Genomic DNA, 144,179 nt, shown 5'->3' with positions numbered 1-144,179 from the left:
CTGGGGTGCGGGGGAGGGGAGGGGAGGGGAGGGGAGGGCTCCACACACACACCTGGACGTGTGGAGCTGGCAGTGCCCGCGAGACGGGATATTCTTGGACACGGACCCTGAGAAGCAATCTAATGAAAGTCTAGAGGCACCAACACACAGCCAGATTTTTGATCCATGATTTAAAAGAGACTGCTGTGTGAAGGGGAGAGAAAGGGAAAGAGGGAAGGGTGTGTGTGTGTGAGTGTGGGTGTCTGTGTGTGTGTGTGTGTTTGGGGCGGGGGGGGGGGGGGGGGGGGGGGGGTTTCCATTTTCTGTGGTGTATAAAGTGTACTGCATGGTTGTGCCATGGCTGAGCTAGGAGCTCATGTGTGCCCTATGAGCGTGCACTGCATGGAGAGTAGGAACAGACAATAATGGATCATGGCAATGGAAAAAGCAGAGCATTGCTGGATGCCGAGAGATGGCGGGGCAGCGCAAGTGTGAGTGTAAGTGTGTGGGTGTGTGTCTGCGTGAGTGTTTGAGTGGGTGTGCGCGTGCTTGCGTGTGCATCCCTGCTTGTGCGTGTGTGATTGGGAGCACACGTCACTGATATCTCTGGGAACGCTCTCCCTCCGCCTCTCTCTCCAGCCGGATCTCCGCTCACAGATGCGAGGGCCTCGCGGGACCAGGGGATGGAGGGGATTCGCCGTAATTGTGCCGATTACTGTAAACAGGCGCGCTGGTATTGAGTTCTTCCTGTTTCTCCTTGCACTTCCTGCCCTGTCAGGGTGCTTTGCACGTCAAATGTGTGTGTGTGTGTGTGTGTGTGTGTGTGTGTGTGTGTGTGCTGCAGAGGGGGTGTGAACAAGAGTCTGTCTGCTCCTCTGTCTCTTTGTCTGTGTCATCGTCTGAGTGCTGACCGACAACAGATCTGAGCTGCGGAAAGGACACCCTCACACACACACACACACACACACACACACACACACACACACACACACACACACACACACACACACATACACACACAAATACACCAAAAATAACTCCATCCCCATAACTTGTTAAACAGAGCAGTATTAAGAGGAGGACTGGCCGCTGAAAGAGTGAAACACAATAAGAGAACAGGAATAAGTGCTAGTGATAAATGGTGCGCTAAAACAGCTCTGACAGGACATGTGATGAAGGCGTCCCATGAAATATCACCGGCCTCTCACTTATGATGGCAATTAAGTCAGGCCTCAGCATCCCAGCTAAATTGCCCAGAGTTCGACTCGCCGGGCACATGCAGGTGTCCTCCATCTTTCATGGAGAGAGGGGTCAAAGGGCATAGAGCAGTCGGGTTCTCCCACCGCCAGAGAGAGAGAGAGAGTGTGTGTGTGTGTGTGTGTGTGTGTGTGGGGGGGGGGGGTTGACTGGAGCTGAACCAAGAGTCTAACTGCTCTGTCGGGTGCTGAGGCTCCAAGCACTATAAAAATGCGCTGATCACAGAGTGTTTCATTAATTTAACAAGCTCTCTCTGCAGAGTGGGACAGACGGCTTCCAAACCCTCTAGCAGCGGAGGTCGGCGCACAGTATCGCATGACACGGGCCTCGGGGACACCCATCCAGGGGCAGGCAGCCGTCAACTGTCAAGGCTGGGGCTTTTGGGGTAATGGCTTTCCCATCCTGCCCTGCCATGAGAGGCCAGTGGCCCCACCAAAACAAGTGGTCAGGGGAAGCATACAGGGGAACACAATACCAGGGTAACCTTGGTCATATCTGGGGGGGAGAGAGGGGGCAGACTGTGTGTGTGTGAGAGAGAGAGAAAGAGAGAGGGAGAGAAAGAGTGGGAAAAAGAGAGAGGGTGAAAGAGTGGGAAAAAGAGAGAGAGAGAGTGAGTGAGAGTGTGTGTGTGTGTGTGTGTGGGGGGGGGGGTTGTTGAGGTGTTACAGGGGGGTGGAGGGGTGGTGGGTTATGATTGGGGGCCCGAGATCATCTTTCCTAATAGGAAGCGAGTATTTAATATTTGACATAGCGAGGAGAGGAAACTGTGGTTAGGGTGACGGTGCTAGAATGCACAGCATGCGCACGCACATGGAGCCACCCGGCCTGACAGGCACGGGCAGGTGGAGCCTCCGATGGGGCAACTAACACCTGCCCTGTTGCCTCATCAACCCCCACCACCACCCCCACCACCATCCACTCCTCTCCCTGCCCCCTCCTCCAGAGCCACTGAGCTGGGCTGATGCTCCACCCTGCTACCCCCCACCCCCCTCGTCCGACCCCATTTGGCAGATGCATACGCACTCTGGATGTGACTATGGCTTTGTGCTGAAGCCAAGACTCCTGAGAGCGAATGCGATCCTGGAGAGGAGATTCGCTACAAACGCAGACGCTAAGCTAGACTCGTCGCATAAACACGAGCAAATCCTGGCTGGCCCTGTTCGCGCTGGGCTGGCTCTCCGGCACTTGGGCCTGTTGTCGAGGCTGAAGACAAAAGTGTCAGATGAAGTATTGACACGTCTTTGGCTCTAGCAGCTGATTGATAAATGGTGGGAGACGGCCTGATCCAGCATCTCATTTCTGCTACGTGTCTCCTGTCAGACCACAATGTTCTGACCGAGAAACTGTCAGGCATCCGGACGCTGGATGTCACTGAAGCTTTGTGTTTCCCCTCCGAGGCTGGCTCCACTCCAGAAACATGGGGAAGGAATGAGAGAGAGGGAAAGTCAGCGAACGAGGGAGAGAGAAGTTGAACAGAAAAGAGAGCGAGGGAGTGGAAGTCAGGGAGATGAAGACAAACTAGGCAAAAGAGAATATACACAGTATGCGTGTGTCTGTAGGTATCTGTGTAGGTGTCTCTCCCTCTCTCTTTGTGTGTGTGTGTGTGTGTGTGTGTGTATCAGAGATGGGAGTAAGTCACACATATGCAAGTCTCAAGTAAGTCTCAAGTCTTAACCTTCAAGTCTCAAGCAAGTCCCAAGTCGTTTTTGTGAGGGTCGAGTCAAGTCAAGTCAAGTCATAGCTTAGGTCGAGTCAAGTCAAGTCAAGTCATAGCTTAGGTCAAGCAAGTCACAAGTCAAGTCATATGATAAGCTGGAAGACAACCGTCTTAAAACTTGAAGAGACGGCAGCCTAAGTTTTATGTAGCCCTCCTTTGCACAAAAGGGCTAACAAATAGAAGAAGGGGATATAAGGCTAAAGAATAATTATAAATGCTCACTAGGACCAGCAGGATCAGAATTACTAGGAACGACTACAGGGCCTGATGTACCAAATTACCAGACAGAGTACTCAACACGGTAGTTTATCATGGAAACAGCAGCTCATGTTTTCATTGCATAATATTCCATTAATAAATACCATACGGAAATGAAATGCAGACACTTCTATGTTATATACTACGATTTACTCTTGAAAGTGGCCCATTTCTCATTTATGTCATACATCTCTCATATACGTACATACATTTACAGTAATAGGGTTTGTGCATGTTGTTTGGCTGTTATACTTTATGATTTAACAAAAATAAAAGCAGCTAGCGCTAACAAACTAACAGCTACATTGATGTGGTAGACCAGGGATGGGCAACTTTCATGACTAAGAGGGCCACAATTTTTTATCATCACCATCAGAGGGCCAAATGTGGCTGCACACTTTCGCACATCAGACATGAGAGAAGCTACAAAATAATTCTGAATAAGAATTAAATGTATAATACTGTATATACATTTCATTTGTGACATGCTCACATGCATTTTTAATAGGCCTATACATTCCCTAACGACAAATACAAGTATTTCACAGCCACATGAGTGAAAATTATTAATTTTAGTGCAAAGGGCTCACATAAATCATCATTCAATGATAGCACAAAACTGAAAACCAGTTAGTGCAGCATAGCCTCATATTCAATGCATTTACTGTATGCTCCCACTCCATTTTTAAGAATGTATAGACATTTCCTAACGTCCATGATGAGAGTACAGATGTGATGTAACATCCATCACATCTGTAGCCTACTCTCATCCAACGCAAAGAAATAGCCTAGGCCTACTTGCAGTCATGCATGATTTGTCTCAGCTTCCCCTCGACATTATCGAGAATGTCAACAATTATGTGCGTCGGGACAAAGACCGTTTCGAAGTTTTTATCTCCACCAATGAGGTTATGTTTTTATCGGGGTTTGTTGGTTTGTCTGTATATGTTTGTTTGTTCGCAAGATAACTCAAAAAGTTATGGATGGATGCAAGAGGAGGTGATGTGTTCGCTTGGAGGAGGTTTGCGCACTCTGAGTGATTTTCAGATACCGTATTTCAGTCAAATTGTCTGTTAGCCTATTTGATAGGCGGGATCAATGTGAAACTAAGTCAACATGATAAAACTTAATGTGATGCAAATAGTAGGCTCTTGTCACGTTTGACTGATGGAGATGGGATGTTAGCTGCCAGCTAACGTTAGATTAAAAAATAATGTGAAATTAGCTAGAGACATTTCTTACTTTTCTTGTGTAGCCTAGTCGGAAATGGCGGATAAAATTTGACGTGGTGCTGGATGTGTCGGATATTTTTGCGCTGCACACCTTGCACTCGGCGAATCGTTTCTTCTGTTGAGTTGAATAGTCTTTAAATCCAAATGTTATTATTTTGGGAACTGGTAACAGCTTCCATCTTCTAAACCCCGACCGCTCTACTGTAGATGGCGGGCGCGTCACCTAGCACCTAGTAGAGAGGTTGCCAGGTTCGCCCACATGCAACAGGAAATATCCGATCGAAAATAGTTTTTATTATTATTATTATTCACCAATTAACCAAGACAGCAATGACTTGTCGAGTCATTGCATGCAAGTCTAAGTCAAGTCTCAAGTCATGAGTAGCAAGTCCAAGTCAAGTCAAGTCTTTTCTCACTGTTGATCAAGCAAGTCACAAGTCCTCAATCTGGCGACTTAAGTCTGACTCGAGTCAAGTCACTAGACTCGAGTCCCCCATCTCTGGTGTGTATGTGTTTGTATGTACTTTTCTTTGGCGGAGGCGATAATTGCTGTGGTGCTCTGGTCCATGGGGGCACAGAGGCCCACCTGCTCCCTGACCTTGACCCCTCCAATCTCAATCCCAGCTGGCCAGGGAAAGGCAAGGTGACACCCTAACCCCCCTTGTCCTCCATCCCGCCCCCCTGCAGCCATAGGGGTTTGCGGAGATGGATGGTGACCCTGTGACCTTTTCCATTCCTGTCAACTTGGTGACGTGAGCCCAGCTGCCGGCAGCAGGTGGCCGGACTTGTGTGTGTGTGTGTGTGTGTGTGTGTGTGTGTGTTTTTCCGCACAGAGGTGCGTCGCTAATGACCCACCCCAGGGATGGATGTCCCCACGCCGGGCAGAACAAGCCCCCTGCTTCCTGTGCTCGCTCATTCGCTCGCCCGGCCCCGGCCGCAAGCCCCATCTCAGGTATGGAGACCTTTGTCCTCTGATCCTTAATCAACCCCTTTCCTGCCCATACAAACACAAACACACACACACACACACACACACACACACACACACACACACACACACACACACACACACACACACACACACACACACACACACACACACACACACACACACACACACACACACACACACACACACACACACTCATCCACCTCTCCAAGTGCTAAAGAGAGGTCCGAGGGCCGTAGAGCAGTATTGGCTTCCCTCAGTGGAACACATCCTCAACCCCCTCTGGGCAAAGCTGTGCACAGATGCCGGTAGAGAGGGACTGGTTTTTCTCAGTGCAATTAAAGAGGTAATGGAGTCTCCTGAGCCATGCTCTCGCTCTCACTCTCTGCAAGCGAGCGAGCGAGCGTGTTTGCACACACACACACACACACACAGCAGCGATCCCAAGTTGAGTCCTAATGTGACTGGATAGAAATTAGCGCTGGAGCCTACGTAAATGGCATGGCAATCTCGCCGTGTTTGAAATGTTCCACAAGCTGACACCCTTGACACTGCTGCGCCCCTTATAGACTGGACAGTGCCTGTTTGTTCAACTGTATATACATAGGTTTAATCACGTTGGAAAATAAACAAAAATTGTTATAGATTTTTCGTCTTCCAGGAATTTAAATTGGGAACAGATTTTCCTCTGCAGAGCGAGAGTGACCCAATACCTGGAACATGCTCCAGGAAATAAACTAGATACAATCGCAACACCCATAATTAAAAGTATTACTCATATTGATGCATGCACTGAAGCATCCACACTCCAGAACTCTGCTGGCCCTCTAGCTTGCAGACCCTTCCACATGGGTACTGCCAGAAGTCTTCCACTGGCCTAGAGCGAAAACATTCATTTGTATTTCCTTGGAATTGTGTAAGTGTTTGTGTGTGTGTGTGTGTGCCTACCCTAATAACTGCTACTTTGTAACTGCTAGTGTAATTAATATACTGTATGTGTCTGTGTGTGTGAGAGAGAGAGAGAGAGAGAGAGAGAGAGAGAGAGAGAGATGTGTGTGTGTCTGTTTGTGAATGCTTTGTTGTGTTCAGATTGTGTAGATGTGCGAGATCAAAAATGTATTTGTGTGACAACATGCTTTTGCATGAAGTTCTGCTCGTTTGTGAGTGTGTGTCTGTGCATGCTTCTGGTTGTGTGTGTGTACAGACAGGAGTGGATAGTGTGTCTGAGGGCCTGGCAGACAGGCACTCAGTCTAGCAGACATCAGACTGTTAGGTGGCGGAGTGACTGTCTGGACGAACCCAGACAACAGGGTAGGTTTCCTCACTTACTTTATCAACATGACAGGAGCCACCCAACACAGTGCAAACATTAGGCATTACCACAGGCTAAGAAGCCACTTCTGACTGTACACCCTGAGTCTGTCTCTCAGACTCACATACACACACACACACACACACACACACACACCAAACCATCATAAAACTCATCATAAATTTAGCCTTTCCCAGTGGAGACAGGATTACGTCATGCTATGTCTGAACTTTATCAAAACATCACTCTCCATGGCAAGTTTGCCTTTAAAAAGCCCCGCCGACCTCCTGAGACACCCTGCCTCATATTTGATTTGTTTTAAATGCACGCTTACGTAGTTCCCCTCTCACATGCCAGCCTGATGGATTTACATGAAAAAATAAACCTGAGTCACATTTAACAGCGGCGGATGAAGAGCACTGATGTCGAGCTCCTGTGGCTGTTTTCATGTTTAGGTAAGCTTATGACATAACAACATACTTTCTTCTTAAAAGACTTCATAAAATGGGTCATAGCATTTCAACTTGCTGCTGCTGCTTCAGCCATACATCAGGAGAGTGGGCCTGCAGCCTATAGAACTTTAGCCGCAGCGTTCAGACTTAAATGGCACTTGGTCCATGAATCATTTTCCAGCAGCTTTGCTATCTCTGGAGACTAAGTACACCCTATTTATTTAATATATTCCTACATGTTGGAATATGTTGGATCCAAAAAAGGCCACAATCTGTAAGTGAAAAATTTTCAAAGTGTGTTCCAGAGCTTTTAATGCTCCCAATTTTCTCATCAGGTGTATGTAAAAAGCAATTATGAATGATATGCAATAAATGGCGAATAAATGTGTTTTCCAGTGGTATCCAAACAGTCAAACATTTGCTTTCAATTAAAGTGAAAAATTAATCCCTTTCTAGCCAGATTTTTTTCCAGCGCGTAGGTTGTCTCCAAAGAGTCAAATGAAAGAGTTAAAGAAATCATTTCATTAAGCACAGATCCAAACACAAATGGACCGGCCACATTAGATCCATGGAACATATGAATAGTGGCCCTCTGGGCGCCATGGCTCTATTAATAGCACATCTGTCTGCGGGAGATGGATCGGCCACTCAGGGCCTCAGCTGAGCGGCTGCAGGCTCCAGGCTCCACTCCCCAGCCTCGAGGTGTGTTTCCCCAACAACCACACCACACCGCGCACCACACGACCAGCACAGTCCAGTGGATCATCAAATGAACGTCCTGCTAATGGCTAACACAACTTGGCCGCATCATGGCGAAACCTCAGTGGTTAGATAGGGGAGTTACAGTGACTAATGATGTAATGTAGCACGTGGGTGGCAAATTTGGAAGTCCCAACTAAGGAAACTGAGGATTTTAATGATGACTCTGTTTCCAATACAAATTAATTGCCAAGCCAAATAAGTTGCTTATGAAAGCTTCACATTCTGTGAACTGCCAATTCTGTGGCTTAGCATGATGACATGCATTAATCAGCCTACCGGAGGTTACAGTACTAATTAAAGAAGAAAAAAAGAAAAAGATCACAAATCAACATCCTCCGGTAAGCATGTTTACATGAAACTCTACGGGTTATAATGGTGGCTCTATTGTGCATATAAAGACTGCGTTTCGATAGAGGGAGAAAAGGAGAGATGGGGGGCCTAAACATATTTGAGCTCTGGGTGTAAGGGTCACAGTTGTCCAGCTGAGCTCCTGCTCGTCTCTCCCCAGCGTCCCTCCATTCAGGAAGAGTGAGGCTGAACACACGCTTTTCAGCTCGGCGCGTCACCCAGATGGATGGGCCGAGTGCTGAATGCAGCTCCTCTGCGGGGAGGATTGGCCGCGGCGGTGGTGGTGACGGCTGGTGTTGCTGATGGTAGGGGAGGCATGGGCAGAGGTTTAGGGAGTTGGGCTGACCGCCGCAGGCGGCTGCAGCAGGGCGCTGGCATTGTGGCCTAGAGCCCTGTGGAGAGCAGAGACAAACACACTACCACATGGCCGACTTGGAGGAGCCTCCCCTGGACTGGGATCTGGAGAGAGAGGGGGAGAGGGGGAGGGAGAGAGAGAGAGAGAGAGGGAGAGAGTGAGTGAGAGAGAGAGAGAGATACAGTAGATAGAGTGAGCGAGAGGGAGGGAAAGTAAGAGACAGAGGGAAAGAGAGAGAGAGAGAGAGAGAGAGAGAGAGAGAGAGAGAGAGAGGGAGGAAAAGTAAGAGACAGAGGGAAAGAAAGAGAGAGAGAGAGAGAGAGAGAGAGAGAGAGAGGAACTGTGCCACATTCCCCCTGCATGAGTCAAAGTTTAGAGTCAAGTTTGTGTTCGTCTGTGAGCAGCAGCAATGCAGCTCAGGGCACCTTCAGGACCCAGTCACCTGAAACACAACCCCTCAGTGAGGAAATTAAGGGCTTTTTTTGAACTTTCCAAACAGAACCCAAAACCATGTGTGACTTCTATTGCCCTTTAGTTCATCAAAGGGCTCTGTGCTTACCAGCACTTGACCAAGCGAGGCAGAATTGATAGTGTCACATTTATCCAGCTTGTGCTTGAATTGTTGCACATTTTCCATCTTCATGATATCTGTTGGCAGCTTATATAACATGTGACTGCGCAGCAAAACCTAATTTCTAGGCGATGCTGATCCATGCTAAATCATTTCAATGCATGCAATGGGCGTGCTGTGGTTTGACTGTTGCACATTAATGTATTTTTAGCTCGGCGGCATGTGGTTTACAAAGTCAGGCAGCCTTAGCCATCTTCCCGATAAAAAGGCATGAAAAATGATGTGTCTTAAACATGAAGCTCGGGCCATGTTGTCCATGTGTTCTATTCCTGGAGAGTAAAAACATTTGGGGTGTCGAGCACAAGCCTCTGCTGATGCATGGAGCTTGTATTGCCAATGAACTGTGTGAAATAAAGAGAGAGTTCAGCCGACGGGCCACAGAGCATTTATTAATCCACATCTGGGAATGTCATCACCGCCTCAAACTGGGGAATAGGAAAAGGATGTTGCTGGTAGGTACCAAGAGATGAGTTTATGGGTTGCTCTCTCTCTCTCTCTCTCTCTCTCTCTGTGTGTGTGTGTGTGTAGGTGTGTGTGTGTGTAGGTATGTGTGTGTGTGTGTGTGTGTGTGTGTGTGTATGGATGTCAGTTGTGATATGCAATTATTTTGGATTTATAGGCCTACTTAAAAACCTTTTCCTGATGGACATCTAAAGCATTGTAGAAGTTGAAGTGCAGGTTGATTTGATGTGATCAGGTGATGTGACTAATAGCAGTTCAGCACACATTCCCTCCCATGATTCTCCTTTAAACAGACTTCATCTGTCCAGCAATCAGCACAGTAGCTTGCTGGGGCCCCTTCAGTAATAACGTGACTGCTCTTTTTATATTGTCCTCCGCTTGGTCTAAAACTGTCTGGAGTGACATGAAAGCAAGACAGGACAAAGCGACTCCACAACTTGGAATAAACTCAAGGACATTAAGTGTTTTCGGAAGGAAACAAGGAGGGGAAATGACTTGAGAGAATAAAAGAGTCGGCCGTCTCTGGGTATATGCGGTTAATATGTCACTCTCAGGCCACAACAATAACCTTGCATTCATTCACGAGACATCAGTGGAGGGGTATTGATTAGAAAATCCCAGGATAAGTGCACTGGCTCAGTTTAGTCGATGGGGCCACAGGTCATTGTTACGACGTTAAGCTCAATCATGCTTTTTCTCTCCTTTTTTGGAGTAAATCCCTAACATGATGTACCAAAATCATTCATGGGTATGGGCACACTCAAAGCAGCATGCGTGTAAGCTGGATCAGCACCCATGCACATACACAATGCAAACCAATGTGAACCAATGTAAGAGAATGGAATTCTTTCAGTATTGTCCTGACACTTGCAGACAGAGCCACAGCAGGGGAGGCTAGGGTGTCATCAGGAGGGCACATCTATAGAGCAGATCTCCCACCAGCCCCAGCGCTCCTGCCACATCCTGTGGCCTCCACTCTCACAATGATGGGACTTTCCCTAACAGCACGCTCCTCCAAAAAACATCACGTCTCCCTGTGTCTCTCGCTCTCTCTCTCTCTCACACACTCTATATCTGTCTCTCTCACTCTCTATCTCTCCTCTCGAGACCTGTCATGCTATGATCCAGACAGCCACCCCTGACGCCAAGTTTCTTTCTGCGCGCCTGGCGTTACTGGAGACGGGCTTGGCTGCGGGAGCGGCCTCTGCCTCCTCCCGCTCCGTCTCGGCGGACTCTCCCTGGTGCGGCGTGAGCGAGCGCGGCGCGGCGCGGCTGAGAGAGGGACCTCCGTGCGCAGCGAGGACGGCAGGCGATAAGCGCAGCTCCTGTGGAATATGTGCGCAAACACAGCTCAGCAGGCAGGAATGTGCACTTTGGCATTTTCTTTCGTCCCCTCTTTCTCTCTCGCTCTCTCCATCCCTCCCTCCCTCCCCGCCACTGCTGCCGCTGCTGCCGCCGCCCTTGAGGCCGATGAGACGTCTGCCGCACGTGTGGAGAGGGAGGGAAAGGCGTCGGGGCTCCTCGTCCACCTCGACCCTTCAGTCCCCGGGGACTTGTTGGAGCCTAAAGGTGAGGCTGATGACAGACCTGCCCCCAGGTGGGGGTGGACGGGAGGGTGGAGTAATCACAGGGCTTTGAACCTCCATCTGGTTAACTTCTGACAAGTAACTCCTATCCAAGCAGCGTTGGGGAGTAGAGTGGATTCCATTCCACATAGGCCTGTGCCGGCTCACACCATCAACATGGACAGTGAATGGGACACAATGATAGGTATGGGGTGGTCATCTGTAATTATTGCAGCGTTAAATGCTAAATAATTAGGTAGATGAGGAGCATAAAATCCTTTTTGACTGTCCCATGTGTGCGCCTTGGTACTGGTGAGGAACATTTTGTCCAACCACCATTTCAGTCACATGCTTATCACAGCAAGCCCCTGACAGATTGAGCTGATAAGGCAGCTGTGATCGTATTCCTATGGCCATACGGACACATTTAGGGGCCTAGAGGTGTGTACACCACCCCGTGGCTTTTTTTTTGTCCAGCATGAAGATACAGCTGATTTAAAGAGCAAACTTTCAGGGCAGTTGAGTAAAGAAAAAGCCAGGCGCCAGCATTGAGTAAGGCCCACAGTCTACAATGAAAGCCTGCACCAATAGAAGCTGCTATGTCCTTTTTTTAACAAGAGGATTACTGTTCATGGTGGCTGCGCTGGGTCCAGCACAGATAGGCTTGCAGGGACTTGCTTCAACCATGTAAAAGAAGAAGTTAATACTCTTTGTATTACATATGAGTGATCTTTCAGACAAAAGAGCATCTTTGAGCGGGATGAAAAGGCACTGTTCTCATGTGTCAGTCTTGGCCTGGCTCTGTGCAGCCAGCAGAAGGTACAGTAGATACTTCATCTGAACTTTCTAAGAAGATCCTAAAAGAGAGCACACATGTGCAAACGTGCGTGCTTACTCGTCCATGCTTACTTGCGCATTCACACACACACGCGCACATGCGCACACACACACTCGCTCACACACACACACACACACACACACACACACACACACACACACACACACACACACACACACACACACACACACACACACACACACACACACACACACACACACACACACACACACACACACACACACACACACACACACACACACACACACACTATGTGAGCATACTTTTGCCGTATTGGAATGCCTAGAGTGGAATATCATGATCACATGTCGAGAGATATATTACTATGAAATAGTGGCTGTAAGCTTCGGCATGCTTCAAGCTTGTGTAACACAATACCAAGAAGTCTGAAAAGGCCTCGAAAGATCAAAATGAAATGTATATATGAATATACAGCACGGAAACAGATGAAGCATTTAGCATTAAACATATAAAACATTAAGGAGTTGACAGTGTGTTTTGAAGGCTTAAATTGCAGAGAGGAATTTTTCATGGCTGATGTAAGACTAACTTGTTTGCTTGTGTTAGTGCTTCCCAGGGTCATGGGAAACAGTTATCTGTGTGTGCACATAGGGAGGGGAATTATTAGTTAGTTTTACGTTGTGTTGACTTACCTGCATTTGTAATGTTTAATTGTTTACTGTGCAACTGCAGCAATGTGATTTTGAGGAAATAAATAATAACCCAGCATGCAGTGTGCTTGGTGGGTGTGCATGTGCATGAACATGTGCTAGCGTGACAGTGTCTGTATGTCTATATACAGTATATGCCTTAAGCTAATCTTCAGTTTTGACATTTTCAACAGGCGTGTCCTAAAGTTACCTGGTCCTAGTTACTAGGATTAACCTAATATTCAAACACCAGAGGCATGATCTACAGTAGGCTACATACTTTACCCTACAGTAATGTTGTTGGCCTTCGTGGTACTCCAGAGTTCAAACTCCAGTTCAGAGATAGAGAGAGAGAACACAAGAGAGAGGGAGACGGAGAGAAGAGAGAGGGGTGTAGAGTGAGAGAGAGAGAGAGAGAGAGAGAGAGAGAGAGAGAGAGAGAGAGAGAGAGAGAGAGAGAGAGAGAGAGAGAGAGAGAGAGAGAGAGAAAGGGAGAGAAGGCATACCTTCCTCCTTCTATGGCATCTATCTAATGATACACTGCATTTTGCTGTATTAGCAGATGACACAGGAGCTTGTTTGTTTACTCTGGCTCTGCGGCCATGTTAGCAAGACCAATGGGTGACCACACTGCAATAGAATACCCTCCAAGCAGAACCACCACAAGCAAAAACATAATTATGTCGGTTTTCCTTTCAACTGAATCTGATCCCATGACCTTTCTCAAGTTTCGAGTGGAATCTCTCCCTGTGCAAGACAACTGCCAGGCTTCTCCTGCCAATTATCGACTTGTCAACTCAGGCAATGAAGTCAGAAAGCATGTCTTTATGGATGCTCATAAAATAGACCACTCTTCTACCCTCTCTCAACAAAATAAACAAAAACACAATTTCTCAAATATTGTTGTCTTATTCCAAAGGCTTCAGCTGAAGCTATCATCAGAATGAATTGAAGGCAATCCTCCCTCTGCTCCAGAGACGAATTTATAGACTACAGTGTTGTAAAGCTGTTGAGATGTAGCTTGCATGGATAAAGCTCTTGAAGAACAAGCTTGTTAACTGAGAACATTCTAAAAGTTTCCCTACTGAGTTACTCTGTCATCATGTGTAATGGAACAAGTAAATATTTTCCTGTAAAAATTCCATTAACATGTGAATGGAAATGTTATTGAGTAAAATTCTGCAAAAATGTATACCATTGTATATAAATAGCACACCCCACTGGGGGCTGAATATAAATATGGGCTCAGTGGTTGGCATCTGATTATTTAATAAGATCTCAGTGTGCATTCCAAGTCACTAAAGGGTATGTCTTTCCATTCTCTCATTGTGGGCCTGTGGTTTATTTTCCTCCAAACACGGCTTACCTGTGAAGCGTATGCGTGATGGCCCTGTGCTAAAAGTGATAGGCCTGCACCCCTGTGAACAACAAAGCCATTGTGTGGGATGCCAGTGGCAGAGTCACTGCTCAGATCTCTTGTGAAAGGCCAGGTTCTGTGGGGTGGAAAAGAAGACAAGAACATGTTATCATGAGGAAATACCAAGAATCAAGTCATGAGCTTGAGCTCTCTGTGGGTGACATTTGGTGCATTTGGGTGTGCTGGATCAAGGGAACTCAATACTAATAATAATGACTCCTCGCATGCTCAAGTGGACCACTTCACAAAGATGTGCCATATCAATATGGTGGGCCGAATAGGTCACTGCTGAAGGCTGGATATTGAAAGAGCTGCTCAAATACACAACTCATCTGGACAAAGGCTTTGAGTATGATCATACAGAAGGCATGAGGACAATAGGAGAATGAATGTAAGTTATTCAGAGTTCTTTCATTATAAGTAACACTCAAATGTCTCTGTCCCAGTCAGTGATTACAATTCATTCTACAAATAAGGAACATCTGAATGGGAATTACTGATAAACTAACATAACTAAACATAGTGGGAAAAGTGTATACAAGGACACTTACAAAACAAGAAGTGAATTTCTGTGAAAATGAGTTGTAATCCAAAGTGATCCACTTTATACCAGACACGTTGAAGGGGAAATTATTATGCAGAATCATTTCTGATTCACATATAATTTAGTTGGATGGAAAACGCATCTTGAGTCGTTATTCCAGACTGATCCTCCCTAATCCCAGTGCATGGTTATATCATTTAGGGTGAAGCTTGTTTGTTGTCATGATCCGTACAGAAGATCATGCTAACATGTACATATTCTGTTGCACTGACTCCGCATTTTTGGTCTCAGTTGACTGACACCACAGTGGCCAATGTTTTAAATGCTCAAACACACAACCATTACCATGTCTGCAGCAATTTCATTCCCTATAGCTATTTGAAGCCTTGGAGACGCAGGCTATGTTGGCTTGGCATGTGGTGAGCCGGTCATGGGCCCTACTCCATGTACTGCATCAATCATCCCTGCCAAAGCTGTTTGGGATTGTTTTTCAATGTGTGTCATGGGCCTCGTTTTCCCTCTCAAAGAACTGATACATTGTATTTATGCACGTCCACTAGGAGTTTGATCATTTATTTGACATTTCCGAACTGCTTCATTTATTACTGTTTAATAATGGCCTTCAGAGTAAGAGGAAGAAGGTTTATGGAAAGCTTTAAAACTATACGATAGATTGTGTTTCACCAACCTTATAAATCAGGGTGTCTGCACTTTTTTGCATGGCTTACGCTATCAGATCTAGCGTCCATGGCACTCTGTGCCACAGCATCACTATGACGTCAGCATTACGCGTCGTAACACAAGCCATAAAAGTAACGTGTGCCCTCACGATGAGTCATGCCAACAGACAATTGGCGCTCAAACCACAGTCAAGCATTTGGCATTTAATCATGTCATTTATGTGCATGCGCTACAGTAACTGTGGTTTTTCTATAACAAGTTTACTATTTGATGAAAGTGGACATTAAAAGACATGGCACCTCTTGACAAGTGTTAAGTTGTGTTAATGGCACTGTTAATGACACTGTCATTAAAATGTCACAGCAGGCGTATTAAATTAAGCATTACCCCAACAGTGGGAAAATTATATAAAAATCACATCTTTACCGAGTACTGCGTTTGAAAAAGTAGCAGAAGTCAGTCTGTTGACTGATGTATAGAGGTGAAAGCCCGATAGAGTTACAGTTTGAATAGATAAGAGATGTTTGACAGCTATTACATAATTACATGGGATGCTTAAGTGTCTTTCAAGAAGAATCCTGTGTGTTCCCTCTCTTTTCCATTCAAAAGGGCACAGTGCATTTTTACTGTTGTATGAAAGTCTTGCAGCTGGTCTGTCAGATCCCGCTCTCATCTCACGTTGGCCTTGTCCAGAATGCCCTTCATGTGGATTGAGCCTGGGGGAACATGGGAGTTGTTGTGTCGTGTTTGTTTTCATTGCCGGCGTCTTAAAATAAAAGTCCACAATTGCCCTCGGCCACGGTGCACTCAGGCTGCCTTTTTGCCTCCTTCCTGAGAACTCGCGGGCAGGTTGCCTGGATCGGCCCAATTCACGCAACGGCCTCCTGCCTGACTGAGTGCCAGCCCTGCCAGAGCCATGGGCCATGGCAGCTGATACAGTTTAGTGTCCCGTCCCATTAGCATTCTCCTCACAGGCCCGCAGAGCTGAGGCATGCCACTGGACCAAGCCTGCTTTCCTGTGTCTGCCTCACAATCTGACAGACAGTCCCGCTCAGGAAGTCATTGATGCTCTGTGGAACACGCCCAACTTACAATTTACAGCGTTCACTTTCCTCATTCTGTACTGCGTGCCCTCTCTCTCTCTCTCTCTCTCTCTCTCTCTCTCTCAGTGGGATGCAGTCCATCTGAACTTATTACCATTTGGTTTTGGTTTCCTCCCGTTGCCACCGTGCCACACCTATTGCATGTTTCCCTCAATGAAAGAGGTATGGCTCCTCGCTATATAAAGAGGCCCTGTTTGCTCTCGCCTACCCCAGTAAACTTGGCCCTGTCCCGCGCTCTTTTTTCTGCCATTTCTCCGTGTCTTTCATCGTCCACTTCTCCCTCTGTGCACGCCATCCTGTGTAGTGTTTCAGCTGCAGTGCTGTGCACTTTGGCCTCTAGCGCAGGGCTTGGATCGGTATGAATAGAGCGAGCGCGTGTCTGCCTCCCCTGTTAGCAGATTGCACCGGGAGTGCGGTGCTCCGCATCCACACAACCTGCTCCAGGCAAGAAGGGATCCGGTTTTGGATTCCACACATTTACCTCTCACTGAACCCCACCTGCCCTCAAACCCCCCCCACCATATTCAAACAACAGCTTCAGCAACAATAATTCTCTCCAAATGTGAGGAGGAACTCAAAGGAGACACTGATTAAGGTGAAACATGTGGCAGAGCTCCCCAGTCCCTGTCTGTTTGGGTAGCAACATCCTCCAGCCTGTAATTACCCTGCTGGAGATAGGACAGCCCCATTATCTCTCACCTAGGGCGTGGTACTCTAGAAGAATTCATCTACGGCAAGAGAAATTATCTGTAGATTTGGAATCCCTTCATGTCAGGGGCTTCCCTGAGGCAAAGGTAATTTAGCGGTAAATCCACCCCCACCCCTATACAGTAGATTTAGTATGCAAGCATTTTGCCCCGATACACATTCCACTTATGAATCGAAATGGAATTTGCCCCATAAAATATTCATGGTCTCTGAATAACCTTTCCCCCCCACAGACACAAGCAGAGTGTGTGTTGGTGTGAAGTTCAGGGCAAGTTTAATCAGGGAGGCAGCGCCCCCAAAAAGAGAGATTTAATGAAAGCAGCGCCGCAGCAAAGTCTGGTTTTCATTTCTTTGTATATGAACTCACAAGCATGTTTGGTGTAATCATGTCAGAGTAAGCACTTCTGCTGATGCATTTCCTTTTGCGCAGCAAGTCATTTGCAAAGGCATGAAATCCACTGATAAAGGTAGGCTGAGCCCAAATTAACTATGACTAAAGTAATTAGGGTGGAGGGGCTGAGGCTGCTTTATATCTTCCACTTGGCCAGATGGAGGAACCTGTCATCGCAGCAGACATCACCCAGAGCATTCTCCTCTGGTCTAGCTGGAGAGGCACACGATGGGAATGCCATCAAGAGCATAATCCCATTTAAACCATTTGGAGTGGTTTCGTGCGTTCAAGAGAGCCTTGTGTACAGTATGTGTGTGCATGTCTATAAGGGGAAAAAACAGATGGGGCGTAGCCTAACACCAGTCTAACCTAGGAGTCAATGATATCCTGATTGTACCTGTCATGATACCACACGCCATCACCCTTTTTTTCTGTCTCTCGGCGCAGGCAAGAGAGCTGAATTTCCTCTTAAACTGCGAGTTGCCAGTTTTGTCTCTTAAATTTCTCGCTTGACTTGTCAGAGGATTGAGAAGCTCAGAAGGTGCTTATTTGCACTAATTAGTCTTCATCAGGAGCGCCCTCTCATCTGCCCGCCAGCGAGGACTCGGGTGCAGCCTGTCCGGGCGGATTTGCCTGACAGATGGTAAAATCTTCTCCAGCTTCCAAGATATTAACTCATTTTGGCTGAGTATCCCCCTATAAAGGTGGAACGGCTAATCGCCTGCTCCCTGGTCTCCATCTGAAGAGCTGGCGTGATTGAGTTAATCCTCACTGGAAGCCAGCAGCACTATGTCAATGTCTACAGTAACGGCAGCTCCCTCCAGACCTGTTGTAAAACTATGAGCAACATGCATATGCCCACCACCTGAGAGCTTTAGGCAACATAATCCTACTTTTGCTTTGTCTAATGTTGAACTATAGGAGCGATTACCCAAGACTCGCATTACTGACGTGTTATGTGCCAGTTGGCTAGATGACAGGTAAAAAAAGCATTTGTGTCGATAAACATTATAACTGTCTATCTATTCATCTCCGCAACGGTATCTTGTACCAATTCTGGTTTGACTTTAAACTGCAGCAGTTTATAACTGTCAAAGACTCAGCAATTAAGCAATCCTTTTTTCATCCCTGTGCGTGCTAGTGTGCACGCATGTTCTTCAGTGAATCTATGAGAATGTTTGCATACTTTTCTTTGAACATTGTGTGCGAAACTACAGTACATATAACTATGTGGATGCGTGTGTTTATGTGTGTGTGTGTGTGTGTACAGTATGTGTGTGCGTGTGTGTGTGTGTGTGTGTGTGTGTGTGCGTGTGTGTGTGTGTGTGTGTGTGTGTGTGCGTGTGTGTGTGTGTGTGTGTGTCTGTGCATGGGACCGTGGGGATCAGACAGATAAACTGCACTGCCTGACTGCAACAAGCCATTGCAGGGGTGGGCAAAACCTGTCTGTTAGGGAGCAGAAGGTAGACACTGTATGAGCATGACTTACTCCAGGACGATTCCCAGTTAATCTCTCAACTGACAGTTCCTGTCATCCTTGAGCTGACATTGCCCCAGCGCCTTACAGACCGCTTTACCTAGTGCCCAAAGATAGGCTTAGACTTCAATTAGACACTGCTTTCACTGACAACAGCCCATTTCAAAACGAGTAAGTGCTAAAAATAGATAATATGGTAGTTTTAGTATTAACAGTGCACAACATGATGCTACATCAGTAATCCAACTAGGATTTATAATTGAGACCAACACAGCTACATAGTGTGACTATCTTTTTTGCAATTAAAAAATATTTACAAAAACATGTCTTTCATGAATGAACCATGTTCAGTAGTACAGTACGGTTCACACATTATTCACTTTAGCTGTCCATTCGCTTGTCCAATTTTTTCACTCATAAGTATTTTAACATGCCAGTTTGCTGACTATTAGTGAAATGAGAGGACTAGTAGCCCACCCCCTCCAGATGAGCAAAAAAGAAGTATGCACTCTTGTACTAAGGGGAAAGGACAACACAGGAGGTAAATTGCGCTGCATGTTCTGCCAATGGCACTGAAAAAAAATGTGTTTCTAAAAATATTGCGGCCAACACACTTCACTTCCCAAGACACGAGTGCTCAAAACTTGACCGCAATTACACAAAATTACTCTATTTTCTCTTTTTCTTCATAATTTCCAGTGAAGTTGTAATTCATCAGCAAGTTTGTGTCAGCATCAAGCAGGCAGGGAGGAAAAGGGTAACGCCTCGGGCTATTTAAAGACCATGGTATTCCAGGTAGACATCCAAAATTTGCTTACTCTACCATGCCAAACATTTACCAAAAGTCCCAATGCTGGACACCTGAGACCATGTCATGCCAGCTTTTGAACTCGGGTCAAACAGAAACAAGAGCAAGCAGAAACACAACCTGCATGATCAAGTTGCACATGCACAGAAGAAAGGCTGAAGAATGGGAATGCAAATACCATGAATCACTCGTCTTTCCTGGCAATTGTATTTCTTACAATTAAAAATGCCATTGGTTACAATTATGAGTAACAAACACACTGTTCTCTCTCTTGCTTGCTGTTCCCAGAACATCAGTACTTCTCAGATGGTTGAGCACTGGACACACACGAGAAGGGAAAGCTCCCTGACACCAGGTGGCAAAACTGCTGTTGGTGTTGAAATCTCCAGACAAGATGATGGATGACTGTGACGATAGCCTCCTAATTAGAGAAACTGAACCGGCCGACTGTGTGTACCTTTTTTCTTTCCTTGTGCAACTTCATAACACTAATAATACATTTTGAATGCATCATACAGTGATGGTAACATGTTTTTCATATTCATACTGACCCAGAGTTTGCTCTTTACACATTTGAACTATGAAGCAGATGTGTTTTTGTGGTTCACTGAGAAAATAACTGTTAATGCAGTCTGACCAAAATTGTCTGCAAACCAATGCCGGCTGTTAGCAGAGTGCTAACAACATTTCTGTTTGAAACCAAATGAAAGAACTTTTTCTTTTGCCTTTTTGTACTTTCCTCTCTCCAATACATTGTCCAATGCCACAACCTCGTACAGTTTTCTTCCTACTCCTCTCCAGGCTTGAAACAGCTCAGGGCACTCAGTGCCAGCATTCCACATGAACAACTGCCAGACCTGCTGCCACCTCTCTGATGTTTGGGGATGGCTCATAGTGGTCTGGCACAGGTGGTTCAGATTTAGAGGTGAGTCTATATATAGTCTGAGAAAACAAAATCCAGGTGTTTTTTCTGTATTTCTTTTTCTCTTTTTTTCCTCCTCACAAACCGAACAAAGAAGCCAGTGCACTGCCAAGCTGCCTTCACTGTGGGTTTGTTTTATGAACAGATTCCCTTGAGTGCACAGGCCAGTTTGAGCCTTGCCAAGTGGGCATAGACAAGTGTAGATTGTAGTGTGTATCAGTGGGAGTTGTACAGTGCGGTCAAAAACACCCAGAGCTTCTAGCTGCTCAAGGGAGGTTTCTACAGAAACTGGACGAAACACAGGCGTGTTGGCCGAGAATTTGTGTTAATCTTCACACTTCCAGTTAGAATATTTTACATCATGTTAGCACAGGAATTTTTGTGAAATTCGCATCCTGATTTGATATCCAGTCTCAGCTGAAATTAAAAAGCCACCAGGTCTACTGCAAAATAAATGTCTGACTTACATGGTATACTGTAGCTCAACAGAAATGTCCAAAACGTCTTTTAAATGAGCAAATGTAGATAAAAGTGTATATTTGATCTAAAGTAATGGGTTTATTTGTCTCAGTGCTTCTAGTCACGAGACACTTCAGGCAATGCAGTACAGGCCACAGAATCCGTTCCCCTGCGTGTCTCCTAAGGAAGCCAGTCACTGCTCCAACCAAGCCGCTGGCCCACACAGCTCTGCCCACTTCCACTCTCTATTTCTCTTTAAAGCTGATCCTACAGTCTGGGGTTTGGACACCATCAGGACCATCCTGCTCCAGATCCACCACAAATCCAAACTCGCTTCTCCGCCACCTATGCTTCACTCTTCAGGGCTTGACTGCATTAGAGGGAGTGGAGGAGAACACATGCTCGGCAGAGCAGCTTTTCAGGATCTTTTCTCTTTTTTTTTCCCACCCTGCCGCCAGCAGCCCTCCACCCCCCAATTCCTCGAGAATTGATCTCAAGTTTTCACTTTATGGCGGCGTGCAGCAATGGCCTATGTTGGTGTCTGGATCTCCTGTCAACCATATGTCTGATCCATGTCCAGATGGCTGCAAAGGCATCTCACATTCTGAGGTGCTGTTATTTCTTCTTAACTTTCACGGCACTCTGCTTTCAAAGCCTGTGGACGTTAGAATCAGATATGAAATTCTCCCATAATCTTGGCCCTTCGCTGTAAGTGGCTAGGAAATCTCACCAGTGCCTCAGTAAACTTAACCACTGCAGCTCCTTTGTGTTTTGACTACCTCAGTGTTCATTTTGTCCAGGTGCGCTCAATTCTAGGGCCCAGAAAACATTAGAATGGAAATTCAGCCTTTAGAACAATTCCGACCCAGAACTGATGATAGACAGGTTTTCCACTTTGTCTCAAGGACTGTGTCGCAAAAAAGGCCCATGACTTTATTAAGTGGTGCTTGTGACAAATCTGATGATTGGTGTCTGACATTCTTCTCTAACTGAACTGCTGGCATGATTTACCCGCAGACAATCTGCTCCACCCTGTCTAATACACCGGATTAGGTTCTAATATTTGTGCTTAAGCTTTGAAAAGGTTGCTGCACTGAAGTAGTGCATTACAGCTTTAGATTTATATTCAACATTGTGCAGTGATCCCTGTTTGGGTTTTGTTTTCTTTTTGAAAGAGCTACTTAATTTATAGCCACAGTGACTCTTTAAGTGCTATTACATTTTATGGATTTTATTGGAATATACAAATCCACCAAAAAAATGTTGCTGGAGAGAAGGAAAACAAATCTGACAGAATTTTTCTAAAATTGTAGGTATGTGGAAAAAATCCACCGCTAAAAGACCACTGCAGATGAAGTATGAAGGACATTGCATACTTTTCATGTCTGTAACAGTGTGCACCTACAATTTGATACTTTTGCAAAGAGATAGCCCACTGTTACTTAAAATAACATGTTACATGAAGAGTGCAAAAGAGTTAGTGAGAAGACTTTTAGTGAACCCTGAGAAGAACAAACACCATTTGCATGTGCACCTGTGTGTGTTCATGTGCAAAGGCCATGTATGGTTGTGCATATTCATGTGTTGGCGTATAAATCCCGCTCTACTTTTTGTGATGTTCTGACCTCCCTCTTTGTCTCACTCTCCTTTCTCATTTTGTTTTTTCTCTTTTTTTGCAAGAGCCCTTCAGGAGCCAGATGTCTAAGGTCGAGAGGAAACACTAGCCAGACAAGGTTGGGATGAAAAAAGTAGTAAATGAAAAGCAGGTGCATGCCTTTAGTGTTGTTAGTCATGCACATCAAGCTTGTTAACCACTTACTCCTTCAAACCCCTCACAGGCTTAGGCACACTGGGCCTAATCCTCCCAGTGACCAGGGTCTTAGCCTGTGCTTTTAAGTTGTTGCCCAGACTGTCACTTCTCTCTTGTTAATTTCATGTACAGTAGAAGCATGGTGGATGCAATCATACACACATCAGAGTAAGGCATCAGTGTGACTCAAAAAAAGCTTAACATTCCAGCAAAATGACCATTGTGGCTCTGGTTACAGACCCCCTTCATGTGCACGCTCAAGAACTGCAGTTCATTAGTGTTAAAACCCAAATCCCATTCCTTCAAGCTCTTTGTTTTAATTTTCTTGGTGGTAACATTAGGAGCACACCCATTTTTATGCAGTTTATGGAGCAAGACAATGGACACACATATACATGGTGAAAAAAAAACCTTTCATTAAACCGTACTCTGTCATAAAGTTGTATTACATAATAAAGTTGTCTGTTAAATTTCAAACAGATGGCAACTTTGAGGGGGAAAAAGCACACAAAAAAAGCAGCTTGCCTTGCAGGGACACTCAGATGTAAATGTGTAATCCTGAATGAGAATGGACAATAATGTTGCATTGCACTAGATAAGCAGGGCCGCTGCTGCTCATTCAGGTACCCTAGTGTGAAGTGCTTTGTGGTGTCCCCAGCCTAAATAAACATTTCACGTAAACCAATAATACAAAAAAGTTACAAACAAAGACAAAGATAAATACATACTGTATATGACACCACTACCTTGGCTAAGAGATTCTCAAATAACATATTTTGCTCAGCATATCTATTTTTACATATTCAATTAAAACGTATAAAAACATATTAAAAGTGTATTAATCAATGGTGTATTGCTAGTTTGTTCTGATATTTTATCCTTTATTTGATGGGTGGCATTTTTTCTAATACTAAGAAAGAGTGTCCAAAATATGCTATACTGTCTGTTGAGTTTACGAGGTCTACAAGTCATTCTATATTATGGAGAAATGGCAAATGAGATGAGATGCTGACGCTGCATCTGAAGCAGGAGACTGATGCATACAGTAGGCTGGAAAATGGATGGAGGGCTAATGTGTCTTCACTTAAAATAAAGTACAGTGCAACTTAAATGCTGACTTAGTATTAGCTTTTAGACTTAATATATTACACTTATTTATTATATTACATTACATTTAATATATTTAGCTTTCTAACTAAACTTGGATATTTCTTTCAAGGAAGTGCACCATATTATTAACCACATCCCCCGTTATTATTCAGTAAAATATGTAGTAGGCCTACTGCTGTAGATTACTTGAATGGTGTAATGGTCTAAAGAGCAGAGAGAATATTGCTATCCAATCAATTTCATTAAGGATTTTTAATCAATAGTGCACAGCATGACCCCTGCTTAGTGGCAGGCCTGATGTTAAGATGGCTTTTACTCATTAAACTGTCTTTGTTTCAGTGACTCTGTCACAGATCACTGTGTCTCTTTGCCATCGCTGGGGGACGCCTTCTTGGAATTGCCTCACTTCAGAACTACAGGCTACAGCCAAACTTTCTCAATCCTCCACTTCGTAAAGACAATTGTAGTGACTGCCCATTAACTGTCCATAAACAATTTGGAAATACATAAAGTGGGTGTTCCTGAATAGTTTATGATTTAATTGGAACTCGTCATCTCTAGTTGAGCACTTTCAAACAATGAAGCCATCCACCACTGTGCATTACTGGTCAGGCTGAGAGGGAAAATCAAAGACAGGCAAAGACGAAAGGTGTTGGTTAATCTGGCACAAAGCAGACATAGCATTAACACTCAAACTATGAGACACCTCCTCAATTCTCCTCCCTTTTTCTTCAGTTCTGCATGACCTAGATTTATAATGAGAGCACTGGGTAATGAACTGTGTCAAAAGTTGTAAAAATCACGATACTTTTAAAATTACATTTTCACACTGCAAGCAGAAACAATTGCTTTTTAAAATGCAGCACCCCCCCCCCCCCCCTTAGGTCTGGCAATATCTTCTCTCTCCCTCTCTCTCTCTCTCTCTCTCTCTCTCTCTCTCTTTCTCTGGAATAATGCTCTTTTATGATGATGTCACATTTGGGAATTTGTCTTAATGGTAAGTTTATGCTGCCAGGTCATATAAAGCCAGAAATCAACCCTGACAGTCCAATCAAGTGATTATAGTAAGGCATAAAACTCACAACTCTCTTATCTGAGCCTGCAAGAATGTCATTTAATAAGACCTACATCAAACCAGCATCTCTTACTCTCTGGCATACGGACACAACAGTCCCTCGGTGGGTTTGGAGAACGCTGAATAGGCACGTGGAACACTGCCTACCTGTGCCAGGTGGAACACTGGCTACCTGTGCCAGGTGTCAGAGCCCCTGATGCCAGGCTCCCTGGTTTAATATGCTGGTGCCCTGCTGCTGTGGGGTGCCTGCCTGACAGCTGGAATGGCTCTCGTTTATCATGTCCCTAAAGCCCAGGTGGTTCACAGCGAGAGCACAGCACAGCATGGCGCAAGAGAGAGGCCCGCAGGTCTCGCCAGTGCCTCTGCCAGACACTCGGAGAGCAGGGAGGTGACCGCCGCTCTCCAGTCTGAAGCCTCTGGCCACGGAGCACTCAAATGACCTGTCCTCAGGTCACCTCTCTCTCTCTCTAAACAGCCATTCTCTCACCATCTGCTTAAAGACTGTTTACACCATGTTTTCAGGCCACCTCCCACGCCTGGAAGCACTAATTGACCTCTGCTAACACTGCAAGCCAAGCCATGGACAACCCTCACTGTCACAGGGTCACACTAGGGGGTTCCACGTTGTTGGGGAAGCAAACTCACTGGATGCAGCGTGTCCTGATGACAGGTTGGCACTAATTCCACTATTCTTCTGTGAAAACCATTGGAAACGGACAGCACTTACTAGTACTGCAAATGAAAACATAAGCTGAATCTACTTAATCACTCCTCAGGTGGAAATGCTTGAACGAGGACATGCCATCTGAACTGTGTTTTCAGTGACATCTAAAGGTGTTTGACATTGGTGGGTGCCAAAACAGGTGTGGGTAGGATTGTTGCGAAGATAATGTGACGTCCAGAACATGTCTGTCAGATATAGTGTGACACAATCAGATAGATAGATAGATAGATACTTTATTGATTCCCAAGGGGAAATTCAATCGTCAGTCTAATTGCAAGCAAACGACAGCTGTCAAACTTTACATCTTGGGAACCGCAGACATGAAGTTTCACAGTTTTGCCGGACATCACAAAAAATCTGGTCAGCTTCATGTTCAGCTTCAGTCCACCATTTAGTTGATGGTAAACATGAAAAACTAGTCCCAGTTAGGGAGGAGTTGTACAAGAGAGCAGTCAAGTTTCTCATTCTCACGGTCGTTTGCAACTGACATAGGCTAACTAATAGAAGATTTCATTGATTTCTGTAACTTAATGCCTTTACTGTGGATACAGTTCAATTACTGTAGATCATTACTGCTGGTTACAAATTCAGTGCCGAGTGAGTGCTTTCTGCCGAATTTGATCTTCAGCCTACATCACAGTATAGAGTCATAAATTGTTATCAGTGCCACTGTTGCAAAATTCCCATATCAAAACTATTTCATATATAAAAACAAAACGATTTAAAACTATTTTATCATGTGTCTGATGTCTACCCCTCACCACCCCACACACTTCCTAAATCACTGGTGTTGGTACTAAAGAGAGCATTATGCTTGTGGCTGGAAATAATATACATTTACTGTCTGGTAAACTGCCCAGGTTTGATATACAGTAAGTATAGTAAGTACAGTAAGAGGGGAGATTTTGGAGCAGTATAGGTGTTTGCTGGAGGCATGGGAGTATGTCTGGCCCACAAGTTGCTCCAGACACAGGTACATGACTGCTGCCAATGTCTCTTAGGATAAAGACTGAGGGAAAACAGTGACTTTGAAACCGAAGCCAATGCACTAGACATGCCTTTCCTCTCATCCTTGAAATTCGTGCTGTGCAATTCATAGTCATACTCAGCAAATTACTTGTCATCTGGTTTTCAGAAACAGACTAAAGTAAACATAATTCTTTTTGACATTTTCAACCAGATATCTGATTCCATGATTAATGGCTATCCATCGTTTTGAATGTTCTAGGTGACACTGAATACATCCACTTAAGTATAAACATGTAGTGATCACTCAGAATCATTTAAATAGCATCCAAAACCACAGTAAACTATGAGACCACAATGTTTGCAAAATACTTCGTCCAAATCCAACTCCCTATAGTACCTCATTCAGTTAATTGACACAGGCTTTGTTGCCCTGCGCAAACCGTTATACAGCAACATTCATTTTTTTTTATATTATATGCCATACTGTATAACCAGACAACATTATGCAGTGGTGCAGACAGGACATTTTAAATCAGGTTTATTGTAGACTGTTTTAGGCTTAAAGGAAGGGGTGGGATGACAATGACTCAAGCCTTATCAGACTCATTTGTTGCAAAACACTGGGTTTACTGTCCTACCACCTCCCCCAGACTGGCAGTGGACAGGATGTTTATAGGGTACAGTACTCTGTTTGGATCTGGGCTATGTTTACAAACTGAGGATGTCACAGCAACACTGGCCTTGACCTTTTGTTTGCTCCATTCATCGGCTCCCCGTTCCCACGGTGAGCGGGAGAGGGCCGTCGTGGCGCTCCGGAGAGGGAGAGGGTTCCGGTGGGGTGCCGAGGACTCGCTCGTGAAATGAGCTCTGGTTTTATTGCAGCTGACAGTAATGATGTTGACACTGTCGGTGGCTGGTGGCGTCGCACCAAAGGGCCAGACGCGTTCGGGGTGGTTTGGCCAGTCACCTTGCGAGCAGGTCCAAAGCCCTCTCCTGTGTTTACAGCCGTCTCAGTGTGCAGCATGTGTGGCCTTGCCAGAGCCTCCCGACGCTTCCACAATAAGCCACAGTCCTCCTGGAAATGAAGGCATCACTCTGAAGAGTGCCGCACCCTGCCAGCCGGCCGGCTCAGCGAGGCTGCTGCACGGCTCCCTCACGGCTCCCTCCTGTCCTGCCGCTGCCCCGCTCTGGCCCAGTCGCACGCTCAGGTCACGGGCCGGCCCAGGCCTGCACTCATGGAGTACTCTCCTCACTAGACTCCAGCATGAAGCTGAGCTCTACCAAAGGGAGGATTCTTAATTTATTTCATTAGGCGATTACATTTACATGCATTGATTTAGCAGACGCTTCTATCCAAAGTGACTTACTTACAGTATGTCAATATATTACAAGAGCCACTGTCCCTGGAGCAACTTAGGGTGAAGTGCATTAGTGTCTCAAAGGCACAATGGTGGAAGCCGGGAATGGAACCCGGGCTACTACTGTACATGCTAGCCTAGCTCCTTAACCACTACACTAACACAGTCCCTGCGGATTAGGTGTGCTTATAATTAATTATGGCCCAGTGATGTGCTTCAAAGTAATTTTCTGTTCAGTTTACTTTCAAACTGTTGAATCTGAGTTTGAGTCTGAAATGCTGTGCAACACAATTTAGAGTTCATTAAAGGTTACCAAAAAATATTTATTGTTAATAACTGTTAACCACTAACAGTTATAATTGTTTATTTGCCTATAACACTTATAATTAGCCTTGGCTTGGATGAAAATTAAATTAGATGTACTGAGAGGTATTTTCCTCATACCTCATGTGTCTCTGTAATACGTTAATTAACTAGTGGTGTAGATGGATAGGTCTATATTTATTCTGTAAGGCATGAACCAAATTTGCATGATACATTTATGCAACAAATGAGTTCATTTGTGGATTTGATGATGCATGTTGGTGCTTCGTTCCCTAAGACCTCTTTAGCCTGCAGGCTGTGTTTGGATCCCACAGAAATACTGTAAAACCAGGCTTTGGAGCACTCACTTGCTCAGACTTGGGGATAGTCAGTCCTAAGCCACAGAGAGAGAAAAAAAAAAACGTGTGAATCAGGTGTTACTTTCAATTCAAAGACCATTCATTTTACATGAATGGGCAGGGACGCTTCCATAATATATGAGATAGGTTACACTCCTATGACGCAGTTGGCTGAGGCCGTTTCCTGCCAATAGAAGAATGGTGCCCTTATCAGTGTGGCCTGACTGTCCACCACAGTATTCCTTTAGTTCAGAGCACACGTTTTAGGGGCCTGCATTTTCCACCATTATCACCCATTACATCCGGAACAATCCTGTTTGTTTTATCAGTAATTGAGGAGAATATGATGACCAGTGCCTGATGTCATACAAATCCAGACATGACTTCTAGTAAACAGCCCGTGACACATTGTGTTATGTAGGGGCCAAAGCCTTGGAGATTGACAGTGGGGCCTTCCCTTCACAGCTCCCTCATTAACCAAGTTTTCCTATTTGCACAAGTCCCTTTGTTCTCGCTGCATTGATCTGACTCACTGGGCATTGGGCTGGCCATGGACCGCTGCCGCAATTCAGTGATGTTTCAAATGGAGTCCGTTCAACTTTCCCCCCATGCCTTTTCAAAGTGTTGCCGTGACTGTTTTTCCTACGATAACAACTGTCTGTGCAGACTAATTAAGAAGGAGAAAAAACTAGGGAGTGGTTTTGTGGGGGCCTCACCTCACTGTGCAGACATGCTAATGTGAACCAGTCTCTTGCCCACAGAGCGGGAGCAGGATGGGGGTGGGGGTGCAGGAGAGGGCTGAGCAGCCAGCTGCTTCATTCCATAGTGCTCACTCTCCATCCAGCCTGCTAGCCCCAGCATCCTGCCCTGCCCAGCTCTGGCACTTCCCTCATTCCCCTGCGGAGGTGCGTCTGCGCTCAGCCCACTCACAGCATTCTCTCCGCTTCCTCTCCCTTCCTCTCACCCGGCCACGGCGCTCTTAGCTAACAACCTCATGCCGCCTCAGAGTTTCTCCCTCCCGCCGCTCGTTTGATGTGGTCGCATACACTCAGAGATAGCAGGAAACACTGTTTTTGTTCTGCGCTTTTTCTCAGGGTATTCTTCCTTTAGTCTCACTGTAATGAATGAAGGCCTGTGAGCCAAGAGAGGGTCTGGGAAAAGAGGATGTGAAAGGGGCTTTCAGAAGCAATGGGATGTGACTTAGGTCTCTGATGCAGGTAGTAATCTGTCTGCTGCTTGCTTGCCTGGTCATTAGTGCTAATCTAGAGCTTCCGACGGTACTATAAAGCCAAACGTGGCAAGACTACTTTCATGCTCCTAAGCAGTTTTGCCTCGTCGTCTTGATTTGTTTGTTTGAGTTTTTGTGCCGTGGTTAGAAAACAATTAAGTAAAAACACACGACAGGTCTTTTATTTTAAGACACAATGAAACCTAATGCTAATAGATTTAGTCTAAATGAAACACTACATCACTCTGATTAAAACTCAATTTAATCTGGATGCTGTGGATAGCACCACCTGAGTAAAATAACTTCAGCGTCCAGTACTGAAACAGCTGCCATAAAATCATGCATCACAAATAGGGATAGTATTAGCAAGATAGTCAACGAGACAGGTTGTTTACAGGGGCGCCACCCTTATAATCGTCTGTCAAATACATTACGTAAAAATAGAGGAAATATGCCAGGAATTACGGACATAGAGCAGGATGCGGTGTTCAGATCACAGACATGCTACTCATCTGCGTCTAATGACTGGGTTTTAGTGTGGTATTCATGGGAATATTAAGCAACCATTGGAAGGAATGTTAAGTGATGGAAGGGTGGAGACAGATTAATCTCTAGTGGTTGATTGTGTTGCTTTTCAAAACATCTACTTAAGGCACACATGCAATCACCTCTTTTCTTCCCAAAGAGGTCTTTTTCTAACTGAGCTTTACCTTAAATTGAGACAGGTGGTAAAGAGAGAACACTTTCTTCATTCTCATGCAAAGACACTAGAATGAATGACATTGTAGTCTAAGTAATTGAATGAAGAAAACACCTGAAGAAGACAATATATAAAACTCATGAACTCAATTAGTTTACTTTAGCGACATAATATCATTATATTACAGACATAAATTGCTTATGTGAGATATGAAACTAAAATATCAATCTAATATCTCCAGGAAAATAATTAGCATACCAAACAAGCAACTCGCATGCCTAAATCACATAAACCTTGTGCACATACTGAGCACAATCCAAGGTGTATCCTATCTTTGTCTATGAATGGTGACTTTCAAAGAACTGTGAATGTGTGTTTCCTTAGTTACCCAGTCTCCAAGGTAACAGGTGCTTGAAATGGAAAATAGCCACCTCTCCCTGGCTGGAATGCCGCCGTGACTGAGGAAGTGAGAAGGCAGGCATGGATTTGGCCTCAGGCACTATGTGGGTGCCACAGCAGTTTCCTACTTTTTTTTTCATTCAAACCAGCAAGTGTTGGGTACAGCACCAAAAGTGTTTTTTTAAGAAAAAACGTGTAATTTGTTAACATCTGAATGTCTCAAAATATTTTTTGCAGCCAGGATCACAAACAAGACTGGTTGCCTCTAATGCACGAATGCAAATGTGTGACATAATGGAGGTCTGTTGGTATTTCTATGTGGAAAAAACTTCGGTTGGAAGTGGGAGGGATGCTTTGCATCTCAGAATCCAACCTATAGAAAGCATAACATATTTTATCACCAGCAGTTATTTTATAATGTGTATGTTGGTATTCATTATGAAGGGTACTAAACTACCTTATTGATAGATGGTATTTTTCAAGCAACATGCTAAATGTAGTATCGGTGTGTCTAGTAAACATGTAGGGAACAAAATAGGCTATGTTTCCAAGCATAACAAGGCCTGGGCTGGGCCACACTGAGAGGTGATCCTTTTATATGGTTATGATCTATCATTTTTATAGTATCATTAATTGAGTCACTAGAGGTGGAATCTAGACATTAGAAACATGCCAGGATCAGTTCAGGGAGGAGTCTCTCTTTCTTTCTCTCGGGCTTCTTCCCTTTCTCCCTCTCTCACACACAGTCTGTGTGGGCGTTATGAGCAAATGTGTTCTACACAGTGGGGAAAAGGTAACAGCACTTCACTTTGTCTTGAGCGGGGATTGAAAGATCAGCTAAGATTAGAGAAACATTTACAAGCAATCACATAACCACAGAAAATTCAGAAACCAGTGATGGGCAGCAAAATAAACTGTAACACAGTTGGTGTTTGTACTACAGCTGTTTGCACATTCTCCGAGGTGTTTACTAAGTTACATAATATCTTCATTTCACACATTGAACATTTGCTACCCAGACAGACAATGTGCATACACAGTTTGTCTCAGCCATTTCTGATCATTTACAATGAATCAACTCATTCTGTATTCCAAAGCATTTTTTGCTTGTTTTGAACTGAGAAAATGTAGCACTATATAAATGATAAAAGGCCTACGCTTGAAACAAATAATATGGTATTTGAAGTTCTTCATGGGATACAGAGGACAGGGAGTGTGAGGTGGAAAGTTCTTAGACAGTAAAAGAGACCAAATGTTCTCTCGCTCTGACACATCTGGAGAATTTGCGGGCCAGCTTCACTCTGACCTCTGCTGAGCCGCTGGACAAGGCCTAGATGTCATGGCGTAGGCCTTCAAAACACTCTGCTGTCCGTCCCTTCTGCTGAAGTCATGCTCCACAGTAAATTATCATCAGATTTCATTGGCTGTGAATCCCCTCCAACGACGCACATAATGGTTGGTCAGATCTTAGCTATACTTAGATCACCCACAGAAACTATATCCTTTTCAAAGTGGACCTCCACAGAGTTGTCAGGAAAAAGCTCTGTCATTCGAGAGACCTCCTGTAAAAAGGGAGGCCTTGAAAGCTTGCCCTTTCAATGAGTCAACATGGCAAATGACTAATGACAGTTGGACAGTTAGCTTTAACTCAATGCTTGATATATTTCTCAGGGTCACAGAACACTGCATTAAAGAAAATTAGGAAGCAATCAGGCCTAAACATATAATCTAACTCCTTTGTCTTTCTGACAAGGGAAGCCATCTTCTTTGGCAAGGGCTTAATTTTCTTCCCAGATACCACTCTAGCTCAAGGAAAGCCATCTTGATCTTATGGACTGTTTTTTTTCCCTCTGGGATAGTAGTAAGCAAGGCTGCTTCAAAATGGAGATTTGATGTTACGATGCTAACGCAGTGGAGAAAGACCTGCAGGTACAGATCTTGGCCTGCATATATGCGACTATAAATAAGAAACAGATGGAGTTTTCCATTGAAAAATAATAATAATAAAGTGAGCATACTGTACAGAGAAACTTTCACAAATATTTTCAAACATTCAAACACCTGCAGACATCCTGATCCTGCCATAATGAAAACTCAGGAGATGAAAAGGATTGCAATATAGAGAATGCTTTGTGCTGGAATACATTTTTACATTTCTAGAATTTATGGAATAAAATAAACAAAAAAAATATTAAAGGAATGAGAATTTATGCCATGTAGTCAAACAACTATTAATACTTTCTTTTGATCAGGAAAATCAGGACAGGGGCTATTTTTCTAATGTTGTTTATCACCAAATCTATATATTTCCTTCAATGAAATATACCAGAAACCAGGTTTGTGCTGGAGGTATAGCATAGTACATGCCAAGCAGCGGGCCTGAATCCAAAATTCAAGCACTCACTCCCTTGTTTAAGTGGCTCAGCTTTTCTGCCAGGGCATCTCCCACGCACTGTATATTTTACATTCCACATAACCTGCTTTACTCTCTGTTTCACTCCTTCCTTTTTGTATAATCACAGACTTATGTACTGTCTGGCCAAATCCCCAGCACTTATCCTGAAATTGTGAACAGTCAATCATAAAGCTCTGTGTCTTGCTTAGGGAAACTCACGATTATGTTACATTCACTGACTAGCAAGCCTATTGATCCACTCAGAGCCTGTTGCCCCGGCCAAATCAGTGCTGGCCTGGTTGAACACTTCCAATGCCCTCGGCTTGAGTCACACCCTTTTCATATGTCTATTTAGGTTTGTAATTGTAAAATATATTGCAGGGTTGAGATGAAAGGCTTGAGTTAAGCTTAAGGCTGTCCTGGCGAAGTCCCTTTGCATGAAAGATCTGTGAATTTGGCAAGGGTGCCTCTTTGGGGGGGGGGGGGGGGGGGGGGGGGGGGGAGTAGGTTTAGCCATTTCCTCTGCAGAGTATGTCTCCAAAGATGAAGGTGTGACTGCTTCTCTCCCTGCGTCCCTTAAAGGGAGACAAAACTCCTACAGCACAATACCTCAGACAAACCATCTGAACAGTCCCCATCTAAAGGAGAAAATGCTCAGATTCTGCACAGATCCTACTACGTGACACTGTCTGTGAAGACGACTGGGGAATGAAACAAGAGACCCAGGCTAATCAAACAAATATTGAACGTAAATCTCAAGAATTCACCTTGTGGTCAATAAGCAACAATTATGGGTGTTTAACTCAATGCAATGGATATAGGATCACTAAGTGTGAGGTCTGGCACACAGCAGCAACATGGAGGGGTGGGAAAGTATGAGACAGTATGTTTGCCATCCTGTATGGCTTTTAAACAAACACTCTGTAATTGTTTATGTAGGCAGAGCATAAACAGAGACATACATACATAATAAGTCACTAACACAGTTTGCATTTAAGCTTTGTCTAATCATATTTTCCCCCTACTCTCACCTCTGGAAAGATCCACACTGAGACACGCAGTTGAGCTTTTCATGAACACACACTGTGGATGGCTGTGTCATTTATTGATGGAAAAATGCTATGGTAAATACAGAATGTTTTGGTCACTTTTTTCATCGCTTTTCAAAGTTCTAGGGAGTGCTAAATGTTTTCAAAGTCTTAGGGTTGAAAGGCTGAACAACCCTTCAGACAGAAATGGAGTGGATGTGCTGGCAATTAGTGAGAGTTTCTAAAGGATCTGTGCTAGTTAACATACCTTTCCTTACTGCCCTTAGCCATGGAAGTAACTACGTGAAAGACCTTTAATGTGTCAGATAACTACTGTGGGTTAAATGTGTGCCCACATGTGCATACATCCCTTCAAGTCCAATTTGGAGTATGGAGAGAACAATTCAGCTACGAGGAGTGACCAGACAGACTCTTTGCAACAAATAGCAAGATATATTCATGTGTTCATTAGTTCATCTAATCTAACCTCTACACAAATTAACAAGATAACACTGGCCACATTTCACTATCAGATCCCTTTTCTCCCTGCCCTGCTAACTGGTCAACTGTTCTGCACGAAACTCAGAAACGAAAAGGGTAGGTGAGATAAAATGGTAGTTTCCAATGTTTGCTGTCATTCAATCCTAGCCATTCACTTTCATTCTGGATATGAACTAGTTTGTTTACGTAGCTTTGCTCATTAGCAGGAAAATGCTTTGATGGCAATGTTGATGTTTAGGATTTACTGGCCGATGATGAGCTAATATACAGCGTGTTGTCTTCTCCATTAGGTCACAAGCAACAAACATCATTGACCTAGGAAATTACTGGACTGTTCAACCAGCCTGTTCGTGTCAGTATCAGTTTGTTTTTATGAGTGAAGTGATTGCAGGGGTGCAGTCTAATTGTCTTATTTGGTCTTATTTGTCTCGAGTGAGCACAGAGTGGAATTGCTATGAACCCAAAATGAGATTATAGATTTCCAGAATATTTAGCAGATGTTTGGTTTGGATTACCTGTTTACAGCTATACGAGCTGGTGTTAGATATTGGGCCAGCAACAGAGAGGCTACATTTTTCTAAACTGAGTCGACAGAGAGGGGATCAAAAAATACTTTTGTTCCTACTTTTGTTCTATTATACATTGTGTGAAAGGCATTTTTTTTCCAATCAAAGAGTGACCCATTATACTACCACAAGATTTCGCTGAATAGCATGCTATCTTGATGGGAGTGCTAATCTGAACTGCTTGCTTAACGATAACTGCACCTCTTCAAACCAGTGCCTTTAGTGGCCAAAATGAACAGATAAATGAAATGTCCTTAGGGCCTAACTCTACCTTATGAAAGAGAGTTATAGCATGCCTCAGCAGCCCTACTCTTTATGGCTTTTTATGCCTGATCATTCAATACTCCCATTGCTATGAACACACCATTTTCATTTTTCCAAAATATAATATTATTCTTTTCACATTACGTTTACGTTGCTTTAATCTTGCTTTAGTCTTTAACAGTATGTCATATATGTAGGTTTATGGTGCAGTTAGGCTGTAAAACAGTCACCACACATCATTACCTCTGACACACTGGTGAGCTGCATGTTGAGAACAGAAAGAGTTCAGAGGAAACGAGATACAGTATGGGGATTCAGCTTCTATTTCCTCACCGAACCGGGTTCCAGGGATCTGTTCCGAATGCCTGTAAGGCTTTGTGATCACAATCCATAGACAATGGTACTCCCCTAGTTTGTCCGAAAACCCTCTATTTCTCTTGGAACATTAACGAAACCTGAGCGTTCTCAAAAGAGGACAACATAAGCCAGACACAGTTCAGATCTGATCTGATTTGGAGATTGGAATATTCACTCAATATTCTCTCGAAATAATCAATGAATATGAAAAAATACAAAGGCTCTTTGCTCACCATTAGAGTGGACCGTTTTACACATCACACAACACAGCAACTGTAACACTTTACAATGTGCACAACGCACCAAATACACCTTTTATCATTAAGTGCATCTCTCCTCATAGTCCTGTAGCAGTCCAAGAATAAACAGCATGGAGATAAAGTGTGCTTAAAGCATACATTTATCTTACTGTAGTCACCATAATCTAATGTAAAAATGTCATTAAAATGCATTAATTTAGAAATTGAGGAATCTAGAATGAATGGGTATTGGATCATGACAACATCCAGCTTTTACACATACTGTAAATGCATTCTATTCATAGTTACACTATTTTATTTATGCAACATATTAACAGAAAATATGCACCACCCACATGTGTGGGAATAGGCAATATAAGCAGCCTATATTTGTGAATGACATAGATGACTTGAGCAAAAACAGAACAGTAACCTATCATCAATTTTGCATCCCACCAGAAAATGTTTAGAAGTAGTGTTTATGTCCCCACAGCCATAGTATAGTGTAAAAATAGTTTAGAAGTAGTGTTTATGTCCCCACAGCCATAGTATAGTGTAAAACTAGTTGAGCTTATTTGGCATGGTATCTGTCATTGCAAGTTAACTCTTGGCTTGCAACATAGTTCTGCCTTGCATGTCCTCTAGTCCATTGCATAGCGGCGTATAATTCACCAACTGAATTATAAACCTCATTGATATTTCAGCCTGGATGTAAGATCAATATCTTCAGATAAATCTCTCCAAAACTGAACTTTTGGTATTCCCAGCAAATCCAACTACTCCAACAGATCAACATTTTCATTGATCACAGCTAAAACTGCTCAAGCTAAAAATTACTTAGATTCTCACTATTAGTAGTATATATGCCATATACTTCAAACAGTTAATGTTTAATGATTATGTTTGTTGTTATTATTGTACACCACTTTGGATAAAAGCAGCTGCCAAGAATCATAACCATAACAAATTTGCATACGACAATAGCAGTTCATAGCCAGAATAGTAAGGATGACAGTGGACTTATGGACTGAGAAGGCAGAGCTAAGTCAATAAATCTTGTGAGAAGATACTGTAGACAAGCTCATAAATGTTGCTAATGCTGCTGCACTGCCTGAGTGTGCACCAAGCACAGTGCTAAATGTTCCACCAGTCTTGTTAACCCTGGCCAAATGTAAACAGGGGTGTGAAGAACCTTCATCCATTGTGTGCGCAATGGCACGGCTGGAGCAGAGGATTTCCCAATGCGAGTACCGTGTGACACAAAACTCCAGATTCCCCTCTCATCTGGTAGGAGTCTGTCTCTGAGGTCCTGCCAAGAAAACCCAATGAGCTTCTTGGAAGTCTGAGCCATGGCTTTCCTCGCTGGAGCCTCTAGAGCACTTCAAACAGCAGGCCCATGGAGGGCCATGTGACAGATGCGGACCATGGCGCTCTCTCTCTCTCTCTTTCTCTCTCTCTCTCTCACTATGTCATTCCATCTCCTCCTTGAGTCTACACGGCTGAGAGGGAGTCTGGCTGCACTTGCTGCCTCTACACTAACCAAAGAAAAGATGTTTCATCTGCCTATTTATCAGCATGTCATTGTCAAATCTCAAGTGATTCACTTTCGGCTAAATGAATCAACAGATATCCATGAATGGTGTGATTTTCTCAGCAAAGGCTGCGCTGTGTATTTTCGTGGAGAAATTGCTCATACAGTCCTCAGGAGGCACTAAGGGAAAACCCATACGGATGTATGCAGCTTTTCCATGAAGACTTTTTTCTCCCAATGAGGATAACTTGCTACTTTCATTAATTCCCATTGAGTCATGGAGAAACAAATACCACAAACTTGCTCCATCGATTGTTTGCATGGTTGCTTGGGATCCTACTACACACATCTGTGTCAATCTGGAGATGATATTCAGCTTATGGTCAACATCTTAATTTAAACTAAAAATAGCAATCATTTTAACAGCTACAGGAGATTGTGAACTATAGTAGTATAGTAAGTATACAAGAAATGGTAAGCAAATTAGTGAATTGGTATACTGGGTATATATTTTTCTATATGCAGGTGGCATCACTGTGAGGGAGTTGAAATAAGAGTAGACTTTGGTCAAGTGCAAGTTTAAAACGTAGAACACAAATGTGAAGCTTATAGGTGTGGGCTGGTCCTTTGTGAAACAATAGGCTGTGGGAATGGTTCTTTTGCAGTGACAAATTGGCTAGGGACAAATATGATCAATTTACGTCTGAATGGATTTGGACTCTAAGGTTTCCTTTTATGGAGTGCTCAGATATCTTGGCTGTGGTTTGATCTGGGGGTAACTTTTTTCTCAAGGATTTGGGTGTACACTTCCTGACATGTTGTCACCATATGTGTCCATCACATGGCTTCCTTCCCTTGCATAGCTGTTCCGCAGACCTCTCTCTAAATATGCTTTGACATGCGGGGGAAGAGGAACTGTCAAGTTTTCCCCCTTAGCTTCTGGACACAGCATTCTCATCAGACCACAGCTGCAAATGTAGCTGTCCAGCCACCTGTGCTTTATAGGGGAGTGCAGCAATGAGAACTAAACTTGAGATATACTGACTGGTCTTTACTACAGCCTATGACCACTCCTCATTATGTCTCTATAACATCATATCAGAGGTTCCTATGCAATACAATACATAGCAACCTATGCAGTTATTACTACCCCGGCTGCAACAAAGTGCAGACGGACAACAGAGGATTTTGCCATTACAACAAGTAATAATCATAATAATCAGGAAAAAGTGTGGGAATGGGGACCCACAAAAAAGCAGTGGCAACTCACAAAACAAAGGCATAGCATGGTCAGTGCTCCAGAGAGAAGGAAAGTAGCCACTACTATGAGGTGCTTTCATATTTCTCACTGGTGTAGACAATCTACGTATTATGCATGTACTGTTCCACCACCCAAGGGCAAAGCCAGTATGGGTGCAGAAGGGACAACAGCAGTATACACACACACACAGAGACAGACAGACAGAGAGAGAGAGAGAGATATCTGTTCTTCCTTTCTATACAGTATATGAAATCTGCAGCCGACATCACATCTTTTTTTGCAGTGAAAATGCTCTGCGGTGTAAAAGCAGGTGTAAACCAGACCGCAGTTAAATGAGTGATCTAGATGTACCGCAAAGCGGTACGAAATACGACAGCCGCTCAGTCTTGCACATTCTCTCCGCAAAAATAAATCACGCTTGTCCATTTTTTTCTCATCTCCTATACCATCCATCTCCTGCTGCAAAATGTATACATGTAAATGAGTGTGTGCATGTGTGCGCTTGCTTTTGTGTATGTGTGCTTCTCTGTCTGTGAGTTTTCGCATGTGAGTGTGTGTGGTGGGATAATAGGATGTGTGTGTTAATTGTTGACACTACCCTTGAAAAAACATTACTATACTTTTATGTTTTATGTACAGTACATCAGTCTTGTACTCCTGAGTGCATAGAAATGTATTTAGGGGTTAGTTTGCAACGTAAACATGGCCGTCATCTACAATCATGTGGTATGTTGTGAATACATCATGCCAATTATGTGTTGTGATATTGCAGCAGGAGCAAATTTGGTGTTGTGAAGCATTGTGCATGCACAATTCTGAAACTAGAAACTCCAAGGTGCCCAATAAGTGCCCAAAATGTGCTGTGTGCAATGTGGCCACCAACTTAAGGGACTTACTGTAACAGGACTTTGCTCAAACTGAAGGTGAGCAACAGGTGTAGGACAGGTTCTGTTCAAGGAGTTGCAGCTTTATTCAATGAACAATGGTTCAATCTATGCATCTGCTTCAAATCTGCTTCACTAACTCTGTTTTGATTGAAGTTTCCCCCTTCAAGCTTCTAACATTTTTATCTCCATTTTCTCTCTCGCTCTTCCACTCACAATACACATCAAATTGTTCTTAAAGGAGCCACACCACTTTTATAATAAAAAACACTATATTCATGTTATTTTGTTGACTTTTAGTTTTGTTACTGTACTGTACCATGGAGGATAGGCCTATGACTTCTGTTAAACTTGATCAACTCAACTCTATACAAAGACACACATACACACACACATCACCACCAAGGTCTTCAGGCTAGTTTAATGATCACAAGCATATTTTGTTCTAGTTTTGTATACTGACTGACTTAATATTAGAGTTCTCAACGGGTCGGGTCGGCCCGACAAACCTGATGGGGCCCGCGGGTTCGGGTCAAAAATATAAGCCGATGACTCAGGTCGGGTCGGTCCTTGGGCTTAAAGGAATACGCCACCCAAAAATGAAATTAAGCTAGTCTCGGTCACCCCCAGAGTTAGAACAGTGAAAAAAACCCGGTTAAAATCCGTCCGGGCATTCTCCTGCTTTGGGAGCAGCGATGTTAGCTTTAGCTTAGAACAGTTGCAGTAGTTGAAGGGTGTCAGTGAGCACGTCCTCCAAAAAGTGACCGAGACGTCTACATTTTTTTCTAAATATATCTTGGGAGCCGTGTGTTCAAAACGAGTACAAATCATAATGCAAAATCGAACGAGACTATTACCTGGGCAGATCTTTACTTGGAACTATTTTCAGCCTCATCGCCGACGAAGCACCGCTAGCTAGGCGCAAAGTTCTCACGTAGCACCACTTGTGAAGTTCCAGTCGAAGCTAGTTGGGAGTTTACAAGACTGCTACGTGAGAACTTTGCGCCTAGCTAGCGGTGCTTCGTCGGCGATGAGGCTGAAAATAGTTCCAAGTAAAGATCTGCCCAGGTAATAGTCTCGTTCGATTTTGCATTATGATTTGTACTCGTTTTGAACACACGGCTCCCAAAATATATTTAGAATAAAATGTAGACGTCTCGGTCACTTTTTTGGAGGACGTGCTCACTGACACCCTTCATCTACAGCAACTGTTCTAAGCTAAAGCTAACATCGCTGCTCCCAAAGCAGGAGAATGCCCGGACGGATTTTAACCGGGTTTTTTTCACTGTTCTAACTCTGGGGGTGACCGAGACTAGCTTAATTTCATTTTTGGGTGGCGTATTCCTTTAATCTTTTCCACTCAGTGAAAAAAAAAAAAAAAAAAAAAACACTTATTAATCATCGCAGCTGCTCACCGTGAATCATCGTGAATTTCCATTTGGGGATCAATAAAGTATCTATCTATCTATCTACCGTAAAGAAAGTCTGGCTGCTGCATGCAACGTGCATGCAATCATGGAGCGGGGGCAGACGTGACGCCGCTGTGTGCAACGCCTTTAGCCTGGAGAAGAAGATGGAGTTGGTGAAAAGTAAACTTGCCGCAGATAGATTGTTGCTGGGCTGTACGTCTTTGTGAATAGCTAACAACTCATTGCCATCATAGTGAAGCGTGTCTGAAGCGGTTGAAATATCATGCTCTGTGGATGATTCTGCCTTTTTTTTATAGCAAGAACAGTAGGCCTACGTTTTCCCATTCATATCATGTTTCTATTGTGGAAAATATCGGTTCATAGGTTTTTACGTGGGTTAGGCCACTGCACATAAGTGCCCTTAACGACCCAAAGCCTGTCAGTCTCCATAGGATAACATGGGAAAACTCGACCCCCGGCGTCACAGGCCGGGTTCGAGTAGATAATTCATATTGATGTGTCGGGTTACATCGGGCTCGGGCTTTGAAAGCCACGGGCCGGGTCGGGTTGTAATTTTCAGCCCTGTTGAGAACTCAAGTAGGACCTCATTTCCAAGTTAGTCAGCATGATATTTGGTTGGATATTTATCAGTGGAGACGTTTCCAGCACATTTCATCCAATGCTTGTTGCAGAGTTCACTGGTGCTAAAGGTAAGCGCAAGTCAACAGTATCTGCTAGCCTGCCACTAAAAACAGTTTTACCCACTCCACAGTACACCCGAGGCAAATAAATGATTCCGTCAGACTATCGATGTATGTGTCTGTGTTGATAGAATAATGTTAGACATAAAACTGGCCTTGCAATTTAAAATGTAATTTAACTTGGCCTATAATGAGGCCATAAAATAGCAGAATTATGATGATCGGTGTCACAGGAGGGATTTGCGCGCCTACAGGTGTACGACCCTACGCACTGTGCGCAACATCAGGCTACTCAACAATGAGAGAAAACATTTCTTGAGTGTATTTTCACACCAAGTTGCCCAACCATAGCTTTCCAACTCTGTACAGCATTCCATTAACTGAATGTAGGCTATTTACAATTTTCTGTAAACATGTTATCAAAATCAACTTAATGCAGAACTACACCCATGCACACCTTTTGATTAAAGAATGTATTTGCAGCAAAGCACTTTTAGACGTATACTTCTTTGAAATCACTGAACACATCTTGCCTTGAGCTTTTGTGCTCCACAAGATGCTCACTGATAATGTCCTGTGTCAGGTGGCAGGTGTCATGTTATTCAATCTAAAATAACCTGTCCTGACCTGATTTGTGATTCCTGAATCTCACATACATCTGCTGGGATGCAGTATTCTTGCAGCTGAGACAGGGTTAACAGAGGGAGTGCATTTGTTTAGACACCAGTGTTCTGGTTGAGACAACAGTATAGGGGTGAGATGAAAGCCTGAGGTGAAGACATGGTGTCATTAGCAAGCATCAGTTTTTCTTTACTTTCTTGTATCGATCTAATCTGTACATAAACACAGCTGTTGTCAAGGAATTCCAATCCAACAAAACATAAGCTGTCTGTGTGAAATGACCTTTGACCTAGCCAAGGCCTTTCCCCTGTGAGAAACCTACAGCAGGGCTGTTGCGAAAGAAATGGATTATCATCGCTGGGTATTACATTTCACAGAAGGGAAAAAAAGACATCAGGGTGTCAATGCCAACCGACAGGCCTGCAAGGCTACACTGAAATATTCATATTCTGTCAGTCCTCAGCATGCCACCCTCACCAAAGCAACAGGCCATCTGGAGACAGAGGATGGGACTGAATAGACAGATCTAGTAAGAACAGAGAGAGAGAGAGAGAGAGAGAGAGAGAGAGAGAGGGAGGGAAAGAGAGAGAGAGAGCGAGAAGAGAGAGAGAAAGAGAAAGAGACTCACAAGCAAAAAAAGGTCTCTGAAAAGAAGTGCTGAAATCCTTTTTGTGTGATTGCTACAAATCAGGTGTTTCTCATGGACAACCATGAAAGTGTCAGTGTAACCTCTGACAGATTGGCACGTATGAGCCTGTCCAAGTGTCACGTGCTAACACTCTCTCACAGCTCTGTGGAAAATGAAATGCATTCAGATTAGGGAGACCAGTGCCAGTTGGTCTGAAATTTTCCCACAGCACTCAGTTGTGAGAGGAGGGAGTGAGAGTCTTGCTAACTAGAGCTGATCCTGAATGTGTGTGATTACTTCGCCGGAGTCAGTGAGCAGGAGAGGAGCAGCGCTTCCAGTCAGGGGGAACACACAGCATGAGCTTGCATATCCAAACAAAGCACAAACCCAAGGAAATCCAAAACAAATCTGCCCCGAAGCTCTTCTAATGCCCAGTCTCAGATAGGAGGGATGGGAAAGTATGACAGTGAGAGGAGACTGTGCCTCATCCCACGAAAGATGTGGTCCAGTTGTAATTTATTTTTATTGTTATTTTGTCTTTAGATGTTGGACCCACCTATTTTCTCTGTTGTTTCCTATTGTTTGTGGAGGAAGAAGCTTGGCCTACATTGGGTAACATCTGAGAAAACTCTGTTTTTCCAGGAAATTGAATAATGTGATGAGGTGCCTACCTTCCCGGAATTTCAGTTTATTTTTTGATGACTTCAGATGAAAGCATCCAAGCTGACAGAAAGGCTATACTTTGCATGAATAAATAAAGTGTTTAATCAGGGAGCTAAAGAAGTCTCTAGAAATCCCCTTTATGCCAGCCCAAGAACACTAAAATTCTGCCCTCTCTCAAGTAAAAATAACAGTGAGAAAAGGGTAGTTTCACATCATATAATCACTATGGTTACTTGAAAACATAGGAAAAGCACAGCCATTGCAATAATGGAGAATTGGGAAAATGACTTTTAAGGAGATTGTCAGGCTTGTTTGAGCTGCACATTCCAGCACTCACATCAATGTGAAAGTGCTGGCCGAGGACTCCATCGATATCTGTCATCTGGGTGTTTTCACTGCTGGAATATGTGCTGCACCCCTACCCTGCATTCTGTTCCGAGGCTACAGGAGAAGCCATCCAAATGTCAGCCCCCAGGCTGGGATTCCTTGCTGTCCGTGTGTTTCCATTCCAGGCAAGTCGAGCACTTGGCTTCCTTAGGACAAGGGAGAGAGAGACCACGGCCAGATGCTCCAGCAAGGGGACTCAAACACTGTCGGTCTCATCACCCCATTTAATTTACCGAAATGGGCTGCCAATTGGGTATAAGAATGGCATCCATACTGTATGTTTATGGAAATCTCCCTCATTTGAACCCCAAACTGGTGCCTGAGCTTAGACTGCTCATCAACACAGCCTCAACAGACAACCTGGATCACAGCCAATGTAGCATGTGCGCTGGCTCCTATACCTTTCTATTCTCACTCACACATCATGGCCATATATTTGCATGACAGCGATGGAAAGCACTTCTTCTTTACTTCTTCAGCCATCACTCACTGACCTCTTTTAAAGGCACCATAGAGAACCATATTCTGCAGTGTGGCAGCTATCTGAGGCCGAAGTGCAGCATGACCATTAACGATGAATTTGTTGGAAGTCCCGGGGTTTGAGAACACAGAATTGTTTGGGTTAAATGCTTGTCTGATTTATGCATATGCTCTGAAAGCATCCAGGAACTCATATCCATTGGATGCTCAGATTACCGTGCAGAGTAGATGGGACTCCTTTTGGCCTGTTTTTGTTCACTAAAACTTAAGGCTTGCTCAGATGTTTATGCCTGCTCTGGTCTGGTCATTTGTCTGTGAAGCTCAGATATAGCTACAAAAATGATTGGTGCAAAACAAAAAGGTAAAATGTGAAAAGTGTGATGCACACTGACTCCTGTGGAACATGGGGGTCTGACTGACTGACCCAAAACTGAACCTGCCTGGCGTAAGCCCTGAAAATAAGTGCTAATTTTGGTGTTGGATTACCAAGGTCTGTCGAGATGCACATGCTTTCACACAATAGACTCAATGGTGAAACACTACATATATTATTTGATTTTAGCAGCTGACAATAATACGGGCAATGAGGGCCTGGATGCCTGTTTGATTCTGGGGAGAGATTAGATTTAGCTCTAGATGTTTATCTGAGGTTGGCTGTAAATTACTCTGGCTCCACATAATGTTGTGTAAGTGCTTATCTTGTTTGGTGGTGAAAAGGGTGAGAGAGTCTGGTTTATTGCTGGGCAGTTTAGGACTTTGTTTTAAATTAACAACATTGTAACGAGACAATTATAGGCAGGGTTGATAATCTCTTGGTTTTGTCTGTGTTTGTCACTGATTACAGCAGAGAGGGAGCACTGAGAGACATTAAGTCATCCGTTAAAAGCAGTTACGTGTGACAAAGACACATTTCCACTGCATATTTTGCTGTTCATACGCTGGTCATGTTTACTTTTGGGGAGTTTTAGTTAAAGGTAAGTAAGACTTTTGAATGGTAGAATGTAGACTGTAATTGCATCAGACAGTGCTGCAAACCAGGCCATGAAGGGTGGGTACAGTCCAGGACAGACTGGGTGGGTATCCCAGATTAAATATATAGTCAGGTATGCTGGGTCAAAGGCTGCAATGTGTTTCATGGAGCCAGTGTCCAAACCTATTATTCCTTGGAAAATGCTGTCGGCCAGAGGGATTGGTTTACACAAAATGGAACACAGAAAATTCTTTGGATCTTTAATCCCTTTGATTTGCAGCACCTTGCTACATCCTGTCATGTAGTGAAAATATATAGCTACAGAATATGTAGAGTTATATTATTCCAGTAATAGACAAATGATGATTTGTTTATTCATTTTTAATTTGTCTAAAGATGGACACTTTTTTATAGACCTAGAGGGAATGTTACTACTAGTAATGAGTAGTAAATTCCATGACTAAATGTTGTCCCTCTCTTGGTAAATTCACCAAGGCTTGACTAATTCCAAGTGAAGATGAGCATTTAGACACAGAACAAAATGTTCTGGACAACGGTGATTTGCATATGAATTAAATGATGAAAACAATTACCAGCACAGCCACATGACAATCTGGGTCAATTAAGTGAATCATTTAGCATGTCAAGTTAGTAATTATATCAGAATTTCGAAACATGTCATTGTTGAGGCTATTCAATAGTGACCTAAAATGAGCTATGATTTCTAAACTGTTTATGATGTGTTTGTAATCACATTGTGTTATAATGTGGTAATAAGCTAGTGACACTTATTGAAAAGATATTGATTTTTTCTTGTATAAATATCTGCTGTGTACAACCATTGATTTTATTTTTTAATCATTTTGGTGACTTGTTTCTTGTTCATATACATATTCCAGTATGGATTAAGTTAACAAGCATGGAAATCAAACCACCATCAAGAAGAACCAGCATTGACCTTAACAGCTAAGTTTAGATAAGAAAGATTCAAGATGTAATGGGTCCTTTTGTTTTGTTTCCCTGGCCATCTTCCTTCAACAACTAAAGCAGTATCTGTGATCCTAGGGTCCACCACTGCAACCACAGAAAGACATATTCTGGAAAGCCATCAAACCCAACACTAAAGTAAACACCGGTTTCAAAGCTTCCCGAGGAGCCATATATTCTCTGAAAACAAACTCTTGAGAAAATAACTCTTTTTTCTCACTGCCCTTTTCTCACGCAGGGCCTTTATTTTTTATTTGCCAGCTGATGCTGACTAGTGGGCCCCTCCTGGCCAATGCTGTGATGACGTGGTTCTGGGAACCCAGAAATGAGCAGTGTGTTCAACAGAGCAATTCAGGAGGTTTCCAGGACACAGCAGGACAGGCAGGGCGTGATGTCATTGTGTTGTGTTTCTGAGGCACTTCGGAGCGCTAGCTTTTCTTTGGGAGAGGAACTGAGGTGAGGGTAGGGTTTGCTTTCTTAACCCCATCGGCTGCTCACCCGCTGACCCGGGCTCCGGCCGCCACCCTGTCCCAGGCCCATTTCATCATCATTCGGCTGCCGCACAACCTCATGCTCGCAGGTTTAGTGGTGATGAATGAAAATGCTTTATATCTGTATGCGGTAAACCTGTTTTTATCCCTAATTATTTGTCATTTCCACAATAAAACAAATAACAGCTCCCAGGGTTATGTGTCAGCAGGCTCTTGTGCTGGGCTTAGTCTATACGTGCTAAATGCGCTTTCTTTTTCTTTACTGTTTATGCATGCAAAGTGAAGAGAAAGAATAGTTTCAAGCTTGGGGCACGTCAACAGGCACGACAACAGGCCAAACTGGAAGAGATACAAGACATTTTAAAGTAAAGAAACACATATTCTTCCTGTTCAGTAATAGATGGATAATTGTTGATACTCTACACTCCTTGAGATTGTATCAGTGCATTGTCTGTTAAACTGCCCCTGTAATGTACATTTCTTTCTATTTTTTTCTATTAATATTAATATCTATATCCTTTAAATATAATTAATCTCAAGAGAGAAAACGCAGGACTGCCGATTTAGCCAAACGGCAACAAATAAAACCTGTCATTCTGTTTGCTAGTTCCTTTGCTCTCCACTTCTAAAGACTTGTACTTCATGGTCATTTTCTTCCTCTTCCTCATTAAGAGGCTTTATCACAGCGTGAGATAAACAAACAATATTATCTGCTTCTTATGTCGCCATTCCAACCTCAACGTAGCTCACAGAAGAAATGGACTAGTAATGCCAGGATAGTAGTCACAGTCCAAGGCCTGGGAGCTTAACTAATTACAGTTGAATAGCTTGGAGCCAAAAACAATAAAAGCACTTTGTATTCATCCCTGAGTACAAAGACCTTGAGAACCTCTGCACAAGCATGTGACGTTTGCTGTTATGGATAATATATTTTCAGTCTGCCTCTCTACATTTTGAGACGGCAGGATTCTGTCCCCACTGAATCTCTGATGGAACACGGTCTTGGCTGAGCTGTACTACCCCTCCCCAGACTCACGGAGGAAATCACCACTCAAGAGCGCCTTTGTTTGCACAAATGCTTACCCTGTTGTCTTTCAGAGTACATGTTCATGTGATTATGAAAGCATGCTATGGTCCCATCTCATTATTCTAAAGTCCAGATTGCATATTGTGTTGTGTGGTATCACCCTTCCACTGTAATTTGGAACCCTTACAAAGCAATTTGGACAGATCCCCCTTTATTATGAAATACATCTCTGATTGAGAAGATATGAGATGAAAAGGTTGACCTTTGCATGATCATGTGGTTCAATGACTTTCCAGGGTTCATCAACATTCAAGTCCTTGACACCACTGGTTAGTTCAGATTGCAAGTGCTCGCTTTACAGCTAGACAAGCCGGGCTGGATGGCCTAAAACGTTAGCTGCCATGTTATGCACCATTTTGTCAAAATGCGCCTAAAACATGGCATGGTACAGACATACGGCACATAACCAAAATTGAATTCTGCTCATCCCAGGAGCATAGCATGAAAAGTTGTAATTTTATGACTTATGCCAAGGCATTCGTGGAGGGATCAGGGTAAAGTACTGCACCTGCAGGGACAATAAACATTCAAATTCACCAAGTAAGAATGCATGTTTATTCCATTTTTCCCTTCTCAGTGATGTACTGAATTGTGGGAAGTCTAAAATGCATCACATGGAATCCGCTTTCACATATAGGCTACTATTACTCACAAAGAATAGGTTATGTCTCAGTATCTAATGAGCCAATGTCTGGCCACAGTCACTATAAGTGGCAGCAAAGCAGTATTCATATTCTAATGATGACTTTTCATATGTACAGACATGATCCTACTTAGTTGTTATGACAATGCTGGAGGATAGACTTAAAACATTTCATCTGAAACTCAGTCCATTATCTTAAATTTGAGTCTGGTGCCATGTCTTTTAGACCCAAGACAAATAAAATCCAAAAGCCCTGTTTTTGTGTCACTTTAGGTTTTCCTAGTTGACCACATTGACTGAAATAATTTGCCAAAATGAAACCCAACCAACTTAAACAATGTAACCCTCTGATTTTCAGACACCTGTCTTTCAAGTTACATAAATCGTAGAATCAATATGCTTAAGGTTCCTTTTCAAGTCACAATGTCTTAACTAATTGCTACATTTTGACTAAGAAGCACTCTCCTGTGTTCATTTGAGGTCTTTCATGTGTTGAGCCGCAACAACCATCCCAGACAAGGCCTGAATGACTTCCATGTGTGCTGTCATATTATAGCATATGAATTGCTTACCCTAAACTTCTCTTTGAAGTGAATAAGGGAGGAGTCATAGAAGCAGAATAGTTGGGCACATGTGATTTGGTCTGGGCGTTTCCTTGTCAGCTAGAGCATTATATAAAATACATCTATGTCAATAAACTATGGTTATGTGATGAAATGGGGGGCAAGATGTACTAACATTGTTGTACCCATTTCAGGCGTAATTGAATTTGCATTCGCAACGTGCACCTAAAAACATGGCAAGGTATGTAGGCCTACTAAAAGGCCACACTGAGGGAAAAGCGCAGACTGCGCAGACTGTTGCGGGAGCTTAGAATGGCTATTTGTGCTTTTCTTTGTGATGGATATGCGTTCAGGGTTAGGGGAAAGTAGGAGTATCGTGTAAACAGGGAAGAGAAGTGCTAATAGCGATTGATCAGGTATTCCACCATATGAAAACAGCGCACGTCTGTTTTGTGGAGAAAAACTTAATTAACTTAAATGCGTCAATTAGAGAATTTAGAGCCGGCTGAATCAAAATTCAGAGCATCAGTTTTCTTCATTGTACTATGTTAAAAGCAAACCTACTGTAACATTTGTTTGCCTTTCTAATATCATATTTCACTTTCATGACCTAACCAACAATGGCTTGGTTTCACTTGACGTCACAATGCTACTTCGAAATTCGAAAGTAGAGTTCGAAATTCATATAGAGGGCAGGAACCGAAGTAGCTGAATCAGGAGCCGGTTGCACAAAGGACCTTCAGTTAACATGTTCCCTTAAGTTCTGATTTAAGGACCCCTTACAATAAAATCGTTTGCGCAAACATTTTGGGGCTATCAGTTACAGGGCGTTGAGTTTTGCCATATTAACTTATGGAAGTTGACGGCCTATGGGTCATGAAAGGCACTTATTTGGATGTGCAGTGGCTTTAACCACGTAAAACAGAGTGAAATAACATTTTGTACAACATTATATAATTCGAAACATGCATTATTCTAGCTATATTAATGGCATAGTGCATGCCTGTGACTGTTCCCATAAGGCTCCGTGGTGGCAATGACGGCAATGAAAACTAGAAAAGCACTCCGAGAGCGCAGACCTCCGCCAAGCGAATTAGTTCCCCCCACATTTGTGTTTTGCACCAAAAATAATAAACACTTTTATGCTATCACCTTTCTTCAAGCCGTTCTAGAGATATAATGCGCAAAGCATGAGATATGGCTGTGACTTTTATTTTGACACACAGGAAACACTTCAATAGGATGTGTAGTTCAGGGAGAGCCAGATTGTATGCTTAGAAGCTGAGTCCATTGGATTCACAGGTGTTCTGATTAGCCTGGGAACTACTGTGGGAGCTTAACGAGCGCAGCTGCCTAGGCCATTATGACATCACAGCCTCCATTCAAGTCTATGGGGGAAGATATAACAGCCTTATCACGCAATGTTAATAGAGAATCCTTTAATTAAAAAGAATCCTGTATCCATATCACTCCCAAATTTAATGGTGTCTTCCTTGGGTCATGTTTGACATTCGCTGAAAATTTCATCGAAATCCATCCATTACTTTTTGAGTTATCTTGCTAACAAACAGACAGACAGACAAACAGACAGACAAACAAACAAACAAACAGACAGACAAACATACGCCGGTCCCCGATGAAAACATAACCGCCTTGGCGGAGGTAACTAGAAAAGCACTCAAAGAGCGCAGACCTCCGCCTGTAATGTTTTTCCTAGGTTGTCATACATTTTATCCTAATCTATTCAGATTGCCAACACGTGGCCATACCATGCCATTACATCTCGCGGAAAACATAAACGGCTCTGGAATACCGACGGTGATACGGATCACTCCCAGATCACTCTTCCTCGGGTCATTTCTGACCTTCCCTGAAAATTTCATCGAAATCCATCCATTACTTTTTGCGTTATCTTGCTAACAAACAAACAGATGGACAACCAGACAGACAAACAAACAAACAAACAAACAAACCCCGATGAAAACATAACCTCCATTTATGATATATCCCTTCAAGTTAGTTAAAAAACATTGCACAAAAGCCGAGAGCAAACTAAGGGAAATATTTAAGGTAGTCCAGCGTTCCCTAACAGTATCAAAATATGGTCGAGTCTAGTTCAATTCATCATAACGAACGTAGGCTATAGCCTATTCAGCAGATACATTGACCCGCGTATTCACCCGCTGATACATTGAGTTATTGCTGCATTAGTCTACTGATTTCTCCGGCAGATAATTTGCGAGTTATCTGACCGAAGCTTGTATTTTGATTAAGAACCAAACCAGCTTTTGTTCAAATCTACACAGCTATCATTACTGAAAAATTAGGCTAATTGATACAACTGGCTAGCCTATGAGCTACACACACGGAACGTTTGATAAACATCCGTTGCGCCCAATAAACGGCTCTGGGCATTTGTAAACCATGCCTCAAATATGAGTAAATTAATGTTTGGTTCCCAGACCACATGACATCTCATGGGCCCGATCCCAAAGTGAGCCCTGAGGACTAAGGACTAAAGACTCACAGACAAGACTGACTTTAGTCAAGCACAAGCATCAACAGGGCAATGGAGTTATAGTATAATAGGGTTATAACCTTCCTTGCTAAAGACCTCCTGACCATCACATTTACTACATCTCTAAAATGCAAAATTGTATGTAGTCCAAGGGAGGGCTGGTTTAAACTGTGATTATCTTTTTAAAATTACAATCTAGTTGGCATAATGTGCCATTGAGAACCGATGGTGACTGGCAACTATTTTTTCAAAATTTCCCTCTGGTGAAGCATGACCCCCTAGTTTTGTTGGATTCACAATATACCTCATGCTTTCTTTCAGCTAGCACTGAGTAACACATGGGTCTGCTTTGGTCCCAGATATCCCAGGACTTTGTTGTATCAAAGTTATTTTAATATCGGTCTTAATTGATTCAATATTAATCGATTCAAAACAATAAATAAATCTTGTTTGGCTTGCTATTATTACATATACTGAGGACCACATATCCAACAGCTGTCTGGGGAATCACACTTTAGCCAAGATTTGAAGGCTTTTATCTGGTAAAATAATTATTTCCGAAGGATTTGTTAAATTAACAATGTCTTCAATGTGAATCAAGGACCACTTTATTATATTAGCATGGCAAAGACTCAAAGGCAACTTGGCTTTAACAGACGAATTGCAACATAGTTCACATTGTAATAATCTGTGTGTTTTTGAGTTTTAATTATACTGAAAGATATACTGTATCAGGAAGAGTGTGGTATATCATAATGAAAAACTTTTGTCATACAGTGTTACATCGCTCCTTTTTGCTCTTTGTCTTGCATTTTTTCAAGAATGAAGTGCTCAGGAAATGAGTTTGCTTCAAAATTTATTAGGTGTTGCTTTTCAACTAAAATGTGCAATTTCTTCCCTTTGGTTTTATTGCATTCCAGAGCAACCTCAAAATCATGTAATATGCTGACTCTGATAAATGTAACACGGCAACATTTGAAAAGAGGATCACATGGGATTTCATGTTCTTCCATCTCTAGTTGTTGTAATGTGCCCTGACATCCTCTTGTCAAGCAGTTATGCCCACAACACTCTTTTGCAGGCATTTTCAGTCATCTCAGGCTCAGCCTTAAACCCCAAAAGGAAGACAGTCTGCTGGTTCCTCCTTCCTATGATGAGAAATATCACTAAGATACGCCGAGATGGATGTTGAAGGGGAAAACAAACATGTGGCGATTTCTCTTGGATCAGTGGGCTTCTGGTTTCAAGACACTGGCAACAGACCCCACTAGCCGGGACAGAGCCTCTCGCTCACTCCACGGCCCCTCTCCACAGAGCTCACACACTGCCCTCCCACTGATTAAAGAGAGCTCTGGCAATGGCAAGGACACAGTTCCAGGCATCCCATTTCCCCGCGGCCTGACAGAAGCAGCCGTGAGATGGAGCGCCTATGCTGATTTACTCCTGCTTCCCACGATCAGTCACAGTGGAACAGGGCTGTCCCTAAAGTAGAGATTCATCTCAGAGAGTGAGGGGAGGGAAGACGGATAGGCCACACAATCCATCCTGTGTAGGAAGATCATTTATCTGATGTGCTTAAAAGGATTCAGGTGTTGGTGAAATAACAAAGGAAATAGAAAAGGCTGTTGTAGATGCAGCTGCTTTTCAAATTGGAGAGTTAAATATGATGCAGTTCTGAGAAATGTTTTGCACACAGCAGCAGTAGGCCTCACATATAACCCTAATTTAAAAAAAGCCTTCTCATGCTACTGCTGTGTGAATGCTGCATGTTCAAAGATTCCAGGTTCGAAATCTTTTCAATGTTTGCAATGTCATGTTTGAAATCTCAAATTCTGATCAACAAATCATGTTATTGATGAGTAGTATGAATTTACAGGGACATATAGCAGAATTAAGCAAGACCTAATATGATCAGCTTTATAAACAAATGTTTCAGTGCATTAAGTACAGACACATTAAAATATGTCACACATAATTTCAGTGGATCAAGGGTAATTTAAGTAAATCAATTAAAAAAATAACTACAATAGAAAGTAAATGTGTATTCATGGAACTACACGGTATGGTATGGTGGCTAGAATCTAACAAGGACGGGTAAATTACTCTTGTAATGAACTAAGTGCTCTCTGTGGAAGCAAGCACTTGAGGGAAATGGACATCATGTTTCAAGTAGTCCACATTCCTGACACAGAAAACTAGTGTCTATTACGAGGCCCCTGTGCACAATCTGCTGTTAAACCAAGCAGCACAAATCAGATGTGTAGGCATCAACATAATTATGTCCATTCCTTCATATGGTTTTAATTCTTTCAACTGTCAGGTCTGTGGCATGCCCATTGCTAAATGGATTCTATGAGCTTTTAGATGGTCAAACATAAGTAGGCACATGTGTGTGCTTCAGCTAAAGAGTTCTGCTTTTTAGGAGGTTCTGACACTATATGCCCCCCCCCCCCCCACCCCCACCCCCTTCACATGCCCCACTACTTAATAGTTTCAGAAGACTAATGTCATAATCCTAGGAGGCTGAACTTCATCTGAACACTGTGTGGAGGTCTGAGAACATGTCTCCACACAACTGGGGAAAAGTATTTAACAGTTTGTAAAACATGAAAGAAAGCCATGCCACAGAAAGAAATACCACAACTGTCTGTGTGTGAAGGTGGGAGGTGGCATAGGGTAAATATTCCATGGAACATCCCCCATGTGCTGTTGCCTCCTGGGTGATATGGCATCCCATTGTTGGTAAGGAATGCTATTTTCCCTTTGCATGTAGCTACAAGATACAATTGTATCTCCACCGCTCACTCTACATCACATTCAGATACAGCCATGCCTATCATTCAATTAGTCAAATGTTTGCCTATCAAATACAAGCCGTCTGCACACACACACACACACACACACACACACACACACACACACACACACACACACACACACACACACAGAGGGAGAGGGAGAGAGAGACTACTCTCATCACCATAGCAACTTAATGTTCCACAGTTCTCCTCCTGAGCTGCCCGGGGCTAGATCCACTCCAGCTCCATGGTTGTCCTTCATGCGATCAATGGGCGGGAAAAAAAATCCTCCAGTGAATAAGATGGCTTGGCCTTCATCAGTGAGCGCTCAATGACCAAGTCTCGGACGCTTTGAATTTTAGCCAGAAGCCCAAATCAGCCTCCGGACAACTTAAGTTGTCACATTATCTTACTGGCTCAACCAGTCAGCTAAAAGAGACTGTTTTTTGTTGATTACTAAATGCTGTAAGCTTATTGACTGTTACTGCATAAGATTATGTAGAGTGTGGCACATATTTATCACAAAAGAGTTCTTGCCAGGTGTATTTATACAAAGCATCTTACAACAATATCAATAAACATTACACTATCAAAAGTTTAGAGTAAGGGGTTATGTCATATCAATTCAACACACAAATCTTGGATTTCGACACCATGGTCTCAGATCTCAGCAAAGTCCCCATCCGGAGTGTCCATCGTTAGGGTCCTATGATTTCCATGATGCGGCAGGCGTGGACGAAATCCCACTTGCTTCTATTTTATTTCAGTTTGCTTCATAAAGATCTCTGCCTAAACCGTGGCCGAAAGACATTGTTTAACGTGTTGCATAGGTTAGTAATCATTTCTTGCATATTCACGTGCGTTGAGTTGATTAGTGCGTGACAAAGAAAATAAGTGATCAGTGGCTCCCAAATGGTGGCACTAAACTGCTTGATCGCTAGATAACAGGGCTGGACAATACCCCAATGACTACTATGAGTCTGAAAACAGCTAGTTTGTAAGTTTTGTCAACACATGAATGACCTGACTCGCAAATACACATGGAGCAAACATAGAAACATGTAAACTCTTTATTAAAACCGAATTTGGCCGTATTACGGTTTATAAAAAAACAATGAACTCCCTGGTTTATTCCCGAATTAAACGGAATTCGTGGTCATGCATACACCATAATCGGAAAGTGCTCATTACCGGAATGGGTTTTCGCATGTGCGCATGTCCAATTGGCAGGTGTTTTCAACACAACAGAATATAACTAATAAATTCACATTCATTTTCCCGTGTGTAGGCTTAGTTTGTTAAAAATCAACTACTAGGCCTACAACTTGTTACGAGACAACTTCATTCATAAAATGACCAAACAACCAAGGCAAGTCTACGTCAGCTACGTTGGTTATCTTATTGAAATAAAGCGATCGCTATGTACAGTATATGAGAATATTCCGGGAACACAATAGCCTACTCTTCCACAGATATAAACGGATTATAAACGGAGTTTATAGTGAAAACTTCTTAGAAGTTAAGAAAAAAATCCTTAAAGTTAAAGTTAAATCCGAAAAAACGGAATTTGAGGAAAAATAAAACAGAATTTGTAAAATAATCCAACGGATTTCATAGGGCCCTACTGTAGATCATGCCCTATAAACATCACACAGCATTTCATGTAAATAGCTTTCCTCACAAAAGCAATACATCTATAAATGACAAAAACGTCTGTCTGTCTGTCTGAGAGTGTGTTAATAGCAAATCGTTTGTCCGATTGATTTCAAACTTGGCAGGTGTCTTGCTACGGGCATGAGTAAGTGCAGTGACAAGTTTGACATTTGGATAAGAAATGCAAAAGATATTGTTATATATATAGAGAGAGATTTATATCATATAATTATGTATACCGAAAAATATACTGTATATCGGTAAAAGAAGCACACATTGGGGCAGTCTTGGCCTACTGGTTAGGGCTTCGGCCTTGTAACCGGAGGGCTGCCGATTCGATCCCCGGCCAGTCCACGGCTGAGCAAGGCACCTAACCCCTCACTGCTCCCCGAGCACCGCTGGTTGGGCAGGCAGTTCACTGCTCTGGGTTAGTGTGTGATTCACCTCACTGTGTGTTCACTGTGTGCTGTGTGTGTGTTCACTAATTCGGTTAAATTGGGTTAAATGAAGAGAACAAATTTCCCTCAGGGGATCAAAAAAGGATATATACTTATACTCATATACATGGGCTTTCTCCACTCCACTGTAGCCGCTTCCCCTCTCACACACCACTCTATTGATTAAAGCGTAACTGTGGCAGAACTGAATCAGTGTAGGCATACACGGGTAAAAAGTTAAGTGAGTGCTCGATGTGTGGATGATAATCATGTCTGACCTCATCAATAAAGATTCCTTTTATGTGGTTTTCTTGCATAAAATTATTCCACGGATTTTGCAACAACACACAAAACAGGGGTATGCCAGAAAACATGGGTATTCAGTGGCTATTCATTTCTGATCAGCTACAGACAACGAGTGACAGAACGTCTGTGATGTCACTTGAAGACAACCAGAGATAGTTTTAAGTCACATAATCACATTGTTAAAAATTCTATATGATGATGTATCATCCCACAAAATGGTTTGTCATCAAGTTATTCAATAGGCTAAACATATAGCCTTGACTCAAAACAGCTGTAAGACTAATGCCATTTTGATCTGTAAAAAAGTAACACATGCAGCCATGCTTAAATTCTGCTTACTGCCCATTTAGCATATATATTATTGTATATATTATATTGTAATATAATATTCAGTATTCATTACTAAATTCTTAACTGGAATGATGTCTTCCCCTATCATCCTATTTTTTTTAAAGCAGGCATACCTGCGGGCATGTAATTGGGCTATGGGTTTTCTATAGCATGTTTGAACGGGCGCTACATAGTCACTTAAAATGGAAGACATGCACAAGCACATGCTCCTTCAAATTAAGGGAGCAGTTGACTAAAAATCAACACAGAGCTCAGTTGACTCAAAATCACTCATGAGCAAGTCAAATGACATGACCTCATCTCCTCAATTCCACAAAGGTGTGAAAGGCCACACCATAACAGCTAAATGCACCAAAATAACTAATTAATGAAGGGATCAGAGTTGAGGGTGTGGCAGATCCAATGTGTTGGCTTGTGTGTAAAGAATCCTTAAGTGTTGAATGACCTGTGTAATTAGACTACCCTTTCATCTAAAAATACCTCTACAGCAACATTCTAAATTTAGAAGGGTTCACATTGTGGTTTGTAAATTGTTAATTAACTTATCACTTTGCACTTGATTCCTTATTAATCAAGTGCAAAGTGGTCTAGGTAACACACACACACACACACACACACACACACACACACACACACACACACACACACACACACGCACACACGCACACACGCACACACGCACACACGCACACATGCACAACACACACATGTTGCGTTCACAGTAACCTATGCCTGAACAAATATTTTAGAACACACAACCTTTCTACAGAACAATATAGGGGACCAAGAAAGAAACAGTAATACATGACACCAGTTTCAAACCTGTCAGATTCAACTCAAATTTCGAACACCACACATTTCAAGCTTGCTCCTCTGCAAATTACATTTTTAATAGACACTTCTTAATTGCGCTCAGCTGTTCGGCATAGTCATAAAACAAAAATCCTCAAAACCTCTATTTCAACCACTCTGAACTGAGAGGGGCAGCTCCTCTGGGACTGGCAGACGGTACTAGCCAGGGCTAGGCTTAGACGCTGACCGCTGTGGAGACTAGTGGCCGTTTGCGTTTGGCTGAGTCAGACGTTGAGCTCCGCGATGCTGCGTTACAAGGCCAGGTGCGGCCCATTAGTCCCCATCTGGATGCTATAATGTTGTACCCAGGGCCAGCAGGGGCGGGGCGGCATGGGCCAAACACACAGGGCCCAAATTAGCTTTACGATGTAACACTATGGCCCCCCTCACATGTCCCTGACACCAATTAGCCAAGCATTTTTTTTTTCCATTTCATGTCAGTCCACTTAGCTTGAGGCCTTAACGGCAAGAGATTTTACCCAATCAACACTTGCTATGCATACACCACACCTATACACTACATTTGGGTCAAAGTCAGGCTGGTATGGACTTAGTATGGACATTAGTATGTTACTGCATTTATGCCTTTAGAATTATATGCCATTTCTTCCACGCTCTAGTTTAACATGCACATTTTCATTTTTGGTTCATTTAATGCTTTAAACGTCTTTTAGCGTGAGGCAGCCTTATTTTAAATTGAAACAGTTCACTGTCACAATAAGAGGTACTGCAGTAGCTTAATAAGACCACAGGGTAACATAGCTCTGCAGTCTACCAGCTGATCAAAAGGAGTCATAGTCATACTTCAGCGACCAGGTGGAATTCAAAGGGTCGATGGCTTAATTTACCATTTTTCCTACATCTTAACATTGCAGAAAGAGCTGGGAAAGTACTGTAGGAGGATGCCTAAAAAAAGGTCTCAATGTTTTTGTTTTTGTTTTTATATTAATTGACGGTAGTCATGAGACATGCTCTCCACTGCCATTTTTACCCTCCTGTTGCACGTTTGAACCACCAGAGTTCCTTGACTGCAGAGTGGAAACTGCTATACATCATGGGACAAGACTGTGCCTAAATTGTCTTGCCAAGCTCAAAGCAGAAACTATTTCTGGAAACTCCACTGGCTAAAAATAAAGTCTGTCTGAGTTTCATGGACAAGAAGGATGTGGCAAAGAATTGTACAAAGTGAAATCAGACAAGGTAAACAGATAACAGGGACAAATGATACCTCTTGTCAATCCCTCCATTGTGCAGTAAGCTTAAAAAGTACACTACACATGTTCACACCCCAATACTCAAGAAAAGTGCCATTCCATTTACACATCTTTTTCCAGGTGACTGCTGTTGAGTTATTGCCTTCGTCTAGACAGCAGGGGCACAGAGAGACTAAAGAAAACACTTCAAACACAACTGTTATGGAGACTTTACTCAATGTAAGCCTATGGCACTAAGGCACTAAGATCTGTGAGGTGAAATGACACATTTCTTTCATTCATTTAGATGAAGGTAATTGATTTTTTCTGAACTTTTAATATTCAATCAAAGCTGCCCTGCCATTATTTAGATCAGAAAACTTTTTTTTCTCTGGCAGCACACTTTTTACTATGAGAAAATCTCACGGCACACCACCATGATATTAAGCATACAACAGCCAAAACACAACAAGTTTGTTGCTGTCTATTGACCATTGCTAAATAATGTCAGGAAGCTATGCATGAATCCATAGCTCAATCATTATTGTGGCCTACCACCTGTCTGCTGTCATTCTTTAAATTGATTTTTTCTGTTTGTTCACAATGGGGTGAGGTTCATAGTCATGCATTCTTTTCAAGTATTATAGTTGTGTCATTGCCTTTCAGCTATGCAACATGATGTAGCGCAAAACATGTTGCTACTTTTGAATGCAGCTTTGTTGTGTTGTGCAATGTGTTTGAGGTGTGGCTATAGTTGCACGTGAGTGTAACATTCCTTGACCAATATGAATGGCATCAAGAATTAATGTGCAACATTGTAGATTAAATACAGGTTTAGAACCCATTTTGTGAAATGTGATTCAAAACAGCCTACCATTTTGGGCAAAATAATTTAAATAATTTGAAAAGTTAAATATGGCCTTTTTTCCCTGCTGCACACCTGCCTAGCCCTCAAGGCACACCGCAGGCAATGCACTGCTTGACAGCATAGGCAAATACAATCATTTTGTAAAACTTGGTTTTAGTATGATCATCTTCTCTTGTCTTATCTTCCGAGCAAAATAAGAGGCCAACTATGTTTTGCTAGTTTTAAATTGGACGTTTTGTGAATATGCACCACACCATCAAGGTATAATACTAGTGTAAGACTTTCAAGTCGTGTTGCTTGAAATTGTCTTTCTTGTCAAAGTCACAAGTGGTGAAACATGATCTAGTCAGCAGCAATCTGTTTATACAAGTACTGAAAAAAAAATCACACAATAGGTATAAAAGGTGGGTGAGTGACGACATAGAATCTCAATTTGTTTATATCCGCTGTTCATACATGATGGTTTTGAAAAGGCTTTATCTCCTCAATCAGCAGTGGCATTATGAAGTTGTGTGCTTACATCGGATATGTGGTGACAATGTGAATTTCCCAATTATTGTCCAGATAATCAGTGACAGACATGCTCTGTGAGCTCAAATGAATAAGGCACAAATGAAGGATACGGCAACCATTGTTGCCTGACGACCACAAACACACTGACAACTAAATTGCTACAGCTGGATAATGATGTGCGAAAAACTCATTAGATTTCATGTCCTTGATAAGTTCCAGACCCACGTTGGCCAAATACTGAAATAATTCACCACACCACTCTGGTTTTAGGCAATAACTGTATAAGTTTGATGTTGTGTCCTCGGTCACAATCAAATGTTGAGGGCCTGTTGCAAAACATAGTGACAGTGCCATAAAATAGAGCTCATGTAAATGCTTCATGAAAACGTTGATGATTAAAAAGATAAACTGTGACTGGCGAGTGACTGGCCCTGCCACTCTGTACCGTCTGGCGTACTGTTATTTTTCTCCAACCTCCTTTAAAAAAAAAAAAAAAAAAAATGCCATCGAGGGCTTTTATGCACGCCACACCTTGTTAAAGTCTCCCAGAACCAGAAATCTTTTAAAAGCAGACTTCGACTCAATGTATTACTTAACATCTAATTTATGGGAGCAGTAGCTTTAGAGTGCTACCCCATGTCAACCCCGTGGTGGTGGCTGACAACTCCAGTGCCGTGCCAGGCCTGGATAGTTGCACATGATGGGGTGTGGGGTGGGGGCTGCTGCTGTGGTGCACTGCACTCGTCCTGTCACACACATTGAACCAGAGTTCTCAGCTGTGGCTTGCACACAGCTGATTTACTTGAGCATAATCACTCAGTGGCATAGGACTCGGCCAGCTCAGTGGTCAGAGAAATGCTGGGGTATATACACTATATTAAGAGTGCACACACACACACACACACACACACACACACACACACACACACACACACACACACACACACACACACACACACACACACACACAAAAAAACACAATGTGTGCACCTACACATAGAGCATTTCACACAAGCAAGCCTGTACATTTGTTTTAAATGAACTTGAATACAAGGAAAGAGAACTGCTATTGGTGTACTTGGTGAAGAGGGTGTAGAGGTATCTTTAAGATTTTCCCTTTTACCCTTACAGCCTTGTAGCTTTTTAGCGATGGAGGGGGAGAGGGGGACATCCTGGCTGCCAGTCCCTCTGAGGAGCTGGACGCGAGTTCTTTTCCAGGCCGTGTGGATCTGGCTGGCCTCCACCGGAGCAGCACACCACTGATTAAGGAAACCGCAGGCTCTGTGACAAACTCTCCCGGTGCCATATTTTGGTCATGGCAAAAGCTATGTTTAGCACTGTTTGGTAAAATGAAGACAAATGTGCAAAATGACTGTACACCCCCCACCCCCTCCCCTCCCACTTCCTGCACCGTCACGTTACTTGATTATTGTCATTATTATTATTGCCTCTCAAGGCTGTTGATCTTATCGGAACATAGTGGAGTTTCTTTGTTCTGTGACATTCCTGTAAAGGAGTAGAGTGGAAGCAGGGTTTTTTTGAATTGCCTGTTTTAAAATCCGCTCATGTGTATGATTGAGGAAAGGATGGGCCCTAAACCTCCACTATAAAACAGAACGATAGAAATCATTGGGCTTATGAGACACAGAGACAACATGACCCATATTTCTAAATGGAATTGTTCTGTTATTATTCACAATATTTTAAAAGAATGCATGGGCCAAATTGGCAGCAATGCAAATTCTTTACAAATGCTGGCCTTTGTAAAATCAATTTTGTGGTTTCTGAACGTTCATTTCAAAAAGGAAATTTTGTTTTTACAGAAAATATCTTTGCATACAATGACATGTTGCTGTGGAGGAATTTGAAGATATTGCTGCATATTTTAACGGTTAAATAACACATTAAATAAAATTAAGTTATTAAAGTATTTCCAAAAATTATTTCAACCAGCCAAAACATTATAAAAACAGTATATTTTGCGGAAAGCCATGTATAACATCCGATCCAGATAGGTCTGCTTGCTTTGCTGACTTTCACTTTCTTTTGACTTTTGTGTCATGTCCTGAGACTTTAACATGCTTTGAGATCTTCTCTCCTACACTTCTAATCATGTGCACATATTATTGACATTTCATTACTGAGGAAGCACTTTGCTTTTCCGTCAGTAGAAACTTGAACACCTTTAAAACTAAATGTATGGAGGATTGTGTTGTCATTGTCATATTAGCCTACTATTTAGCAGCCACATTAAATCAGCCTGGCAACTTGTTCATATTTCTCCAATGTTTATTTAGATGTCCAGCATTGCTCTTACACCAAATTGTCGGTTTGGATTTAATACTAAGTACCACTGAACCGCGAGTACCAGCGTGACACACAATAGATCCTGGAGAGACACCTCCACCCCCACCCCACTGCTCTGTCCTCACACTCTCTCTCTCTCTTACACACACACACACACACACACACACACACACACACACACACTAAGTACACATTTTGATAATGGAAGTTCCAGAACATCCATGAAAAAGCTTCCATGTGTGAGTTCTGAGAAAAATATTTTGATTAATTAAATGCATGATGGATTTAAACAAATTAGTCTCTTTGGATTGGTTGTTATATCAAGTCAAAGGACATGTGACATTTTCCAACATTGAAAAAGTACTTCTATAAGACTTATTATAGAAGATAAATTAAAGGCCTTGCTGAGAGAAATACATCATTGCATAACAGCATCTCAATTTGATAAATATTACAATATTAGAAACGATAACAAGATTGTAACTCACACTGTCTTTGTCTATTAAAACACATAAAACGAAGAAAAGGTATGCCATGGCTTTCGATAGGTTACACAGCAACATCAGTCAAAAGAGTCTGATATTATGTGGTAACAGTCTACTAAAAAAGTTTAAAGGACTATGGGTGAATAATACTCGACTTGTTGAAAAACAACTAAAACTAGAAAAACATCTAACTAAAAATATTTTTCCATCTTTTCTATCAATTTCCAGGGAGGGGGTTTCCTGGAAAGCAGATGTAGCCTCCGCATATGCCATCAGACTGCCCTGAACTGGCAGGGGGGAGGCTGGAAAAGTACATGCCCTTGGTGTGCACTTCATCACTAAATCAATTCAAGCAGAGATGAAACAAAGCCATTTATAAGCCTTGTGGTGCACTGGAATGATTGCGCAAAATGCAAGTTAAATAACCATCTAATGTGGACTCACATGCTCAAGATGGATGTACTGTAGAGCCTCACTATGCGCTGATCCATCATGTCTAATTTGCAACATGAACAAAAAAAGCAACATTACACCAATAGCCTATCCCTGCACAACACAAAACAGCATGCTGCAACATCTAAACTTCTCACACAAAACACAGCCATGCTTTGTAGTGTCCCTAATGCGCTTTCACAAATCATAGTCATAAAATTGAAACAATACTATAGCGCTACTCTAGGGCCACATTGGTTTCTACTCGGAATTTAATTGTTTCGTGGATGTTAAGGGCGCTGTGATTGATTTGCAAAAAAATGTGCAACACATTTACTGAGACAACAGATGGTCTTCCGACCCGAGCCTCTTTCCAAGAAAAATGGAGGCCATATTGAACTACCATTACACGTCCAGAGCCAACTTCCTAAATGAGCCTCTTGATACCTTTCTCTTAATGCTGTTACGGTCATTGTATGGTGTCATAGGAGAGAGGCTTTTTCTTCCAGACCTGTCATGAGGTAAAAAAGTCCCATACTAAAAAGGTTTGTTTGGCATGCTTGCTTTATATTGAAGCTCAGGATGTTTCATTTGGAAAACACTCTCAAGTCAGAGAGGGCTACATGTTCTTCCCACTAGGTTTAATGTGGGTTAATATTCCAGCGCTTCCTCAGATCTCCTTAAAATAGAACTGCACGTCACCAGAAAAGTCCTTACCGTGCCCTTGCTGAATGCACAATGCAATTGTACTGTACCTTGAAACCACAACGGAGATACTAGTCTTAAAATAAGTCTGGTGTTTATGTCTGTTGGAAAGGAGAATGGACGCATCTGCCACCTCTCTGTTTTCCCTCCATGTAAAGGGTGTCCTTTCCACAGTTTGCTATGCTGAATTTATGAAGTCATAAACAGAGCTCAAGATGACTTTCAGCACATCAAATTGCCATTCCTGCACCTCTTATTCAAGACATTTCCTGACAACAAAGGCACCGAGCACATCCTGGGAGGAAATGTAGCAGAAATAATCTTTAAAAAGTCATCAAACACAAGGACACTCTGGGTGAACTTTTTTTGTCCCATATTTTGTCTTCCTATGAAAGCAGAACTTTTAACTGCAATCCCACCAATGGCCCATCCAAAAATGTCAGTCCTCCATATTATTTTTTGCCATAGTTGTAAAATCATTTAAAGATGGTATTTCGGACATACCATCTAGATTTTATGATTCTTGGGACTGTACACCAGGAAATTTCACTGAACCAATACATCCTGCTCGTCCGAAAAGATATTACTTTAGATAATTACCTCATCCCAGCGTATAAACACCGGTGACATTGACATCTCTGCCTCACAGTAAGGAACTGTATGGACGTTAAGACCTTTCCCTGGTCTGCGGCCGGCCACACTCCAGCCAACAATCCCGCAAACTGAGGAGGCACTGGCAGGAAATCAGTGTCCCTTTCATCTCTTTCAGGGTTTAATTCGCCAAGTCTTCACACGTGGAAAAACAGGCCCTGCCGTCTGCCCGGCAACCTATTCTCATAGGCAGGAAAGCCAGAGATGACAGTCACTTCGCTGAAGCAAGAATGTAGTACTGTAGACTGTCAGTGTCTGGTGAAAATTAGTTTGTAAGAAAAAACAATAAATCGATAAAAAAAAAAAGTTGGATTCTCAAACACCATACAATTCCACTGTGAAACATGATGCAGTGTCTACACAGCTCTTGGCATTGTGGTATTGTGTCACCGACCTCCACACCACCCTGCTCAGAATTCCAGTGTGAGCAAACTGATTGCTCTAGACTGTTCCTGATTTCACCTCTTATTCTCAGTGAAAGAGGGGAGGGGGTTGAGGGGAGCAGGCCCACATTCTGATAAAGGTGGCACTCTTTTACTTTTGCTTTCAAGTTTGAAGCAACCACACTTGTGTGCATGTATATTTAGTCGTAAACCACTATGAAGTTCAGTGATGGCTGTGAAACATACACAAAATGAAAGAAGGAAGAGAGAAACCGAGAAAGGGACAGAGATACAGAGCAAAAAACATGAGCGTGCTCTTATTGTCCCATCGTGGGTAAAGCAGGCCTGAAGCGTGTCTTGCAATCAGAATCCTAAATGTATCAGGATAATGGCTCAGCAAATCGTTCCCAGGCACTCTCGCTAGGTTTGGGGAAGACAGGGATCCGGGAGTAAATAATCGGATTTGGTTTCCTTTATCTCCCTGACACAGGGGAAAAAAACAGGGCTTTGAAATGCCATGTCTCCTTGTCATGACCTTTTGTTTACTCCCTGCAGTCTGCAGACGGGAACTTTCGAATGCACCCCCCTGTCCAAACGCTTGCTGGCAAAGGCTCAAGTTAGCCCACTGGTGATGTGTGCCCACTTTTTCATTTCCCTACTTGCCTCCTGTGTTTATCCAAACTCGAACCCCTCCGAAATTAGGAGTCTGAGACGGCGCTGTGAAGTTTGTGTGGAAGTTCTAAGAAAATGCCCCATGTGTTAAAGCTTAACATTTTTTTACAGCATTACAGAAACTAAAAAAGTGTGAGGAATTCGGATGGATTCCTCATTGGCTTCTACCTTGCGCGGAATACGTATGCACATGCAGTGGGCACTTCTGCCTGACATTGTTTTGTCTCTGGTGCCATGTAGGGTGAGGCCATGCCAGGTCTCCACAAAGAGAAATTGTGCATATGGAATGTCCTGGAGAGTACCCTAAAATCGCTCTTATCGCTCAGATGTTCTCTGTGGTGACCTGTGGAGGGATATTTAGTGGCATACTTGATCCCTCTCTCCATGTGTCAGCATCACAACAAGGTCTGGCTCTCAGTCCTACAGGGCAGACGGGAGGAAAGAATGTGCTCTTGTGTGAGCTGCCAGGGATGAAGGTGAGACTGTTCAGATGACAACAAGTGAACGCGATGTACACTTATAGTGATCTTGGGCTGTGCTGACAAGCTTACAGGCACATCTTCCGAGTTTACACAGCTGGATTAAGCTTATCAGTTATTATGCAATGGCAGGCTAGCTGGGCATTGTGATATGTCACATACAGGGGCATAATTAATTGTACGTATTATTATATCTTGTGTGGTTCACACCTTTGTTTCAGTTAGGTGACACAGTACTTTCCCCATCCTTCGTCAAGTTACAATTTAGACCTTGAAATGTGTGTTTTCAGTATAAATTTGATAAGGACAATGAATGCTCGGAAATGCAAAGCTTTATTTAATCAGTTAATATTATATGTGAGTGGGCTGTTTTTTTGCAAGGAATGAATAATTGCATTTTTATGAGATTACATGAAATTGGTGCTATTTTTCTTTTAAGGCGATTATAAAACTATTTAATTGTAGTTTACAGCCCTCATAAACATGGAAGCCCCAGTGGGCAGATATGTAAAATATTTTTAAAAGTTGTTTTCACCCTTGATTATTCCGCATTAACAAATTCTCAAAAGGGACTCCAGCTTGCATATGCATGTTGCTGGGCGAATCAGGGAAAATAAACCCATGTGCAGTCTTGCGTGCCTCTTTGGCTGTGCCAACTGCCAACTGAGAGCATGAAATCAGCTTTAATACTCCCACTGACCTCAATCCTTCAATACCAAGTTTCTGTTTCTACTCCTTTTCTCCATCTTTCTCTTTTATCTCTTAGTCTCTCTCTCTTCCTGTCTCATTTTCTCACTCTCTACGTCTCTCTCTCTTGCTCTCTCTCTCTTTGCTTGTCTTCATCTCTGTGTGCAGGGGCATCCTGTCTGCCTGCATCTGCACAGGCCTGCTCTGAATGTGAGCCTATCTGACCTTCCTGTTTGCACTCACAGCAGCTGCTGGCTTCCATTTCACTGCCCCGTGGCACATGGATAGATTTTCACCTGCTCCGATCCACCATTAACTTTCCACTGCATCTGCGGATCTCCTTGACCCTAACCTCTCTGTTTACCCCCACACAGCCCCACATGTCGGTATGCAGCTAGTTTATGGTGTATAGGTTTCTTCACATATCCAATCATTAGTTCCACTAATCAACTAGACCATCTTGAATGGCAGAGAGGGACGTTTGAGCTACTTGTGAACAGCTTGAAACACTACTGTAAGCCAGGCTGATTTAACATTTCATAGTCTTATGTTGTATGAAATTAAAAGAATTGATCCGTCTACTACAAGTCGACACATCTGTGACAGTCAAGCTGGAAGAGTCTCTCAAGTCCATTAGTTGAATAATTCACATTTATCTGCATACAATAAAAATGGTGCATGTGTTCAAAACATCACATGCATTGCACCTGGGTCTGTCTTGATAGCAATCCAAATGGCAACGTGTTTTATGACTGTCATGACAAAGAGCCAACAAAGCAGACTAAATGGTCTTTTAGAAGAAACACAGTCCTAGACTGAAAGCCACTCTCAGAAATACAGCTTTCACATCCCTTAAAAAAATAGTGACTTTTCGCACACAAAAGTGACAAATGTGTTTCTTGTTAAATATCAGACAAGAAGCCAAGAAAAAGGAGTATATATGATTCAAATACGAGCAAGGCAGGTCCCTAGATGATCTTTAATGTTGCTTGGCAGAGGTGGAGAGAAAGATGATTGTATTGTAATAGAAGGTCTGATTCACAAATCCAGGCTGAGAAGGGCAAAAGTTCCCTGCGAAGGTGAAAAAAAGAGCAGTGTTGAGGGTGACTTCCAAAAGTTATCCCAATGACCAAACAGCATGTGACACGCACCTCACACTCAAGCGGAGGGAGAGAAAGCCTGAAGTCAGAACGGGTGACCTGGAAATGGTGTAAATGGCCTACAAATCAATGGAATTAAGTGGCGTCTGTGCATGTATATGACTGTCTTTGCGTTGGTGGCTTGACATACATGACAGAAATAGTTAAGAATATACAGCACTTGTTTGTCATCTCAGTTTTAGAACAACTTTTATAGTATATAAATGTATTAATTCATCTGTTTATTCCTTTATTTAATGCAACAAAGGTATGGAACATAGGCAGGAAACAGGTATTTTTAACAGGTGTTTCTCTGTTTAACTGAATAATGACAGCAACACAATTCTCCACCCATGCCCTGTCTTGATATCCCCTTTCTTTGGGGCCCTATCGTGAAACTGGTGCAACGTGGCGCAAAAAGCGACACAAGTCATATTCATATCGTACAAGTAGTCAGTGATGGCATTTTCGCTCCACTTTTATTAAGCTTTGCACCCAGGGGTGACTGTCAAAATACTGACGGGTTGTTTGATGTTGCACTGCTGACTCTTAAAGGAAATGACAGATGTCATTCTCATTGGTTTAAAGGATGTTACGCCCAAAAAACACCCATGACTGATTAAGAAACTTAAGAACTACCCTTTTGCGCACAGCATTTGATCACAAAATCACATCATTAAATTAGCGAATATGGACTGGACAAAAGAAACTTTGCACATCTGACCAGACGTCAGATCACCAAGATAGGGCCCTAAGTTACCAATCAAATGTCCATTCTTAATTCATTAATCCACCACACGGAATATCCTATTTTACTGCACAAGCCAGGTCTGAGTGGACAGAGACCCTTGTCTCTCTAAGTGCGGTATGCCTCAGGGATCAAACACAGAGCGCATGGATGAAGACTGATGCAGGAAGGATGGCTCCAGATTTAAAAAGATGGTCAAAGGCATTCATCTCTCATCACAGATCTAGTGGGTGGTCTTGTCAGACTCCACATGACCTTGTTTTTAATCTAGGGCCCATTGAAGGATGCCCCTCGTTATTGCCCTCATACTTTCACCTTCTAATTTTCCCCTCCTTTTTTCCACCTCCCTTTGTCTCCTCTTCCTGTGATCTCAGAGTGAGATGCTGCAGGAGCCTGGTGCTGACTGGCCGGGAGTGCGGCTCCCTTGTGCTGGTTGTCAGGCTTTCCTACTGCAACCCCATCATCGCACTGGAGAATCGTGACCCGCTATTGGAAACGGATATCAAAACAGAGCACAACCTATCATCTTCAGATGGGCCTAATAGGAGTATCAGAGGGGTGTTTCCAATAACAAACCCGCAGCGCTACACGACCACACGGGTTCAGTGCTAGGTCGCAGGCTCTCGCATCGACCACAGAAAGGGAAGGAGAGAAGCGGAGACTGACAGAGGGGGGTGGTGAGACGGGAGAGAAGGACAGAGATGAGATACACAGAGAAAAAAGGGAGAGAGCAAAGGGTAAACTAGGATGAATAGAGTGACAGAGAAAGAGCTAGAGGAAGAGAAAAGAAATGGCCTCAGACTCTGTCAGACCACAGAGAGCTGGATGGAAATCACGCCGTCTGCTCTCTCTCTCACACACATCAGGGAGTGACAGTTTGCAGACCTCAGAGTTCAAAACCCAGAATGCATAGATGCCAGAAGCAGCTAATTATCTCAAGTGAATGCAACCATAAACCACAAAAAGAAATCAGATGCAAGCTGACAAGGCTCTTGCTTCTGAACAAATTAAACATTTTATTGCACTTTGCACATTATCATAACAGATCATGCACTTGAGTAAAGTGTCAGATGTTAACTTCCCTGAACAGTTGTCATTGCATGGATTCTAATCTCTGAATATCCACATTCTCATGCAAAGAATACTAATGAGAGAACTGAAGTCTGATGCTTTGCATTTGGTAGTTACGTAGTTACGTAAGATATGAATATGGAGTCGTATCACTGTTTCCATGGAGCTGAAAGAGTTTCATATACTCGAACATGGGGGCATTTATGTTTCTGTAATACTGCCATAAGGTAATTGAATAACACTTGCCAGATTGTATAGTGCAACATTTTTTTTGCAGCCTACAGGACAAAGGCACTTTTCAGCTTGTGAAAGAGACAGCATGAGGCCACCACGTTTATGCCATCTGCAGATGGGCACGAATCAGGGGAGCACCATGACCATGACATCATTGGGTATAATGTTACCCCCTCATTTACCACACTACAGAGCACACACATGTCTCATATGACTATCGCTCTTTTGCTCACTTTTACCCTGTCTGTAGGACTGCAGCCATGAAAGAGCAGGACTGTTTGGGTTTCACAAGTGGCTTGCACCTCTGATTGCGCCTCTATGCAGGTAGAGCGGAGAAGCGCATGAATGGCTTGCACTGTGCGGCAGGCAGAGAGCCCTCCTCAGCCCTGACAAGATCGCCTCCAGTGCCGTCCCGCATCCCACCAGCATGGCTCCCCCCGCAGTGCTCCGGGTGAAATTAAATGACTGGTGTCATAAAGCCCACAAACAATGGAGGCTTTCACCAATCCCAGTTTCCGTCAGGCAAACGCAAACACGATACTTCTGATTCAGCGGTTTCACCTAAATGTGCCCCATTCTTTATCTCCTCTGGCGGCCGCCTCGTTGACAGCGTAAATGACCTAACATCAATCTGAAATGCTGCCTTTTTTTCAGCAAGAGGTTACTAGTGGAATAAATTATGAAGATTTAAAGTTGACAGAAAGTAGAATTTTGTTCCCAGATTTGATTTTAATATGTGGTTTTGTATGTGATTCACACGCTACCTCTGTGCAAACCTTGATCACCACAAGTTGACTTCTGGACACAATTGCCTTCTTTTGTTTAACTTGTAAACAGCCAATGGTTGAGCCTGGTGAGAGATCAATACTAGTCTTGGCATGGCGTGTTGCTGCTTGAGTAAATGTTTAGGTTTGAACAGGCCCTTTGTATTACCTGATACTAAACTCCCTTGCCTTTGAGTTTGGCCAAATAGCTCTCAGGGAGCCTTAACCTCACTGCATGAGCTAGTATTCTGCAGTTATACGGTTAGGCCATGGAATATCACATCTTGCCTGTGTTGTTATGAAGAAACAGCTGGAAAGACTTCAGTTTACTGTATTAAAGCTCAGCAGACTGTATCATTCAAACCTTGAAAACTTTGGCTGAAATACAAGCAAAACACTAGTTGAACAGGCCCTCTCCACTATTCAGATTTCACAATGGCCCTGGTGATTTAAATGACTAATTAAATTAATGAGAAAGGTAATAAAGATTATTCAGTATAATATGCTAACTGTATTCCTCAGAAAATTCATGGTTGGACAAAGATATCCATTCAATGTTTATATGTGCACTGTACTTTAAGAGCAATGCACTATTCAATCAAAAGGGGTTTCCTATCAGATGTTGAACTGGAATTGTATTACATTAGCTCACTTTTCTGTGCTCTCATTGTATTACGTTTTAGATCTATTTTGTCTCATTTTGTCCTGTTTTATTTTCACCAGAGTTTACTCAATGGAGAAAACATCTGAGGCAAATATCTACAAGGTGCAACGTGTTTGGTGCTCCTAACAGATGTTTTCCTGGTAGAGACTGACATTTGGAGCTCAGCCCAGGGGTCTATTGCTCTCTCTCCCTTCCTGCATTCTGTGACTACAATGACAGCAACCTGATTTCCAATCTTGCTACTCCCTTGCTAGATCCCAGGGATCAGGCCTCGCTCCGCTATTTTCCTCCCCTCCTCCGCCCCATCCCCCCCACCCACTTGGATGCAACATTTTACTTTTTGTCCCTGCTTTCCTTTTTTTCTCCCCTTCCACAAGTAAATTTTCAGCTCCCCAGGAAATGGATGTAGCATCTGTGAGGGATTGACGGTGCTGTCATCAGCAGTCACTCAGAAGCTGACGGTGTAATCTGTGGAGCAGCAGGTCCTGAAGGGGCTCTAACACCTCTGTCCGCAGCAGCCCTCGTGGCCCACTATTTCGTCTGTTACGCCCCCGAGCCTGCGTCAGCACCACTGGCCCCCCCGCGCCGAGCTCAGCCTCCTCCTCAATCTGTCTCTCCACTGAACACAGATCCTGCCGTGATTAGCTTTCATGCTAAATGAAACCGTTACACATCCTAGACTGTCTAGTAACTGTGCAACGGACAAGTATTGAAATGCTTATGTGTAGCATGCTTAAACCTTTGAAATTCAAGGGAAAGATTATCAATGGACAGTGACTGCCTTTCAAAATATGATCCTCTGATCCTACAGAAGTCCTAAACAACATACAATTGCAGATTTGGCCCAGTTTTCTAGTTCAAGTTTCCCCAGAAAAGAGGCTGCATGTCCCACAATTTGAAAAACAGAGGCAGGAGTTAACAGGCAGTAAAGCATGTCAGCTGGACAGGCCAACCTAGAGATTTGGAGAGCCTGTCCCTGCCAACAAGTCCCATAAGTGAACCCCACAATTACCCTGAAGTCTGCAGGAGACTACACGGTTTCCTCTAGCGGTAGCACTCTTTGTTTATTTTGATGTGTATTAGAGGACTGTCAGGCAGCCCAAATCCATCAAATTAGGGAATTCTGATGGATTTATTCATCCTCAAAGCAAATCATTTTTCGCATGTAAAGATGCAGCAGCATCACCAGCAATTAATCTGTTCTAAAGAGGCCATTAAATATTATACATGTTGAGTAACATACATGGACAAGTTTCACTTTCTTGCATTTCACTTTCGAGTTGTATGTGTGATAACACTAGGGCATGAAGAAGCATCTGAACTGTTGAACCATTTGGCCATCCATCTGCTGTGCACTGAATCATCCTCACAGTTCCATATACATTTGTCATGCTATCTGTCCATCAGTGCCCTCACTGAACTGCTGCCACAGTTGTCATGGGGTGTGCTGTGCTGGCTGAATAAACTGGTTATCGGGATCAGGCAAATCACAGATACTGAGAGTCCAAGTAACTTGATCCCAAAATGAATGGACTGGGGTCAAACCTGCACCTGCCCCAGACTAGGTGTAACCTTTGACCCTGACCCTTGGCTCTTGAGGGCACTGCTGAAAAGTGTAATATCATCTTCCAGCAAATGTTACATGAAGTACGAAATGCACAGCATTACTTCGTCTGCCAGCTGGGTGTGTGCTTTTCAAAAGTGGTTTTGAACCATTCGGCAAAAGGGTCCAAGGCCAATATATACTGCAGCACTGTATCTACCACAACTCTAGTTAAATTGATTGGGACAGAACAATTTAACCAACTGAACTGGTTTCAAATCCACATCCTCAAATTCTCCTAGTCGCTTTTATTATTTCTATTTTTTCCACATAAAACCATTGGGGATTAAACAAAAAAGCCAATGGCACATTTAACTGCAAGCACATTTTTCTATTGTTTCTAGAGCCCCCAAGATGATAGCTCTGAATCTAATTCCAAGACTCCCAGACTAAATGGCAACTTAAAAAAGGGAGTGCCGCATATCCTACTGAAAGTACCCACTTCCAGAGACTTTAAATGTCAGGTTTATCCATTTCCTGTTTCTGCTCACTTTTATAGGGGTTATTAAAATATTATCAGGCTTCCATATAAAGTAAACTTTTAAAAGTACATGGGGGGTGGGAGGTTCTCCAGGGGTACTTATTTTACATGTTCTGCTAAACTCATATTATTCTACCTTAATTAAACAATGAATAAGTATAAAATGGATAATAGGTGTGTAAAAGCATATAATCTGAATTGAATCTTCAGTCTGGATCTAATCTGCACATTATTTGTGCTGTAAATGAAGGGAAAAAAATTGAGCATACTGTACAGCATAGATTGCAACAATAGCAGGGATACATTTTTCAATGGTTCAGTTGCTTCTGTTGTTGTTAAGCATATTCACACCTTGACAGCGCAACAGAGCAGCATGGAAGGCAGAGTGCGCACCTGCGCACACTAAACACACAATTAGAGCGACTGGGCTGTCTGTGCGCTGGGGTGCTGGCATGTGTGGGAGTGCTGACGTACAGAGTGGCCTATGATTCATCTCTCTCTCTCTCTCTCCTTCTCTCTCTCTCTCTCCCTCTCTCTCTCCTTCTCTCTGTCTCTCTCTCAAAGTAGTTAGCTAACCTCAAGATTGCTTATATATTTACACCTTTTCACCTTTCCAGTACACACTAAAATAACAGGGTTGGTTGTCAACCACAACATAGTACTGTTGGCTTAATGAGAGCATCGGTATTCACAACAGGGTAAAAATAGCATATCATTATGATGTTTACACTGAAAATACATATTGTTATACAGTTCCCACATCAGTTAGAGAGCTAGTACATTCAGCAAGGTGCGTATTACGTATTAAACTGCATTGGATTGCCCATCAGACAAGATGGTAGTGTTCCTTTTTTTGTCTCACCCAGGTGCACTTGGGTTAAATTACAGTGCAGCTGTCCAGCTGAGAAAACACAGGCAGGAGCAACTGGTCAGTTGGAGCAGTGGACTGGTTACTCTCAGTGCACCTGGAGCTCAGCGCCAGTAGCTCGCTCCTTCCACTCTCACATGGGAGCTGTGGCTACCCAGACAGCAGATGTCTCTGGAACCGATCTGACCACGGCCAAGGGGCCTTCTGGTGTAGATCCGCTGTAGCCGCTCAGCTGCTGCTAGGGCAGGTCAGCAGCAGGATACCAGCTCTTGGGAGATGTGGAAGCCAAAGGATCCGGCAAATGTTTTAATTATTCCCTCCAAGGAGTGACCATGACGATGTAGGGGCACTGTGGTGATGGGCATATTTGGCTCTTTTCTAATCTTTGGGGGACAGATTTTCAAGACATGAAGACATCAAATGGCTATTTCACCTCTGACAAAGCGAGCAAAAGTGTCACTGTTGAGGTATGTGATCCGTCAAACGACACAGTCAAAAGATAGCAATTATGTGGGTCATAAGTGTCAGCACGGGTTTGTATGAAGTGTAAAATGAATCCAGCGGCAACCACCAATTAACTGTGTGCCAAAGGCGATAAAAGCACTCCAGGGTGCGCTGTCTCTGTAGGTGTCCATTTGTTACTCATCATGAGATGGCGAGCAAAACAAAAAGTCATGGACAATGGGCACAGTGTTCATGTAAACAACCTGCTGTAGACATCTCCGCCCTCTGAACTTGTTGAACCCAAAAAAAAGACAAGAAAAAAAAAATCGCTCTTCACTGAGTACATTCACCGCATACTTCAACCGAGACTATACAGTGTGAATACAGTGTATCCAGCCACCAATGACACAAGCGTACAGGGGGTGGGGGGTTGGGGGGTAAACAGACAGAAGAGATGAGATGTGGGGAGGCTTGCAAATGTTTACAGAGGGGAGCAAGTGAGTTGAGAAGAACTAGAGGAAAAAAAGAAATGCATTGTCAAACAACACGTGCAGCATGAGCCAACTCTGGTGCGTTCACTCCAGCAGACACTTGAAGCAGAGCATTAAACATGCCACGAGTACTTATGAGCTGTGCACACAGGAGCAATATGTCTCCTTTAAGAGTGTGCGTTTCTTTAATGATACACCCACCCAGGTGACACACTGGGCACAGCAGACTCTCCGTCTCCAACGGCTTTTTGGAGAAGACTGTCAGCGTTGGGCAGTCTCTTGAGAATGCGCCACAGTGTTAGCACTGGGTCAATGCTGAGATACTGAGAGGTGTTTATGAGAGTGGCTCAGATGAAGCAGGGCTTGCACAATTCCGGAGGGCCTGGAAGCCTGGAAGGCACCGTGCGTAATTGTGTAATGTATACCTATTACTAGTTTAATGGTGTCATAGTCTGAAAGGTAGGCATCATATATTAATTGTGACAAGCTATCCAGGACAATGTGTGGGAAGACAGAACTATCTATTACAGTGAGGGCCTATTTCACGTACATTGAGTAGCAAAACTATAATGGGGATGTCCATAACAATTTTCCATTTTGATTTCGCAAGGTCAATTTCTCAAGTGGTATGATAAGACTCTAGACTGTAGTGTTTCAAGTGGAGAATAAATTGAGGGATACTGGAGATCAAACCATGGCCATGGATGGGCATGGCCAGGGCAATCACATTGCCATGAGAAATACATCAAATATGACAGTCAATGATAATGATGTATTTCTCTTATATTGCAATCACAATCAAATGTTTCTCAACTGTTTGGCATGATTCTCTACTTCAAAGAGGGAACCCAGTTATCCAAACCTGAGGTCATTCAAAGAGTACAACAAAAGGAGTAGAATTTGGAATAGACTTATTTAACATTGACATACTTTATTGAACACACCCATCTTGGTCATTAATCTACCTGGGTCAGATGTTAGATGTGAGCCCTGTCCTGGCATGCTTCGTTTGTTTTCCCCTTTTTCTTTGTGTCTTTTTTCTGACAGGCATCCAGATTCAGCCAGCCCTCCTCACTACCCCTCCACATGACGATACAGGCAGCAAGCCAAGAGTCATTTGTCTTTATTTAGGAACTCCTCTCATGCTGATAGCATACTAAGTGACATGACTGACATTTACAACAATGGCTACACACACACCAGCACCTCGAGGCATGAGGAATAATATTTAACCGCTCTCAGCCCGAGAGTGACAACTCAAGCCTGTTGTTGTGTTGGTTTGCCTCCACCCCCTGATGTCTTGTGCATGGTTAACCCTGTTCACCACAGCACAGGATGACTCACTAACGGTATAGTGTTTTCGGTTACATTATCGGTCAGATGTTGCTCAACCAGAAAGCCTAAAGTCCGGTATATCCTTTAGACATTGACTATTTTGTAGCCCCTACCCCTTTTTTAGTACTGTTCACATGATTTTTTTTTTTTGTAGTACTGTTGACAGGAGCCTGAGTCAGTGCAACACACTGCGTTTTACAAGGTACTTTTTCAAATTCACAAGGAGCCCGTCTACCTCTACGTTTCAAGGGTGGGACAGTCTCAGTTAATAGCCATAAATCAGACTTATATTGAAAGCAGATTTTCATTTTGTAGTACACATGGCCAACAGTGTTTTAAAACAAACTGATCTGATTCATAAATCTGTTATGCGGGAGGGTTTTTTTTTGCTTCAACCTACAAAACACACACACACACACACACACACACACACACACACACACACACACACACAATACAAAAAAAGAAAAACAGCTGAATTCCTCTTACAGTTTTAATATACCATCTATTGACTTTTAATGCATGCTTGTGCTAAGTTTCAGGTTCCTTGTGGTTGGATAAACGCTGCACCCAGACGTAACATATGGTCTGCCATATAGCCTTGTTTTGTTTGCATTTTTTTCTCTTTCTCCCTTTTTTCTATTCCAGTAGCCTGCCACAATGATATATTCATGTAGCCTTGCTGAGCAGAATCCATGTCCCTTTGTATTCAGTGGTACCACACAGACATAGTAATTAGAGCGGTGGTTGCCTCAGAGGGCCGGCTTGGTCGGGAGCCTGCGCCGCACGGCATGTCCACCTCCAGAGAAGCCGTTAACACCTCTGCAGCCTACTGGAGCACCGCTAAGGCGAGGCGGAGGTGAGACCTCACATTGTTCTCCTTCACACCTCATGATTTCAGTTGATGTACTGCTGTACCCGCACTGGGTGCCCAGAGAGGGAAAGGGAAATGAACAAGTGTGTGTGTGTGTGTGTGTGTGTGTGTGTGTGTGCAGGAGACAGAGAGAGAGAGAGAGAGAGAGAGAGAGAGAGAGAGAGAGAGAGAGAGAGAGAGGAGATTGAGGGAGCAACAAGTAAGTTGCTGTGGCCGTTAAACTTGGCTGTGAAAGGTCCTTAAGCTGGCGATGGGATCTAATGTTATTACAGCCGCGCCCAACTCAGCCGTCTTTTAGCCAGGCAACTAATTTCACAGACTGTTGAGTGTAAGAAAGCTAGAAAGCTGTTGTGATGCATATACCATAAACTATGAAATTGATTAAGAAAAGAAAACTAACGCCAGAGCCATTCGTGCAGATCTATAGCCGTTCACTTAAATATGCACGCGTCTGTCAAGTTTGTTAATAGACACCACAAAGTTGCTTGCAGAATCTGTTGATGTCATGAACCAGTGAGAAGAAAGTATGTCATTTTGTGTCAACAAAGGCCTTCTCATTGATATGAATGTACTGGTATGCTTCCATTAAATACAGACACTGAATTCTGTCTATCATGCTCTCTCTCTCTCTCTCTCTCTCTCTCTCTCTCTCTCCCTCTCTTTACCTTTCCACTCCCTGGCTGTGAGCTATTTCGAAGCAAGTGCTAAGTATTAAAAACACAACTGGCAGAAGGATGGGTAATACCAAGGTCTCACCTCACCAGGCAAGGGTGCATTCCCAGAACATGGTGTGAGTCAAACAGAACAATGCCTCACATATCTTCAGCACACTCCCAGCTTGCCCAGGGTAGATTCATTGGAGGATATTAATAGACATGCCTGTGGTGTATGGGTATCACTAGCCCTGCTCAGTCATGCAGAACCACCTTCCTGCTACGGAGCATACTTGCACTTTCAACTTGTGAGCAGTGAGGTAAACATCTCTCCTGGCAAGAGAAGCAGGGACATTGTCTTGACCTCCATCTCTTGTCTGTCTCTCCCACTGTCTCTCTGTTGTTCTTAACCCCCCTTGATGACTGATACCAGTGTGAAATGACTGTAGACTTACTCATCAGGAGAGTTAAAAGTAGAACCAGCATGAATGGAATGATAAGGATCCACCTGCTGGTATCATTATTCACTTTAAACATTTCACATCTTTTTTCCTCGTTCTCTTCAGTCAAGGCTGTCTGGAACACAAGCCTACTTAGTTGAGTTTTTAAGCCAAAGTGCTGTTTTATCTCAATTTGCATCAACCATACAAGAAAAGGGAGTAGTTATATATACATATATATATATATATATATATATATATATATATACATACATACACGCACACACACAGACGCGCTGCCTGGACAAAATACACTTTAATATTTTGTTGAACTGTCTTCAGCTTTGATTTCGACATTATTGTGACAGCAACATTCTTACGTAATTTACAGTGACCTGGTAGCATAACCTCTAGCATGGTAGCATACCATAGTAGCATAACTTTATGCTATGCTATGCTCCTATGGTAGTACAACTTCTACCATGATTCTGTTTGTTATAGAATAAGCAAATAGGTTAGTTGTTCGGCTATCCATGTCCACCTCTAATATAGTATGGAAAGGAAGCAAACATTGGACCACAGATGTTGATATTCCTTATTTTATCTTTGATCGGTGCAGCAAAAAACAAAAACCGAACAGATTGCTGGTTTAAATCGTCATCAGAGTCCCTTTCTTACATGATCAGTCCTCTCCTGTGAAGCACTGAATTGGTAATCACTGTGGAATCACCTTTTTTATATGTTATATAGTATGTTGGCGATACTGAATGTAAAACATTTTTATTCTCAACACCACTGCTCCTGCCTGAGGATGCCACATCAATGTTTGGTCACCTCAGCACCCCCCACCTCAGCACTGAACTTACAGTCGACTTTTCCCCTCCTCAATACAGACATTTAGAGTACTGTAGGTGGGAAGTATATAATGTTGTTTAAAATCATTGTGCAATATGAATGCATTGGAATAAAGTTGATTTATGAGTGAAGTCTGTGTGTATGTGTGCATGAGTGTATGTATTAGCGTGTGTGTGTGTGAGAGTATGGCTATGTTTGTGCCTATGCACACACGTCCTGTGACAGAGAGGGTATTAAGAATGTGTGTGTATACATGAGAGGAGTGTGTGTATACAGCACGTGTGTCTGGGCCTGTGGCTCTCAGGCCATGTATTTGCATGTTGTCACCACCGCGTGCCTGTGCTGTCAGTAATGTGATGGTGAGCATGTCTGCATACTGTCTGTTGACATGCATCATTCCCTTCATGTGCACCCAGTTACAAAAGTATCGTTTACCCCAGATGTTTTACAGGCAGCATTTTCCCCTGTAGTTCTGAGCGGTTAGTAGCTATAACATTGGACTGCTACGGTACTGTGTAACAGCAATGGCATGACATTCCCATGTGCCTCCAGGAAATCCCTCTAGTGTCTGACACCCAGAATAATACACTCGGTTTCACTCAGCACATGTTTGCAAATGCAGGGTCAGGGGGTCAGGAGATGATCCTCTAGCGCTGCTCATAATCCATCCTCCACCATAATGCGTCTGTGGGGCCTCTCTCTCCCTCCAAGCGGGACGCGGCGCTGACATGATGGAGCACACGGCTGAGCCGAGCAGACACCCACTAATAAACAACCGCCGGCAGAGCCGCGCTACGCCGGGGTGCCTGTGATGCAGCGTGCTCCCCGTCTCAGAGCGCGCCTCCACCCCTTCACTTCCCCTCACCCTGTCTTGCCCTTCCTCTTCCCTCCCTCCCTCCCTGCCGGCGTCCGGGAAACAGCGACAGCACGGCTCTAAGGCGGCCCATGTGAATCTGTGGCCGGGCCCTAATCCCCAGATCGCTTTCCCCCTCATCCCACACAACACAAACAGCCAGGGAGCTGCTGTCCTCTGGCTCAACTGTAAACACACAGATTCACCCCCCCTTCATACAACACCTCCTCCCCACACCAACCACCACCACCGCCGCCAACCCCTCTTTCCCCTCACAACCATCATCATCATCCACCCAGCACTGCTCCACCTCCCACAAAACTACTTCCACACCCACCACTTGGCCCTCTCGCTGCTGTGACTCAGTCGCGGCGGCCCAGCAAAGGTAGGCCCGTGCGTGTCACCCTCTAAGCGCACAGCTGCAGTGTTTATATAGAGCTGCTGGACGGCCTTCACCTCAGACAGCAGAGGTCAGGACAAGTGCATTAAAATAGGGCCGCGTTCGAGACGCTCCGTCCCTGTGAGAGCCGCCTCAACGAGGGGTAATGGGGTTATCAGAGAAACAGCAGGCTCATGGATGAGAGATTGTATGTGTGTGTGTGTGTGTGTGTGTGTAGGGCGGGGGGTGGAGGTGGGGACCGCGTGTGGGTGTGTGGGTGGGTAGTGAGTGTTGAGTGTAGACCTTGAAATCCATCCCAAACCACTGAGTACACAGACATCTGGACTTACACAAGACCACAGCACTGCCCTGGGAACTTGGCCCAGGGCCTGAGGAGCGGCTGCTCTGTTCAGGAAGAGCTGAGTGCAGCCGGGCCCCTTGAGTGAAGAGGTGACGGGGCTGTGGGCTTCTCACCTCTGTCTGTTATAAAAAAGGCAAGTGGATGATTTGGCGGACCTCTGGGGCCTCCTGCGAATGGCCGTGCCTCGGACAGCTATGTTGCCTGCCTGAAACATGCTGAGGAGGTTTCATGTTCAAACATCGATGCTTTCAAAGCATTTGCAGCACAAACAAAAAAAAAAATCTAGTATTTCATTGTTAATGAGACTCACAGCAGGTCCTAATGAGTTCATTTTTAAGGGGTCGTTTTAATGAAGCGGGGCAAAGCCTCTCGTTTCAAGTGAAAAGTTTTATGCTGTTGGGCTCGCTGCTCACCAAAACAGTCCTGAGTTAGGTGCTATATATCTGCCACGGAAAGGCTTGTTCATGGTGCCATTACAGCTTTGCTGTGTTTGTCTTGTTATTTATATGTGCGTGACCCCCTCCCTCCCCCACTTAAAGTAGAAGAGAAAAAAAGATGACTGAATGAGGGACTTCTGGTAAGAATTTATTACCTGCACATTAAACGTAGGCTGGAAGTGCTATTTTTTTTTTTTTTAATTTCGTTTGTGTTTGTGCCAAAGTTACTGCCCGGGCATGAGGTCATGCTGAGACACACGGCCTGAAGGGAAATCTGGGACTTGGACAACTGAGGTTGATCCAAGATCCCTGTAAACGCACTCTTTGGAGATCACGTTTCAAAGTGCCTCACAATGACACACACACACACACACACGCACGCACACATACACACACACGCACGCACACCACTGCATGAAATGAAACAAAGACCTTTGATTGTTGCACATGCGTACTCAGTCATTTACACTGCCTTGTGAGATTCAAGTGTAGGCAGGCCCTATAATGATGAGAAACTAATGATAATTACAGAGATATCATTACAAATGCACACTTCACCTGATATTCAACCACCAAAAGAAATAGCTCCGTCAAACACATTTCAAATCCAGTCTTAGAATCTCACATGGTTACATCATTAGTCTAAAAGCAGCAAGAACACGGGCACACATTGCAGTGACTCAAACCTATTCACCATTGACAGCACTGTTGAAAAGTACCAAGTATACTGTACATCAGGAGTCTGCACGGTGAAATAGAATGTGACACCTGGTATCAGCCTTCAAGCAGAGACAATGAAGCACAGCTTAGAGGTGAAGAGAAAAAGACGAGAGACGCAGAGATGTACAGTAACTGTAACATTAACCTGTGCCTGGAATGGTCTGCTGATTCATACGGGAGTGTTCATCTCTGTAGGATTGGGTGACAGAGTAACTCTACACCCGTGATTGCATGTGTTTTGTGTAGTGAGAGAGGCTGAGAAAGAAAGTTGCATGGTAAGAGTTTTTTTGAGGTTATCAGGCAAGGTGTGTGTGTGTGTGTGTGTGTGTGTGTGTGTGTGTGTGTGTGTGTGTGTGTGTTTTTGTGTGTGTGTGTGTGTGTGTGTGTGTGTGTGTGTGTGTGTGTGTGTGTGTGTGTGTGTGTGTGAGTGTGTGTGTGAGAGAGAGAAAGAGATAGAGAGAGCAAGCAACAAAGGAGAGATAAATGCTAGAGAACACAGTGTCTAAATGGCTCCTCCACCTAGTTTATTTGCACACTCCTTTGTTCTTGATCTTTAAAATGCCCATTGTAATTCCAATCTCAACATGGGGGACATGAACTCAAGCAGAGAAACAACTGTCTGTGCCAGACAGAAACTGCAGGGGAGACGCATTTTTCCTCCGCTCACTCCACAGTGTCCTTCTTCCTCAGTGCTGCACAGCACTGCCCAGGGCCATCTCACCGTAATTAGACTGCCGAGATGCCTTCCCACCACCCACAAATGTCTAACTACAAGCCATGCATGTTCAAACAAAAACAACAGTGCTACAGGACTTCAGTCATCCAACGTCTATCTCAGTCTTGCTCCTTCTGTTGCCTCTCTCTCTCTTTCTCTCTCTCTCTACCTGCCTACCTATTCACTTATCTATAAATCCATAGAACTACATCGAAATCTATCTATCTGTTATGAATATAGGCCTCAAAACGGGATACTGAGATGATGAAAAGCAGTTGGGATCAGTGATCCTCACCTCCTCCTTCTCCTCCCTCTCTGTACTAGACATTGCTCTTGGATGGAGGAGGGTGGGAGGCGGGGGATGGAGGCAAAGCGGAGCACGAGCCATGGGATAGACAGCCTGGCCTCCACCACTGGCACCAGCCATAATTACAGAGAGAGAGAGGGAGAGAGAGAGAGAGAGAGAGAGAGAGAGAGAGAGAGAGAGAGAGAGAGAGAGAGAGAGGGAGATGGAGAGAAAGAGAGAGGGAGAGAGAAATAAAGAAAAGAGAGAGAGGGAGGGAGAGAGAGAGTGAAAGACAGAGAGAAACAGAGACAGAGTGAGATAGGGGGGGTAACAGCAGGTCTCCCACAGGCTATGCTTGCACCATCTCATTCTGCAAACGGCTGTCTACTCCATCATTTGGTAGAGACTCCTGCCTCCTGTGGTTGGGAATGTAAACCACTACTTGGGCTACTTAGGGCAAGAGGGAAAAAAACTGCACAAAGCGCACATGGGTTTCCAGAAGGGAGAAGAATGTTCCTATGTGTTTTAGGATCTTATTTAAGTGGGGTGTGCGCCATTACATTTAGGGGATACTGTATACATACTTCACAGCTGGGATCCAGGGCTCGGGGTGAATGGTTTAGCGATTAGCTTGTGACGACTGAGCGTGCACGTCCCTCAGGCGGTCCATTCTAAAGTGGTGCTCACTCCCTTCCCATGCCTTATGGGATACATATTACGTATGCTACACCCAGCAGTAAGTGCAACCTAGATAAGATGGAGAGATCCGAATCTTTGAGATAAAAAGCGTCCGGCCTTGTCATCTTCTGCCAAGCCATAAAGGCCTGTGACAGGAATAACACAACGCTATCGGCATCCATCTCTCCCTAGACGCCGATAGCCTATACGGCCATTAGCACAGGCACAGTTCACATGATCGCCTTCAATGCACTGCAATATTCACTGCCGTTGCTCTTAATATGATGTCCAAGGTTTTTGCAACCAATTTGTCAGCATGGCCCCGGCAAAGCCGAGCCAGAGGCCTACGCCAATGATAACATTGCTAATGTATTTAGCAAACACAAGGCAAGGAAGCCTGAAGACTCGTCTACACATGGCTGACGGGTTTCCTGGACTATGCGTCTGAAAACTCCTGCCCCTGCGCTCGCACCACGCCTGTTGATGCTTGTTGCTGGGGCTACAATCTAAGATATGAATTGCCATTTTGTCTGTGAATCAAATAGGCCATTAACAGTGTGACTGCCCTCACACCAAGGGGTAAATAGCGCCTCTCGGCACCAAAGCGCACATAAACACTATTCAAAACAAAAAAGCCAAACCCAAACTCTGCCCCCAGGGCTGTTGAAATGAAACACTCACATCTTGCAAATATTTACATTGTGATGGCCTACACTGTCACATCAGTAAATACTTTCAAGTATGTTTGGTTTCAGTTTGTGAACATACTGTGGTATTTAGGACAATTATTGTGTGTCTGGCATCAAATACTTTCCAAAGCTGACACCCTGCAATAGTAGGATTTTTTTTTGTAAAATATTTTCCTTGTTCAAACCTCTGAGCATATTACAAACATGGTGACATAGTAAACATACGTGGTAACTACTACCCATTACACCCACCCACTTCCCCAACCTGCCATTTCCCTCCCATCCTGGTATGGCCCCAGACATCACAGAATAAAAATGTGAACAGTCAAGTAATGTACATTAACAATTATAGTAATATACACAAACACACATATACACAATAATAAGGATATTACCAATTTTTATTACCAATGAAATAGTAAAAGTAAATCATATTAAAAGGGGGGAGGGGGGACACTTACTAATCAGTCCAAGCGTAAATTGAGGATAGATGGCTCATGCAAGAAGAAAGGATCCTCTACAGTGTGTTTGATTTTCAAGATGCAGGAATGTCATTACATCTTTCAACCAAGAATTTGTGCCAGGTGGTTTAGGCTCTTGACAGTATTTTAGGTTTCGCTATAATTATTATATAAGGGAAGCAAATGCGATAACGACAGCTTGGTAGTTGGTAAACTGTCCTTTAACAGGAGACACACCAAAGATAGCAATAAAGGGACACAGAGTTAGAGAAATGTTAAAATGATTGTTGCAGATACGAGAGAGAGCAGTATTGTCTGATCTGTTTCCAAACAAATAAATAGGAAAATGTTGGAGTTCTTTGGTCACAATTGGGAGGTGTAGGCTACTGGAACCGGTTCCACGCCAGAGGTGTCAGGAGGAGGCTCTGAACTGTAAAGCTCAGGCTGAAAGGAAGAACATTCAGAATTCATATTTGCTGGCGCTTTGACCCAGATTCCAAGTCTTGAACTTTAGCTTTGAGCACAGCATTCTCCTCAACCACTGACTCTAGACTGGCTTGGAGCCCACTAACATCAGGATCCATCTGTGCACTGTGGTCAGATAAGCTAGTTTCCATCTCTAATTTTGGAAGCCTGTGCTGCCAAAGTGTACCCAATCGATTCGACTGATGACCGAATAGGTTCTAGTGAACTATTCAGTAGGGCTGTGAGTTCGCCAATCATGGTTTTTCAAGCTCTTCCGCCATGTTGCTAGCGCAAACTTTAGCGCTATGAGTTTGAGTTGTTTTGCCGCTATGTTTGGCTGTTTTGCTCCTCCTCAAATATTTAAATGTCCTTTCCTCACGTCTTCACACCCCATTTTGTAACCAAAAGTCAGTCATAGGAATTCTAACACATTCTACAAACCGATGTTTTGTATACCTGCTTGTGTATGCGTGTGTGTGTGCATGTTATTTGTGTATGCTCTGATTTGTATGCTCTGGGTGGGTGTGTTTATGTCTCTGCATTTGTGTATGTGTGAGACTGTGTGAACGTGAGAGGGAGAGCGTGTTTGTGTGTGAGTGATAGGGTGAGATGGTGTAATGTTAACCCTAACTCACGTGTTTGGATAATCCTCAGGTATGAGACAGTTCCCCGCGTGCATTGCCTGCATGGCTGAGCTGCTCTGCCAGTTAGAGAGGGATTCTTTTGCCTTTCTGTCTTATCCCACAGCGAGACCTGGATCTGCTCAGATCAAACCCTCAGGAATGTGTGTCAGGTATCAGGGACCACACTTAAACAGCTGAGTCGGCTGCTCTGTCTTACTCTCAGACACATGCACACACACACGTACACACACAAAGGCAGTTCATACAAACCCTATCAGCTGAAAACACATTTTTGTATACACATTCAGATACACACAAGAACACACAAACAGATATCGAGTTTAAAACAGACCACTCTACACACGCAATCCATACATACTGTAATAGAACATGCAATCATCCCAAGCCCAAAAAACGTGGCCTGCTGTACACCAGCAGGTCCAGCAGTTCTGAGCAATGACAATGCTCAGACACATACGTTCCTCTGTGATAAAGGAGCATTCTGTTCCTTTGCAGCCCAGCCTACCCCTCCCCGCCCAGAACATGAGGCGCACAGAGAAGCGCCCCAGATACTCACCCAGCCCTAAATATTGTATGAGCTGCTTTCAGATCACACTTTTACCGTGAGCTCATTCAGCAAACATTCTTGCCTGTGACTTTCTATTTTCCTCAAGACAGAACAAATTCCCTGGAATGAAAGAGGACAGGCTATCACCTAAGCCTCTAAATGACGCAGGGTGCTATAATGGGTACCTGCCCAGTGATGAATCGGCAAATAAACAGTGCGAGTTCAAGGTCAAGTATCATAAAAATGCTGTGTTTGTTAAACAAATAAAGCCTAATCTCCATTGTTGAATCAGCGAGTGGGAACAGTTCGGCCATTAATCACAAGCCAGCTGAACACTAAGTGTGTTTGAGTACCTCTGCCTTGGAGACACCACTGTCTGGTGCCGGGGTGCGGGGGGGACTCTTAAACAATCCTCTCCGTGGTCATCTCATGTGCTTCTCCAAGTGTTTACACTAAGACATTGTATAAACAAATTGCAGCCAAAAACAGGCAAATATGCAGCTTGATTGTGAGTGGGTGTTCGACATTGTCACCTAGAGAACTTCGCCTTTGGATGAGGTATAAATAAATAATTCAAAGACACGTGGACACAGCACTGCTTAATGTTAGGCTATGCGTTCAAAAATGATAATTTATGGGGGCCTACAGCACCTGTACCACAGTTGAGTCCATGTGTTTGGGTCTGACCCAGGCGATTTCTCGGGACACCCCATCTCTCTCTCCCACTCGCTTCCTATCACTCTCTTTACGGTCCTGTCCCATTAAAGGCAAAAGAGCGCAGAAAGAATAAGTATAAATAATATTCTAAAAATGGCTATTTATAATTAACCTACAAGATTAGCAGCTACCTGACATTGCTCATACAGTACATATGACAGAGAATATGAAAAAAAAAATGTGTGACCTAATGGATGTACACCACATCCAATATTATGTTGAAGTTAATAAATACACAAGAAGAGCTGTCAGGGATGTCAAAGCAAGAGTGTCACCAGGTGATGGAGTGGAATGGAAGGACACAGTCCCCATAAATATAGCAGAGGAGTCCCCAGAGCTGGGAAACAAGTCCTCCTGGGAAAGCAGCCCAGGATCCACTTAAAGGACTCGGAGATTTACGCAGATGTCATCAGGACAAGAGTAGAGGGTCCTGAGGTGAAAGTCGAGAGGGAAAAGAAAAGAATAAGAGGATAAGAAAGAGGGAGAGAGAGAGCTGACAAAGTGCAGCTGGACCTGGCCAGTGACCAGTCTCTAGATATAGTGAACATGGTCGCAGGGTCACATCTTAGAAGTGTTGTGGAGTGAAGAAAGCCACAGGCGAGATGAAAACCGATCAATCACCTCCTCCTCCTCCATGTCATGCTCTGCCTACTCTGGGCGGGTGCCTGCCAGGGTCTGCAGGCGTCTCTCGGTGGGCAGCAGCTAAGCCTGGGAGGGCGAGGGGTAATACTTTCTGAGCAGTGTGCCAAACTGCATGACACCCAGCGCAGACGAAAGCTCCTGTCCAATAAAGGAGCCTTCAGCTCAGCCTCATAAATCAGCCCAGCCACCCACACCAGAGGGAAACCCTCCCCATCCCTATTAATGGAGCATTTAATAATCTCATGATTTTGTCAGGGTCCTTCTCGCCTTTTCCTTTTTTTACGGCTTGTTTATGTCCTCCCAAGCATACTTGTCCAAGAAGGTAAATGGAAACAGGAAAACAGCACGTTTTGATTTGCCCGTCTCAGTAGAGGCATTTACACTGCTGTTCCTGACTATACCAATGTAACAGACAGCTATTTTCATACCAGAGAAAAACATAAACTATAGATCTATTCCCAACAGGCTAGTTTTTAATGTACCTCAACATTTCTGAGAATCTATACCTCTAAAACCTTCCCTATCATATATTCTAGTCTAGAGTCCAGCTTCTCAACCCTTGTACGTATCTGAGTGAGATGCTTCGGCATGGGAAAATACCTGCAATTAGAGAGCACCAAGTACAGGTCCTGACACATTACACAGCACAGAGCATCACTGTAGGCAACCTAGGATCAAAGATAGGGTCAAATGTTGAACAACAAAGACATCGGCCATGTAATTATATCCCTAAACACAATGTTGTCACGAACCACCAAGCAATTACACAGTGTAATTATTTCTAACTGCAACATGACTACCTGATCCTGAAGTGCTCAACTTAACAGCGAAAGGCAGAGGGGGCAGAAACAGAGAGACATACGCAAACAGAGAAGGAGAGAGACTGAGGGGCAGGAGTAGGGTGACACAGTTAGAGGATATGTATGAGTTAGAAAGTGCCTCTGCCCATAAGAATATAACTGCCACCCCAAAATCTTTTTTTCTGGGGCACAACAAAGATCAACACCCATTGCATTTTTTGCTGTCTCCAGTTATATTTATGAGCACAAAATAAATACTCTAATTAACTAACTCCTCTGGGAAGGAAGAATCTTGTCAGGCATGTGGTGTTCCACTTTGGAAGAGTGTTTGCTTTTCAAGCAACCCTTGGTTTTGAGTTGTAATTTTCCACTTGTGATTTGCAGCGAGTGGTCGCAAAACCACACATCGTGATTGCATTTCATTGTTGTGTCAATCTAGGCTGAACCCGATCCAGTTGTGGGCTTGAGAGTTGACAAACATGACTGAAAGGACAAACTTACAACGTGTGGTGCTCCGCTGCCTCTGTGCTGAGGCATATGCGTAATGGACCGGGGCGACGCCTGCCTCGGGCCCGGCTAGCCACAGATTGACCTCTGCGCTGAGGCGGCTCACACCCCAGCGGTCCATGCAGCGAGACCTCTATTGTTTTGGAGTGAGGAAACGCCACACGAGGTCACAGTGAGAGCTTACATCTGATTATGATTACAGAGGAACAACACCAGCACGGAAGAACAGCCATTTGGGTACAACACGATACTGGGGAAAGCCCAGAATGAACACAAGCGACCATTAGAGACGAGAGGAAGGGGAGGGCGAAAAGAAAGCGATTTTTTTCTAAAAGCCCCCAGGGTTAGGGGTAAGCCCAAAAGCTTGGCAGCAAACCCCTTTGATTGCAGAGTCCAACCCCGGGTGAGCCTGGCCAGATCACTCCCACTGACGAACACCATTGTCTCATGCTAGGGCTCTAATCAAACCAACGTGGAGACTGAATCCGCAGTCAGGGTCCCCTGCTTGGCCCAGGCAGAACTATGACTGCATAATCCCGAGGGACCTCAGTATCCAGTAATTGTGGGATATCGGTCTGGCACAATAGGCTTTTTTCAGCAATTTGATCTCCTCTGTAACTACATAAGATGCACATTTCTGACCACGTTCATTAATTGAAGAGGGAGCTGTCTGTATTTACCGATGAGGCCAAAGTCAGAGCAGGCCTCTCTCTCTCTCTCCCCGTCTCCCTCCCTTTATCCTCCATATTTGCTAACCAACTGTAATAATTTTGTTCTCCCAAGAAGCCAGCCGCTCAACTCCCTCTGTGTCTATGAGGAATGCCCACCGTCCTGCAGGAAATCTTTTTTAGCTTTTCTGGGTCAAAAGGCACTTGCGCTGCCAAGATGATCATCCATGAGCAACAGGATTACAAATCACCTATACACCCATGAGTCATTGGTACTCCATCACAGTCTGGATGATGGGAACCATTTACTCATACAGTTTACTGGATCTGGCAGAAGAGACATCTTATGGGTGAGTGAGAGGCTTTGATCCACCACCCCTATGGAGATACAGGCTGATTTTATATTTCTTCCCAGTACAAGGGAAAGAGAAAGAGAGCGAGTGATAGAGAAAGGGAGAGAGAGAGCTCAGGTCGGTGCATGTGTGCCTTTGAACTCCGAAGTTTAATTCATGCCTCACCCATCCCCATTTAAAAAAACTTGGGGGAACATAAGAGTGCAGGCCAAGGATGGGCCTTGTGAGAAGACTGTGATTTGTCAGCAAGCCATGACTTCTCAGCATTTGATTTTCAGATTACAAAAACCTCTAAAGGAAAGAGCCTGAGGAGCAACTTTAAAATAACTATAGATATAGATAGATAAATAAATAAATAAATAAAGCCACCCACATACTAACTTCCCTGAGGGCCAAGGCAGCCTGGCTGTGGATCTTTTGATGTACTCTCAGATTTCATAACCAAAAAGGTGCTTAATTAACTATGCAGCACAGCAAAACTTTCTTCTTTTTCTCTTCTCCTTCTCCCCAATCTGCTGTGACACATGCTCTGTGACAGGAAGATCTCTATCAAAACCTGGCTCGAGCACATTTGAAATAGAGTAAAACAGATTTGTGTCTTGAGGCAAAACAAATTTCCTCTCCAAAAATAATGACTCACAAAAGGTTGTGAGAAAGAAGGGTCAAGTACAAGCATATAATACGAAACCCTCTACAAAATCTGAATTCCGAAAAGGAGTCACAATAGCGTTATGTACTGTACGCAATAAAGTATTTAGTTTCCCACATACTGTACACTATTCACACATACATGCTTTTTGAAAGAGACAAACAGATTAGTTAAATCCCATTAACTTCCCTACAATTTTGTAGGCCTACACAAAGAGATACTGGGTACTATATCTGGAGCTTGTTAGCTGGTCTCTCCTTACTGTAAATGAGAGTTGAAAAATAATGCACTCATGAATCTTTGCTGGCTTTTCTACTGTGGGCTTACTCATAGAGGCCAGTGTTAAAGGCTGCTGGAGCATGGTCATGCTCAAACATCAGTGGCACTCAGGCTGCCGGAAGGCCAGGGGCCCGAGAGGAGTTGTAACCCAGCCTTCGCAGGTGATGAAACCTGAGAGGCTTTTATTCAGCTTGGGCCAAGGTGCTTCAGCGCCCACATGAGAGGCGATCATGGCTGACGGGCCTCTTTCGAACATGCTCTGTCATTTTAAGAGTCACGGAGGTGTGATCCCCTGCAGGGCACCATGGGTAATTGGCCCGCACTCGGTCTCCATTATGCCTCTCTTTATGACCTCTCCTCTGCTGCTGTTCTGTGATGAGGCAGGGTGGGCCAGGAACTGGTGACTGAGGACATATTTATTAGCATGGCGTTCTGGTGCCACCGCCTCTTTGACATATGAGACATGCCTTCTACATACGCCCTGTCTTAAAAAGGCCCATGTATGCAGATCTTGAGCACATGTATGAGGGCTTATGGGCCTTGGCTTTTCCAGTGTTAATCATCGTGTATTTTGAATTCACATTTCTTTTTTTTCACACACATTAAATTAAGCTTTTCTTCTAGACTTTTACAGCAACGCAGACGGTTTTAGTTCGGCACACTGAACGTGTGAGGAGGTCACTGACACCATAATTCTTCAGGGAGGGTGTGTCTCATGGAGCACAGCCTGATGTATTGATGCCACAAGCAAGGACAGTGGCTCCGTGCCAGCCCCTGTCAGCACGCACTACTTCTCTCTCTCTCGACGCTCTTCCAGACTTTTCCATCGCCAGTTGGACAGGTACCCACATCAGCCTGGGACTTCTCAAACTCCCGGACCTATTTCACTTCACCGCCGTCTCACACGAGAGTCAAAGCAGCAAACCTAAGCATTCCCTGCTGATGTTAGACATAGCAATTAAAACTATTAATCATCACGAGAACATTTCTTATTTTGTACATAGATGATGGCATCTATATACATAAGAGTAGATAAATAAATATGTTATCACAAATTCCTCTGACACACTACTGACATTCCTTGACCACCTGTTTCAATATATGATTTCACCTTGTATGGAAAAAGGGAGACATTTGACTAATCAAGAGAAGCCACCGACTGCAAAGACAGGGCTCTTCCCTCAGACCAAGGTCAACATCTCTGTATTTTTCTAAGTTTATGACTGCAGGAATGGCTCTCAGCATCCAACATTCCAGTCTTCACTGCTCCTTTTAGTCATCAGGTAAATTAAACTCTTTTTCTTTCGCTTAATCAGCCTAAAAGCAGCAGGACTACTAGGTGTGTCTTCCTGATACAGCCTCAACAGTGAGCCATTCATCAGAAGTGGCAGCCCACAAAATCTCAACGTGACCTTTTATTATTGCAGGGGAGCACTATCAGGCTCCAGATCTCTAGAGTATCCCCACTTCTGAAGTTACCTTTATTATCCAGGCAAAATGATGCCTTCCCGAGACAACTGATCCCCTCTCCTTTTCTTCAGCACAGCCTTAGCGGTTGCACCTCAGCTACACAAGCCCTTTACCTCTCCCTAATCCTACAGGCCTGAAGAGTGGCTCTCAAATAAAAGCCGTTTCTATAGAAGCCCCCGGCACCAAGTCTCTGGGACGGTTGGGGGTGGTGGTTCTGCCAGACTGATTTTTATCGACCAAGTTAATGTGACATTTTTAAAGCCAGCTTTTTTTGGTGGTGCTGGAGTGGTGTGGTGGTAGTAGTTGAGGGGCTGAGGGGTTCATCCACAACACCCTTCACCCCGTTAACCTTAGCGCAACCCAAAGATCATTTTTTTAAAATGTAGGCGTTTTCACACTGGAGGGACTTTTCCACTTAGAATGTTTAGGAACTACCCTCTTTTCATATATTCGCAAACTGCTGACCGCAGTTTCTATAATTATCTATGCTCAACTTTGGGATAGGATCTTTTCCCTTCACATAGGGACCATGACTGACGACCAAGGCAGCAGAAACTCCATTTATTTTAAATCTGTGTAGGAATTCTTTCACTCAACAATGAGTCAATTAACATAGGAAGCTGCATGAGGAAGCTGTGGTGGCTGACAGCTGCCAAGCGATAAATGCCTTCTGGCCAAATGAGAAGATCACAGATGAAAACAGTGATGCAGTCCTTTTTTTTCCTGAGTACCTCCTGATAACCTGATAGTGACAGTGATAACATTTCTAATCTTCTATTAATTCTATACTTAACCTACCTCCATGTTAATCTACCCGAAGTAATTCAATTGCTGCTATAACCAAATCCCAGCATTTTTCACTGGGCAGCAAACTTAGTTGCTGCTTAAATTAAATTAAAATCTTAAATCAAACAAATAAATGTGCAATGTTTTGTGTTCATTGTGTTTCATTTATGTATACAAACACAGTCCAAGGAACTGTGTAGATCTACAGGCAGCCTCTCCATTTAGTAGTTCATTGAACTTAGAACTTTGTAGTCCAAAAACAGCTTTTGACATTTCTACAGTATCTGAAAGGTCAAGAGATGTGGGCTTTCATCTGTATCCCGGTATCCTCTTTCCTCTAAGACCTCTGTACGTCTTTTCAGGACACATGTCCAAGCTCCAGAGCAAGCGCAGATTTTCCTTCATAGACCGTAAAGTAAATAATATGATCAGTGAATAAAGAAAAACGCCCGATGATGAATTGTGCAATTGTGACCGTCACATTTTTCCTCTCTGGAGCCAACCATTTTATAAGAGGTGGAAACATGGCTTTTTTTACTCCTTGGGTGTGTGATAACCACCCACCAACCCTCTCTGTCTATCTGTGCCAACAACAGCTATTAAACAATGTGAGTCATACATTGATTTGACATTATTCAAGACTGACCTCAGCTGTGCGTCTGTAATCACAAATCTCACCATCTCTGTATCATTACTGCACTTGGAGTGATTGCCATTAACTGTAATGTATTACGATAATAGAAAACAATCCATCATGACAAATCACCACTTGGACCGTTTCTCCTTTAAATCATTGGTTCATTTAATATAAGTTACAGGTTATTAACTACATACTTAATACATTGCTTGAACAGTTGACCTGATTTGACAGTTCTGGCAGCTTGGTGAGTACAGTTATTTCAGAATTTCTTGTCAGTACCAATATTCTGAAATGGAAATAATATAGGCGTCCAATATTTGATATGTTATCGTATCGGTACTTGCTGTTTGCCGAAAAATGTATAAAGGTAAAATAAATTACAACCAAATGTTAGTCCTGCCCTCTAGGAGATTGTGTCATGTATTATGAATGTACTCGAATGGAGAAAAGATTAGACTCGATATGTGAGTAATCTGCATGACACTGCATGGTTTCGCAGTGAGAGCTCTGTACAAGAAAACAAATTCTGCATAGCAAAATTTGCCTCTAGCCCTGGCTCTGCACAGAGTAAACATATGGTTTGATTCCACAACAGCAGTAAACACTGGGTTCACTTGCTAACACAAACCTTGGCACTTTGCTTTAATTGAGCTGTCCCAACACCATCCCCCGACACAGCCCAAACCCTCGACAGCTGAACTGAATCCCTCCACAGCTGGATGCAGGACTTTCAGCTGCCATGTCACAAACAGCAAATGCACCAATACAACGTATGAATGTGGCACTTCAGCATCTGCTCAATGCATAGATAAAACAATTCCCCCCTTACATATCACAAAGAATCTATGGACCACAAACACAATATCTGTTCCCTCTGTCGTATGGTTAAAGTACAACATAGCCCATCTTTTTTTTTTTTTTTATGTCTGAGCTTTTAAACTCTCACGCAAGCGTACAAAAAAAAGTTAAATGTGCAGACATTCTTGACAATGGCCCTTCACAGAGATGTTCAAGTTCATAGGCTTGTGCTGACTCAGATGAGTCACTAATTTATGCTGCTAAAATTAGTGAGCACGCCTTTGGATTCCAATGCTTAAGGCCATTCCAGCAATGGCCATGACCCCTCTGTTGCTAATTAGGAGTAGAACACTAGAGCTGTGCCTCACAACGGCCTGCAGGGCTCCTGCATGGCTGACATGGAAATCGGCAGAGGCACAGAAGGTTTGCAAAACAGTAAGTGTTTCAGTGCCCACTTAGGTGAAGAAAATTTGGTGAACGCTGCCTGATTTCATATATTTACTTGGATGACCTCATTGCAAAATGAATAATAGATAGTTCAGGTATAAGTGACCTCAGAGACAGCATTCCCTGTCTGCTGATGGCCTTACCCAGAATGAACCAACGGTCTGCTCTAGATGTGCACTGGAGGATGGCAAGAGAGAGAGAGCCAGAGAGAGAGAGAGAGAGAGAGAGAGAGAGAGAGAGAGAGAGAGAGAGAGCCTTTCAACATTTCCACACCAAAACCATTACGCAACTTTTTTCATTTTAGATGTTATTTTAATATTTCATTACCTGATGTTCCATTGCCAGAATTAATGGAAAACTGGAATGTGTTACTCTTTGGAAATTGCTTTGAGTTCTTTTTGCCACTCTGCATGAACACATGCTGGCGTTGTTCTTCATATTTGATAAGAAGCCATGAAGGAACAGGGAAAATAAATACAGAGTATGAAAACATTGGAAACATGAAAGCCCACACAACTGATCTGTTCGGCACATTGCAAGTCATTCTTTTTTCATATTGACTGCATATCATGTATACTAACATTTAAAACAATCATCACCTGTGCATTGTGTGCAATCGGTGATGAATATAATCTGATCACTGCCTAAACACTGGAACAATATTTTTTTACCTCCGCCAAGGAGGTATATGTTTTCATCGGGGGGTGTTTGTTTGTCTGTCTGTCTGTTTGTTTGTTTGTTTGTCTGTCTGTCTGTCTGTTAGCAAGATAACTCAAAAAGTCATAGATGGATTTTGATGAGATTTTCAGGGAAGGTCAGACATGATCCAAGGAAGAAAAGATTAAATGTTGGGACTGATCCGTAATTCTGTCAGGATTCCAGAGGCATTTATGTATTTAGCTTAGTGGTGTAATGGAATGGTATGGCCACGTGGTGGCGATTTGAATAGTTTCGGTTCAAATGTATGACAACCTAAGAAGAACAATGTAGGCGGAGGTAGCTGCGCTCTCGGAGTGCTTTTCTAGTTGAAGATGTGACCTGGTGAAGAATTGTATGATTTGTATGACTGCACCAGTTAACACACATTTTATTTCAACACTGACCTATAATGCATGTATACGTCGACTAATTAACAAATTGGCTGCATCTGAAAACAAACACTTGCTGTTCCAGAATGGACACGACCGAATTAAATCTGCTTTTCGCATTCAAAACCCTGCGACGTCCTCTTGATAATACCAAAATTCTAAAGAGAAGGAAGAAACTGGCAGTCATATGGTGTATTACGCTGCAACTATTGCTGACAACTCAATTGAAAGGGAGATTTGGGTCCGCGAAAGGACGCAGGACTGGTGAGAGCGAGTTGCCGCCGCTATGTCCATGACGAACAGGCGCAAAATTGTCACCTGATTAATGACGTGTGGGACGCATTGCACTGGAATATCCGATTTGTCTGTTTAGACTGTAGACACATGAACAAATATCCGATCCATATCTGATTTAAAACCACATAGGAAAGGGGCCTTTATCCGATCTGAGGCGATCGGAATTCATGTGTTTTTTTTACTGTTTACACTGTTGTGGCACTGTCGTGTCAAAATGTGGGTATTTAATAATCCAATAATGCAAACTTGCAAGATGAAAGAATACTGAAGATTGTGTTTATTCCTCCCAGAGCCACGGTTCATGAAGCATGCTCGTACAGTACAAAATGTCACTTTGCTCTTATACCTGGTGAAACTACTGTAACATATCTGTGGTCACTCAAAATAGCAGAGGGCTGTACACCTTCTCTCCTAACTAGGTAAAGGTCAGTTCTTGCAATGAAAGCATATCTTGTCCCAGGATGCTTGTGCGTCATGCATGTGTTGCCACGTAGTCTAGTAACTATGAATAACTTTGTTTATCTAAGTCATCCCCACTTGCAGTGGGTCAGACTCACAGTGTTCACTAATGCATATTTTGTTCTATAGGGAAATATACTACAGCACAGATCGGATAGCCTACGTGCCACATGAGAGCAAAAAATCGGATTTGGGTCACTTCAAACTGGCAGTCTAAATGCAGCCTTAAGGCTTTAGCATTGTCCCGCATCTGAGTCACGCGCACACGGCACTGGACGTTTGACTTGCGTCATTTTAGACGCGTATACGAGGCATACTTCAATGTCTGTTGTCTTGAATGCGCGCCAGCCGATCAAGGTTAGCGCCTGCGCACTACGAATCAACTGTGATACTCTGCTGTTGTTGGAAGAGCAACGCCTGAAGAAGAGAAGAAGGTATGGGATGTGCGATCACTGAACGAAGGAAGAGCCAGGGAAGGAGTGTTCCACACTTATATACAAAAGATGCGGCTGTTAGATAAGGAGAAGCACCACGAGTACTTTTGCATGTCTGCTGAAAAGTTTGATGAGTTGGTTCGTCGCATCTCTCCATTATCATAGTAACCAAACAAGTGTTCTTCTGTCTATTTGCTACGTTTTAAGCGTTGTTTCTGTACGTGCTCCACCTACTGGAGGGGCGTGTTTACAGCAGTTCTGTTTCACACATGCGCAGTCTACGTGTGAAGTGATGCGCGGTCTTATATTTTGGTCGACTCAAAAACGCGACGCATGCCGTAAAAAGGACGCAATTCTCGTCACACACTCACCAGTGCCGCGTGCACGTGACGCAGACGCGGGAGGGACCATGCTAAAGTCTTTAGTGTCTGTGGCATGTGTGAGTTGTGAGTGAGGGGGAGGAGCAGGCACGTAGGCAGGTGAAAGAGGCACGTAGGCAGCAGGTGGATTGCATTAAAAATGGTGAGTTTTTATTTACATTATTCGTCCAGGTTCTACAGGTTCTCTATATTTAAGTCGTCAATCTGACTGAGGAGTAAAAATCTCACAGTCTGTTACACAGTGCCAATAATGATTATGGTGCAAGTATGGCTTCAAAGAAACTAAAAAGAGTTAGTCATGTCAACTGAACAGGGTGTGAGTCCCAGAAAGGCAAGAGTTCACAGGTCAAGTGAACAAATAATATGATAGCTAAGTGGTAATAGCCGCTATAGCACTTTCTGCATGCAGAACGGTATTCTGCATTAACATAAACAATATATAAAACTCAACTGGTACTTGTTTGGCAATAATCTCCATAAAGTCTGCCCAAATACATCTCTCAGGGTAGTCTCCCTTTGTCAGATTTCAAGTGTGTGGGCTTGATATGGAGCTCTACCAGCAGGTGATTCCATAAGTGAGTGCCCAGCAGGTATGTGTGTGAAATAATAAGGGGTTTGTTATCATCTGCCAAACATTTCCATGGCAGAGGAGAGTGGGCTGGCTGGGAGGCCAGGGCAGGCACCTGCTCTGGATGCTATGTCTGATGTGTGCGTGCACTGGCAGGAAGTGCATCTGTTGCACCGTCAGAGAATGGTCAGAGAACATGACCAGTGAACAAAGAACATGCCCAGTGTGTATGCTTGGTTTGCCAACTGTCCAATAAGAGCTGATATGAATAAACAATAATGTCATGAAAATATAAACAAAGCAAAACAAAACATATAATTCTAAAGTGATTTTCAACTGTATCATATTATTTTGGTTATTTATTTGAAGTCGTATTTTTTTACCTCCTTCCTCCCACCAACTTTCCGTCCATGCCAGGTTTGCCAGTCTCTTGTATAACGCACAACAGTCTGTGCCAAGCTGAAATGTGCCCAGAGTTCTGGCTGGCAGCTTCTAAAGCTGCAGGTGTCAATGTGGGATCCTGTATCTTTCGCTGTAGGACCTGATGGGCTCCCGTTTGATCATGCACCCAGGGCCACATCAAAACACTGGCACTTTGGCTGCTCCCATGGCGTGGGCATTGTCTGCTGGCTGGGAGCAGGGACAATGGCACAGCAGGGCAAGCATGGAGCTGTGCCCTGGCGGCAGCTGCACCACAACCCGTCCGCCGGCAACTCCCCACAATGGCACAGCATGGCATTCCAAAGCGGCACACAATCTTTGAGGAGACTGTGCAGAGCAGGCTCGGGTATGGACAGAAACAAAAATATTGACTAAACTTTTCCAGACAGCAACACAAAATAAACAAAGGTTTCAAAAACCACCCTCTCACTCCTCACCTTTGTGCCAAAGTGAGGTTCCTGCTGAGTCCATCTCATAGATAAATCAAAGGCTGTGTACTGTGGGCAACAGCCAGCCAGGCATTGCCCAGAGGGCTCTCTGCTCCATCACTGCAGGCAGCTTCCATAAAAGGGCACATCTAAGTCAGATATGATGATGTCATCCCCCCACAGTTGCATGGGAAGGCCTCTAGTGCACTTGGAGGTCTGTTTGACCCTGTATACCAATGCACTTTGCAGCGAAAGCATTACCTCATCGAAGTACATTCTTGCTCTTTCTGCGCACCTGTTTCTTTATTTATACTGTTTGGTGTGAGGAAGGGATGTGAAGTGTGGATGTGACGGCAAAATTGAAAGGCTTCTGTGGTTTACTGAGTCAACTGCAGTCCTTGTCTTAAAGTTCAGAATTATCTGTCTGATTGCTCTCTCTCTCTCTCTCTCTCTCTCTCTCTCTCTCTCAGTCTGGGCAAGGCACAGGAGATCTGTCCTATGCACTTTGGCCACTTGTCTCGCCTGTCTCACTTCATTAGGCTAGCTGAGCTCAGCCAGGAATGGCAGCAGAAGAGGTCTTGCTTCCTGGAGCCCAAACCCGGCTCGTTAAGTGGGACTGTACAAGAGGGACGCTGTTTTCGTATAATGGGAATTTCGATCCTTACTGCCCTGGGACGCCAGAGTGAACCTCGTAAATCAAACTTTTCATTTCCACTCGTTTCCCATCTGATCCATCAGCACAGCAGGATTACTCATATTTTTTATGTGTATTCTTCTCTGTATTAAAACAGTCTTTTTGCCCCCTCCCCATCCCCCCCCCATCCCCCACCACACACACACACACACACACACACACAATTTCCCTCTCACAGCTTTCAATTCATGCAATCCACTGAAGAAGAAAGCTTGATGATGCGAACTACACATATTCCTACTTCCAACTAAAAGTTATGCCTAATTAGCCCACATACTGTAAACATTAGATCAGATATGTGAGCTTATCTAACTTTCATCTCCACCTTCAGATTCTCCTTAGTCAGTCCTCTAATCTCATCTAATTCCCTCTGTTCTTCAGTGTGCACGAAGACAAATAGGGCTTCACTCAACCTGAAACCTCATTCCTGTTGCCATTTAATGGGTGCAAACCAGTTAAAACAAGCAAAGATAAATGATGGATCAAAAAAGGCAATGCATCTGTCAAAATCTGGGATATGAGATGAGGTCATACCACTGCTTTGAATGACTCAAGATGCAGAACAAGAATAAGACATGAGCCATTTAACTTAGGAAACTCATTTTGAGGACTTGATTATTTTATACTCTTTTTTTTCTAAAATGTAATGATTAGGATTACACCACTGATCTTAGACTCTCGAGTAGACTGGAAGAGTCACCATCTGTGCAGGGAAGTCTTTGGGTGTAGCAGGACATTGGCAGCAGCATTATACTGAATGCTGTAACACTCCACTGAAATTTGTTGGCCAGCTGGTGTACTGTTGCACATATTCACTCTCAGCAAAAACAGAGTATTTCATAAACATAAAATGAAGACACATATCTCTAGCCACCAGTAATCTGATTTCCCATCTCTCAAACATACACACAGACACAAACAATGTCTATTTAAAGTACTTAGATCTGTTCTTCTGCCTTGTCCTCAAATCGGTCCCAAACGACCACTGACTGATATCACACATTTAGAAACAAGTTGGTTGGGGTATATTGCTTTATTAAAAAGGGGTCAACTATGCCAAATGTCACTCCAAACAGGCTTTATTTGATTAATAATTAAGATTAATTCTTAACATTTTCCATCAAAAAGTGGATTTTCAGGGACAGACAAGAAAACAAGACTTTCAGGGACAGACAAGAAAAACACCTATCTGTCGCCTCATGGATGACTCAAAACAGCCCACTGGAAACCATTACATGGCCTGTTGTCTCATTAATCTTTCTCAAAATGCATGACAGCGTGTGGCCCACACACACACTCACATACACAAATGAGTGGCAGCTGCCCTCGGATGCTGTCCCTCTCCTGAAACAGGCGTGTGCAGATACAGCCGGCCTGCCGCATGCCGACCTCCCAGCCAAAAGGTCTTGGCCCATGCCACGTGTTTGGGCCGCTCTTTGGCGTGCCGCTGAAAGCCCGAGCTAGGACTCTGTTTATGTTTTTCTGGGAGGGAAGCAAGTCTCTTCCCCTAATTACGTAGCACTAACAGGACCTCAATGAGCCGTAAAGCCTCCATTGTTTGAGGAGTGGTTCCCTTGTCAAAGGCTACAGCGAAACCTCTCCACATTGATTTAAGACTGGGAGAGCAAGCATGACCAAAACCAACATTCAGACAGGAGATGGAAAAAAAGAAAACGAAGGGGAGGGAGAGAGAAAATACTCTGTAATGTATAGTTATAGTTGGGCCATTCGGTGTGTTGCTCTGTGGTAGAAGGGTGGCAATTTGGGAAGTAGGTTTTTGTTTTCCCTCTCCCTCTCTACAGGGTGGACTGTAAAGAGGAAATGCTTGACCACCACAATGTCCAGTGCTCTAAGACATAACCCTTCATTCAGAGTCGAACAAACCTTCATCGGCAAAGTTCTCAATGGCAGCATGGCAACCTGAGGAACATATGCATGCCAAATGCTCTAAAAAGACCTCGCCTCAATGGAGCCCCAGGCCATCACCCTCTCCTTACGGCTGTGATAAGAGAAGAACTTGTGCTACCCTGCCAACAAGTGAAATGCAGAAAAGTGATTTTCCACTCCACAATGCCACAATGGTGAGAGTAGCTGGAGGTCAGATGCTTTATATCGTTGACATATATGCAAGAAAACATATCTGACTGAGAAATGTTTTCTGGGAGAAGAAAATGGCATAATCTCAAAAGCTTGAGACATTAATGGGATAATCTTTCAATGGCTCTTTAGAATAGAATAGAATAGAATATATACTTTTTTGATCCCGTGAGGGAAATTCGTTTCTCTGCATTTAACCCAATTTAACCGAATTAGTGAACAGTGAACACACACAGCGAACACACAGTGAGGTGAATCACACACTAACCCAGAGCAGTGAGCTGCCATGCCCAACCAGCGGCGCTCGGGGAGCAGTGAGGGGTTAGGTGCCTTGCTCAAGGGCACTTCAGCCGTGGACTGGTCGGGGATCGAACCGGCAACCCTCCGGTCTCAAGCTCGAAGCCCTAACCAGTAGGCCACGGCTGCCCCCTTTAGCAGTTCACTGGCTCAGATACTATCCTTAGACAAGATGGAAAACTCCATGTGTGTGACACTTACATGGGCCGGGTTTCCCAGATTCGTTAAGAAGCTCTTAAGTGCTAAGAACTTCTTAGGCGTGCTCTAAGAACGTTATAAGAACGCTCCTAAGAAGTTCTTAGCACTTAAGAGCTTCTTAACGAATCTGGGAAACCCGGCAATTTTCATTCAGTGCTGGGAAAAGGCCTGCAAGTCTGATTCTTGATTCTGAACATCTGAAAAACTGCCTCTTACTTGTGACAGGGCCTTTACAAAGCACAGGTTTCACTTCTCTTACACACACATCTCATCACCATTTAGTAGCTTTACTGAAAACTGTGTTTCACTCTTCTCCTAGAACATTTACATTGTCAAAATGCATCAACACCATGTACCTACAAAATGCAAGGATGATACTTTGGGAACGCATCTTGGAGAGACAAAAAGAGTGGCAGATGTCTGCTGGCTTGTCATTATGTCTATCTTCATTGCTCATTGAGCTCAATGCAAATCAAACAGGCTAACTGGAAAAAACACCATGCCAATCTCTAGCTATGGTGAAGGGTATGTGATGATGAGGGGCTATTTTAATTCCAAAGGCCAAGGGAACTTTATAAGGATGCATAGTATCCTGGATCCATGAAATATGGCCTTTAAACATGCTCCTTTGGGAATTTAACATAGGGATCAAATACTTAATACATTTATTTATTTATTTATGATACATTTTTCCTTAAAGGTTACATTTTTACTATTTTTTTTAATAAGGCATTAAGATCAATTGTCAAAAGATGATTTTATATTACTCTTTTTAGTCAACTTTAGCACGGGGTCAAACACTTAAGGCCATCGCCCACCAGAAGCGTACGCGCCGCGCCGCGCCACGAACAAAAATAGAATTCCACTGTTTTCAATGGAGCATCGCCCACTGGAAACGTCTGCCGCGCAGCAGCCGCACAGAGATAGAAAACTATTCTAAAATCCTGCGCGGCAAACCCAGACCGCCGAACACCGCTGAACACCGCTTCTGGTGGGTGCCGGGCTTTAGTCTCGCCACTGTATATCGTCCAGCCCTACTTCATATACAAACATAAATATAGAAATTTTGTCTGATAATAAGCAACATGATTTGTCCGTTCGTATTTTCACTTAGCTTAGCATATGAAGCTAGCTAGTATGGCAGCAAGAATCCCATTCTCTGCCTATGGTTTACTAGCGAAACCACTGAACTGCCAAAGGCACACCATGCCACTTAACATCAAAATCCGATTGGTTGGAACATTGACTGATTATCGTTTTGTCCAGTCAGAATCCCCCCAAAATATTTCTAATAACAATTATAAAACAATAATGACACAATATATCACTCCGAACCTCATATATTATGAACATCTGTAAAGTATCAAGCTAAATCAGACCAGCGATATAAACACATGCTTATTAACCGTTAGAGCTTACGCAAAATGATGTAGCCTACACCCAGGACAAAAGTGATGACAAGCCCACAACTGGACAACTCTGTTTGCAAACTTCACCCAGTTTCCCATCAGTTACTCCCACATGCACAGCACAACGTTGAACACAACTAGTTTTACAAACTCCTGTAAAAATAAAACATAAAAATCAATGGCCAGTAAAGAAGTGTCAGCTCAGCTGTTATATTAGGACAGTAGCGAGATCTGGGTAAGGATTTAGTCAACGTCAGGCTCCAAAATGCGTAAACATAATCACAATGTGTGACGACACCAGGAAGTGGATTAATCCTTGATCGCATCAGACACTTCTCTGAACTCATCTTTTTAAGAAAAACACTAAACCCCATGAAAGCAGTGTGTACAACTCATGGAATATTACCATAAGACTCTACATTAAATTGCTGTGTTAATGATTTTGCTGTTACCCATGTGGGAAGGGAGGGGAGGGGGGTGGGAGGGCTATGGTTTACTCTGAATTGTATTTGTGTATGCATTGCTAAATACCAAAAATAAAAGTTATATAAAAAAATAAAAAAAAAGACTCTACATTAAATGGATATTGTTCATTTTGCTGGGTTCATTTTTCTGAGCCCTGAGTGTTTGGGGTAGGGGTACCAATCAGGGTGCTTTATCAAATATGTAGGCAATAGTTAAATCCTAAATATCATATGATAACTGCTTATTTGCATAGGCTTAGCACAACACCATTTATTTTGCTATTGGGCTTTGAGCCAAAGCATTTCCAGTTCATAGCAATGGGAAAAGCTGAAGGGTGTTTGTTTTGTTTAGAACCGTTATATATTTCCCCATATTTTAGTTACTGCAGCATCTCAGGCACAGCTGAAGTTTATGAAACACTATCCAACAATATTAAACACATTTAGAGTGCTAAAACAAGAATACAACACAGCAGGAATGCCCACATGAATGAATAACAATATTGTCAATATTCAATTACATACATTAATCATCCTTTCAATGCACAAAAACATGCAGAAATACACATAGCCATGGCATGGTGAAACTCTCTGTGACCCAATGTGTGCACAAGCAATTAGTTTGGCTATGTGGAAAATTGCAAATCATCAACATGACCATAGGGAAAGATGACTTTGATGCTGTTCATGTTGCAATGACAAAATTCCCTAGACAGGGTCACACTATGAAAATTATAGTATTCAATGTCAGTATGACAAAAAAGTAAAGAGACAAGTCCAACTAAAAGTTCACAACTTCAGAGATTTTTTGATGAGGTACAGTATACTATCAGTTAATATCGAGAACTTGGTGATGGAATGAAAAACTGGCCCAAACTACATTAGCACACACCAGCAAGCTGAGCTGCCACAAGAGATCAAAATCAAAGTCACTTTCTCAAAAGCCTCTCAAGGTAGTGTCCTGCATGACTCAAACATTTAGGTTTCAGCACACAGTGAGCACAAAGAAAGGATTCCCTGCAAAAAGCGGGTCATCAGGATAAAATCAGGGCCTAACTCAAAGCCGACTGAACTGTTCCGCTCTCTCTCACACACAATTCCAGTCTATAGTTGTCAGATGGGAACTGGAGCATCTGAGAGAAGTGGATTAAGGAAAGCGCTGCCGAGAAGTTAATTACAGGATTGTCCGCAGGTGCACTGGGACCTCTTCAAGTTCTCTGCTGTTTCAGGGATGACATCACCCTCTCTGTTTGAGCACAACGTGTCCGTTTCCTCTCCACTGCACAGCTCAGAACACTCTGTCCGAGGACCATGTAAATATTTCAGTTGCAGGAGGGGATGCATGCATCAGATAGTGTTGCAGCGCTCGCTCCATGTTTTGCCATTCTGACTCACGCATTTGCATCATTACACAGCTATGCCTCTCCACTGGGTTGACCCCATAGACATATATATATCTATGGTTGACCCTGTGTGTTCTGTGACAGCAGCACCAGCAGGGGTGACTTGCACCACACCGCACAATGTCCAGAGAGCAGCGCAGACACGCCGTGCACAGCATTGGGTGTCTTCTTTTCACACGTTGCAGACTTGCACTTTGAAGGAGCAGACCCGCTTTGCGTTCAAGTCAAGCAACACGATCAGATAAGGGTGCTGCTGAGATCGGCAGTGATGGGACGAGAATGTTTGAGATAAATACACTCAGGGGCAAAACATGTTTGTGTCAGGTAGATTTGCGGAGATAGATTCAAATCTGATATCTTACTCCTGAAGGTGTCACATCAACACATTCCAGGAATTTCATTGAGAGCCTCCAGAAAAGCCCTTGACAAGAAATGGCCCAAATCGCCATTATGAGGTAGTTGATAAGCACAGGGTTCTCAATGTCAAACAACTGTCTGGTGTCTTGGTCGAATTACTGAGAATAAATCAAGCATAGATTTGTTGTGGCAACAGACAATGCATGTATTCAACCAAAAAAGTTCACCTTAAAAACATGTTTGGATAACTACCAAAGCTATTGTTAGTGGTTACCCCAGGAAGAATACGCTGTATATTCACCTGCTAGTAAATATTTGGTTTGCTAGAACTGTAACGCTAAGCTATTTAAAACATGTATTCACATGCTTCCTCATACTACAAGCTGTTAACCTGACTTATTTTTAGTTGCACTGTCGTATTACTTTGAGACATACAGTATTCTATCTAAGGTTCATGACAAAAGGAACAGGAACACAACACTGCACACATACATATGTGTGAGACTTGATGAGCCTTTATAGAAGTGTCCCGCTGCATGGTAATCTCTTGAAATGTTCTGATTGGTAAGCACAGCCACACAGCACTGAACTGTTGAGATCTCAATGTCACAGGTATCACATGTACAAAATGTTAAAACAACTGTCAGCATAAAAAGACCATTAGATCAATACATTTTCCAAAAAAGGCTAATTAATAGCAGTTTAAAATTAAATACATTCCTTTCTCCCTGCCTATTATTTCTTCACGTCGATCACTTTTTCCAAAACGATTCTACCAATACCCTACCAGTTTCATTCTAAAAATATCTACCTGAATGTGAAGACTACCGGAAAGTGAAACTCACTAAAATAACACTGCCAGTTTCTGTCTCAGGCAAAGCACAAGAGTCACAAGGGCAAAAATAGCTTCACGAGTGGACAGAGTCAGACCACATTTCTTTTGAAAGCCGGGCTTATTTAGATTCAGCCACAAACTTGGCTAAAGCTGTCTCCTTTGGTATAAGGGTCATCAGAAATGTGACGACTTCTTTGACACCACAATGCATTACAACATCCCTAAACATAATCCAATGTCTTTTATTGCTGTGTGGAGACAGCTTCGATCATGACTGATGTGCGTGAAATATTTCTGTGGTCTATCTTTCCATCTGACACACTCCTGCATTTGAGGATGTTAATGATGCTTGCTGTACCTAATATAGAACGCTGTAGCCTACATGGTGTGAATAGCAGTTTGAAAAAACGTAATGCAGTCGATGCCGAAAAATGTTCTACGTGACAAGACAAGACTACGGTGTGTGCTAAGAGATAGAAAGATTCATTTATTTTCGCATGAGAACAACCCATCAGGCCATCACAGGATAAATACTTTTGAGTCCTTGCGCATACCACATGTACAGTATTATATGTCTGTCTTGACAGATTTAGATAGACTGGGTCCATTCATCTCTATCACAAAAAGTAATAACTGTTGCACTGATTCAGTAGCTCAGATGTTTTGGTTCTGCAACATATTTTGTAGTAGCTAAACAAACTGCCACATGTCAAGAGTCCATATCAAGCCTTTCAGTGGAAAATGATAAATACTTAGGGCGTACACACAATTTCACGGATCAAAAAATTCTAATGGATATAAACAATGACAGAAAGCACTAAAGCACAAAAAAAATGTTGTTTCAGTATGGATCTTTGCTTTTTTTTCAACTAAGTTTTTTTTGAACGACTGGTTGTCTTTCAAAGCGTTGCATCCTGACACTACTACGAGGTCAAATGAAAACATATTAGGCCACTGAAATTTGAAAGAGTATCTAGTTGCATTGTGTATGGGCAGACAATCTAAAAAAATTGTAATATTATGTGACTTTGCTGGCGCAGCTAAGGGAACGTTATGCTTGGCAGCTGGAAAATTCCAGTAGATGCATCAGTTATCATCTGCTTTGCCTGTCAAAATGGACATGAACATGTGCACTTTCAACACAAAAGGAGACCAAAGAAAAGTGCTGCAATCATTTCATTAACCTCTGCCCTGACTTACTGTGTTTGGTATTTTGTTTCAAAATGATTGCTGGGAGAGAACCCAATACTGTTGTTGCAATCTGGTTAACCAAGCAGTAAAAATGAAAAGTCACAGGATAGATTTTCCTAGTGTCTTAAGAGTCCTGCCTCTTTGAGGGAACAGTGTAGCTACAGAGAGAAAGTGGATGATTGATTGACCACTCAAATTCCTGAAGCAATCAACATCAGCACATTCTGATGCTGATAAAGCTGTGACAGTAGAGGCCTTTGTGGCAGCACTACTCATGGGCTTTGCTGATGCACACTCCGCCTATACAGTACCACTTTATCTAGAGGACAAAAAGCCTCACCACTTTAATGATGAACTCAACCTGAGTTTGCACCTGTCCAAGCCACCATTGTATCTCTTATCAATTTGCATTTGATAAATTACACAAGGGGAAATGTTTAAGGATACACAAGCACAGGTGCACACACATATACACACACACACACACACACACACACACAGAGTTACCACAATAACAACTTTTTTCAATTCTCTCCATCTTACATTGTTTTATTTGGCATCAACTGAAACCAACGACAATATAATAATATTGTCAATGTCAATATGACAACGAAAATATAAATTCAGTTATGGTTTCTTTTTTAAACTATCTCTTCAAAATGGCAAAGGAATGATGGCAAGCATGCCAAGACACTGTTGGACCAACACCTCTATGCCTCCGTGAATCCAGTGCAAATAGTTTCCAGGTCTTAACCAAAGTAAAAAAAAAACCATAATGACATCACACATGTAATATTTCATGGTTGGTGATGAAGGGCGTACGTGAACTGTCAAAATGATATTTACCTTTAAACAGGCTAAACTGCTCATTGGCATGGGCGTCATAATCTCAGCCTTCAGAAAAGCATCCACAGTAGATGATCTTTCTTTGTTCTGACAAGCTGAGCTCATCAGTTACCTAAAAAAGCTTCAGTCAGTGCAGTCAAAAAAACAAAAGGTCGTAGAGCTTGATATAATTCCATATACTAAAAATGATTAATAAACAACTGTGTGCCCGTTAAATAAAAGCTAAATAAATGAGCTTCTTGAAAACCAAGAGTTTAAGATTCCAGTGTCAGGTCATAGAGTACGCTTCATAACTTGGCAGACAGTCAAAATAATATTAAAAAATGTGTTTGCTTAAAATCTTGATTTATAAATGCAACTTAACTCCTCCTCAAAAGCAACTCTAGCATGAACATTTCTGGTGTCCAGGACTCCAGAACCTGTTGCTATCAGTAAGATTGAAATTATGTCTGTTAGGGATTTTTAAAAAGTCCATTAAAATGTTTGGTACAATATTTAAATATTGAGGATGCGTCTAGAATTTTGTAGGATTCACATTGCCTTGGATGCACCATTGCTGATTGTCGAAAGACTTGCATTCGATATTCATGTAGCTCCACTGAGGTACAGAGTGGTATTAAAAAAGACAGGGTGTGGCTGGCTGGTTAGCATCCTACTTATGTGGATATCTGAACAAGACAGAGCAAAAACATTACATGAATGGTTATATTGCTATATTCTATTCCTAGCGCTATACCATTTTGAATGTTAAACTGATAAGCTAGTAATCCAAACAAACGTAACGTGCGCACATCCAAAAGCTAGTGTAGTAGTTAAAACACCGCAAATGTACTGTGTAGCTCCTTCAGCATGCTTTATGATACACCTACTTCAAAATCTCAAACCGGTCAGTAACCTGACACAGTTATGAAGCACAGTGAAACATTCATACAGCTGTCTTTTTTGATTCTGCTGGAATAAAATGACACCTAACCTTGCCAGAACTCGTATACCACCTTTTGCCTGCTATTGTGGTTGACGTTCATTGTTCCATGCCCAAGTTTACAATGGCTCCATCTAGTTTGTGGGAGCAGTTACTGGAGAGCTTTTGAAGGAGCTCACTTCTCACACATCTGTCTCTGATTTGGACCCTGCAGAACTGGGCTATGAGTTAGTATACTTAGAACACACAGCTCAACCAAAGCCGTGCTGAGTAAAATCAATTATGCTTAAGCTTGTCTAAAATTGCTGGATCAGCCACATAATGTTAACATCTAGTAAAGAGATTATCCAAAGTGGCAGCCTTAGCCCTTATCTTCTCTATTACTCTGTTTTGTTGACTGTTTTTATCCAAGTATTAATAAAATCCACCTGATCACCTCTGTCCTAAGAGGGGTTCCCTCTATAGGTGGTGTTTTGATGAGCTAAGCTCCCAGGGAGTGTATGCCACGCATATGGCTTCTGGTATGTGACTAAACACACCAAAAACACACCAGAAGAAAAGAAAAGAGCACAGCTATTTTTATTAGTCAAAGAAGCACCATGGAGATCAGGGCGGGGATCACCCTCTGGAGATGGAACCTCCTTATCGAAACCTGGCAAGCCACAAACGGAAAGTTAAAGGGATTTCTTGATCGACAGGAACCTCCTGAACAACGTCAACATCATGTCTGAGTGAGGTCATCAATACAGGAAAATATGTGCCATTATGTTATGAAATCCACTCTCAAAAAACATTGGGAAGACAATAAATACCAAAAAAATCCATTCTCTACAGAAACTGGGTGGACACCTGTAAGCTATTCAGATAAACAACTGCTCCCCTCTTTGTCTATGGCAGAAGAGAGAGACAAAAGAAAAGTTCTGCCACTTAACTTCCAGTCTTCAGAGCACAACGGTACACCTGCCAAGAGCAAGCTCCATGAGCATTCCCTGCCACTAGAGTTTCTGCCTCAATCCAAAATGTCAATCTACATACGGTACATGTTCCAACACTAGCGCCTTGCACGAGGGGTCAAAGGTTAGCTTAAAAAGTAAAGAGAGATTAATGAGAAATCTGTCAAGTTCAAATCTGGGGTTAAATAATGAGCTGAAGCTTTATACTGTATGTGACAAACCATAAGTAATCTCAAAACAGAAGTCTAAGGGTCCTTACTTTATCTGAGTTTTCTTTATACACTTGTCATAGCAATATCATAATGTGAGGTCTATGCATTCATAAATGGAAAAGGGTGGATCCTATACACCTTTAAGGCACACTGCTGAGTTGCAGACTGCGCACACATGTAAATGCACAAGCAGTTCACAGTACTTGGCTTTGACAGAACGCATGGACTGTGCCAAAGAAACTTTTCTTGTTTTGTATTTTTGTACAGCTAGTAACATAAACAAAGTCATGCCAGAAAATACACATATTTGTTTTTATCTTTTGTCAGGTCATTGGCACAAACTCCATCTGCTATGATTTAAATAGAGAACACACACACACATATGCACACACTCAAAATGCCCCTGAGGGTGAATTGGGAGGCAGCTGAACCGTGGTACATCATTCACTGACATTTAAATGTTTCTTTTGTAATTCATTACCAAAATGTAAAAGAAAAATGTCAGCTCCTTGTTGTAATGGCATGGTGGTCCGTGTCCAGAGGGCACGATTGTCCAAATATGTACTCTAGAGGAATCAGTGCATGTGCTGTGGCTAGGCTGTAAACAGACCTGTAATAGGTTTCCCATATTGACACGCAAGTGGAACAGCATATCTCTGTTTACCCATGCAGTAACTCCATCTCTACTCAGTGAGCACTGGCACACACTCACAGGATTCCCTGACTGTGGCAGGGAGGAATTGTTGTAACTTGCTTTTTCGCAAGTTTTTTTGCTGCTAAAATAGAGCATTCACCCAACACATTTGAACAACTATAGCAAAATCTCTCTTTGGTTAAACAGTTAAACTGTCATGCACTCATACTTGTACAGGTGCATACACAGATATGATCATGTATATACAGACACTTGTGCATGTGCTCACATGCACACACGCACACACGTGTGCACATTCATGCACACGCTCTCACACCACATTGCTTTAGGCTATTGGGCTTCCCTCATAAAAGCCCAACCCAGCAGGTATCAACATCATGCTGAATTTTTCATCTGTATAATTTATGAACACCTTAACTTCTGACACTGGATCATTGCAACATTGTTTTAGCCTGCAATTATTTGTTCTAAAAACACATTTCAAAAGACTCTCCCAAGTTATATTATGATGATCACCATGGTTACTCTGCAAAAACTGGGCTAACGCTGAAGGGGATGGACCGTTCCTGGCACTGATGGGTTTTATCATTGGCATTGATGCAGACTCAGTCAATAGGACTACACTAATATTTTCTTATTACAACTGATGTCAAATGGAAACCTATCTCAAGCTAGTGAAAAAGTAAGAATATTTTACACAAAATGTATATAAAGTGGTGAAATTATCGAAAAAATAGGTTTTTCAACTGATGTAAACAAACAGATATTTTCTGAGAGGTATCCTGGAGCCCAGGCAAAGGTGGATGTCAATGGGGAATAATACTGCACTAGTTTCATATAATATTTTTCACAATTACCAAAAAACTCATAAATGTCAAAGTGAAAGAATTATTTTTACAAATGAATGTATTTCAATGTTAACTAAAAATACATGAATTGTACAGTATTATGTAAGTTTAAAGAGACTGACCTAATTCAACAGGTGCTAGTAGTCTCATAATTAGAGAAATGAAGGTTGCCTGAGTGCAGTGATTGTGTATAGTACAGTAGTATAAAGACACCTGTGTCTGTAAAGTCCAGCCACTGGTTAATCAGCATTCCTGGCTACAGTTCCATCATGAAGACTAGTGTTGTCACGATACCAAGTCAAGAATTGCGATTTTCAATACTTTTCCGATTTTTTTTTTTCAATTTTAGCTGATTTGGGACATAATAGTTGATCATAATTGAATATAGTTGAATCATTCACACCACTGGCCATCCAAGATTCTGCTCGACAAGATTCTGCCCCCCCCCTTATAATGGATTATCTCATCAATTCACATGCAATGCTCCAATACTATGCAAAAAAACAAGTGTTTGGAGTGTTTTGTAAATGTATAAAAACATAATACTGTCACACCCAAGCTATCCCAGCCCTTTGTTCCGGCTCCAGTCCCTGCAGCTACTTGGCGCAGTAATATCATCACTCCTGAAATTTCCTCTCGTTGGTTCTATTGACAGAAGTGAGAGGGGGAGGGGGAGAGGATTTGCTTGAGAGTCAAAGTGCTCCCAATTGCTATTCCGTCATACATTACAGCTTTCCTTTTTACCCGCTTTCGAAAAGTGCCACGTTTTATTTTGTGTCACCATACCTGGTGGTGTAACTGTATTTAAACAGGGAAAACGTGGAGGTGTATGGTGGCTTCTAACTTCCCCTCTGTTTGGATCCTTATGAATGAACTGGGCTAAGCTAAGTGCCAGTAAAGTGGTGCCGCGCACCACAGCAATTGAGTGGACGCATTGAGAGATGGGATATATGCATCAACTCGTCTTAGTTAGTTTAAGGCAGGGTTTGACAGAAGAAGCTTGCATCCAAGGCACCAGCTGCTAACAGTTACCGTCAGTTGCCTAAAAGGGTTGCAAGCAATGTCGGCGTTTGTTAGGGTCCATTCCTTCTTGCAGAGAAATGTTAGCGACCGACGCATCCCTGGCCAGAAGGGGGGCTGTGTGGCAAGCCAGAACTCCCCAAGGCGCATGGGACCCTAGACAGGGGGAGCAACACAGGTAGTCGTTCTTACTCTCAAGCATTTACTGCAAGTCCTAGCAGGGAGACATGCCATAAGGACGGACAACATGTCAGTGAGTTACTATATCAACCACCAGGGGAGCGCAAGGCATCCCTGAGGCTGATTCAGCAGCTACTTTCATGGGCCTATCCTCGGCTATTGAGGTTGAGGGCAATGCACATCCCAGGCAGCACACGTAATTAAGCAATAAGCCCTGAGAGGCCGTGCGTTATACTGTATAATAGCTAAGGGGCGTTGTTAGGCACGATGCGAAGCGTCAGTGTGTAACTGAATTTTACATCCAGTCGCCTATGTGCGACCAGTGAATTTGACCCCTTTTTTACATGTTAAACGTGAAAGGGACACGTCAATGAATCGTAATCTGTGGCAGGCCAATGAGTGTAAGAAGAATAGAGAATGGGCACTATAAGTGGCAAATGTGTGAAGGGGGAGGGTCCTCAAGAGAATCTAGCGCGCATACGCGTCTGTGGGAAGGAAACAGATATCACAACCGGCTATGTGCGTCTGAAGAACGAGCTAGTGCTAGTGCCAGAGTTTAGCTGGGGTGGCCAAACTACAGCCCACCACGCACTTCACTAATCAGGCCTGCCGAGCATTTATTAGGTTATCATAGATCCGGCCGAACATGCACTTAAATCCGGCCTGCCACTTGTTATGCTCGCTATTTTTTCCTCAACGATAGACGACATTGTGGTCAACTTTACTGTAAACTGCTATACACTCATCTTAAACGTTTGTGTTAAAGTGTTTTCATCGGGTTTGTTTGTTTGTTTGTCTGTCTGTTTCTGTCTGTTGGCTTCGAGTGGATAGGCTACTGTTATTTTCGGTAGGTGAAAACAGCAAACTTTGAACTTTGCTACCCCAGAGCCAACTTACAATGCTACTTGCCATAGGCAGTTAGCTTCAATTAACACTCAGATCTTCTTAAATGGGCAAAGATGGCAGCATTGTTTCCTTTTTGTAGGCGAACTTCAGAGGCTATATTTGAGTGGAGCTGGCAAAAGATTCTTAAAGTGACAGTGCACCATTTATACATAAATTAAACAGCATGAAATCAACTTTCTACATCTAAATTAGTTTGTCAGTATTATCATTTAAATGATACAAAACGTTGTCCGTTGGCTCATGAGCCTAAAAGGTTGGCCACCCCCTGGTCTACAATGTCACAGTCAGATGATGATTAATGTATGGCGAAAAAGGCCTGAACCCACCATTTCCGGGAAGACTGGCTGTGAGAATTCAGCTAGTTGAGGTGCTATAACGAGACAAACTCCACGAACTGCGAATGTTGCAGTCGCTACACCGGAACTGAGGGGAATATAACTCGTTATTTATCTGCCATATAGGACAAGCATCGGCCATCCAAGTGGATTGTGAAGGCCATCAGTTATGCCTCCTCTAATAGCAGCTTACCAGTTCCACCTTGCGTTTGTGGTCACTCAACGCAGAGTGTAGCTGTGCCATGGGCAGTGCTATGTGGAGTCCCACAGTCTGACATATATGTACAGTGGCATCCTGGGCATCGACCTCCATCATGTTCCATTATTCTTGCCAACGTCAATATGATCTTCTTTGAATTGTTTTTAGACACTTAATTTTCACTCTATCTATTATTTTATATCCGTGAAGCACTTTGTTACTTTGTTTAGAAAAGTGCTCATTAAATAAAGATTATTATTATTATTATTAGTAGTAGTAGTAGTAGTAGTAGTATCAATGGTCCTTAACTTGATTGGAGTCCACTTTTGCCTAAATGTATTCATTGGACATTATTAGAAGTGGCACACATCTGTTTATTTAAGGTCTCACACTTGATGGTGTATGTCAGAGTGAAAACCAAGCCATGATGTCGAGAGTTCCTTTGTGGAAATGAGAGAACCCTTCCTTAATGACAACTAGTTCAGCTCAGTGCCTGGTTTTTCCACATGCTGTTGGGAATTATCACCAAATAGTTAAATCTTTGTTTCATCAGACCAGAAGAATTTACTTCTCATGGTCTAAGAGTTGGTCAGGTGCATTTTGGCAAACTCCTGGCAAAAAATGGCTTTCGTCTGGCCACTCTACCAGAAAGGCCTGATTTGTGGAGTGCCACACTAATGGTTGTCTTTCTGTAAGCTTCTCTCATCTTCACAAAGGAACCCTGGATCTCACTCACAGTGACCATTGAAAAGGATTGTTCACTTGAAAAGGACTGTGAAGTACTTGGAAAGGATCGTTCACACCCAATCCCCGTGTAACCTGGCAGAGCAAGCAGTTTTGCAAAAAAGGAGTAAAACTGCAATAATCAGATGTGCGAGCCTAATTGAGACCTATCCACACAAACCCCATGCTGTAATCGCAACCAAAGATGCATCTACTAAATACTGACTTGAAGTGGGAGAATATTTATGCATTTGCTTATTTTGCTTTATATGTTTTTTATTGAATTGCCATTACTTTTGTAGAAATCTATTTTCACTTTCATATCAAACAGTTTTTTTGCTAATCCTTGTCTAAAAAATCCAAACTATATTGCCCATGATTCCATTTATAAAATCAATAAAAGTGGAAAACATGCAAGGGGTGTGAATACTTTTTATAGACACTGCATCTCAGGGCTAATGTAAATCTGCCAAACACCTGCTGTATTTGATACAAACTATTCAGGATTGTGCCTTTCAGCTGGAGAGAATTTCAAAGTTCACCGTCAGCTGTGGTTGTTGGTCATGTTTCTGAGTATATTACTCACTAGTTATCACACCGGTACAGAGCAATTTCTTTTCCATTGTACATTTTGCATTCCCACAATGCAACTTGACATGCCCAGTGCCTGTCAATACCCCAGTCAAGGCTTCAGGGGAGTACATGTGTGCCTGTGGCCTACTTCTTTAATCTTCTGCATGGTGGGCGTCGAACTCCCAACCACTGTGAGCAGTCATGCTCTCCTTGAGTGGACCACATTCCTGCTGCCTCACTCGAGCTTGACACGGACCGCGAAAGCTCAGCTTCATGCGTGCCCATAGAGGAATCTCAGCCTGCCAGTATTGGCATTCTTCAGCTACCCAATAGCACGAGTCTCGAAACCATATATCACAAACACTCATAACCCCTGTGTCAGCCAGCAACGTCTGCAGCGGTTTCAGTATGCTGTGGAATAAATGTTTACCAACTCCGGTTTCAAATGCACAGGCACACACTCCTCTCCTGTTACCATTCCATGTCACCAGAATGCTAATATGCTTGCACAGCTTCATACGATGTGGAGAGGATGACACAGACACCTGTCTGTTTCCAAACGGTCCTCTGAGCTGAGGAATGTTTGTCCATGGTGTCATTACCACATTCTTACAGATATTACTGGACAGAAAGTCAATCAAAATTACTATCTTCGTGCAACATTGTTTGATTTTCCATACTACATTTTAAATGTCTAAATTACTAATATAATCAATAACTTCAATCTACATTCCTAAATGATTTCTATCCTAAATGATAATAGATAGAAAGTACAACTGGAGAAGTTAAGTAAGAGAAGTACTTCAGAAGTACTCTATTATACATGAAAAGTTCCATGAGTTCTGCAAGCCATTATTAGCCATGATTGATGGCTATCCAGACAGCATGACAAATACATAACTTGCAAGGCCTTCATGCAAAAATAATTAAATTGGCCTTGACTTTGAGTCATGGCAGTGGGCTGGGAGGATGGTAGGCAGGTAGGCAGGCAGCCAGCAAACAGAGTATGATGGTTCAATTGGATTGAGCCTACAAGAATGACAACATATTACATGGAAACCGCTGTTAATCCATTCATCAACATAAGCCAACATAAAGAATCAAGCATTTGGAACTGGACAAGTTCCTTGGTTCCTGTTTTAGGAACATCCCCCACTTCGAGGACACAAGATTGAAGGGTCACTATTTTACTGTTGGATCCTCATTGGAGCCACAACTCGCCCAATTTGAGAGCTAATTATTGTCATAGGCAAACTTGACAAATTTCCAAATAGCCGTCTTCTCAATGGATTACACCAACATGAAGGAAATATGCAAACATTCCTCATCTTAATGATCGCAACTGTTTAAAGCCATCATGTGAATCTTCCAACACATTGCGATGGAATGGATTATGGGTTAAGGTCAGGCTACTGAGACAAAGCCTGTCCTGGAGAGGCAAATACATTTCCTCCCACAAAGAACAACATATTATTTTCTCTTGGCTACATCTTTATTCAGTCGACAAGGGCATTTGTGTGTGTGTGTGTGTGTGTGTGTGTGCATGTGTGTGTGTGTGTGTGTGTGTGTGTGTGTGTGTGTGTGTGTGCGCATGTACATAGTTTCAGCTTCCTTCAAGGGCTTGGCTAGAATATGTCCGCGAAAGCCAGTCTTTCTTTGTGGCTTCCTTGACAGGCTAGTTAACATTGTGCTTATGCTATTCTGCTTTTGGTGAACTTCAGGGTTATATGCCTCGTTCCTGATTTTAATAATTGTTTCACAAGGCACATGGTGTTATTAGTCTCCTCTCTCGAATCCATTTTTTTCCTCTTTGTTTTTTAAATGACTTTTCCAACCCTGCCATTAAATTCTTTTATATCTGTTTGTGCAATAATGTTTTGTTCTGCTTTAATCCCAGGGCCCAATCATAAACTCTTCAGCCAGAGGGACAGGATGTCTATGGCACCATCGATGTTGGATACAGCTTGTGTCCAAAACACAAAGACAGCCAGTACCAATTGCTCAAGTGCTATCTAAATGACACACTGGAGATATTTTCAACAAACTCCCTTTTTCTGTAAATCAATTGATCAACCACTGATTACACCCCATGGGTCAACGGTAATTTCACTGATCATCATGGGTGATCTTCCCTGGTGGCCATCCATTCTCAAAACTGGACTGTTTCTATGTGATTCACATCAAAACAGCTAAATGCTTATGACTGTTTACAATCAGAGGCACTTGTAGGGTTTGGTGCATCCCTAGGTTTCATCGCTAGGCTATATTTGGAACTTTCAGTGACATCTGTCCTCGTCAGGAAAGGTTCAACGCCTTTCTTCATCTTGTGTTTTGTGTGAGTTTCTCAAAGGCACATTTTTAGTCTGGCACGATGCAGAAATGTAGCTAAATTAGTCTATATTTTGCAAGACATTTTAAAGAAAATCTTGGTGGCTCATCCATTTCGGCCATTCTAAATGGTCTGAACGTACACCATTTTCTAAAGACTGGGCAAATGTTAGCCATCCTGTGTTCCACTCACAGTATGAGTCAATCCAATTCTATAAATAATGCAGATGATGCAATCAAGACTTGGGCATTAGGACTCATGTAATTTTAATAATAAAAAAAACGTACCTGGATGCCAAGTAGGTCAGTGCATTCACGGCTGAAATCTCTCACAAATAATACTGATAAACAGGGATAGGAATTTCCACAGTGGGACACAGTGGTGTGGAAAATTCCAGAAGGCACATTGGAAGTGCCTTGGATGACAGGGAGAGATATGTGACAGCAAGAATGGATGGGATGCAGAAAAGTGTTTGAATTACCTTGCTCATTGCAGCTCTCAAGATGTTGAATGCTATTTTCTTGCACTTTTCATGATTCATTACTACTTAAAAGAAAAAAAAACCCATAATAGGCCTACTGTCTTTGATTTCATTCAGTAATACTGACAAAAACATTTGACATAAAAACAGTCTTCAGAAAATTACTTAGTGGGGGCTGGGATGAGGTGTTGCAAAGGCACAGCATAGCAGCGATCAGATGAGTCACACTGCTGTCAACCCTGCTGTTTGCTCTGGGTCTAGTTCCCCCCTCAAGCGTAGTGATGCAAATGTGAGCTGCTTTCTGCATTTTATGACACAGGAGGCACTGCAGAGTTCTACTCATAACCCAGAGATCTTCCCTGGCAGAAATACCCACATATAACCTACCTACATCAGCCACTGACCTAAGAGCAGTCAAGGGTGATGGAACTTCATACACTATCTTCCGAGCTGAGTAGGCATTTGAAGATTAATACCTGATTGATGACTTGACTCGGAGGAGTAGAGGACGTTCACCAATAGCCCTCTGCTTGGACTGCCACCAGAGTAACAGATGGTTATTAAAAGTTCATCTGTGTGTTGATCCCATGGTGCCAGGTGTGGGGAACCCCTGTGGTAGAGAGAGCACAGTGTTTATGATGTAATATGAACCTCTGCAAGCAGGGGAAGTTAATCTGCCTTGCAAATATATATATACACACAAACATGTAGAAGCCCTTGGTACTCATACAAATCTCACAAGGTTCACAGTTTCACAAAATTTTACTGCCACCAATATTTTCAGTTCCACTGTTTGTCACCAACCTTGAAGCCTGGAAGCCAGCCAAACTTAGCCCCATCCTCAACATTTGAGGTTGAGAAGCTCGGTCTGGACTTGTTCCGTTGTGGAGCAACTATGCCCAAGTTGCTGAGACCAATCAAACTGGGCTTTGTACAATGATGGACAGATGAGCAACAGTGTCTCGTCTATCACGTCAACTGAGCACGCTTCGGTTGATTTTGTTTGCAAACAAAAAAGGTGTCGATAGAAGCTAGACAGATGGCTTATATGACCTTACACATAAGACAAACACATATATTCCCATGTAGTGGGCATGGGCTGCACTGGTGAGCCTAACTTTTTAAACATTTAGGTGCACCCACAATTTTCATTGCATCGCCTTTAACACCAAAAGGTCACCTTGCTCTCCTTTCAGATAATGTAAATATTTTTTTTTTAACAACAATAAGGTGAAGAAAAAGCTAGTCTGCATTTGAAACACAATATATAACAAATACTGTATATATAAATGTCTATGTATTCTATATACTGAAATTTCTAATATTCATGACAGCACACTTTATGCAGATAATAACCTACAATACAACTCCACCTCTTAAATTCAGCTGTCTGGTTGAAGCCTCAAATATTGTAAACAAAGTAGGCTACCATAGTTGGCTATATTATCATAATCTACTGGCTGGACTGTTCAATTTCTCCATGTGTGCTTAAGTTTCAAGGTAGGCTAATACTTTTTCTCCTTGAGACAGGCCTTTTTGAGTTTTTGAGTTGAAAACTTTGGTGTTGAGATGATCAGTCAACTTGAATGCAAGAGGTTTAATCAAATACAGTATGTGCAGCATGGTAATGATGCTAACCAGATTTAATAATAATTTAGCTAGTCGTCTTCTACGTGTCATTGCATTCACGATTGTGAATGTTTTGCTTGGATTAAATGTGCATGTGGAGGGGTGGGTGTCCATTGAGCGTGCACAAGAGAGAGGGAGAGCGAATCTGTGGTGCACCGCCACAAATTAGTCTATGACACTGACCATAACAGCTTCGGAGTCATTGGAATGGTTATATGTCTTTTTTCGGGTTGAATGGTGGCCGTTTTGCTTCCATCTAGCATCTGTGAGCGGAAAAATCACCCTTGCAACTTGTGCGGGCCGGTGCACTGACAAACAGAAATGTCCAATTGAGGAGTGTTGTAAATACACGCTAAAGTTGTAGGGAAAGCTCTGCAGAGAAACCTGCAAGCGTAAAATGAGAAAACAGCGAAGAAATCACCAAACCGGCATAGTTTCTCTGTAAACCAATGATCAGATTTTTGATACTTCAGAATTTGCAGCGATACGATTCAATCCTGGGGTCTCTCGTCAATAGGAAATTATAGATTTTGGTTAATTTCCATGTATTCAAAAATGGCTGAGGAAGGCTACACAGAGTTCGTTCTTTTACCCCCAATAATTCCTGTCACTAGCTAGATGCATTGGAAATTAACATGGTTTAAAGTAATACAGTATAATACTGTAGAAGTGACATTGGTCATTGTGAAAGGAGACTAGCCTGTTCCATAGCCGTTCCTTTTACACTACGACAATGAAAACACTTTTGTCGACTGACCAAGCTTTCTTTAGGCTGATACAATGCTTTTACTGTGCATGTTATATGCAAAATCAACCATTAACTACATTTGTGTGGTTACACACACAGCTGTCTTCTAAATGCAGTGTTTCGTAGGCTATTCCAAGCATCTCATGTTCATCACTCTCAGGTGTGGTGTAGGCCAATGTCTTGAGAGATTGTTGCCCCTTTAAGACTATACACGGAAACTATCTGAACCAAAAGCGTAAACATGGCGTTTCGTTCTCACATTTAATTCTGCATTTAGACAAGCGTTTTTGGGTGAAATCTGCATGCAAATGGATACGCAAGTGTGTGACATCATATGTATCGATGCAGTATACACGCCAGATGGCTAGGTGGCAACACTACCCAGACCAAGTGCCTGCGTATAATCTTTTTACTTCTCTTCTACCTGTTCACTCCTAGAGTGCAAAATACATCTGTAAACAAAAAAAATAACTGATGAAATGACTCTTGAATGTGAAATACAGTGCCTAGAGCAAGTTGAAGCTCTGCAGGGATCGACTTGTTGATATTTTACCTCCGCCAAGGAGGTATATGTTTTCATCGGGGACCGGCGTTTGTCTGTCTGTTTGTCTGTCTGTTTGTTAGCAAGATAACTCAAAAAGCAATGGATGGATTTCGTTTAAATTACATTTTGGGAGTGATCTGTAATTCCGTTGGATTCTGGGGGCGTTTATGTATTAAGCTTAGTGGTGTAATGGCATGGTATGGCCACGTGGTGGCGACCTGAATAGTTTAGGTTAAAATTTATGACAACCTAGGAAGAACAATGCAGGCGCTCTCTGTGTGCTTTTCTAGTTTTCTGTTGCTGTCGCATGCTTGTCATTTCTATGTGACGAGGAATGCAGTTTTTCATCATTGCATTTTACATGGTGATGCAAGAGTGGATCGTTATGAAGATTTCCACTCTGGAGGGTGGTTTCACTGTTTTTTCAACCCCCCCCAAAATGCAGTTACCATATATACAATATAGGGCATCCAGTAAAATATTTTGTATTTTTCACCCCTGAGCGTTTTCGTTTAAAAGTGCCCCTAAATGTCTGGGACTTTAAAAAATGTGTCACTTTTTTGCATCTCTCCACGGAGCTCCCCCTACAGCTTTGGGCTGCATATTTCACAATCATCTCTTTAGTATTTTTGCTGGCTCTGCCATGATGAACATCTAAAAAATGAAACCATCAAATAGCTAGCCGGCATGACTAACTGCCTGAAGGGGACGTGTGTATGTCCAGAGAATTTTAAGTATTTTGTGTTACTCACTTGCTCTCGCTTCTCACAGGACTTCTGGATTCAGACACTGCCAAGATGCTAGTGCAGGCTCTTGCAAGGCTGGTTTTCCACTAGGAGATGGTAAAGGGCGCAGGGAAAGCCATCATTCTCGGCACAACAGGTCACCACCATAATGATTTCTAAACTGTTGTTAAATTACGTTTCAATGAGTTGTCTTGCGTGGTCAAAGTAAAATAATTGTTTTCACTCGTTTTCTTGTAATTCCCGCATAACATTAGCTAGGCCTACTACATTTTTTTTTTTAATTGTCTGTTGTTATGTTTTATGTTGATGGCTATACACAGATTGTTTTTGATAGGCTCATATAGTAGGTGGAATAATGTTATTACTGTACGGTCCTGAATGAACACAGTCAGATGTCCAGTGTCACTAAAGCTTGTTAAAGCTTGTTAAAACTTCTAGCGATGCTTAATCAGTCACATCGACGCAACCACATAGTTTGCTATTAGATTGATGCATTGTTACACACCTAGTGAGGAAATCGTGAACTTAAAAATCGCACACAATTGAGCATATCGTTACATCCACTGATGTTCTTTTGTAATTCTCTCATAGCCATGAGAAATCCTGTGATGTGACTATTGCTCATGCATGCATACCAATGACGATGCTTAAACAGCATATTGTGCACCGTTTAACAACAATGTTCAAACTCTGCCAATTGCAAAACTGCACATTTGGTTGATTGTGTCATGAAAATTCTTCTTTCCTTGTGAAAACATTTTTTCAGGGACTCCACCTTTTCTACTGCCAGTGATGAAATAGCATGCATCGTGAAAAATGCACTCTATCACTATGACTTTTTATCTTTTGAATAAGCATTCCAAAACACCTGATCTCAATCCTGCTCAAGAGGGAAAATGTCCATCATTGCCAAATCACAGCTGGATGCAAACATTAACCTAAGCTTAATTTTTATGAGGGCTACGAGGAGAAGGTATGCCATTACTTTCAGACTTTTAAAAAGGCAAACAATTCTTCAATGTTATGTGGAAAATCAAGCCTTAAAACATCTGGATGATGTAATCAAATCAAAGACAAGTTTGGAAATGCCAACATCAAGGCCAACATCATGGCCACACAAAGTCAACTAATTAATTTAACAGAATATTATTACAAAATAGTGGTTCACTTGGCAGACCAGGCATCCAAGACTAAACTGAAACATTAACATGGCACTGATTTCATTCATGTGTTCACAGTTTTGAATGAGGTAAAAAAGAGGCTCTAGAACAGTCAGTAGCTGCTAAGTACATTTGTGAGGTTTGAATGCATTAATCAAATAGCAAGTGGACTATCAATAACCCTTCACAAAACAAACCCTGAAATGTTTGTCAATATGAATATTATTTTGTTGCAGAGGCCAGACTGATACAGAACTTGTTCCTCAGAAATAGTTGCTTGTGAAATGGCCCTTTTTGTCCCAGACCCCATAAAAATTTGAGGTGTGCAGCGAGAACACTGGAGACATGTGAAAGGAAGCTCTTGCGGAGGACCTGAATCACACTGGATTACATGGTGCGCAGTTCCATCTGCGGGAGACCATTGCTTCACAGAGCTTTATTTTCCATCAGCTCCCACGGTTGTTCCTCTTTTCCTCAACTTCCATCTGTCTTTCCTTCCTGCCCCCTCCCTCCCCTTCCTATGACTTCTTCCCAAACCTTGATCTCAGCAGCGGGCCCAGCCCCCACCCCCATCCCCTCAGACCCCCACCCACCTCATCCCATCACACTTTTGTTCTGTGGATGACGTAATGCTGGAGCCAGCTCGCTGGAACCCAGATTGATACATGCCTGAACAAAAGGAAACAGAGCTCTTTTCACACGAGATCAAGATAGTCCAACGTGTTCCAACAGAATGCATGGGAGCCTGACGAGATGCTGAAACCGCGAAGAGCTGGTGTGTCACATGCGTATAAATGGTGATCATGATGGTAATGATAATGATGATGGTAATATAATAAGGCCTTGATTAGTCCCATTATGTTTCTCATTACGTTGTCATGTCAGAAGAATCCTAAACATGACCTGTGTTTTCTCTTTTTTTGGCAGTTGGTCACTGTCCTCTTGACATGTAATTTATTCAACATCTATAGAAAGAGTGGTCTTTCTTTTTTTATGAGCCCTCTCTAATTTGTGAGATATTCTTCATTTGTAGATTACTCATCTCCAATTATATAAAACAAGTAAGTGGAAACCTGGGTGATACAGGATGTCTGAGATTCTGAAAGTGGAATGCTTTAATCCTGCATGTATCTCTGCTTACAATTTGTGCAAGACAGTAATGCAAGTAGAAGCCTTCACTAAGAAAATGATACAAGGGGCAAATACTAGGGTTAAATGGAGAGAGAAAAGATACATATCAAAACACCAATAACGTCACAGACCAGACTACTGGGCCAAAGGGAAAGCATGCTGTAAGCATCCCAGTGCACTGTCTGATGCCTTTTTGATAGAGTAATTATTGGCACTGGCTTTAATATGTTGCTTACAATGTGGAGTGCATTCCGCTAACTGGTCCCAGACTTGTAACTTCACTGTCTTGCTATTTGAACACACACCTACCAAGACAGACAGCTACTCAACATCGCACCGCCAGACCCCCATGTCCCACAAGACTGTTCTCTTGGATTCATAAACCCTTACTAAAACATTGGACTGCTTTTGAAGGCAGAGCACTTCTTGCAGCCTCTGTGAAATAGGTGTTTTTTTCCTGTGGTCACATATAATATTTTGTCAAGTCTTTGCTGTGGTTTATTTGCTGTGGTTTATCTGGAATAATTGGATGTGTCTCACTTGTGGCTGACTACTTTCACATATGGCTAAAAGAGGTTTGTATAGCATGCCAGATGGGCTGGCACGTTATTTGCGATTATGCATACTGAAACAATACCTGTTCATGTTTGGGTTATGTAAGTATTAATTATTTGTTTAATTGTTAAGGACCGTTCATTCCACGCATTGTGGTTGCAAATCACATCAAATCACAATCAGTGTGACAGCAGACACACAATGCCACTGTATCCCCCAATTTCTGTTTGACAATTGTTGGTAATGCAACTGTCACCCAGTTCTCCATGAAGAAACATACTTAAAACTCATTGAAAAGGGTAGAGAATACCATCAGGGGTTTCAATTAGCAAGGGCAAGGTTCATGCTTTACCCCTGATTCACCGTTGCAAATCAGTTGTGTAAAGCCAAAGAAAATGGAGGTCAGCACAGGGCATGGGTGTCTAATGCAGATAAAGATACTTGATTTACTGACTAAAAAGGCCTTGGCAAGCCTATAGTGGTAGGAGTTTCAATCCGTTTTCTGCCTCAAGTTGAAGAGTGAGAAAGGATTTCTGGCAGGCAGGCAGGCAGTCTCCCATACATTGGCACCAACGACTATAGCCAGAGGCTCATTTGCAGTAGGTCTTCACTCACTGAGTCACCTCATTCTGACAAGTGAAGAGCTTTCACACCCATCAAGTTTGTGCCTGTCCTCAAAAATAGGTGTACGTATACATGCGTGCAAGACATATTTCATTCGCAGCTTTTGCAAACCTGATGTCACTGACATCAGTCAATTAATTCAATGTTTCTGTTAGATTAAGTGTGGATTTGTGTAGCCTGTGTGGGTGGAGGCTTGTATTTATTCACTTGTAGAGAATTCTAAAAGCAGCCTGGAGCCTTTCATTCTCCTGAATTATGTCTGATTGGTCAAAGCAGGTATTAAAAACTGCACTGTAGTACTTGCACTGTACCATGCTGCACATTGCTGTTGACTGCCTGACAGAAACACCTGACAGTATCTCCTGCATCATGCAGACAAGAACCCTGAATTATAGTTACGTGGGAAACCAAACAATCTAATGTGCCTCGCTGTAAGCATCACTTTTCACCCTTGCCCCAGTTATTATGGCATTGCTGCCAAGGGGAGATGGAAGATGTTGATAAATGAGCTATAAACAAGCAACAATCACACAGACTTGTTATTTAGTTACCATCCCTTTACATTGTCAAACTGAAACATAATAAATATAATCCCAGCATCTGTGCTGAACTTGGTGAACTGCCTTGCAGCTTCTCTTTTTGTTGACTTTACACCCATGACTGTCATGTTTAAGAGGTGAGAGGTATACCCTGAGGTCTTAATTTCACTCTGCTGTAATGAGAGACATCTAATCCAGTCAGTTCACAATTCCTCCTCTCAGCATTCCTACTCCAATACTGATCCATGTTATTGTTTATAAACACAGGATTTGTAACAATACAAGATCGTGCTTTCAGTAGCACAGTGCTATAGATGCATAGATCACGGAATATACTTAATTGCACTGATGCTCACTGAAAACATTGGACAGCACATTATTTTCTTTTATCTGCTTCGTTCCAAAATGACATGTCAAAACAAATGGATGGGTACAGAATGCATAATTAATAACCTGCATTATCTTCAATAATCATGTACTTGACAGATCATGACAGATCCCTCTGTGTGACCATGCACTTTGACAGATCCTTCTCTAATCCCAACACATACTCCCATGCTTCCCTGCCAGGCTCATGTCTAAGGCCCACTGGCTCTGCTGCACGATATCTGGAAGAACATCTCCTGGGGCGGGCCAGGCCCGGCACAGTGGGCACCCAGCAGCTCATTTCGTTGTCATCGGTGGCAATGTTTGCTTTGGATACTGCCCGTATTAAATATCTGTCTCGAAAGACTAACTTTTCTTTATAATTAGTGACAGGGAGGAATTTTCCTTGGCATGGACTGCCGGCCCTCATTTTTCTGTTGCCTCAGCTTTGAAGCAGACAAGTCTACATAGAGACAGTGGAAGACTAGCTCTGCAGCACAGGAAACAAGTGAGGATACACTGACTACGCCTCCCTTGGGCACAGTCTTCCCACAGCGACTGCAGCTCAGGCATTTTATGGCCACATCATTCATAATTTAAAATCCTCAATAAAGAGCCTCAAGGACCATTTAAAGGCAGTCTGGAGAGACAATGGTCAAGAGACAAAAAGACAATAACAGGCCAGAAGTTTTTCATTCCCGTCACAAAAAAAGACAGGATGGATTATCTGTAAACTGCCGTTTACCTCCTGTAGTTCTCTTCACCTCCGCCATGGCTGATTCTTTAAAAAGGACTTCGTTGGCTGGATGTTTTATATTACGACTGTTCCTGTTGAATGTGGCGTTAGTGGTTGTGTAAGTATGATGGTTTGAGCGTGGGAGCCTGTGTGGCGGGTGTGGTGAAGTCTCCAGGCACAGAGAGGAGGTCAAGTTCTGCAGTCTGGACATAATAACTGCGGATCAGGTCAGCGTCACTGGCACATTGCACAGCGTCTCCGGATGGGTAGCAAGAGCAGACCCAGGGCTTCCATTTGTGAGAGGTCTGGGCACAGCCAGAGGAATGTCATTTTTTTCTCCTCCTATGGTTACAAACCCACTTGTCAGACTCGTATTCTATGTCTTGAGCTCTGACTGATCCCCTATTTAGCATTTATTTACTATGGCACAATCCTCTGAAATTCCCTTTAATATGCTAGCCATGAAAAATGCCATGGAGTATTCTCTCTCTAGAAAGGATTTTAATTCCTTGCCATTAAGTTTGACTGGATTCAAGATAATCTGAAAAGACATGTATCCACTATTCTTTATACCCTGCATGCAGTCTTACAAGACATAAAGTCTTAAAAGACTCACAAACGAGGCCTGAGCCCTGGACTCTACACTTTTGTTTAAATCAAAGCACCTGGCAAAAAGGCTGCGAGCTTGCCATTTTAATGGGTCTCTCTGTTGTAACAGTCTTCCCTTTGTAGTTCAACTGGAGGAGAGATAATCTGCATTGTGCTGCCTTTCTCTGTGCCAGGCATCAGGAGATCTGCTTTGAAGGCCAGTTTCCCGGCCTGGGTCAGGACCTGGCACTTCTCCACCCTCTGTGTGAGTTTGGCATACTCTGTGTAAGGGGCAGAACCCTGTGTCTCGGCGGGCACAGCAGCCTTGTTTATCCTTGCTAGGCAGAGTGACCAATGGAGGGAGTGAAAGGGAAAGCCCCAGATCTCACACGGCTTTCGCTTATGCGCTGTGGGTGTTGTCAGAGATTGACCCCGTCACGACGGGGTGTCTTTCTCAGCCTTGCCCAGGTCAAAGGAGAGCAGTCGGTGAGTTTTTTGGCATCCTGTTTGAGTGAACTCCCCCAACTTGCACGTCACAGGATGGGCTGTGTAGCAGTGTCCAAACACACATATCCATTATAACGACCTACTGTGGGACCTTTGACGGGTGAGATCTATCAAATGCAGAAATCAGACTAGCACAGTGGGTTTGTCCAAAAAGTAAATTTCCCAAATATGTATTGTTTTATGGTTTCCTTAGGCACAGCACCTGCTGTTTGGTTCCAGTCTATCTAATTCTGATGGATGAAAACTTGTGGACTGCGAATTCCAGAGGGGACTTACTACTCCTGAAAATGTGATTTAAGTATGAATCTGCTAGAGCATTTTAAATGAGCAAAATTGTGTTATTGAAAAGGGAGAAACTGGTGACAAAGAGCTAGTTATGGCTTGAAGATGATATCTACTGTCTACAGAAATGAGGTCAATGGGAAAGAAATAACTCAAAAAACAGCCAAATAAAAATCCTTCTTCTTTATCCCATGAACTTAAGCATTTGTTAAACATACTACATTGGCCGGACAATATATAGTCAGAGCCCGCATGAGTGGGTATTATATGCCATGCAGATGCAGCTCTTGGTGCATTCATAACTTTATTTGCTTCATTATGGAACATTAAAGTAACCCTCACATAATTTGCTGTGAAGTAAACGTTGGACACACTGGAGTACATGCCACTGACTATGCACAATAACTACAAGGCAATTTGGGTGGCTGATATACAAGACATTACTGCTTGTTGTGGGTTAAGTTTATTTTATGACAGGCAATGATTCACCTGATATTTCCATAAACATTGACCTGAATCAGTGATAACTCAATTTCCATATGATTGGCCTTGTCTGGGACTGAGATGCTGCCAGACAGCACAACACAGACTAAATGAATTAGCACGAAAACCACAAAGGGCTGCACCACATCAGTGAAAGCCAAGTACTGAATAATGTACACGGCAGCAGTCAGTATTAAAGTCAGTCAAAACCCAACCCACATGGTGAGACTGAATATATTTGTGTGATATAAACTGTGAAGGCGTCCAAAGACCACACAGTTAGATACATTCCACTGTATTCTTAACTCTAGACCAATATACTATCGTTACACTGTAATTACACAGTTGTTTCGTTCTGAAAGTCAAAATTGTGTTAAGTAATTTCTGCAAATTCACTGAGGTTAAATCCTCGTTTTGAGTTTACATTACCTTATTTTGTTTTCAAGCCTTATCAAAACACTGCAGCTAATTGAATTCATTGTAACCCTATCTGTCGGACATCTTCTAGTTGTATGACTACACACAGCCACTTCATGCCCCACAGGACTACTTATTTTAAGCAGTTGCACCTAAAATCCCGGAGTAACATTAACAAATAAATGAGGCTCCAAGTCAAAGTAAACATCCTTTCTAGTTTGCTCGTTTCTCACATGGATGGATAGAGACAGCAACTAAAGAAAGCCACAAACCAACTGAATCACACAAACTAAAATCTAAATGCTAATTACAAAGCTTCAGTAAACATGAGTTTTACTGGAATAAGGATCCATAAGGGGAAACGGGATAAGTAGCCTACAACATGTTCTCAGAAGTACAGTACAAACGAACAATGACATCACGCACACACACACAGAGACACACACAGACACACGCAGACACGCACTCACACACACAGGAATCATCAGAGGAGTTTGTGCTTGCAAGGCAGCCCAAGATTCCTCCTCTTTTTTCACCAAATAACATGGGAAAACTGTGTTCAAAGACTTCAATCTTTTGCCATATCAATGAGCTTTACTATGTATATCTGAAATGTAGAAATGAGAAGCCAAAAAATGAACACTTGTTAAACAAAGTGTCCCTGCCGAGTCACTTTGTTGCTGGGGCCTGGGTTCATGGGAAGAGGCTCATGCCAAAGTGGGATTGGCGAGGGGACAGAACTCTCATCAGACCTCAGTTTGGCCACAGCACCGGTCTGACTTCACAGAATGCACCTGAGTACACAGATTTATACACAACCCTCGTGCCTGTGCCGGAATATTCTACTCTCACTGCGTACTGACATCATTACAGCTGTTGTGAATTTTTAAAAACGAAGCCCGTCCAAAAATTTACAGAGGCCTCTGATCACTCTCTCCTCTCCAGCTTTTTCCCTCCCTTCCTCCATCAAAAGCCCAGCTGATAGAAAACGGCCTGAAGCAGAGAGCCACATTTTATTAGAGGCCAGCAGCTCAGGACCACCAGAAATGAGTCAAGTCTGTCTGACATCACCGCACATACTGAAATAGTTGTCAGAGAGTTGGAGGCTCCGTAACACCCCGACCTTAACAAATGCGACTCAGTGGTTTCCATTAGCTCTCCATGCCTGGGTGCATACAGAAGTGTGACACTGCAAAGTTATATCACAGTTTTTTTTCTCTCTCTCTCTCTCTCTCTCTCTCTCTCTCTCCCTCTCTCTCTCTCTCTATGTGGAGTGCTAAAACTAGGAGAATGATAATGTGGTATGTGTATATCATTCATCCTGAGATGTTTTCCACTGAAAGTGTAGAAATAATGAGAGTTCCAGTGTCCAACTATTTTCAGGATACACAGAGGCAAGGTGTGCTATTTCAACCATAGTAGTTGGGCCTTTGGGTGTTGGATAGTTCTGCAGTACTGCACTCAAGAGTTTATGGGCCTGAAAATAACTGTCCTACCTTGCAGTCAGAGAAATCCCTAGTTAATAACAAAATGTTGCTAACCATAAATAAATGTGGTGGTGTCTGCTGATTTTGTCATCAAGGCAAAACTAAAAACAGGTAGGAGTGCATACAGCCTTGGTGACACTGAAATTCCTCTTAAATATTCTTCTAAAACTTGAATTCAGTTATTTGTTAGATCAAGAAAAGCAGGAGCATCTCAATGCATAGAGGCACATTAGATATAGCACAGGGCCAGATGTGGGGTCTAATAACACATCAAGGCTATAGGCAACAGAGACAAGCGACCATCATCTCTTTGCAGACTGTAGATTTTCCCAAGTTGGAATGACCAACAGAAAAAAAGCTCAATGATAAAAGCACATTTTTTAAAATCTAAAGTAAACCGACTCCAGACAAACGTATGACAGCCCAACATTGTTCAAAATCGCCATTTTCAATATTGCTAAGTGCTTTGCAGCCTCAGTTTGAGAAAGAGGTAGGTCTAGATAGATTTCTTATAGAAAATGTTGAAAAAGTAACTTGAATTATTTGATCCTACATTAGCACAACCAGATTCAATTTAGTGTTTGTCTGTGGTCATGTGCCGGATCATGCACAAGCATCTACTCTGTGTACTGTGAGATCAAGTTTAGTGGGCGCCCCTGGCAACAAGCCAACAGCTGCTGAAGCATTCAACCCTGACAACGGAAGATGATGTTCACATTTTATGTCCACATATGTGAATTAGTGAGTTCCTCTCAGTACTGACTATAAGTAGCATCCCATAACTACAAAACAAGTGTATCACGTAGTACATTTGAGTTTTACCCAGTGAAGAGAATGGAATCTGTGGAATGGTAATTCATTCAATATAAAATCACCCAGTTTTAAATGGATATGCTGGCAAGACCACAAGATGACACACCAAAAGCTGCTTTCAACACTGATATTCTCACAGGGTTCACTGAATTGGTCTAAACTGGCCGTCATAGGCATACAATAATAGCCACTGTTTATCTTTACTGTCTTTTCAAAATACAGAAATAGATCTACCTGATCAAGACAGTGCCAGTGTTTTCGCCAAGCTTTGCCCCTTCGATAGCAGAACAATCTGTAGGAAAAGGACAGGGTATCGTAAAGGTAGATTTATCTCTGGATGCTCATGGTGTTTTGGATCTTATTCTCATACAGCTTTTAGATGTCTGCAATTCTTAACGTGTTTTAAAGCATGATGATATCATGAAACATCTCATATTCATCGTACTGAGGACTGAGGTCTGACTGTTCTTACATGAACATTCAATTAAAGCTTCTCTGAGCTCCTGTAGTTCTGAATGGGCTCCCCCCACACAGTGTGCGCATACCAAATTGTGAGCACCGCACCTCACACTGCTTGGATGAAAGCATATCTTTCGCAAATTTTCATTGCAAACTATGCATGCAACTTTACCAAACAGTATAGAAGTATTAACCCCCCTCTCCTTGGCGCTCTCTCTCTCTCTCTCTCTCTCGTGCGTGCTCAATGGACACCTGCTCCTCGACATGTGCATTTAACTCATTAACTGCCATTGACGTCTTTAAACGTCAATTTAGACACATACGTTGACTGACATTGACGTCTATAGACGTCAATTGCGTTTTTCAATGGGGAGGGCTCAAGGGTGGGCTTAGGAACGATCTGGCAGAGTTTCAGGCTTGTAAACAGACTGTACTAGCGATCCGAACCGCTAGATGGCCGCAGTGCCATTTGGATGATTAGTATCTGCCTGCAGAGTGCACATATGCAGAGACAGCATGCAGCATGCAGCATGCAGCATGCAGCAAGCAAACACTGAAGATTGACCACAGTGGATCTAGTTTGCACGCGGTCCAGCAAATTAATATGCTTATTTCTTGCATCAAGGATGGAAAACTTGTGAACGGTATGATCCATTTACATTGGATATTGCTATATAGACTAACAACAACTTTGCTAGTGCTAGCTTGCTAAAGCTATAAGTATACTCGACGCACCCGACCTGTCGCGCGACAATGTGACGTCAAACTGACGTAATTTCCTGTGTCGCAAGCCACATTTCAGCCGCGCCCGACGTGTCGCGCACCGAACATTTTATATCAGCCGCGCGCGCCAACCTCGCATGACAACTAGGAAGAGATTGAAGCCAAGCTCACGGAAGATCGTTTTCTCAATTTTTTGGTCAAAAACAGGTGTTTTTAGCAAAACTAACCCATGTTCTACTGACGATTACTAAAGAACGGTAAACGATAGAAACAAACCGGTGAAAGAGGTTCCTGGTGAAAGAGGAGAGTCTACTCTTTCATTTGGTAGCTTGTGTGTTTACATAGTCATAAAACTCACCGTTCGGTGGATCTTATAAAAACAGTCAAAATGCTGTAAAACGTCTGGCAGTATGGAGCGCTTTGCACTGAAAATGGCTGGCAGCCAATGAGTTAACCCTCTGGAGTCTAAGGACCTGTTTACACGACAACGTTTTTTTAAAAACGGTGTTTATTTTCATCAGTTAGGCCTTTCGTTTACACGACGACGCCGTTTTGGAGGCTGAAAACGATGGTTTTTGAAAACTGCTTCTAGGGTGGAAGTTTTTGAAAACCCCGTTTTCGTTTTGCCGTGTAAAGGCAAATCTGGGGTTTTTATGACGACATAGCCCCACCTCGAACCTCTAGTCCAGCCCCCACGCTTGACCTCACCTGACTAGACCCTTGGCAGAACAACAACAATGCTGGATCACGGAGCCGTGTGTGTGCTGCTGGCAGCTGCACTGCTGCACTGCTGCATTTGTTGACAATGCTGGAACAAAACGTTGCAATTCTGCATGATTTCTACGACCAGCGACAACGCATTAACAATAACCTGCGCCAAAATAGTCTCTAGGCTACTTTTAAATCCACCACCTCCCCCTGCTAGAAGAGTTAATGAACACATAGCCGTAATCAACTTAATGCAGAGCCTACGAGCACCCATTTTGTTTGCGCAGGAGTTATAGTCTAATAGCCTAAGCACACAGCAACTATAGCCTAGTCTACTTGTGGCCGCGATGCAAATAATTCAATTTAATTCAGCACAGAGCATGTTCAACGAATTCTCTCACAAACAGCTGGTGGAAATCCCGACACTTTCAATGACATGAAATGTAATAATCCAAATGAAACATCTCACAAATGCCTCGAAATACACTGCCCTGCCCTGTGCTTTGCGTAGCCCAAGTAAATAAAATAGCCTACCCTAAATCATTTGTAGTGTCCGATACCACAATAGGGTCATTCCACGTCAAATCAACCAGAGCACACGCACTTGCCTTGCGTCTCAAAAAAATCTGAAAAAAATACCATGCGTGCCTATGTTACCCAGGAGACACTCTGTAAAATGTTTTTGCGCTAAGATCAATACTTTTCAAGTAACAGCCAGTTTTATGGGGGGAGGGGGTGTCAAATTTGTTCTGCCTCTTTTTTTTGTCAAAGTTCACAAGCTCATTGCTCAAGAACTAGAATCTGTAGGAGGCTCAAATTTTGCAGGCTGGTGCATAAATAGGAAGAGTATGCAGTATAATCACCACGAGTAGTCTGGATGATCCTGCATGGTCATAGCAGTCCCTCAAAGTTGATCAAAATTGTATTGGAGTTCTTCAAACTAAACAGCACAACAAAAAAGCACCTTATGCTGCCTGGAACTTTATCAGAACTACCTCCAATATACTAATAGCAAGATGTTCAACTTGCGTTTACTTGAAACTTGGGAACTTGTGAAATATTGTTACATTTTATGTTATGTTACATTTTCACTGTTTACAATGGGGGCCATATTGCCTTTTGGCTGTAAAAATCCAAATAAATAAGTGTTTTTTGGAACTATTTCTTTGTCATCTGCATCCGAATTTGGGGGCTGTTTAAAAAAATTAGGCCATATCCTCCAGCCCCACAGTAGTTCAGGGTTAAAGGGATAGTTCGGATTTTAAGACACGAAGTTGTATGGGTTCCCTGTCAGCAACGTAGTGCATCAGCACTGACTTACCCCCGACAGCGTCCTGTGAGCCGAGATCCAGCCGGTTTTTGATCGTTTTTGATGCCGGACTATTTTCTTCAGCAAGTTTCTGGGGTCACGAAAGTAAAGTGTTTTTCTTCTCAAAACCATATGCGTTCAACAGAGTGATATATTTGCACCACAAAAACGTTGTCCAGCTGTCAGTAGCGCGCAGTGATAGGAATCGCGAAAAATAAGTAAGTGATAACGAGGTTTGAATTTTTCCTGGACAACGTTTTTGTGGAGCAAATATATCACTCTGTTGAACGCATATGGTTTTGAGAAGAAAAACACTTTACTTTCGTGACCCCAGAAACTTGCCGGACTACTTTCTTCAGCATCAAAAACGATCTAAAACCGGCTGGATCTCGGCTCACAGGACGCTGTCGGGGGTAAGTCAGTGCTGATGTACTACGTTGCTGACAGGGAACCCATACAACTTCGTGTCTTAAAATCCGAACTATCCCTTTAAGCTCAATTTCTTAGACCTTCTTTCACTACTTTCCCCATTGGAATGTTTGATATTGACTCCTGAGAGTAGGTTTAGCTGATGGTCCTGGGATGCCTATTACGGCTGTATGTGTCTTAAAGGAATACGCCACCCAAAAATGAAATTAAGCTAGTCTCGGTCACCCCCAGAGTTTAGAACAGTGAAAAAAACCCGGTTAAAATCCGTCCGGGCATTCTCCTGCTTTGGGAGCAGCGATTTTAGCTTTAGCTTAGCACAGTTGCTGTAGATGAAGGGTGTCAGTGAGCACGTCCTCCAAAAAGTGACCGAGACGTCTACATTTTTTTCTAAATATATCTTGGGAGCCGTGTGTTCAAAACGAGTACAAATCATAATGCAAAATCGAACAAGACGGTGTCCTGCGTGATTAACGAGTGCACGCGCAAAGAAACCAATAGCAGCTAGAAGGCACACAACACAACACGGGCTAGGCTATAACCTAACCATAGCATCTAACAACTGATAGGCTAACCTCAGGAGAAAAGGTAGGCTGACAAAAAGACTTTGGTCTATTCATTTGATTTTGAGAGTAAAACTGGGTTTCTCTGCTTGGACGCCATGTTATCTATGTTTAGAGAAGAACACCTACCTAGCAAAAGGATAGGCACCTAGCGCATTCATGTCACATACGGAGAAATATTCACCCTGCATGCAGCTAAATCAGTTGTAAAATTTCCATAAAATTATGTATGAATGCAAACTCTGTAATATTACTATAAGCCATTTATTTGTTGGTTGTTTAATAAAGTCCACCAAAACGTTATGGATATAGAAAATGTGTAGAAAAAGCAACTCACCACTGGTCTACAACGGGACAGGTAGTTGGCGAGCTAACGTTTTCTGTAATTCCCTCCTCCCATTTTGAGTAGCCTAGCCTCTGGTCTGGTGTTTTGTTGTCTGTTTTCAACAAGGCATAAGAAACTTATTCTGTGTTTTGGGTATCCGGATAAATACCTCTGACATGTAAATTAGTGTCCGTCGAGCTCTTTCATTTCCTCAAATCTCCTATGGGAAAAGTTTGGAAAGGTTAGGCTACTCGTTCATGCTGCTGTGAAGGATGCCAGCTAGCTTAGCTGTGCATGTCATGTGGAACGTTAGTAGTAAACCGGACGCCTAGTGCTGCTAGCATAGATATAAAATCTAGTGCTGCTGTCTATCTTTTACTGTCTATGGCTGCTGTAGCCTTTAGCTGGGTTGTTGACACGCTCGACTCCCGAGTGCAGCTGTTTCGGTCCTGTTTCGCGGGTTCGAGCCTATGGTTCGAGCCTATTTTTTACAGTCCAGGCGTGACATTGTAGTGACCAGTGACAGTACCCTACATTATTCAAAAGTAGCAGAAAGCAGCAGTGTAGTCCGGCAGCCAAATGAATCTCGTTTTTTTTTGTTGTTGTTTTTTATTTATGTATGTATTTATTTATTTATTACATTGCATGTCAAATGCAATGTACTGTTATCCCTGTTATTCTTATCTTTATTATTCTGCTTCCGACCAAAATCAAACATCAAAGGCTCTAGAACCACTGAACCGTTTGACGTCATTCAAGCACTCATACACAGGTCTTGTAACGGAGATTTGTTCTATGTATTTTTCACATTTGTGAACTTTATACTTTTTGAGATATTTACGATAAAAAAGTTTAAAATTCCCATTCTCGATGTCAGGTTCCTACGTCACAGTCCTCCGCCATATTGGAATTGGGGAAAGAACATCGTCTCCGCCATAGGAACCCATTCAATTTAGCGTCAAAAGGTAGTAGTCAAACTTTTAATTAACGTGTCATTTTTTAACTTTGAGTCATTATCTGGAGAGACTAAGGCCTGATATATACACAAATCGATGTCAGGTTCATGGCCGCAGCCAAATTGAAATGGGGGAAACAAAACATCTACGCCATGCAGCGCCATAGGAACCCATTCATTTTTTAGTGAAGATCCACCGGTCTTCACGTACCTCGTACGGGCATCTCGTATAATCCAAACCTACCTAATTCGATTTGTGTATATATCAGGCCTTGGTCTCTCCAGCTAATGACTCAAATTATAAAAATGACACGTTAATTAAAAGTTTGACTACTACCTTTTGACGCTAAATTGAATGGGTTCCTATGGCGGAGACGATGTTCTTTCCCCAATTCCAATATGGCGGAGGACTGTGACGTAGGAACCTGACATCGAGAATAGAGTTTACATTGAGACCCTTTGGCGGCAAAGACTAATTGTTACGTCAGTGCTCAGCTGTCAGTAATCAAGGATCTCTGAGTCTGATCCAAAGCCATGGCATCACCGCTGCGCTAAACCAGGCTAAACGTGAATGTTATGTTACGTTACGTTTTCACAGTCTACAGCTGTGAAAACATTCTACCTTGCCACTGTAATCCAGGACGTTGTCGTCTTGTCACCTGTTAGGCTACTCCTTACTTGATTTGTTTATATCGTTACAGTAGCCTAACCGGTTTGCTCTCGGTAACGTTATCAACAGCTAAAGACAATCTAACCTAAAGACAATCTAACCTAACGTCAATGTAAACACTGTATTTAGCTAACGACAACCAAACTTGCTCCAGGCTAACGTTTAACGTCGGGGTAGGCTGCAAGGCGAACAGGGTTTAGCAAGCTAGTCGTTAGACTTGCCAGCCAGGCAATCATTTAAAGCTTTCGGTATCATTCACAAATTAAAAACCTAAGCTTATTGTACATTCCTATTAGGACAATCACGCACCTGAACACACTTCGAAGAACATACTAGCTCATCCTGTAAAATGTGTAGCCTACATAAAATATCCTACTGTAAGCTAACGTTACATTTGCTACCTGTTGCTGCATCATCGTTGATTGGCGTTGTTTGAGAATGAGATTGTATTCCGTATTCCATCATGCCTACTTTTAACCTGCATTAGTGTAGATATGAAGGCTATAAGCTATCCTACCAGTCGTTTCACTACTAAAGTGTCAGCTCTTGCAACTCGTTTGAAGTTGACAACTTCATTTCAGTCTTTTCAAATTATAATAAATGAAGAGTTATTTTCCAAAATAGCCTATATCCACAATTTTGATGCATTTTCATAAATCACTTTTTAAATGTGACTTTCCAAGTAATTTCAGTGGAATTGTAATTGGGTTATTGTTATTTATCTATTTGTCTGTGTAGCCTAGTTGTCTTTTTAACTATAGGCCTAATACAATGATGTCAGTAACCTTTTTGCATTTACATGCAATGGTAATTCCTTCCATGGAATTACATTTTCTAGTTATCGTTATAATTATTCTGCTTCCGACCAAAATCAACTATCAAAGGCTCTAAAACCACTGAATCGTTTGACGTCATTCAAACACTCATACACAGGTCTTGTAACGGAGATTTGTTCTATGTATTTTTCACATTTGTGAATGTAGCACTTGTGCTGGATCAGTAAAAGCTACACACAGATTTCTAGGTTCCTGAGCTGTGTAATAACTAAAATCTGAAACCGAGATATGGCAACTATAATCACTTTATTTTGTACAGTTCCTTTGTGTTGAATAAAAGAAGAAAAGAATGGATGTGTGTGATTATTAGTAAAATGTTGTGGTGGAATGTATGGATGTAGTAGTGTAAGCAAGGCAATGTAAATGTAAAAATGACAAATAGTATATCACAATATCAATCCCCTCACAATACAATCAACAATGTCAAAGTGAGAGCAAATGCACTTCAATTAACTTGTTCAAATAATAAGAAAAGTCCCTTGTGGTATAAAAGCAAAAAATGTAGAAAGTCCCTTGTGGTATAAAAGTAAAAATGCAAACGTCCCTTATGGTATAAAAGTAAAAAGGCAAAAATAGTTTCCAATATGCTCCTTCCTGTATGGGAAAAGAACGCTTATCTGTAATCCACGTGCGATGGTTGAAGTTCACGCCGACGGTGAAAAGACCTAGCTGCAGTTGGCCACACTGCAGCTGGCTGGGTGGTCGACACGCGTAATCTTTTTGGACAGGCTCGCCATCGTAGTTCGTCTGAATCCAATGAATCTTTATCCCGACATAAAAAAACAATCTACACAGAACAGTGTAACAGTTACCATAAGGCAATTCTTTCCTATGAGATCTCATTTAAACTTTTTCTTATATCAAACTCTCAGGCATAACGCCGTAATACTGCCATATAAGGACACTACATCTCAGCTGCAGCATGCTGATAACTAGCACAACTGAATAGTAAGCCAGCACGGCTAACAAACCTTGAGCAGACAGTATGTACATGAAAATAGTTCGGCAACACACCCGTAATTCACATGGAAAAGGTACAACAATACATATTTCACATTAAAGTATCGACTAACTGTCGAACTAACATCCATTTCTATGCATATTAGCAAGCTAACATCACAACGTGAGCTCCGTGAACCCATTAGCTAGGCAGAGTTGCGTGAGTTACCTTCAAAGTTTACCCCAAAACAACCAAAGAAAATGTGGAACTACCACTCAAATTCAGCAAATAAAAGTGTCTAATGTGTATAAATGCTTCGACTGGTTTTTTGGTGAGTTTTCTACGTCTCCAATTCACACGTACTCCACTAACATTATAAAAATAACTTACCGAAGCTCTTCATTCGTTGAAATAAAAATAAAAGATCCTCTTGACGAGTGATATAACAAAGTAAAGTAAAAACAGTAACAAAAATGATTTCTGAAACGTTCCTATTAGTAAATAATTGTTAATAAATGTGTAATTCTATCGGAATTCGGAAACGTGGCTTTCAGTGCTCAGGTTGAAGCTGAAAAGAAAATTCTCGCGCATGCGCGGTGCAAAGTGGCACTGAATCTAACAGGGCTACATGAACTTTATACTTTTTGAGATATTTACGATAAAATAATTAAAAACTCCCATAGAGTTAACGTTGAGACCTATGGTTGAGACCCTTTGGCGGCAAAGACTAATTGTTACGTCAGTGCTCAGCTGTCAGTAATCAAGGATCTCTGAGTCTGATCCAAAGCCATGGCATCACCGCTGCGCTAAACCAGGCTAAACGTGAATGTTACGTTACGTCTACAGCTGTGAAAACATTCTACCATGCCACTGTAATCCAGGACGTTGTCGTCTTGTCTCCTGTTAGGCTAGGCCTACTCCTTACTTGATTTGTTTATATCGTTACAGTAGTCTAACCGGTTTGCTCTCGGTAACGTTATCAACAGCTAAAGACAATCTAACCTAAAGACAATCTAAACTAACGTCAATGTAAACACTGTATTTAGTTAACGACAACCAAACATGCTCCAGGCTAACGTTTAACGTCGGGGTAGGCTGCCAGGCGAACAGGGCTTACACAAGGGCTTTTAGGCATCTCGACAGAGCAGCGTTTTAAGTGAAGTCCAACCAGTTGCACCATTTAGGTTCAAGCCTTCTTCTCAGTCGCTTATTGTAGGCTATTCCACTCACAATCACACTCACACACCTGGAAACGGTTTCGAAGAACATAGGCCTACTAGCTCATCCTGTAATATGTGTAGCCTACATAAAATATTCTACTGTAAGCTAACGTTACATTTGCTAGATATCCTACCTGTTGCTGCATCATCGTTGATTGGCGTTGTTTGAGATTGTATTCCGTATTCCAATGGTGTCTATAGCCTACTTTTAACCTGCATTAGTGTAGATATGAAGGCTATGTGCTATCCTACCAGTCGTTTCACTGTAGGCTACTAAAGTCAACTCGTTTGAAGTTGGCAACTTCATTCAGTCTTTTAAATTCTAATAAATGAAGAGTTAAAATAGCCTATATCCACAATTTTGATGCATTTTCATAAATCACTTTTTAAATGTGACTTTCCAAGTTGTAATTGTAATTGGGTAGGCTAATTGTTATTTACAGGGGCGTCACTAGGTGTAGCCTACCATAGATCCGGGGCTGTAGCCCGACTTTTTTTTTTTTTTCCCCTTCTTACGGGGGTCCGGGGGTTTTT

This window comes from Sardina pilchardus, chromosome 4 (genome assembly GCF_963854185.1).
Source record: "Sardina pilchardus chromosome 4, fSarPil1.1, whole genome shotgun sequence".
Lineage (NCBI taxonomy): Eukaryota > Metazoa > Chordata > Actinopteri > Clupeiformes > Clupeidae > Sardina > Sardina pilchardus.
Note: the sequence above shows the minus strand (reverse complement) of the source record.